The following is a 144,179-nucleotide window of genomic DNA, read 5'->3' on the forward strand; positions in this document are numbered from 1 at the left end:
CCCTAGTGGCACAGTGGTTATGACAATCAGCTGCTGACTGAAGGGTCGGCAGATTGAAACCACCAGTGGCTCTGCAGGAGAAAGATGGGGCAGTCTGCTTCCGTAGAGATTTACAGCCTTGGAAACCCTATGGGTCAAAATCAGCTTGATGGCAATGAGTTTGGTTTTGTTTTATGTGCACACTCGAAAAGATTGTGTGTTCTTTGTCATTGGGTGGAATGTACTGTAAATGCCCATTATGTAAAAGTGGTTGATGGAGTTGTTCAAGTCTTATATATTCTTACTGATTTTGTAAAAAATAATTTTTATTGTGCTTTAAGTGGAAGTTTACAAGTCAAGTCAGTCTCTCACAAATAAAGTTATATACACCTTACTACGCACTCCCATTTACTCTCCCCCTAATGAGTCAGCCCGCTCCCTCCTTCCAGTCTCTCCTTTCGTGATGTGACCCTTTTGCCAGTTTCTAATCCTTTCTACCCTCCCATTTCCCCTCCAGACAGGAGATGCCAACACAGTCTCAAGTGTCCACCTGATACAAGTAGCTCACTCCTCATCAGCATCTCTCTCCAACCCATTGTCCAGTCCCTTCCCTTCCATGTCTGATGAGTTGTCTTCAGGAATGGTTCCTGTCCTGGGCCGATAGAAGGTTTGGGGACCATGACTGCCGGGATTCCTCTAGTCTCAGTCAGACCATTAAGTCTGGTCTTTTGATGAGAATTTGGGGTCTGCATCCCACTGTTCTCCTGCTCCTTCAGGGGTTCTCTGTTCTGCTCCCTGTCAGGGCAGTCATCGATTGTGGCCAGGTACCATATACTTCTTCTGGTCTCAGGATGATATAAGTCTCTAGTTCATGCGGCCCTTGTTGTCTCCTGGGCTCATAATTATCGTGTGACCTTGGTGTTCTTCATTCTTCTTTGATCCAGGTGAGTTGAGACCAACTGATGCATCTTAGATGGCTGCTTGTTAACATTTAAGACCCCAGACGCCACAGTTCAAAGTGGGCTGCAGAATGTTTTCATAATAGACTTAGAAATCCCCTTAAGCCATAGTCTGCAAAACCCTTGCTCCGCTCACCTTTGAAGCATTCAGTTTATCCCGGAAACTTCTTTGCTTTTGGTCCAGTCCAGTTGAGCTGACCTTCCCTGTATTGAGTATAGTCCTTCCCTTCACCTAAGTAGTTCTTATCTACTAACTAATCAGTACGTAAACTTCTCCCCCCCTCCTCCCTCCCCCCTCTCGTAACCACAAAAGAATGTGTTCTTCTCAGTTTATACTATTTCTCAAGATCTTATAATAGTGGTCTTATACAATATTTGTCCTTTTGCCTCTGACTCATTTCACTCAGCATAATGCCTTCCAGGTTCCTCCATGTTATGAAATGTTTCACAGATTCGTCACTGTTCTTTATCGATGCGTAGTATTCCATTGTGTGAACATACCACAATTTATTTAACCATTCATCCGTTGATGGACACCTTGGTTGCTTCCAGCTTTTTGCTATTGTAAACAGAGCTGCAATAAACATGGTTGTGCATATATCTGTTTGTGTAAAGGCTCTTATTTCTCTACGATATATTCCGAACAGTGGGATTTCTGGGTTGTATTTTCTATGTCTAACTTTTTAAGGAAACGCCAGATAGATTTCCAAAGTGGTTGTACCATTTTACATTCCCACCAGCAGTGTTTAAGAGTTCCAATCTCTCCGCAGCCTCTCCAACATTTATTATTTTGTGTTTTTTGGATTAATGCCAGCCTTGTTGGAGTGAGATGGAATCTCATCTTAGTTTTAATTTACATTTCTCTAATGGCTAATGATCGGAGCATTTTCTCATGTATCTGTTAGCTGCCTGAATATCTTCTTTAGTGAAGTGCGTGTTCATATCCTTTGCCCACTTCTCGATTGGGTTTTTTGTCTTTTTGTGGTTGAGTTTTGACAGAATCATATAGATTTTAGAGATCAGGCGCTGGTCGGAGAAGTCATAGCTGAAAATTCTTTCCCAGTCTGTAGGTGGTCTTTTTACTCTTTTGGTGAAGTCTTTAGATGAGCATAGGTGTTTGATTTTTAGGAGCTCCCAGTTATCTGGTTTCTCTTCGTCATTTTTGGTAATGTTTTGTATTCTGTTTATGCGTTGTATTAGGGCTCCTGAGGTTGTCCCTATTTTTTCTTCCATGATCTTTATCGTTTTAGTCTTTATGTTTAGGTCTTTGATCCACTTGGAGTTAGTTTTTGTGCTTGGTGTGAGGTATAGGTCCTGTTTCATTTTTTGCAAATGGATATCCAGTTATGTCAGCACCATTTGTTAAAAAGACTATCTTTTCCCCAATTAACTGACACTGGGCCTTTGTCAAATATCAGCTGCTCATATGTGGATGGATTTCTATCTGGGTTCTCAATTCTGTTCCATTGGTCTATGTGCCTGTTGTTGTACCAATACTAGGCTGTTTTAACTACTGTGGCTATATAATAGGTTCTGAAATCAGGTAGAGTGAGGCCTCCCACTTTCTTCTTCTTTTTCAGTGATGCTTTACTTATCTAGGGCATCTTTCCCTTCCATATGAAGTTGGTGATTTGTTTCTCCATCACATTAAAAAATGACATTGGAATTTGGATCGGAAGTGCATTGTATGTATAGATGGCTTTTGGTAGAATAGACATTTTTACTATGTTAAGTCTTCCTATCCATGAGCAAGGTATGTTTTTCCACTTATGTAGGTCCCTTTTAGTTTCTTGCACTAGTACTTTGTAGTTTTCTTTGTATAGGTCTTTTACATCCTTGGTAAGATTTATTCCTAAGCATTTCATCTTCTTGGGGGCTACTGTGAATGGTATTGATTTGGTGATTTCCTCTTCGATGTTCTTTTTGTTGATGTAGAGGAATCCAAGTGATTTTTGTATGTTTATCTTATAACCTGACACTCTGCCAAACTCTTCTATTAGTTTCAGTCGTCTTCTGGAGGATTCCTTAGGGTTTTCTGTGACTAAGATCATGTCATCTGCAAATAGAGATCATTTTAAATAGAGATCATTTTACTTCCTCCTTGTCAATCCGGATGCCCTTCATTTCTTTGTCTAGCCTAATTGCTCTGGCTAGGACTTCTAGCACAATGTTGAATAAGAGCGGTGATAAAGGGCATCCTTGTCTGGTTCCCAATCTCAAGGGAAATGCTTTCAGGCTCTCTCCATTTAGAGTGATGTTGGCTGTTGGCTTTGTTTAGATGCCCTTTATTATGTTGAGGAATTTTCCTTCAATTCCTATTTTCCTGAGAGTTTTTTTCATGAATGGGTGTTGGACTTTGTCAAATGCCTTTTCTGCATCAGTTGATACGATCATGTGGTTTTTGTCTTTTGTTTTATTTATGTGGTGGATTACATTAATGGTTTTTCTAATATTAAACCAGCCTTGCGTACCTGGTATAAATCCCACTTGGTCATGGTGGATTATTTTTTGATGTGTTGTTGAATTCTATTGGCTAGAATTTTGTTGAGGATTTTTGCATCTATGTTCATGAGGGATATAGGTCTGTACTTTTCTTTTTTTGTGGTGTCTTTACCTGGTTTTGGTATCAGGGAAATGGTGGCTTCATAGAATGAGTTAGGTAGTATTCCATCATTTTCTATGCTTTGAAATACCTTTAGTAGTAGTGGTGTTAACTCTTCTCTGAAAGTTTGGTAGCACTCTGCAGTGAAGTCATCCGGGCCAGGGCTTTTTTTTTTGGGAGTTTTTTGATTACCTTTTCAATCTCTCTTTTTGTTATGGGTCTATTTAGTTGTTCTACTTCTGATTGGGTTAGTTTAGGTAGGTAGTGTTTTTGCAGGAATTCATCCATTTCTTCTAGGTTTGCAAATTTGTTAGAGTACAATTTTTCGTAATAATCTGATATGATTCTTTTAATTTCAGTTGGGTCTGTTGTGATGTGGCCCATCTTGTTTCTTATTCGGGTTATTTGTTTCCTTTCCTGTATTTCTTTAGTCAGTCTGGCCAATGGTTTATCAATTTTGTTAATTTTTTCAAAGAACCAGCTTTTGGCTTTGTTAATTCTTTCAATTGTTTTTCTGTTCTCTAATTCATTTAGTTCAGCTCTAATTTTTGTTTTTTATTAGGTTTTATTGAGCTTCAAGTGAACGTTTACAAATCAAGTCAGACTGCCACATATAAGTTTATATACGTCTTACTCCGTGCCCCCACTTGCTCTCCCTCTAATGAATCAGCCCTTCCAGTCTCTCCTTTCGTGACAGTTTTGCCAGCTTCCATCTCTCTCTATCCTCCCATCCCCCCTCCAGACAGGAGATGCCAACACAGTCTCAAGTGTCCACCTGATATACTTAGCTCACTATTCATCAGCATCTCTCTCCTACCCACTGTCCAGTCCCTTTCATGTCTGATGAGTTGTCTTCAGGGATGGTTCCTGTCCTGTGCCAACAGAAGGTTTGGGGACCATGACTGCCGGGATTCCTCTAGTCTCAGTCAGACCATTAAGTATGGTCTTTATATGAGAATTTGAGGTCTGCATCCCACTGATCTTCTGCTCCCTCAGGGGATCTCTGTTCTGCTCCCTGTCAGGGCAGTCATCGATTGTGGCCGGGCACCAACTAGTTCTTCTGGTCTCAGGATGATGTAGGTCTCTGGTTCATGTGGCCCTTTCTGTCTCTTGGGCTCTTAGTTGTCATGTGACCTTGGTGTTCTTCATTCTCCTTTGCTCCAGGTGGGTTGAGACCAATTGATGCATCTTAGATGGCCGCTTGTTAACATTTAAGACCCCAGACGCCACATTTCAAAGAGGGATGCAGAATGTTTTCCTAATAGAATTATTTTGCCAATTGACTTTGAAGTCCCCTTAAACCATGGTCCCCAAACCTCCGCCCTTGCTCTGTTGACCTTTGAAGCATTCATTTTATCCCGGAAACTTCTTTGCTTTTGGTCCAGTCCAATTGACCTCACCTTCCATGTATTGAGTGTTGTCCTTCCCTTCACCTAAAGCAGTTCTTATCTACTAACTAATCAGTAAAAAACCCTCTCCCTACCTCCCTCCCTCCCCTCCTCGTAACCACAAAAGTATGTGTTCTTCTCAGTTTATACTATTTCTCAAGATCTTATAATAGTGGTCTTATACAATATTTGTCCTTTTGCCTCTGACTCATTTCACTCAGCATAATGCCTTCCAGGTTCCTCCATGTTATGAAATGTTTCACAGATTCGTCACTGTTCTTTATCGATGCGGAGTATTCCATTGTGTGAATATATCACAATTTATTTAACCATTCATCTGTTGATGGACACCTTGGTTGCTTCCAGCTTTTTGCTATTGTAAACAGAACTGCAATAAACATGGGTGTGCATATATCTGTTTGTGTGAAGGCTCTTGTTTCTCTAGGGTGTATTCCAAGGAGTGGGATTTCTGGGTTGTATGGTAGTTGTATTTCTAACTGTTTAAGATAACGCCAGATAGATTTCCAAAGTGGTTGTACCATTTTACATTCCCACCAGCAGTGTATAAGAGTTCCAATCTCTCCGCAGCCTCTCCAACATTTATTATTTTGTGTTTTTTGGATTAATGCCAGCCTCGTTGGAGTGAGATGGAATCTCATCCTGGTTTTAATTTGTATTTCCCTAATGGCTAACGATCGAGAGCATTTTCTCAAGTATCTGTTAGCTGCCTGAATATCTTCTTTAGTGAGGTGTGAGTTCATATCCTTGCCCACTTCTCGATTGAGTTTTTTGTCTTTTTGTGATTGAGTTTTGACAGAATCATATAGATTTTAGAGATCAGGCGCTGGTCGGAGATGTCATAGCTGAAAATTCTTTCCCAGTCTGTAGGTGGTCTTTTTACTCTTTTGGTGAAGTCTTTAGATGAGCATAGGTGTTTGATTTTTAGGAGCTCCCAGTTATCTGGTTTCTCTTCGTCATTTTTGGTAATGTTTTGTATTCTGTTTATGCGTTGTATTAGGGCTCCTGAGGTTGTCCCTATTTTTTCTTCCATGATCTTTATCGTTTTAGTCTTTATGTTTAGGTCTTTGATCCACTTGGAGTTAGTTTTTGTGCTTGGTGTGAGGTATGGGTCCTGTTTCATTTTTTTGCAAATGGATATCCAGTTATGTCAGCACCATTTGTTAAAAAGACTATCTTTTCCCCAATTAACTGACACTGGGCCTTTGTCAAATATCAGCTGCTCATATGTGGGTGGATTTATATCTGGGTTCTCAATTCTGTTCCACTGGTCTATGTGCCTGTTGTTGTACCAATACCAGGCTGTTTTGACTACTGTGGCTGTATAATAGGTTCTGAAATTAGGTAGAGTGAGGCCTCCCACTTTCTTCTTCTTTTTCAGTAATGCTTTACTTATCCAAGGCTTCTTTCCCTTCCATATGAAGTTGGTGATTTGTTTCTCTATCACCTTAAAAAATGACATTGGAATTTGGATCGGAAGTGCATTGTATGTATAGATGGCTTTTGGTAGAATAGACATTTTTACTATGTTAAGTCTTCCTATCCATGAGCAAGGTATGTTTTTCCACTTAAGTATGTTCTTTTTAATTTCTTGTAGTAGAGCTTTGTAGTTTTCTTTGTATAGGTCTTTTACATCCTTGGTAAGATTTATTCCTAAGTATTTCATCTTCTTGGGGGCTACTGTGAATGGTATTGATTTGGTGATTCCCTCTTCGATGTTCTTTTTGTTGATGTAGAGGAATCCAAGTGATTTTTGTATGTTTATCTTATAACCTGACACTCTGCCAAACTCTTCTATTAGTTTCAGTCGTCTTCTGGAGGATTCCTTAGGGTTTTCTGTGACTAAGATCATGTCATCTGCAAATAGAGATCATTTTAAATAGAGATCATTTTACTTCCTCCTTGCCAATCCGAATGCCCTTTATTTCTTTGTCTAGCCTAATTGCTCTGGCTAGGACTTCTAGCACAATGTTGAATAAGAGCGGTGATAAAGGGCATCCTTGTCTGGTTCCCGTTCTCAAGGGAAATGCTTTCAGGTTCTCTCCATTTAGAGTGATGTTGGCTGTTGGCTTTGCATAAAAAAAAAAAAATTTTTTTTTTTTTTTTTTTTTGCATAGATGCCCTTTATTATGTTGAGGAATTTTCCTTCAATTCCTATTTTGCTGATAGTTTTTATCATAAATGGGTGTTGGACTTTTTCAAATGCCTTTTCTGCATCAATTGATAAGATCATGTGGTTTTTGTCTTTTGTTTTATTTATGTGGTGGATTACATTAATGGTTTTTCTAATATTAAACCAACCTTGCATACCTGGTATAAATCCCACTTGGTCATGGTGAATTATTTTTTTGATATGTTGTTGAATTCTATTGGCTAGAATTTTGTTGAGGATTTTTGCGTCTATGTTCATGAGGGATATAGGTGTGTAATTTTCTTTTTTTGTGGTGTCTTTACCTGGTTTTGGTATCAGGGGGATGGTGGCTTCACAGAATGAGTTAGGTAGTATTCTGTCATTTTCTATGCTTTGAAATACCTTTAGTAGTAGTGGTGTTAACTCTTCTCTGAAAGTTTGGTAGCACTCTGCAGTGAAGCCGTCCGGGCCAGGGCTTTTTTTTGTTGGGAGTTTTTTGATTACCGTTTCAATCTCTTTTTTTGTTATGGGTCTATTTAGTTGTTCTACTTCTGAATGTGTTAGTTTAGGTAGGTAGTGTTTTTCCAGGAATTCATCCATTTCTTCTAGGTTTGCAAATTTGTTAGAGTACAATTTTTCGTAATAATCTGATATGATTCTTTTAATTTCAGTTGGGTCTGTTGTGATGTGGCCCTTCTCGTTTCTTATTCGGGTTATTTGTTTCCTTTCCTGTATTTCTTTAGTCAGTCTGGCCAATGGTTTATCAATTTTGTTAATTTTTTCAAAGAACCAGCTTTTGGCTTTGTTAATTCTTTCAATTGTTTTTCTGTTCTCTAATTCATTTAGTTCAGCTCTAATTTTTATTATTTGTTTTCTTCTGGTGCCTGATGGATTCTTTTGTTGCTCACTTTCTATTTGTTCAAGTTGTGCAGACAGTTCTCTGATTTTGGCAGTTTCTTCTTTTTGTATGTGTGCATTTATCGATATAAATTGATCTCTGATCACTGTTTTTCTGTGTCCCAGAGGTTTTGATAGGAAGTATTTTCATTCTTGTTGCATTCTATTAATTTCTTTATTGCCTCCTTAATGTCTTCTATAACCCAGTCTTTTTTGAGCAGGGTATTGTTCAGTTTCCAAGTGTTTGATTTCTTTTCCCTGATTTTTCTGTTATTGATTTGTACTTTTATGGCCTTATGGTCTGAGAAAATGCTATGTAATATTTCGATGTTTTGGATTCTGCTAAGGTTTGTTTGATGACCTAATGTGTGATCTATTCTAGAAAATGTTCCATGTGCACTAGAAAAAAAAGTATACTTTGCAGCTGTTGGGTGGAGTGTTCTGTATAGGTCTATGAGGTCAAGTTGGTTGATTTGTAGCAATTAGGTCTTCCATGTCTCTATAGAGCTTCTTACTGGAAGTCCTATCCTTCTCCGAAAGTGGTGTGTTGAAGTCTCCTACTATAATTGTGGAGGTGTCTATCTCACTTTTCAGTTCTGTTAAAGTTTGTTTTATGTATCTTGCAGCCCTGTCATTGGGTACATAAATATTTAATATGGTTATATCTTCCTGATCAATTGTCCCTTTAATCATTATGTAGTGTCCTTCTTTATCCTTTGTGGTGGATTTAACTTTGAAGTCTATTTTGTCAGAAATTAATATTGCTACTCCTGCTCTTTTTTGATTGCTGTTTGCTTGATGTATTTTTTTCCATCCTTTGAGTTTTAGTTTGTTTGTGTCTCTAAGTCTGAGGTGTGTCTCTCGTAGGCAGCATATAGACAGATCGTGTTTCTTTATCCAGTCTGAGACTCTCTGTCTCTTTAGTGGTGCATTTAGTCCATTTACATTCAGTGTAATTATAGATAAGTATTTTTTTGTGTGTGTGTGTTTAGTGCTGTCATTTTGATGCCTTTTTGTGTGTGTTGTTGACAATTTCATTTTTCCACTTACTTTTTTGTGCTGAGACATTTTTCTTTGTAAATTGTGTGTTCCTCATTTTCATAGAAGTCGAATTTATGTTTGCTGAGTCGTTATGCTTTTCTTGGTTTTTATTTTGAGTTATGGAATTGTTAGACCTCTTTGTGGTTACCTTAATATTTACCCCTATTTTTCTAAGTAAAAACCTAACTTGTATCGTCCTATATCGCCTTGTTTTCCTCTCCATATGGCAATTCTATGCCTCCTGTATTTAGTCCCTCTTTTAGATTATTGTGATCTTTTACATAATGACTTCAATGATGCCCTGTTTTGAGCATTTTTTTCTTTTTAAAATTAATCTTAATTTGTTTTTGTGATTTCCTTATTTGAGTTGCTATCAGAATGTTCTGTTCTGTGACCTTGTGTTGTGCTGGTATCTGATGTTATTGAGTTTCTGACCAAACAATTTCCTTTAGTATTTCTTGTAGCTTTGGTTTGGTTTTTGCAAATTCTCTAAGCTTGTGTTTATCTGTAAATGTTTTAATTTCACCTTCATATTTGAGAGAGAGTTTTGCTGGATAAATGATCCTTGGCTGGCAGTTTTTCTCCTTCAGTGCTCTATATGTGTCATCCCATTGCCTTCTTGACTGCATGGTTTCTGCTGAGTAGTCTGAACTTATTCTTATTGATTCTCCTTTGTAGGAGACCTTTCTTTTATCCCCGACTGCTTTTAAAATTTTCTCTTTATCTTTGGTTTTGGCAAGTTTGATGATAATATGTCTTGGTGATTTTCTTTTTGGATCAATCTTATATGGGGTTCGATGAGCATCTTGGATAGATATCTTTTCGTCTTTCATGATGTCAGGGAAGTTTTCTGCCAACAGATCTTCAACTATTCTCTCTGTATTTTCTGTTATCCCTCCTTGTTCTGGAACTCCAATCACACACAAATTATTCTTCTTGATAGAGTCCCACATGATTCTTAGGGTTTCTTCATTTTTTTTAATTCTTTTATCTGATTTTTCTTCAAGTATATTGGTGTCAATTGCCTTATCCTCCACCTCCCCCACTCTGCATTCCCATTCCTCGATTCTGCTCCTCTGACTTCCTATTGAGTTGTCTAATTCTGTAATTTTACTCTTAATCTTTTGGATTTCTGAATGCTGTCTCTCTATGGATTCTTGTAGCTTATTAATTTTTCCACTATGTTCTTGAATAATCTTTTTGATTTCTTCAACTGCTTTATCAGTGTGTTCCTTGGCTTTTTCTGTAGCTTGCCTTATTTCATTTTTGAGGTCATCCCTGATGTCTTGAAGCATTCTGTAAATTAGTTTTTTATATTCTGCATCTGGCAATTCCTGCATTGTATCTTCACTTGGGAAAGATTTTGATTCTTTAATTTGGGGAATTGTAGAAGCAATCATGGTCTGCTTCTTTATGTGGTTTGATATCAACTTCTGTCTCCGAGCCATCTATAAGATATTGTAATGATTTATTTTACACTTGCTCACTGAATCTTATCTTGTTTTGTTTTCTTTCAATATACGCAGATGGGCTACTAGATTGCACTGTCTTGATTGTTGTAGCCTTTGAATCACTTATGTCCTCTTACCAGCTTGTTTGGGCCATTACCAGAAATATAAGCCTAAGAGTCCATTCACTATTCTTGAGTAGAATCTGATTTTGGGTCACCAAGTGTGTGGTGTAGTCTGTCACCTATTAACTTAGAAGACTAGTGGTGATAGTTGTGTGCACCAGATTCTAGTAGCAGCAGGGGGTCACAGTCCAGTGGGGGTAGGATGATGACAGGCTTCCCCCAAGTGCCAGTGAGGTAGGTGTGTCTCTATTCCTAAAGCACTTTGGTGGGTGGGCTCTGCAGCTGTACCTTAGGCACCCAATGCATGTACCTCTATAGACTGGAAGGTGTCACTATCCTCAGACCCCTTTGGCAGGAGACTAGGTGGTCTGGGGGGAGCTTCAGCCCTCAGTTCCCTGTTGTGGGTCAGTGAGGACTCTGTTTAATAGGTAGAGATATCAGACCTGGGAAACTTGTCTTTGCAGTAATCCCCTAAAACAATTACAGTCAGATCACTATCAGAATTGCCTTTGCATTGTAATAGCCACCTTGTTCCTCGTAGGGATGAAAGCCCAAAACTGTGGATCTCATATGCTTGGCTAGAGCTGGTTCTGTATTTTTAGTCCAATTTCGGGAAGTCAGGGAAGGATTCTTGGTCCCTGGGTTTTTTGTAGCTGCTTCTCTCAGGCCAGGAGAATGGGTTAGGAAAGACAAAACAAACAAACAAACAAACAATAAACCAAAGAGCACTTCACTCTCTGGCCCGGGAAATTCCAATGTTAATGAAGCCACCTGGGAAGGGGAGGGGAGGGATCAGATAGATAGGAGAGAGTAAAAGAAAAAAGAAATTTTTTTTTTTTTTTTAATTTAGCACCCAGGCATATAGACAAGGTTACTTATCTTGCTTGGTGAGGACTGTTTTATCTGAGATTCCCAAGGGGTGGGTAGCCTGTGTGCTGTTGTGCTGTTGGCTGGGTCAAGATTGCCCCCCGGGGTCAGGCCCACGTCCTGTGCATGTGCTGTCCCAGAAGCCGTGGTCAGTTCCTCCGCTCCCGGTCCAAAGCCCAGTGCCATGGTTCCCTGGCTGGGATGCTGCACTCCCTGCTCCGAAACCAGTCGCTGCCTCCCAGTGACTTCTCCTCCTGTCAGCCGCGTCGTTGCGCTGCCTGTGTGCACTGGCTGGGCTTCCCCTGAGGTCACTTCAGGGGGCTATGGCTGTGTCCCGTGTTTGCGCCGTCTCAGGATGCTGTGCTCAGTTCTCCTGTGCCCAGTCCAAAACCCAGTGCCAAGGTTTTCTGACTGGGACGCTGGCTCCAGGCTCCAAAAACAGTTGGTGCTTCCCCGTGGTTGCTCATTCATTCTCTCGTTAGCCCCATCAGTGTGCAGCCTGCTTGCGCTGCCTGAGTCTCTGTCACTCAGGTCAACTCTTTAGATCTGTGTTTGATGGTCAGGGTTTGTAGACTGTCATGTATGTGAACGATTCACTTGTTTTTCCGAGTCTGTTGCAAGAGGGATCCGAGATAGCGTGTACCTAGGCAGCCATCTTGGCCCCACCCAGGTTTGCGACCCTGTTGTTTTTGACTCATGGAATTCCAGGATATTAGTGCTGGAAGGGCTGTAAGAAACCATTTAGTTCAACGCCTTCAATTCATATTGGCAGGGGCTAAAAGAGTTTTGAAATACTTGCCTATGCTGGGCCGTGGCCTAGGGCCAGACAGAGGTGTGCCTGAGAGCATAGCCAAAAACAGGCTGCCCTGATGGAAGAACACTATCCTGAGTGTTCCTGAGTCTACATTGTAACCTGTTATTTCCCTAATAAACCCCATAATCATGAGTATTGTCTGTGAGTTCTGTGTGGTCAGTGCAATGCATTATCAAACCCAGCAGAGAAGTACAGTGTACTGTGGGAGGGATGGTTGGTGTCAGAATTGGTAAAGGTGGTGGAGAGAGGAGGCATGTCTGACCTCTACCTCATAAAATTAGCCTTGGGCTGTTGGCCTTGATTCTTCTTTCCCCTGTGAAGTTAGAGGAGGTCAGATACTGCCCCCACACCATTTTTATAGGACCAATAAGAAATATGATAAACAGAAAAAATATTGAGGTTTTTAAGGTTTTTATTTTACTTGGATCCATAATCCACACCCACGGAAGCAGCAGTCAAGAAATCAAACGATGTATTGCATTGGGCAAATCTGATGGAAAAGACTTCTTTCAAGTCTTAAAAGGCAAAGATGTCACTTTGAGGACTAAGGTGTACCTGACCCAAGCCATGGTATTTTCAATTGCCTCATATGTATGGAAAAACTGGACAATGAATAAGGAAGACTGAAGAAGAATCAATGCCTTTGAATTATGGTGTTTTTGAAGAATATCAAATATACCATGACTACACTGTGTGCCAGAAGAATGAGCAGGTCAGTCTTGGAAAAAGTACAGTGAGAATACTCCTTAAAAGTGAGAATGGTGAGACCTTGTCTCACGTACTTTGAGTATGTTATCAAGAGGGACCAGTCCCTGGAGAAGAACACCATGCTTGGTAAAGAAGAAGGTCAGTGAGAAAGAGGAAGACCCTCAACAAGATGGAGTTACACAGTGGCTGCGACAATGGGCTCAAACACAGCAACAATTGTGACAGCACAGGACCGGGTATTGTTTTTGTTCTGTTGTACATAGGGTCACTATGAGCCAGAACTGACTCAAAGGCATCTAACAACAGCAAAAACATCATTATTAAAGGACCAGATATCTGTTAGTATTTCTGTGAAGTCTACTTTGACAACTCCCACACAGCGATTGGGTGAGACTATGCAAATAAGGTGCTTATGGCCCACCAAGGGGATTAGACAGCTTGCTGATAATGCAAATAAGGTGCATGGAACCCCTGTAGGGGTGGGGCCATGCAAATAAGGTGTATGAAACCCTAACATGGGATTGGTCAGTTTTGCCATCCCAGCTTAAAAGAGAGCCAATCCCAGAGCAGAGAGGGGACCTCACTACTACCAAGGAAGAAGAGCGAGGGGTGGAGTGTGTCCTTTGAACCTATGGTCCCTGTGCTGAGAACCTTCTAGACCTAGGATATAGCGAGCTGTAACACTGGATAACAGTGTGAGACGGCATGAAGCAGTGGCAGAGAAATGATAGCAGAGAACCAGGAGATCAGCACGAAACTGTGTGTTGGGCTTCCTGGCCCATGGAGCAAGGTGGCTACAGTGGATATGCCCAGCCTCAGAGTTAGGGAGCTGAGTGCCCTCAGGCAGGAGGCTTCCTGGCAGAGCAGGGTGCCTCCAGGCACTTGTAAGCAGAGCTAAAAGAGCTTTGTAACACTTGCCCAAGCAGGTCAGAGGCAAGCCAAGGGCCAGCAGGCCTAGGGCCAGAGAGAGGCCTGCCTGTGGGCACAACTGAGAAGAGGCTGTCCTGATAGAAGAACTGTATCCTGAGACATTCTTGATCCTGAATTATAACCTGTTACTTCCCTAGTAAACCCCATGATCATGAGTATTGTGAAGTCTGTGTGGCCATTGCAATGGATTATCAAACCCAGCAGAGAAGTAAGTAGAGTGTACCGTAGGAGGGACGGCTGATGTCAGAATTGGTTCAAAGGTTGGAGGTATGTTTGACCTCCATCTCATAGGAATCAGCCTTCGGCTGATGTTGGTTCTCCTCTCTCCTCCCCCTTGTGAAGTCAGACAAAGAGATCAGATATTGCCTCCACGCCATTTTTACATTTGGCGTCATTTTTACACAAACCCTAAGAAGTCCCTGTATTCTTCCTTGTGAGACTTTATGTCCCCTTCCCCACCCTCCCATGGCATATTGTTTGTACAATTAGATCACTTACTCTCTTCTGTCTTCTGTCTTGTATAGGTAGATCATAACTAATGACAATGCCACTCAGGAACTCTTAGCTGACAAAGTTTCTTACTGGAAACAAGCTTCCCACAACTGGTATTGACAGTGTCCTAATGACTGTCTGTGACTGATGCCAATATTGACACCATGCCAAGCTCACTGAGAAGTGACTCTTGCCTATGTTGGGGGCAAAAGGACCATTTCCCCCTCAACTCTCCACTCTAAAGAGTTAGAGTCCCCCATCTAGCCTAGGCTAGGGGAAGCAGAAGAGGCCTTTGCACTGGATATGGGATTAAAATTTTAAAATAACCAGGAGAGAGGCCTGAGAAAAGAAGTGAGACCGTTTGAATAACTGGAGGTAACAAAGTCATGGAACCAGGCAAAGATGTGGTTATGGCAGCTCAACTACCTAGCTGAAAACAGGATAGCCATGAGTCAGTTACTGGAATAATAAAACTTTTCATATTTATACAGTAAAAAATTGAGATTGCAAAAAAGGAAAAAAAAACTGGTTTTATATTGAGGCAAATGCTGTTGGTGGCCAGCACAATAGCCCTTGCCTTCTTATTTGCCCTTCTGAACCTTCAGTTGGCTTGGGCAGCGACATGTGCAATCCCCAGACTAATCCAATTATGGCCATTCTGTTCCCCATAGCCAGCAATTGGTCTGTTGTTGTTAGGTGCCGTCAAGTTGGTTCCGACTCATAACGACCCTAAGTACAACAGAACAGACCCTATGTACAACAGAAAGTGGTCTGGGGGTGGGCATATGAACCAATCTTGGCCAAGGAGATACAAAGGACGACTGTTGAGTGATTTCTGAGAGATATTTGTCTTACTCATCAGAGGCACAAGCATCAAAAGAAGGCATTGTGGCTCTCACCCCATTTCTTCTTGCTTAGAACAGTGTTGTGTAAGGATGTGATGCTTGGAGCTTGGCTTGGAGCTGAGACAGCCACTATGAAACCATGAGGACAGAACTATGATCTCTTTACCATAGATGTAAAATAAGGATTTGGTGGTGTGAATGTCATGTATTTGCCATAACTGGTCTGCAGAAAAATGATGACCTGACTTAGGAGAGAGCAACTATTTAGTGTTATCCAGTGAAATCAAGTCTTACACCAGGGTCTTCTGTCTCGGAGCTCTTAGGAAGCTCCTGAAAGAGCTGGCTCTGGAGCTGGGCATATAGGAGGCAAGTTGAATCTTCCTCAAGTTGGCCTGCTGCTTTTTGCATTAACTGATTTAAATATTGCGCACTCAGCATAGTCTCATCTCTTTGTTGCAATTTTTGCTCTGCATACGGCATAATTATTTTTTTAGTCACTTTCTCTGGATAATTCACTTTTTCAATTTCCATTGACTGAGCTATAGGACTCTGATGACTGATGCATATGAACACCTCAAGGTGTGTGTCTGGCCTGAGAGTAAGGCACTGCTGAGTGCCCACAGGTTGAATAGGTTTGGGGTCCAATGGCCTGTCAGAGAGACACCCACTTTCCAAAGGACACATCTAGCAGGTGGCTTCTTCTAGGAACAGAATTCTTTCCTGTGGGAAATCCATCCCACCTAGTTTAGGTGGGGCTGAACCTGCCCTAGCTTCTCTCCTGGGCCACAAAGGTGGGACTTGACCCAGGCTGGGCTCATGATTCTCTTGGCATCCATTCTGCAGACTGTGGACTGGAAAGGAAGTCTAGTTCATCTGTATTTCTAGTATCTGGGTTTCATTACTCATGGCCATAGAAGCCTCTGAATCTTTCTCTGGGACCCACTGCTACTAAACAAACAAACAAAAAACAACCCCAAACCCATTGCTGTTGAGTCTATTCCAACTCACAGAGACTCTACAGGATAGAGTAGAACCGCTCCGTTTGGTTTCCAAGGAGCAGTTGGTGAATTCAAACTTCCAACCTATTGGTTAGCAGCCTGAGCTCTTAACCATTGTGCCACCAGGGCTCCTCTCTTCTACTAGTCCCTGGAAAAATTATAGGGGGACAGGTACCCCATTTCTCTCTCTCCTCTATGGCCCCAGTTCTCTCATGTAGGATCTCAATTAAAGGCCTCTCACAACCTAACACTCTTGGCCCTGAGAAGAATGCTATAGAGCTGTCCACATGGGCTCCACCCTGCTCCGATGCTGGAAAGCCATTGGCAATGGTGGTCAGCAAGATTATCTTCCTAAACCGACCTGACCTGGGCTTGTTTTTCCCATAACCGTCTTTGGAGTTCTCACGATTGCGTTCTCAGAGCAGGGCCAAATTATAGACCTTTCTCTCTCTTGATTCAATCCCCTCACCATGACCCAAGCCCCTTTCTCATTTCTCTTAGCTCCTTCCTGGACCATGGAACTTCTACTGCTTTTCTAATAAAAAATCTAGTCAGTCCCAGCTGTTGTCTTATCCTGATGAAAAAGGGCTTCTATAGATTGTAGTATCATTCAAAATACATACTGCTCCCACCCTACCAAGTTCCTCTCCCTTGTCCCTCCACGACACACACACAAACACCGTGGGAAGATTACACATCCCAACCCTGATGAACTCAGGAGTGCCCACGTGACTAGCTCCAGCTAGTACAGTGTAGGCAGAAGTGACAGTTTGATTTCTGAGCAGAGACCTAAGAGTCGGCAGGTGTCTCTATGTCTTTCATCCCTTTGCCAGGACACTGGAAATGTCCCCAATAGGGACCCCTCTGTCCTGCAATGAAGATAGCATAGAGAAGAGTTGCAGTTGACTCACAATGGACATGTGATATGAGCAAGATACAAGCCTTTGTTGTTGTAAACCCCTGAGATTTTGGGGTCTTAGCCTAAGTTGGGAGTCCCTAGGTGGTGCAAATGGTTAATGTGCTTAGCCGCTAACTGAAAGTTTGGAGGTTTGAGTCCACCCATAGAAACTTTGGAAGAAAGGTCTGGCAATCTACTTCTGAAAAATCAGCCACTAAAAACCCTAAGAGCACAGTTCTACTCTGACACACATGGGGTTGCCATGAGTAGGAATCGACTTGACCACAACTGGTTTTGGCCTAAGTTGACTGATACAACCACTCAGGTCCTGATTAATAAGCTCTGTGTCTTCATATTCTAAAGTTCTTTCTGCCCTGGGAGGTACTCAAGGCCATAGGGAGTAGAACTGTCTAGTCTGTTCCTTGGTGGTAGAGGGCCAGAAGCTCTCTCTGTCCTGGAAACCTAGTGCTGGGGTCTTTGAACTTGACTCTCTGCCACTGCTGGCCATCTAGGTCTGGTCTGACTGTCTCTGTTCTACCCACCCCACTCACACAGGGCCCTTGGCTTGGGATACTAACACTCCATGACTTCTTATCCCAAGTCAAAGGACACAGCTCATCCAAGTGATCAACAGTTTCATTTTTAAATGTCTACATTGCTTGGAAGTACACATGCATGATCATATAAAATTATATTTATTAAAATAGAAAAGCTTTCCAGTATATTGCATTGAAAACATTTATACAGAAAAAAATAAATTGCAACAAACATGCTACATCAGCACTGAGATATTTTGGAAGCTTTAAGTGCCCACTTTTCAACAACATTTTGGTATAATAAACATATCCCTATATGTTTCAGAAGGTACATATTATAATACTGAAAAATATACTTCATGTAAAATCTAAGTTTGGGTACATACAAACAAGAAGTATTACATTGAATAGCTTATTTCAAACTGAAACACATTCAAAGCATTCAATTTCTTAGACAACATGCAAACATTTTAATACTTAGATGGACATTTTTAAATATATAAACCACAATTCTTTATAAAAGTTATAATACTTATCTACATTGTGCATATCACAAAAAGCAAATGTGTCTTCCTGAACAGAAAGCACTGGGTTAACACACGTGATTGTCGTTTTACAAATATGGCTATTCACCTTCATAATAAAATAGAAAAGTCATTTATTATTTACATGAACTAATTATTTCACTTTTTGGGGGCTCCTTATATAAGTAGCAGCAATTGGTTTAAAGACTGGTATTTAAAAATTCTAACTCAACTCAGATGAATACCTAAGAATATATATCTGGTTAATATAAAAATTGCATAATGCAAGATGCTTTGAGGTGATGTAACGTCTCCCTTTCACAAAAGTCACAGACACACATCAGTGACAGCTGAGACAGTCACTTACAATATATAATTACGTGTCATTTAATCAGTCTGCTTTTGCTTAACACGATAGGTGAGTTCCTGAATTAAATTTCTGTAAATTACTTTAAATCTGACTGATGATTTACATTAGAATTTCAAAGATGCTTTATCTTTATTATTTTATACTCAGATTGTAGTAACTCTTTGCTGTGACCCCCTCGCTTCTGGATAAAGTAGGCAATTATCTGTAAACAAACACGAACACACTAGGGGAAACTTAACACTTAAAAAAAACTCTGAAATGAAGTTTCTTTGATATGAAACCTACAGTAAAGTGAGTTTTCCTTCTAAAAAGTGAAAAATCATCTCATTTATCAGTGACATTAAATTTGTTTTAGATGTATAAATCTGAGGATCTATATAATGAGTAGTAAAATGGAAACCATAACGCAGTGACCCACTGGAATGATACATTAGTATTTGGAAGAATGTATTTTAACATTTGTAGAAACAAAACAAAACATAACCCTGCCAATATTGGTAGATTTAAAAAACACTGTGTGGTGACGAGAGGTGACATGTGCTTTTACGTGGGCCCTGCTCACTACACACTAGCAGTCCTGAATGTCTCTCACAAGTAGGAAAAATTTCCTTGAGGGACATGTTGCACCTTTTGCGGGTAGTCAGTTCTGTGTCGAGAGCAAGTGCAAGACAAGGCCCAGGCCAAAGAGGAAGAGGCAGGAGTGGCATGGAGGTCTGGCCCTGGTGCTGACTGACGGCACGCTGCTGGATACCTGTACCTGGGAAATGATGAGGGCAGAGAGAGGAACATGGGATGCCAGAGTAGGGCTGTCAGAGTTGATCAGGGATTCGATCTTCTCTGCTTCTTTATTGCAGGCCTCAATCTGGGAGGGGAAAATCAGATTCTCTTAATATAAAACCACAGAGTCTGTGAAAAGGTCACATCAGATCAATCCCACACATATCCCCACAACAGTGTGGCCTCGGAGGGAATATGCTTTCTCAGTCTTTCTTTTCTTAGCTGAAGTAACAGTTTATTATAGTCTTCATTTATTACATAAATAATAACAGCATTAATGGAAAACAAATCAGAAAAGAAACGATCCACAACGCCACTGCCCTAATCAAGCAACTATTTTCATTTTTGCACAATCCTGTTCAATCCTTACCCACGTGTAGAGAATATCTTCACATGGTTAACACAGTTGTATGGAATATACTTTTAACTGCTATTTAAACACGAGGATGAAAACAATTAGACTTAGTGAGGTCTATGATGGCAGTTGACAAACCACTTGCATTTATTTCCTTCATTGGAGCCCTCACTCTCTGATGCTGCAACTTGGGCCTACGTGAATGAGGTTTCACACACCTCTAGATTGTGAGGAAGAATAATGGGGCCTACAAGCCCAGCTCGGTGGGATTTTCCTCCACAGGGGGAGCACAGCCTTTGGGAGACCAGAGTCTATTTCGGCTCTGTCGCTGCATGACTTGTGCCTCCCTCTCTGGGCCTCAGCTGCCTCAGCTGTACAATAAGCAGCTTGGATTCAGTGGCTTCTCAGATCCCTTCCATCTCGGCAGGCTCAGAGCCACAGCCTCCTAACCTCTCCCTTCTCCCCGCTCCTTCGTGTTCTGCTGTCGAATGTGCACTAAGCCTCAGTCACCCAGAAAAGCGCTCATTGTGCAGCTCTGGCCTTCAGAGCCTGCCTAGCTCTTCTCCCTCCTGCCCTGCTAGACTTTTCAAATGCCTCTACTTCCTCATCACCCAAGTCTTCTGTGGGTCCTGCTTTGTGCTGACCCCCCTCCTAAAGCACCAAACTAAAAAATGAAAAGACTGGCTGACAGTGTGTACTGAACCCCACCTGCAGAGCTTTTGGATAATGATCGACCGGAACGATCAGGATCACAATTTCAGATTCAATGCTGAAGTATCCAAACACGTCACACTGTGGGACAGACACGTGCATGCGGATTTTCTGAAGTATTTCCAGAATCGTTATTGGCTTTTTGGTTGTTACCTAGAAAGAGAAAAAAAATATATTACCTGAAAACAAGAAGAATTCCTTATTACTCCCTAAACTAACTTGCTTCAGGCTGCCAGCCAAGGAGACTCTTGACCCAGGAACCTCATCAGGGCTCTGCTCGGCTGAATTCGAAGTCTCCAGAATCCACTACAATGGATTCGGCCTGACTGTGGAGCTTTGCAGCCAAGATAAACACTCTCACCCAAAGCGCTTTTCTTGAAAGTGACTATTCTGAGCTGGAGGCCAGAGGTAGATCATTAAAGCCTTCCTGTAAAAATACAGGTTTTAATCAAAACGAGGATAGTTATCTAGGTAATGGCAGGCGTTGACAGCTACATTTCTGGAGTACTGTCTCCCCAAGAGTGAGCAGCAAAAGTAATAGTAATAAAAAGGGAAAGCTATCCTGGGAGGGTGAAAGGCTCTGGAAGTTTCCCTCAGGAGGAATGGGGACGGGTGTGAGGGGAGCCAACTGGAGGCATCTACTAGTCTCTGGCTACCTAGCTCTACCTCCAGCCCCTAACTGTGCCAGCAGCAGGTCTATTCTAGGAAAGGCTTTGGGGTGACTGGGACATGTGGAGACCAGGTCACCACTCAGCCAGAGTCTAGAGGAGAAGAGCACAGGACTGGGAGTCAGATAGATTGGCATCCATACCCTAGTTCTACTGATTATAAACCATATGGCCTTCGGCTAGTTGCTTCTCTGAAAATTAATTTCTTCATTGTAAATGGGGACAATACATTCTACTCTGTAAAACTCCTGAGAGGTTTAGGAATAGCATTTGAACAACAGCTGGTATATAAAGCCATTTACCTTAGCAATGGTATCCAGTTTTTCCTTGTCGAATAAAACTCTTAACATCCCAGCACATAACGGGCAACAAGCACCTGTTTAACAGAAATCATTTTATGTATGTTCAGAATTAGAAACAAGGGGAATTAAGAATAGTTGGTGAAATGATCAGCCCTTCACTTTGTGGTAAGAGCATTCGCACTGTCCTTCCTGATGACTGCACATTTAGGTCTGTTCCCTAACCAACCTGGGATGTATAATCTATGCATTTATCCAAATCCTTCCTATGTCTCTGCTCTCACCCTTTACCACTTCTCCAAGGAGGCAGCTGTGGGGTAAGACAGCACAAAGAGGGCTGGCCTTTTGAGAGATGTGGGGCTTCGACCCGACTCTGCTTCCAAACCCACTGGGCGAGGCAGGGCAGTGCTTCCCCTGGGCCTTTGTTTTCTTCTGCAAAATGAAGAAGCTGGTGTTTCAGAGGATCCATAGTATTTGATTCAAATTTAATTCTAAAAATTATTTTAAACTGTTAAAAATTATAACAAATGTGGCATAATCAAATGTAATATTATACCACATTTTAACACAAGAGCAATCAGTAACCGATGCATTAGTAATCTCCCTACCCAGGCCCTCCCTATCCTCCTTTGTTTGTTTCACTTTGTCATGCTTGTTGCCACCTGACTTAGCACGGTTTTGCACAGTAGCGTGTGTTTGGTCTGTCTCCGTGTTCAGGACCCAGTCTCCAGGAGGGTAGAGGCTTTGTTGTGCTCACTGCTGTGTCCCCAGTGCCTAGAAGAGTATCTGTCATGCCGTGGAAGCTCAATAAATACTTGATGAATTAACGGGTGAAGGAATGAACTTGGTAGGCTTCAGGCTAACCTGTACCGTGCAGACTCAGAATAAAGCCTCTCTGCCTGCCCCTGTTTAACTGAAGAGTGTGAGGTTATATATAAGGTAAGCTGTTGAAAAAACTGCTGCTGCTTATAAGTCTGTATGAAACCAGGCTTTCTTGATTATATGCAACCAAAACAATTAAATTAGATGCTAAGGCTAATCTAATACAATGACTATCTTCTGTTTCTGTCAATTTTCAATGTTTGTGGTTATCAAAACTACTTTAGTTATTCATCCATTAATTACCAATTTATTATTCATTAACTTTATAATAAGTAAATATATGCATTTGAACTTTTAATTCTTAAATACTGCTTTATCTGTTTATAAATTGGTGCTTGGTTACTGTAAGATTTTATTTGAAAACAGTTTGCCATATTGTTGTAATACCACTGGACCAGATGATGTCTAAGGGGACCCACAGCTTTTTTTTTAATTTTTATTGTGCTTCAAGTGGAAGTTTACAAATCAAGTCAGTCTCTCACACAAAAACTTATATACACCTTGATACACACTCCCAATTGCTCTCCCCTTAATGAGACAGCCCACTCCCTCCCTCCACTCTCTCTTTTTGTGTCCATTTCACCAGCTTCTAACCCCCTCTACCTTCTCATCTCCCCTCCAGGGAGGAGGTGCCAACATAGTCTCAAGTGGGACCCACAGCTTTTCAAGGTCAGCCTAGAGTGATGCTACCCATCCTACCGGGTGGGACGATGGGTTTGCACCCAGTTGCTGAAACCAGAGGACACTTCACAGCAGCACACTCGGCGACAGAACTGTACTCTGAGAGGACCCCGACTGCCTGGCAGGGTCCATAGTAGTCGACGGCCACCCGGTCCGAGTAGGCTGCACACACGCTACTGTAGGTCTCACCATTGTGTCCACACACGGGCTCTATGTCTCTGCAGAAGGGCTGGAGGCAAATAAAGCACAGTGAGCCTGGAAACTTCTAGGGTATACTTTTCCTAACCAAGAGTGTGGAGCAGACCTCTCTATTTTTAGGAAGAAAAATGATACAGACATAAATTCCAGGGATCCTGTTAAGTTCCTGAGATGGGCTGAATGGGGACAACAGGGATATCCCAAGATAAGCTGAAGAAATTGCTTTTTCAGCCTCTCTAAGGCTTGGGTGCTCATTTCACGTGAACTGATAGGAGATAAAAATCCTCTCTCCCTCCGGGCTTGTATTAGTACCCCAGACATGGCTGTCTGAAGAAAACAAGATCAATCTTCATGCAGATGTGGAGGTCTTGTCATTTCACACTGGGTATGGGATGAGAAGACTCCCATACCCAGAGAGAAGAATAGGGCAATCAAGAGCGGGGCAGGTAGAACCTGGATCCATCAGCTGGGTTAGGAATATGTCAGAGAAAAATCACAGCCAGGAAGAGGGGACAAGGTAGAAGAGAAGATTGGGAATTCAATCTTTAGAAGGTACAAATGCAACTGGGACAGAAGCTTTGAGAGAAAACAAGTACAGGAAAGACAAGCTGAAGGGATTTTTTTCTGACCACAAAGACCAGGGAATGAGAAACAATCATGTCAGCTGTTAGCTGGTTGTGGGCAGGGGATTCTGGGCCCAAACATGGGAATCCCCCAGGGAATGCGGCCAGCACATAGGTCAGTGGGTGCATGTGGGAAGTCTCCAGTGGGAGTTGTCCTCATGGTTATTTTTTTAACGTGAATGCAGATTCCACAGCCCCAAGAGATCGATAAATAAGCTATTATAAAAAGACATTAGGTTTTAGAGAAATTTTCAATTTTCAGTGCTGCAGAAGGTGGGACTGTGGTAGGAAGAGTGGAAAAAAAGTCTTTTCTTGGTTGTTTTACCTCACATTCTTCCTGATTTGTTTTCTAGTGAGTACCCACAGAACTAGGAGAAGTGAAAATGGTGCTGCTGCAAGCCATGAATGTGAAACTTCAAATTCTTTTCCTAGGAGTGCTCTGTAAGAAGCCACTCTCTCCTCTTGCTCACACACGATGTACACAAAAGCACACACAGTACCAAGACAGCCCTCCAGAGGCAGGAGAAAAAGCCAGTCTTGGGGATGATTCATTTTTAGTGGAGGATTGAGTTCTCCAGACTTAAGATTCCAGGAATCTCACTGCCGATTCTTATATAAAAGATCATAAACAATCTTATGCTTAGTGTACTTTGGTTCATCAGCCAAACAGCTATACCTGGCACAGGCCTTTGTAAGAGAGAGTTTTTCCTCTTTGGTATAAAGCGCAGAGATTGTTGTGCTCCATGTGGTCTGTGTCACAAACAGGATCGCGGGCCTGGTCACAGGTGAGCTGTCTTGGCACACACTCATATTGGCTACATCCAAATTTCTCAAATGTTGTCAGGCAAACTTGTGGTTTTGGTATGCATCTGAAAAACACAAATGCAACACTGTGAGCCAATGGAAGGAGGGACTGTGGTGAGCCCAGCAAAGCACTAGGCTAGGCACAGGAGGTTGAGGAGAAAGCAAGAGATAAATTGGAAACAGCCCCTGTTCCCAGGAGCTTACAAGACTGGAAGAGTCAAGCATGCATATAAAGTAGGCTACCAGGTAGGAAATTACACACAGAATCCAGCCATTCTGACTGGCAAGCTGGGGCAAGCATCCTGGAGGAGGTGGTGTTCTAGCTGGAAACTGGAGGGTAAGGAGGACCGCACTGGCTTGGCAGGCTGAGGATGCAGTATGGGCAAACGTGTGGTGCGAGTGACACTGCAGGCAGGAGCCAAGGATGCATGGAGTAGAAGTGACATGAGATGAGGCCAGACAGGTGGGCTGGGTTCCAGTGATGGAGGCCTTGAAGTCAATAATGAGTGGAACATTTTCAGGTACTTAATTCTCTGCTAAGAAGCCCTGGTGGTGCAAATGGATAAGTGCTCAGTTGCTAACCATAAGGTTGGTAGTTCGAGCTCACCCAGTGGCTCCACAGGAGAAAGACATGGCGATGTGCTTCCCTAAAATATTACAGCCTAGGAAACCCTATGGGGCAGTTTTACTCTGTCACATGGAGTCACTATGAGTTGAAATCAACTCAACAGCACCCAATAACATTTTTCTGCTGGAGTCCCAGGGTGGTACAGATGGTTAATGCTCTTGGTTGCTAATCAAAAGGTTGGTGGTTCAAGTCCACCCATAGGCACCTTGGAAGAAAGGCCTGGGGATCTACTTACCAAAAAAATTAGCTGTTGAAAACCCTGTGGAGCATAGTTCTACTCTGACACACATGGGGTTTCCATGAATAAGAATTGACTCAACAGCAACTGGATAATTTTCAGCTTGGTTAATATGAGCCTGTTTTGAGAGAAGGCGTCACTCTATGTCCTGAAAAATTCAGAGGGAAGGCTTTCGGTTTCTCTGTAAGTATGATGTTATCTGTGGGTTCTTCATAGATGGCTTTTATAGGTTGAGGAAATTCCCTTTCTATTTCTAGTGTTTTTATCATGAAAGGGTGTTGGATTTTGTCAAATGCTTTTTCTGTGCCTAATAGGATGATTGTGTCATTTAAGAGAACCACCAAAAACCCAAACCAAACCCCTTGCTGTTGAGTTGATTCTGACTCACAGTGACTCTGTAAGTCAGAGAGCTGCTACACAGGGTTTGCAAGGAGCGGCTGATGGATTAGAATTGTCAGCTTTTTGGTTAGCAGTTGAAACTCTTAACCACTGCACCACCAGGGCTTCAGAGAACATCAGACAGGTCAGATAATTAACAGTTCTCTTTTTTAGGAATGAGGCTCTGAAAGAGCTCCAATCCTGTTCTGCCCTCTGCTGGTGACAGCTAGGCTGTATTTTTTTTTTTTTTTTAACACCATGGTTTGCAGGTTTTCAAGCCTATTTATTTTAAGAAGCCTCGGTGGTGCAGTGATTAAAGCGCTTGGCTGTGGGCCCACCAGCTGGTCCACAAGAGAAAGATGTAGCAGTCTGCTTGTAAAGATTCATAGCCTTGGAAACCCAATGGGGCAGCTCTACTCTGTCCTATAGGGTCGACGGATGGCAGTGTTTTTTTGTTAAGCCTATCGTGGAGCTGGATTGGGGATGGCTGTGGGGAGATGGGGGCCCTGGTGGTACAGCGGTTAAGCATTTGGCTGCTAACCAGAAGGTCAGCAGTCTGAATCAGCCATTCCTCGGAAACCCTATGGGAGCAGTTCTACTCTGTCCTACAAGGTTGCTATGAGTTGGAAAAAAGTCATTGGCAATGGTTTTTTTTTGGTGGGAAGATGGGACTAGGGAAAATTAAAACACCATAAAACTCACTGTTCTTGCTGTCATTCAGCTGTTTTTTGGTGGCGGTGTGGGGGAGAGGAGGAATACAGTAGCTAGAGTTACTTACCCCAATAAAAGCATCTTTTCAAGTATTTAAGAACCACTTGTTTTTCTTTTTTCTGTGTTTATGTCCTTGGCCCATTTTTCTAGTAGGTTGATCTTTGCTCACTTTATATTAGGTTGTTGATCTTTTTCTTATCGCTTTGTAGGGGCTCTTTATATTTTTATACTGTAAGGACATAAGCCCTTTCTCTGATATATGATGCTAATCTTCATCCCAGTTTGTCATTTGCCTGTTACCATGCAGAAAACTTTGGTTTTCATGTAGCCAAATTTTTCAATCTTTTCTTCTACATTGGTTTGTGTTGTATCCAAAAAGGCCTTTCTGACTTTCAGATCTCTTTTTATTGCTTTTATTAAAAAAGCAACACAACTTTATTCAGAAAGGTAAGAAAATGAAGAAAACCAAACAAACAAATGAACACACAAAAATCAAAACAACCCTCATTTCTCCCTCCCAACATGACCTATATAATCCTTTCGGCTTATTGCTTTAGCCTTGCTTTCCTTATGCACAGCAACTTGTCTTCTTTCCAAAGAAACTTTCTGGGCTTAGTTTTCATGGTATAAACTTTGCTAGACAGGCAACCAGTTCTCTTTGCCATTTTCTTTTAACACATAAGAAAATGTTTTCCTCCCTCCATAACCCTAGTGGTATAGTGGTTAAGAGCTATGGCTGCTAACGAAAAGGTCAGCAGTTCTAATCCACCAGGTGCTTTTTGGAAACCCTATGGGGCAGTTCTACTCTGTGCTTTGGGGTCACTATGTGTTGGAATTGACTCGATGGCAACGGGTTTGTTTGTTTTTAATACTGTGCCAGAGTTTTTCAAACAGGGAAGCAATTGCTTATTCTCTACAAAATCCTTCATAAGCGAAAGACTGTGGCACTGCAAAGTATTCCTCTCAGTTCTTTGAGGAAGCAGAAAGTCCAGTTCTAACCCAAAACTCCAGTTTCAAAAGACTGAAGCCTAAGAAAGTCAACAGCACACTTGCATGGTGGCCACCACATACAGAATGCCATCATTAAGCCCAGGCCAACTATATCCTGAGCTCAGTGAGGAAGTTGTAGAGAAAGGAGCCTAAGAAAAGTAATTTCAAAAAACTGAAAGCTTTCGCTCTGAATTTTTCAGGACATAAAGTAAAGCCTCCTCTCAAAACAGGCTCATATTAACCAAGCTGAAAATTATCCAGTTGCTGTCGAGTCAATTCTTATTCATGGCAACCTCACGTGTGTCAGAGTAGAACTATGCTCCATAGGGTTTTCAATGGCTAATTTTTTTGGTAAGTAGATCCCCAGGCCTTTCTTCCAAGGTGCCTGTGGGTGGACTTGAACCACCAACCTTCTGATTAGCACCCAAGAGCATTAACCATTTGTACCACCCAGGGACTCAAGCAGAAAATTGTTGTTGGGTGCTATTGAGTCGATTTCAACTCACAGCAACTCCATGTGACAGAGTAAAATTGCCCCATAGGGTTTCCTAGGCTGTAATATTTTAGGGAAGCACATCGCCAGGTCTTTCTCCTGTGGAGCTGCTGCGTGAGTCTGAGCCGTCAGCCTGAGCACTTAACTGTTTGCACCATCAGGGCTTCTTAGCAGAAAATCAAACACCTGAAAATGTTTCATTCGTTATTGACTTCAAAGCCTCCATCACTGGAGCCCAATCCACCTGTCTAGTCTCAGCTCATGTCACTTCTACTCCATGCATCCTTGGCTCCTGCCTGCAGTGTCACTCGCACCACACGTTTGCCCATACTGCATCCTCAGCCTGCCAAGCCAGTGCGGTCCTCCTTACCCTCCAGTTTCCAGCTAGAACACCACCTCCTCCAGGATGCTTACCCCAGCTCACCAATCAGAATGGCTGGATTTTGTGTGTAATTTTCTACCTGGTAGCCTACTTTATATGCATTTCCAGAGATTTCTCATATTCAATCTGTAAAATAAAGGTATATAAGTAGAAGAAAATTTCTTCTTAGTATCAGGCATAATAAAAACCAAACCTGTTGCTGTCGAGTCGATTCCGACTCATAGTGACCCTACAGGGCAGAGCAGGATTGCCCCAGAGGGTTTCCAAGGTTGTACTCTTTACAGAAACAGACTGCCACATGTTTTTCCACTGAATGGCTGGCGGGTTCAAACCACTTACCTTGTAGTTAGCAGGTGAGTGCTTAACCAGTGTACCACCAGGGCATCTTACTATTATGCATAAATAGCTACCAATAAAAATATACCCATTTCTTGTCTCCTTTTCTAGGTCTCCTTGCCTCACACTTTATGTTCTAGTCTTACAGAACTGCTATAGCTCCCAGCATACACTATGCTATCTCATTTCCAACAACCAAGATTTTTGTTCCTGTTACTGTTTCTGCTTTCACCAACACCACCTTTCTGCCACTGCAAATTATCACCTGCAATTGCCTACTCATCCTTCTGGATTCGCATCCTCTGGGGTATTTCCTAGGCCCTTCCCCAGGCTTCATTAACCACTCGACTTCTGTGCTGCCAGTCACAGCCTGCTTATCAAATGCTTTACCTGGCTCTCTTTCCCTCTACGCTCCAATATCTTTAGTGTGGACACCACTTCTTATTCATCTTTGCATTCTACTGCCTGGTACATAGATCATAAGAGCCGTTTGACTTACCTGTGGCTTTTTGGGCAAGAATTTGGATTACATGGATCCTTTGAGATGCAGGATCCAAACTCAAATTGATGGTCCTGGAGACCCACACAGCGAGCAATGCAGGCACTGGGGTATGTGCGCCCGTTCTGCCCACACACGGGGACAAACTGATCAGCACAGTTACAAGGCAGACCTGAAAAGAGGCAACAGTCTCAACTATATGTACTTGTCTATTCCCTCTCCTCTCATACTTCCTTCTTAAGGTGTATCACATGGAGGTCTAATGTTAAAACAGAATTGTCAGTTAAGTCAGAAAAAACTTCTCTGCAATCCCTGACAGGGTTTTTAAAGGCAGCAAGGCTATGAGACGCCATAATGGCTGTATAATGGCTTTTCTTTGTTCTTTCCATTGCCAGATAATTAAGGGCTTCCAGATCTTGATCCCAGATAGAGACCCCTATAAAGAAGGCTATAGGTAGTTAAAGTAAAGAATGTTTTTCCCAATTCGGTATATAAAATTTGTAATTTAGATTTTTGAGCTTTGGCTTGGGGAATTTCTCTAATGTGAAAGGGTGATACCAAAACCAAGACAGACCTTGAAGGCTGTAGGCTCCTCACATAGGTCCCTTCCACTCTAATCTCAAACCAAAATCAAACCAAACCCGTTGCCACTGAGTCGATTCCGACTCATAACAACTCTATAGGTCAGAGTAGAACTGCCCCCTAGAGTTTCCAAGAAGCGCCTGGTGGATTCAACTGCTGACCTTTTGGTTGGCAGCCACAGCTCTTAACCAGTACACCACCAGGGTTTCCTAATCTCCTTAAAAAAAAAAGAAAATAATGAGAAGGTGACTTAGGAAATTATTATAATTTTGAAACTGATGAGCTTTTATGAATGTCTCTTTCTGAGTTACATTTGAGTTCCAAGAAATGTGGTACACTTTGTGGCCAGTAAAATCCCCTCAGATTCTGCTAGCTAAATAGTCATTAATTTCATTTATCCCAGGGCACTAGGGGACACGCACTACACACAAAAAGGTTCTGCTAGTTGTGAAGTTCACCTTCCAAAAACATTTAGATATAAATAAATTAAAAGGTAAAAGTTGACTCTATAAATCTTTAGCATGTTCTTTATTCCCACACCCCTCCATGGCTACTCTAAGGAAGTAGGTGGTGAGAAAAACAGAACAGACACAACCTAGAAAATACACAGGCATTTTGAACCACAATTTACGGGTAAGTAAGGTAGTTTACCAGATAAAAAAAAGTTGCATTTAATTAAAACCATTCTAATCACTTTAATCACTGACCCTGTTTTTTTTATTATTATTTTTAAAATAATTTTTATTGTGCTTTAAGTGAAAGTTTACAAATCAAGTCAGTCTGTCACATATAAGCTTATATACACCTTACTTTACATACTCCCATTTACTCTCCCCCTAATGAGTCAGCCCCATTCCCTTCTTCCAGTCTCTCCTTTCGTGACCGTTTTGCCAGTTTCTAACCCTCTCTACCCTCCCATCTCCCCTCCAGACAGGAGATGCCAATACAGTCTCAAGTGTCCACCTGATACAAGTAGCTCACTCTTCATCAGCATCTCTCTCCAACCTATTGTCCAGTCCCTTCCATGTCTGATGAGTAGTCTTTGGGAATGGTTCCTGTCCTGGGCCAACAGGTTTGGGGACCATGACCGCTGGGATTCTTCTAGTCTCAGTCAGACCATTAAGTCTGGTCTTTTGATGAGAATTTGGGGTCTGCATCCCACTGTTCTCCTGCTCCCTCAGGGGTTCTCTGTTCTGCTCCCTGTCAGGGTAGGCACTGGTTGTGGCTGGGCACCATCTAGTTCTTCTGCTCTCAGGATGATGTAAGTCTCTAGTTCATGTGGCCCTTTCTGTCTCTTGGGCTCATAGTTATCGTGTGACCTTGGTGTTCTTCATTCTCCTTTGATCCAGGTGGGTTGAGACCAATTGATGCATCTCAGATGGCTGCTTGTTAGCATTTAAGACCCCAGACGCCACACTTCAAAGTGGGATGCAGAATATTTTCATAATAGAGTTTATTATGCCAATTGACTTAGAAGTCCCCTTAAGCCATAGTCCCAAACCCCCGCCCTTGCTCCGCTGACCTTTGAAGCAATCAGTTTATCCCGGAAACTTCTTTGCTTTTGGTCCAGTCCAGTTGAGCTGACCTTCCCTGTATTGAGTATTGTCCTTCCCTTCACCTAAAGTAGTTCTTATCTACTAACTAATCAGTAAATAACCCTCTCCCACCCTCCCTCTCTCTTCCCCTCTCGTAACTACAAAAGAATGTGTTCTTCTCAGTTTATACTGTTTCTCAAGAACTTATAATAGTGGTCTTATACAGTATATGTCCTTTTCCAACTGACTAATTTTTTTTTAAATTTCACTCAGCATACTGCCTTCCAGGTTCCTCCATGTTATGAAATGTTTCACAAATTCGTCACTGTTCTTTACCGATGCGTAGTATTCCATTGTGTGAATATACCATCTATTGATGGACACCTCGGTTGCTTTCAGCTTTTTGCTATTGTAAACAGTGCTGCAATAAACATGGGTGTGCATATATCTGTTCATGTAAAGGCTCTTATTTCTCTAGGGTATATTCCGAGGAGTGGGATTTCTGGGTTGTATGGTAGTTTTATTTCTAAATTTTTAAGAAAACGCCACATAGATTTCCAAAGTGGTTGTACCATTTTACATCCCCACCAGCAGTGTGTAAGAGTTCCAATCTCTCCATAGCCCCTCCAACATTTATTATTTTGTGTTTTTTGGATTAATGACAGCCTTGTTGGAGTGAGATGGAATCTCATCTTATTTTTAATTTGCATTTCTCTAATGGCTAATGATCGAGAGCATTTTCTCATGTATCTGTTAGCTGCCTGAATATCTTCTTCAGTAACGTGCATGTTCGTATCCTTTGCCCACTTCTTGATTGGGTTGTTTGTCTTTTTGTGGTTGAGTTTTGACAGAATCATATAGATTTTAGAGATCAGGCGTTGGTCAGGGATGTCTTAGATGAAAATTTTTTCCCAATCTGTAGGTAGTCTTTTTACTCTTTTGGTGAAGTCTTTAGATGAACATAGGTGTTTGATTCTTAGGAGCTCCCAGTTATCTAATTTCTCTTCGTCATAAATAGTAATGTTTTGTATTCTGTTTATGCCTTGTATTAGGGCTCCTAACATTGTCCCCATTTTTTCTTCCATGATTTTATCGTTTTAGTCTTTATGTTTAGGGCTTTGATCCACTTGGAGTTAGTTTTTGTGCATGGTGTGAGGTATGGGTCCTATTTCATTTTTTTGCAAATGGATATCCAGTTATACCAGCACCATTTGTTAAAAAGACTATCTTTTCCCCAATTAACTGACACTGGGCCTTTGTCAAATATCAGCTGCTCATACGTGGATGGATTTATATCTGGGTTCTCAATTCTGTTCCATCGGTCTATGTGCCTGTTGTTGTACCAATACCAGGCTGTTTTGATTACTGTGGCTATATAATATGTTCTAAAATCAGGTGGAGTGAAGCTTCCCACTTTCTTCTTCTTTATTTATCCAGGGCTTCTTTCCCGTCCATATGAAGTTGGTGATTTGTTTCTCCATCACTTTAAAAAATGTCATTGGAATTTGCATCGGAAGTGCATTGTATGTATAGATGGCTTTTGGTAGAATAGACATTTTTACTATGTTAAGTCTTCCTATCCATGAGCAAGGTATGTTTTTCCACTTATGTAGGTCCCTTTTAGTTTCTTGCACTAGTACTTTGTAGTTTTCTTTGTATAGGTCTTTTACATCTTTGGTAAGATTTATTCCTAAGTATTTTATCTTCTTGGGGGCTACTGTGAATGGTATTGATTTGGTGATTTCCTCTTCGATGTTCTTCTTGTTGATGTAGAGGAATCCAAGTGATTTTTGTATGTTTATCTTGTAACCTGAGACTCTGCCAAACTCTTCTATTAGTTTCAGTAGTTTTCTGGAGGATTCCTTGGGGTTTTCTGTGTATAAGATCATGTCATCTGCAGATAGAGATAATTTTACTTCTTCCTTGCCAATCCAGATGCCCTTTATTTCTTTGTCTAGCCTAATTGTTCTGGCTAGGACCTCTAGCACAATGTTGAACAAGAGTGGTGATAAAGGGCATCCTTGTCTGGTTCCCGTTCTCAAGGGAAATGCTTTCAGGCTCTCTCCATTTAGAATGATGTTGGCTGTTGGCTTTGTACAGATGCCCTTTATTATGTTGAGGAATTTTCCTTCAATTCCTATTTTCCTGAGAGTTTTTTATCATGAATGGGTGTTGGACTTTGTCAAATGCCTTTTCTCCATCAATTGATAAGATCATGCGGTTCTTGTCTTTTGTTTTATTTATATGGTGGATTACATTAATGGTTTTTCTAATATTGAACCAGCCTTGCATACCTGGTATAAATCCCACTTGGTCGTGGTGGATTATTTTTTTGATATGTTGTTGAATTCTATTGGCTAGAATTTTGTTGAGGATTTTTGCATCTATGTTCATGAGGGATATAGGTCTGTAATTTTCTTTTTTTGTCATGTCTTTACCTGGTTTTGGTATCAGGGATATGCTGGCTTCATAAAATGAGTTAGGTAGTATTCCATCATTTTCTATGCTTTGAAATACCTTTAGTAGTAGTGGTGTTAACTCTTCTCTGAAAGTTTGGTAGAACTCTGCAGTAAAGCTGTCCGGGCCAGGGCTTTTTTTTCTTGGGAGCTTTTTGATTACCTTTTCAATCTCTTTTTTTGTTATGGGTCTATTTAATTGTTCTATTTCTGATTGTGTTAGTTTAGGTAGGTAGTGTTTTTCCAGGAATTCATCCATTTCTTCTAGGTTTGCAAATTTGTTAGAGTACAATTTTTTGTAATAATCTGATATGACTCTTTTAATTTCAGTTGGGTCTGTTGTGATATGGCCCATCTCGTCTCTTATTCAGGTTATTTGTTTCCTTTCCTGTATTTCTTTAGTCAGTCTGGCCAGTGGTTTATCAATTTTGATAATTTTTTCAAAGAACCAGCTTTTGGCTTTGTTAATTCTTTGAATTATTTTTCTGTTCTCTATTTCATTTAGTTCAGCTCTAATTTTTACTATTTGTTTTCTTCTGGTGCCTGATGGATTCTTTTGTTGCTCACTTTCTATTTGTTCAAGTTGTAGGGACAGTTCTCTGATTTTGGCTCTTTCTTCTTTTTGTATGTGTGCATTTATCGATATAAATTGACCTCTGAGCACTGCTTTTGCTGTGTCCCAGAGGTTTTGATATGAAGTGTTTTCATTCTCATTGCATTCTATTAATTTCTTTATTGCCTCCTTAATGTCTTCTATAACCCAGTCTTTTTTGAGCAGGGTATTGTTCAGTTTCCAAGTGTTTGATTTCTTTTCCCTGATTTTTCTGTTATTGATTTGTACTTTTATGGCCTTATGGTCTGAGAAAATGCTATGTAATATTTCGATGTTTTGGATTCTGCTAAGGTTTGTTTGATGACCTAATGTGTGATCTATTCTAGAAAATGTTCCATGTGCACTAGAAAAAAAAGTATACTTTGCAGCTGTTGGGTGGAGTGTTCTGTATAGGTCTATGAGGTCAAGTTGGTTGATTTGTAGCAATTAGGTCTTCCATGTCTCTATAGAGCTTCTTACTGGAAGTCCTATCCTTCTCCGAAAGTGGTGTGTTGAAGTCTCCTACTATAATTGTGGAGGTGTCTATCTCACTTTTCAGTTCTGTTAAAGTTTGTTTTATGTATCTTGCAGCCCTGTCATTGGGTACATAAATATTTAATATGGTTATATCTTCCTGATCAATTGTCCCTTTAATCATTATGTAGTGTCCTTCTTTATCCTTTGTGGTGGATTTAACTTTGAAGTCTATTTTGTCAGAAATTAATATTGCTACTCCTGCTCTTTTTTGATTGCTGTTTCCTTGATATATTTTTTTCCATCCTTTGAGTTTTAGTTTGTTTGTGTCTCTAAGTCTAAGGTGTGTCTCTCGTAGGCAGCATATAGACAGATCGTGTTTCTTTATCCAGTCTGAGACTCTCTGTCTCTTTAGTGGTGCATTTAGTCCATTTACATTCAGTGTAATTATAGATAAGTATTTTTGTGTGTGTGTGTGTTTAGTGCTGTCATTTTGATGCCTTTTTGTGTGTGTTGTTGACAATTTCATTTTTCCACTTACTTTTTTGTGCTGAGACATTTTTCTTTGTAAATTGTGTGTTCCTCATTTTCATAGAAGTCGAATTTATGTTTGCTGAGTCGTTATGCTTTTCTTGGTTTTTATTTTGAGTTATGGAATTGTTAGACCTCTTTGTGGTTACCTTAATATTTACCCCTATTTTTCTAAGTAAAAACCTAACTTGTATCGTCCTATATCGCCTTGTTTTCCTCTCCATATGGCAATTCTATGCCTCCTGTATTTAGTCCCTCTTTTTGATTATTGTGATCTTTTACATAATGACTTCAATGATGCCCTGTTTTGAGCATTTTTTTCTTTTTAAAATTAATCTTAATTTGTTTTTGTGATTTCCTTATTTGAGTTGCTATCAGAATGTTCTGTTCTGTGACCTTGTGTTGTGTTGTTATCTGATGTTATTGAGTTTCTGACCAAACAATTTCCTTTAGTATTTCTTGTAGCTTTGGTTTGGTTTTTGCAAATTCTCTAAGCTTGTGTTTATCTGTAAATGTTTTAATTTCACCTTCATATTTGAGAGAGAGTTTTGCTGGATAAATGATCCTTGGCTGGCAGTTTTTCTCCTTCAGTGCTCTATATGTGTCATCCCATTGCCTTCTTGACTGCATGGTTTCTGCTGAGTAGTCTGAACTTATTCTTATTGATTCTCCTTTGTAGGAGACCTTTCTTTTATCCCCGACTGCTTTTAAAATTTTCTCTTTATCTTTGGTTTTGGCAAGTTTGATGATAATATGTCTTGGTGATTTTCTTTTTGGATCAATCTTATATGGGGTTCGATGAGCATCTTGGATAGATATCCTTTCGTCTTTCATGATGTCAGGGAAGTTTTCTGCCAACAGATCTTCAACTATTCTCTCTGTATTTTCTGTTATCCCTCCTTGTTCTGGAACTCCAATCACACACAAATTATTCTTCTTGATAGAGTCCCACATGATTCATAGGGTTTCTTCATTTTTTTTTAATTCTTTTATCTGATTTTTCTTCAAGTATATTGGTGTCAATTGCCTTATCCTCCACCTCCCCCACTCTGCATTCCCATTCCTCGATTCTGCTCCTCTGACTTCCTATTGAGTTGTCTAATTCTGTAATTTTACTCTTAATCTTTTGGATTTCTGAATGCTGTCTTTCTATGGATTCTTGTAGCTTATTAATTTTTCCACTATGTTCTTGAATAATCTTTTTGATTTCTTCAACTGCTTTATCAGTGTGTTCCTTGGCTTTTTCTGTAGCTTGCCTTATTTCATTTTTGAGGTCATCCCTGATGTCTTGAAGCATTCTGTAAATTAGTTTTTTATATTCTGCATCTGGCAATTCCTGCATTGTATCTTCACTTGGGAAAGATTTTGATTCTTTAATTTGGGGAGTTGTAGAAGCAATCATGGTCTGCTTCTTTATGTGGTTTGATATCGACTGCTGTCTCCAAGCCATCTATAAGATATTGTAATGATTTATTTTACACTTGCTCACTGAGTCTTATCTTGTTTTGTTTTCTTTCAATATACGCAGATGGGCTACTAGATTGCACTGTCTTGATTGTTGTAGCCTTTGAATCACTTATGTCCTCTTACCAGCTTGTTTGGGCCATTACCAGAAATATAAGCCTAAGAGTCCATTCACTATTCTTGAGTAGAATCTGATTTTGGTAGATGTCACTATCCTCAGACCCCTATGGCAGGAGGTTAGGTGGTTTGGGTGGAGCTTCAGCCCTCAGTTCCCCATTGTGGGTCAGTGAGGGCTCTGTTTAATAGGAAGAGATATCAGACCTGGAAAACTTGTCTTTCCAGTAAACCGCTAAAACAATTACAGTCAGATCACTATCAGAATTGCCTTTGCAGTATAATAGCCACCTTGTTCCCTGTAGGGATGAAAGCCCAAGACTGTGGATCTCATATGCTTGGCTAGAGCTGGTTCTGTATTTTTAGTTCAATTTCGGGAAGTCAGGGAAGGATTCTTGGTCCCTGGGTTTTTTGTAGCTGGTTCTCTCAGGCCAGGAGAATGGGTTAGGAAAAGACAAAACAAACAAACAAACAAACCGAAGAGCACTTCACTCTCTGGCCCGGGAAATTCCAATGTTAATGAAGCTGCCTGGGAAGAGGAGGGTAGGGATCAGATAGACAGGAGAGAGTCGCACCCAGGAATATAGACAAAGTTACTTATCTTGCTTGGTGAGGACTGTTTTATCTGAGATTCCCGAGGGGCAGGTAGCCTGTGTGCTGTTGTGCTGTTGGCTGGGTCAAGATTGCCCCCCGGGGTCAGGCCCACGTCCTGGCATGTGCTGTCCCAGAAGCCGTGGTCAGTTCCTCCGCTCCCGGTCCAAAGCCCAGCGCCATGGTTCCCTGGCTGGGATGCTGCACTCCCGGCTCTGAAACCAGTCGCTGCCTCCCAGTGACTTCTCCTCCTGTCAGCCGCGTCGCTGCACTGCCTGCGTGCACTGGCTGGGCTTCCCCTGAGGTCACTTCAGGAGGCTAGTGCTACGGCCCGTGTTTGCACCGTCTCAGGATGCTGTGCTCAGCTCCCCTGCGCCCAGTCCAAAACCCAGCGCCAAGGTTTTCTGACTGGGACGCTGGCTCCACGCTCCTAAAACAGTCACTGTTTCCCTGTGGTTGCTTGTTCGTTCTCTTGTTGGCCCCATCAGTGTGCAGTCTGCTTGCGCTGGCTGAGTCTCTGTCACTCAGGTCAACTCTTTAGATCTGTGTTTGATGTTCAGGGTTTGTAGACTGTCATGTATGTGATCGATTCACTTGTTTTTCCGAGTCTTTGTTGCAAGAGGGATCTGAGGTAGCGTCTACCTAGGCAGCCATCTTGGCCCCACCCAGGTTTGCGACCCTGTTGTTTTTGACTCACGGAATTCCAGAATATTAGTGCTGGAAGGGCCGTAAGAAACCATTTAGTTCAACGTCTTCAATTCATAGAAGAGCAGAGATTCAGAGTAGGAAACTGTCTTGCTCTCAGATTCTGTATGTATTTTATCGCGTGTACTGTAGTTAAACCCACTCTTGAGAAATCACGCTTCTCATCAGTTAGGCAAGCCTAGAGAAGCTGCCTTTAAGGGAAAAATAGGTCCAGTGGAATGAGGGCCCACTGAGGATAGCCTCTGGGTGACCACGGTTACCTGTGAAGGTGCGATGGTCATCTTCTGAGCTATGCTCACTGAGGCAGAGACGGGTAGAACACACCAAATTGCCAGCAAAACAAGAACAGACATTGCAGTCGATATTAAAGGATGTTCCATGACCTAAGAGAAAGAGAAATAAAATGTTGATCTATATTTAGAAATAAGCATAAATAAAAAATTTAATAGCTTAAAAAGTTTAAAATGGAAATTCCTGAAAGATTACTTCTGAATATGTAACTTAGGGAGTTACATCTGTGATCTTTATGTTTTTGTATTTACCTTTTAGCACATCCCTCCAAATTTCTAATGTGCTGGTCTCACCAGACTGCTCCCAATTCTCTGAGACTGTTTTGACCTGCTCCTCTGCCTGGAATGCTCTTTTCCTCCTTCCAGAATTTCATTCGTGTCTCTAGTCCTGATACACTTTTTGGGTCAAAGACCCTCCTGATGTCCTGGCAAGAATGACTCCACAAGAGTACTTGGTCTCTCCTTTTTATGCCTCACATTCTTTCCCATCTTACCATGTGAAGCCTGACCCCAATCCACAATCTTGGTTTCAGCTCTGCAAGGTATTAGCATGTTCTTTGGTACAAAATGGGCCTCCAGTCAGTGGAAGTTTATGGCAGGAATGAATTGGTTTATCCTCAGGTACCCTACCTCCACAAGCAGAAAACAGACTAAGAAACAAACACTTGACTTGCTCTGTGGTGGAAGTTCGGAAGCTCTTTTTAGCCACAAGTACTCTTCTTTCCAATGAGATCTCACACAGAAGGATAAATAAAGAAGCATACAAAAGCTGAAGTACTCTAGTTGATGGGGGTGGAGTGGGAGTAGAGTCGTTAGGGCTATAAACAAAAGATGGTTAAGGAAGCAGTGGGAAATCAAGACCCCAAGACTTTTAGAGAAGGTGATCAAAGAGTGGCACTTCTTAGTGTGCTCTCTCTCAACCTCCAACCAACCGTGTGGTTCCCACCCTCCAGTTTGCTCTCCATGCTGTTGAATTCTGAGTCTGTGTGTGTGGTGATGGTGGGGCATGGATGGGGAAAGGGTGGAGCGGTGGGTACCTGTGGTCTTGCCTGTGAAGAGCATGAGCATTAGAATCAAATAGGCTGAGAATAAACCCACTTTGGCCATTTACTAGCTGGGCAATCTCTTTAATAAGCATCAGCAGCTTGCTTGTCTGTGAAGAAGGGATGATAACAGTACCTGTACCAAAGGGTAACTGGAGGATTAAATGAGATACTGCAGGCCAAGACATAGCATAGTGCTTGGCACACAGATAGAGTTCAGTAAGTATTAATTAACCATTCCAGTATTAGCTATTAGCCTCTTCTTGAGAAGCTTCTAAGAGCGTTCTTTAGAAGCCCTAGAGCCCTGTATAGTTTGCAAAATAATGCCCTGAAGTATCTAATTTGTAGAGCTTACCCTTGGAGAAGGATCTATCCAATGTTCTTCCTACAAAGTTAAGATAGCGTTTCATATTAAAACCAAAAATAAATAAGGAATACGGTTCAACACTCACTTTTTCTTTTTCCTCCAACAATACAGGACTTCTGGAGGTCTACACAGTGCATCTCCATACAGTTTTCTAAAAGTCCACTTTGTCCACATGAACAAATTTTATAACAACCAACGTCCCCTGCAGATGATGGCACCTGGATTAGTGTCCCTTGACGGACGATGAAATCAGAAGCTTCTCCCAATTTGCAACCTGTACAAACAAAAATTAGCTGAGATAGATGGTACTCCTCTATGACATTGTTCTATGACATTAGACACATTTTACAAAAGTATTCTAGGTACTCTGTGGCTATTAAAGATTATATAATAGAACTTCTACCAGGTTAAGGATTCTGCCTTGATCCATTGGCCAAAAATATATCCTCTCAAATAGAAATTCTGTGTTCTGTGGGATGGTGATGATTAAGGACCTATACTCCAAAATTAGCTCTAGTTAAGCATTAACATGCTATGAGGTGTAACTTTTTTTTTTCTTTGGGCTACTCAAAAGTTTTCAAACATAGAAACCGACAGTATTTTTAGAATCATTTTTGTCAGAAAATTTTTTAGTGATGGAACACAAGCATATCTTAAATTGAAAGAAAAATTGAATATTTGGGTGGGTTTAAGAAAAATCCATTTTATATCTTAAACTTTTCTATCTTATTACGAAGTGGGTTTTCTTAGTTTAACAAAACAAGAAAATTCTGAACTGTATTCCATATTTAAAGAATAAGTATGTCACTACTTTAAGCAAATATGCCTTGTTTTCCTTGCCAAGGAAAATACTGGTAAAATTATAATGCAAAGATAATAGAAAGAAAATACTACCTTGAAATTTAAAACACCCAAACATTTTCAGTTTTAATAAGGTTTATTATGATTCCATAGGTGATTTATTTAGGTATTACACAAATACTATATAAATCCTCTGAGACATCATATTTATTTAACTTTTTGCTCTGTTTTACTTCATAAATATTTACAGATGTTGGTTTCAACATGATAAAGAAACATTTTCAACTGGGAAATTGATAAAAGAAAGCAAAAGATTACCACAACTATATTCTAAAGGGACCCACAGAGAGATAAAGACTATCAAAAGTCTAAGGGATAAAGATTTTTCAATCTTAAAATTATATGCATTTAAACACGATATCAATCTTCATGGAGATATTTATACATCCTGTTGAGTATACCAACTCTCCATATATTAAAGGAAAGAAGAGAGAGAAAAACAAAGAAACAAACCACAACGTACAGTGCATTTTCTCAAACATTACAGCATGGAAAAAAAAGTATAAAATACTAGCCCAGTGTTCTCTGTTCTTTTGTATTCAAGAATCCTAAAACTCATTATGAAAGTCACATTTTGGATTGATATTTTTAGTTTACAATATAAATGACAATTGAAGGTTATAAGTATCTTTTTTTTTTTTTCCTGCTTAGATACGTAATACATGTTTACTGGGAAAGCCTCAAGCATTTCAGGAGAACAATGTATAAAGCCCCTTGTAATCTCACTCCAAAGAGAACCCCTATAAGGAAACACTGGCAGCACCTATCCATACTCATCCTACATGCACACCCACCTACCTCTTACCTTGAACACAAGAGTATGGAAGGCATGGATCTCCAAATGGACATCCTTTTCGGTTTACTTCACAGAGCTCACTAGCAGGGCAAGGATTTGGGTTACAGGGATGAGTGACCTCTTCTACAATATTACCTAAAGTACTTGGTCCTGAAAAAGCCGGTAAAAGATCAGGTTAGCCAACCTAAAACAGTAGCAGAGGTCTGCAAATTCTCTGAGTTAATCATGGGTGGAATAAATAGACAGCTCATGAGCATTAAGGTAAGGCCAGATTCTAGTAGCTATTAAAACAGTCAGATTTTTTGATCAGTTGTGAATTTAGCATAAACACACACATATTTTTTTATTTACTGAGTACCTACAATATGCCAAGCGAGGTTGTAGGCACTGTTACAATGATGAACAAAACAGACAAGTACTTAACATGGAATTTGCATTCTGGTAGAGAAAAAGGCTACACAGAGACACACACACACAATTTATAAAGGTCAGATGGTGATAAGCATAAGAAGAAAAAAGTTGTGGAAAGTGACAGATATATTTTGGATAGGGTAGTTAAATAGGTGGTGTGTCTAACAGGGATCATTTAGCACATTTTACCAAAAATGATAATAATTTATTATGGCCAGATGGACTCCATGATTATATTTGTGAACTTGTGAAATAATGACCAAAGAAAAGTTTCAGCTAATATATGTAATATTTAAACAGAGCACCGAAATTCAAACTATTGAAATAGTTTCCTTCTACACATATAGTAGGCTGCTCTAATAGAGACTACGATTGCTAATACATTAGTTTTGCTTACTTGATTTAGGCCAGACTCAGAATCTAAGACTATCTAGACTATTATTTTACAAATAAGGAAACTGAGGCTCAAAGAGGTCTCTTTTTTACCATACTGACCACAAAGGTTTAGGGACATGATCTGATCTTGAGAAAATGTGGCAGGTATTACTAGCGGCAAGTCTAGCATCCACTCTTCTCTGCCTTCTTACTAACCAACCCAAAACCAAACCCAGTGCTGTCGAGTCGATTCCGACTCATAGCAACCCTATAGACAGAGTAGAACTGCCCCACAGAGTTTCCAAGGAGTGCCTGGTGTATTCAAACTGCCAACTCTTTGGTTAGCAGCCGTAGCACTTAACCACTACACCACCAGGGTTTCCCCTTCTTACTAACGGAACCCCAAACTTATTTAGGCTGCCAGTGGGCCCAACCTTTCCCAGTATCCCTTACAACTAGGGGCAGCCAATGAAATTAAGAAAGTGTCTGTTCTCTCTATTCTTTTTTACTGTCCGGAACTATGATATGGTGGCTGGAACCCCAGCAGCCATACTGTGATGATGAAGTGCTTGAAGTAACGTTTATGACAGAAACCAAATGTTAAGAGTGGTGGAGAAAGATAGAAGGAACCTGGATTCCTGGTGATAATGGAGCCACCAAAGCAGCCCTGAAATATTTACTTATTTACTTCTGAGCTTTCTTTTACTTATATTTTGTTGTTCTCTTATATGCCACCAGGGTCTCCCTCTTATATGCAGCCAGACTTAATTCCATCTGACTTAATTCATCGCCTTTCCAGTCAGCCCATGGCACTAATGCCCCCTGGTGGCAGCTTAATCCTAACTACTTGGTGTGTAGGAGTTGCACTTGCTTGCTATCCTCTGGTTTCTACCACACATTTCCACCTTGCTGCCAAGAGGCTTAGACCTAGGATCCATCAATGAGATACCAACTTACTTATCTACCTCTTGGCAGGAGTATTCCGCAGAGAGAAGCTGAAGTAGTGAGATAGGTTCCATTTTCATGTACCCACCCAGACCATCATGCCTTACTCCCTATTTGGTAAGTAACACAAGCCAATGCCTGGCTCAGGTCCACTGATACTCTGACCACAAAAAGCTTAAGGCTCTCTAGGGGGAAATTCTACACCCTGGTCACTATGAGTAAGAACTGACTGGAAGGCAATGGGTTTGGGTTTTTGTTTGTTTGTTTGGATTTTTTTAGGTCAAATAATGGCAAGGAGACACCAATGACATGGAACTGGTTATAAGAATGCTGGTCCCTGATTCACTGCTTAGAATTCCTGACTGATAACAGTTTACTACCTTCTTCCACTGGTATAAGGAAAAACTAGTAACTATTCTGTTCCTTTTCATAAGATTACTTCTCAATAGCCAAGGCAAGGAACTTAAACTGAAGGAAAAGGAAGAGTTAAAATCACTTCTGCTTATACATTTTATGATGGCATTTATGTCCTAGGCCAAAAAGGCCAAGCGAATAAGGTAAGGGTCTGCCACTGAGATAGTTATCACTAAGCCACATTCTCTCAACAGATAGCTGGCTCATTCAAAACAAGCATCAATGACAAAGAGAGAAGGCGGAAGTGCTTAAAATCTAAGGAAAAAAAAAAAGTATTTACTGAGATATGTATCCAAGGGTATACAATTTTCCAGGTCATCTGTAGGTGATAAAAGCTCACAAATACTTTCAGCTGTGTGGTCGTCAGGGAATTTGTTTTGGTCTCCACACTTCTTGAGAATTTCCACACAATCTGATCTTGAAAAGAAAAAGACACGGAAATTTAGGGTTTAAGGAACCTCCTTTTGTTGTCTAGTCAATATCAGTTCTGTGTCTGAAGCTTTCCAGAAAGTGAGTTTTCATAACTTAACAATGTTTCACAACTGGATGGGTGTAAGTATGGCAAAAGAGACCAGGAGTCATAATGGGCCCCTGGCTGAATAGTAATATATTACGCTATGAAAGCATCCCTAACTTTCTCTTATCTGAGATCAAAGGCCTTGTTAAATTTTATACTGTTATACCATCAATGTGGTTTTCCAATCTCTTTGAAAGAAAATCTACAAAATCACACATCTAACTTTTAGGATCCTATGCTTCTTTTTTTTTCTTTTTAAATATCTTTTTAGTTATCAACATATCAGATGTTTGACACCTTACTAACAAGGATGGCAAAACTACGTCTCACATACTTCGGACATGTTATCAGGAGGGATCAGTCCCTGGAGACAGACATCATGCTTGGTAAAGAAGAGGGTCAACGAAAAAGAGGAAGACCCTCAACAAGATGGACTGACACAGTGGCTGCAACAATGGGCTCAAGCATAACAGTTGTGAGGACAGCACAGGACCAGGTAGTGTCTCGTTCTGTTGTACAGAGGGTCCCTATGAGTCAAAACTGACAACTTAGGGGTTGGATATTAACTCAGTTTTGGAAAAGTTTTCGGGGGAGGGGGAGATCCTTGAAGAGATGCTGACAAGTTACTATGTAGTTAATGGTTGTGGTTTCATCCACCATAGCAGCTCCCATCTTTATTTTCTAGATCTCCTAAGCACACCACTTACAAAATGTTTACTAGGAACAGGTCCTTATGGCTATACTCACTAACTCCTTCATTCATGCAACATTTATGGGATACCAATTGAGTGTCAGGGTTATGTTAATCCCTGAAGAAAAGGAAAAGAGGAAAGTGGATGCGACAACAAAAATGGCACAAAAATGAAAATGTTCTTCAAAGACAGCAAAGTGTAACAGAGAATATAAGACAAGTTTACAAGTTAAACTATAAAAATAAAATTGAGGTGTGCATCCCAGTTTTTCAACAAATGTTTCTTTAACTGAGTAAGCTCTATAAAGAAAAAAAAAAAAGCTCTATTAAGAGAAGTACAAATAAAGTTCTACAGGAATTTGTACGAAGGATAGATTTCTATCTGCTGGAGAAATCTCAGAAGATTCCACAGGAATGGCTGGTATTTGAGAGGGGCCACGAAGGACAGGCAGGACATGGGCAAGTGGTAATGGGGGTAAGGGCATTTCAAGTGGGAGTGGGGGGATGGGGTGGGAAAGCATTTGGCAGGTGGAGATGATGGGCAAAGGGAAGCGGTGGCAGAGAAAACTTTAAAAGATAGGTTGTGGGTAGATCTTGGAGGGTCTGAACCAAAACTGAAGAGTTATTCCGAAGAAAGAAACTTACTTGCAAATAATACTTCCCCGGGATTTACTATGACAAGGTTTAATCTGCAGTGAACAAGCTACTGCTTTCCACATTTCTGGTTGGCACTTTTTAATGTCAAGAACAGGAATGTTTATAAATGGCATCTTTATGCTTCCTTTCTCCCACAGCTTCATGTCATTCATGGCTCCTTGATCCGACTGAGCATTACAACTCCTGAAAAGTTCTGTTGGCCTAAAGAGAAAAAAGGCCAGAAGGAATCAAGAAGTGATTATTTGTTAGAGAGAAGGAATGGGTAAAATCCTGACACATGAACACTTCAGGAAAATTTTATTTTCTTAAAGAAGAAAGCGTATGCCCAAACCAAACCCACTGCTGTGGAGTTGATTCTGACTTGGAGCGACCCTATAGGATAGAGTAGAACTGCCCCAGAGGGTTTCCAAGGGTGTAATCTTTATGGAAGCAGGCTGCCACATCTTTCTCCCGAGGAGTGGCTGGTGGGTTTGAACTGCTGACCTTTTGGTTAGCAACCAAACACTTAACCACTGCGCCACCAGAGCTCCTCAGCAAGCACATACAGCCCATCAAAGGATATCAGCTTTGAATTATATGAATATTCAACATAGATACTAGCACGAAGAATCTGATGGCATGTTTTCTTTTTAACACAAAGTTTTGTGAGGTAGTTTCAAACTTCAAAATGCTCTGGACAGGTCTACTGCCTCCAGACTTCCCCATTTCTTTCATTTCACAAACTAAATATTAAACCAAAAAATCAAACCCGTTGCCATTGAAGTTGATTCCGATTCATAGCAACCCTAAAGGACAGAGTAGAACTGCCCCACAGGGTTTCTGGCTGGTGGATTTGAACTGCCGACCTCTTGGTTAGCAGCCATAGACAGCTCTTAACCACTGTGCCACCAGGGCTCCAAATAAATAATAGGTAGGGATCCAAGTTTTTAAAATTGAGGTGTAATTTACAAAAATAAATGGGACAGATTTTATGGATACAGTTTGAGGAGATTTGACAAATGTATACTTTTTTTTTTTATACATTCATGTAAGCACACTCAAATCAATTAAGAAACACTTCATCATGCCAGAAAGTTCTCTTATGCCCCTCTCCAGCCAATTCCCCCTTTCCTCAGAGGCAATGACTTCCAGATCTTTATCCTCATAGGTTACTTTTGTGCTGGCAGCAAATTCTCTCATCTTTTTTTTTTGTTTTTAATCTAGAAATATCTTTATTTCAACTAAATTTTTGAAGGATATTTCCACTGAACATAAGATTCTGGTTGGAATTTTTTTTTCTTTGAGCAATTTAAGGATACCACTCTGTGGTCTTTGGTCCTCCTTTGTTTCTAAAAGGAAGTCGGCTGTCATTTTTACATTTTTTTTTAGTACTAAAGCAAACATTTTGATTTTAATAGTTGTGTGGTTATTTTAATGTTTTTGTAAAATATGCACATGAAACCTTCAAATGCACAGCTGTTGCTTAGGTTGAAGCTGAAGTAGTCTCTGTGATGATCCATCCCACATAAACTGCATGAATTGATGGCCCAGGTGGTTCTTGGATATAGCGAAAAATCATTAAATTAATACATGGATTACTGATGCAGTGCTTAGTTCTAAAGCTTAATTAAGGTACTCTCTTTGATGACCTCTGATTGCTTTCTACTTGTATCATAATTCTATTTTTTGAGAGCATCAAAGACATTTTAATTCACTGTAATGGAAAGATGATGACGGGAATAAATGTGGTGTGTACTGCCATTTCTCTGGCTCTCAGCTACTCTGTTATTTATTTTTTTTAATTTTTATTGTGCTTTAAGTGAAAGATTACAAATCAAGTCAGTCTCTCACACAATAACCCATATACACCTTACTACACACTCCCAACTGCTCTAACCCCTAATGAGACAGCCCGTTCCCTCCCTCTACTATTTTCGTGCCATTTTGCCAGCCTCTAACCCCCTTTACCCCCTCATCTCCTCTCCAGGGAGGAGATGCCAACATAGTCTCAAGTGTCCACCTGATCCAAGAAACTCACTCCTCACCAGCATCCCTCCCCAACCCATTGTCCAGTCCAAACCATGTCTGAAGAGTTGGCTTTGGGAATCGTTCCTGTCCTGAGCCAACAGAAGGTCTGTGGGCCATGACCACTGGAGTCCTTCTAGTCTCAGTCAGACCATTAAGTCTGGTCTTTTTATGAGAATTTAGGTTCTACATCCCACTGCTCTCCTGCTCCCTCAGGGGTTCTCTGTTCTGTTCCCTGTCAGGGCAGTCATCGGTTTTAGCTGGGCACCATCTAACTCTTCTGGTCTCAGGCTGATGTAGTCTCTGGTTTATATGGCCCTTTCTGGCTCTTGGGCTTGTAATTACCTTGTGTCGTTGATGTTCTTCATGCTCCTTTGGTCCAGGTGGGTTGAGACCAACTGATGCATCTTAGATGGCCGCTTGCTAGCGTTTAAGACCCCAGACCCCTCTCTCCAAGGTGGGATGCAGAATGTTTTCTTAAGAGATTTTATTATGCCAGTTGACTTAGATGTTCCCTGAACCCATGGTCCCCAAACCCCTGCCCCTGCTAAGCTGGCCGTTGAAGCATTCAGTTTATTCAGGAAACTTCTTTGCTTTTGGTTTAGACCTTGCCTGTATTGTGTGTTATCCTTCCTGTCACCTAAAGTAGTTCTTATCTACCGTCTAATTAGTGAATACCCATCTCCCACCCTCCCTCCCTCGCCCCTCTCGTAACTATCAAAGAATTTTTTTTTCTCTGTTTAAACTATTTCTTGAGTTCTGATAATAGTGGTCTTATACAATATTTGTCCTTTTGCAACTGACTAATTTCACTCAGCATAATGCCTTCCAGATTACTCCATGTTATGAAATGTTTCACAGATTCATCACTGTTCTTTATCGATGTCATTTTTACTTTTATTCCATTATATGTAATGTGCCTTTCCCCCCTGCCCCTTTGGCTCCTTTTAAGATTTGTTTTTACCTTTAGTCTTCAAGAGTTTGACTAAGAGGTACTAGGTGTGGGTTTTCTTTGTATTTATCTGACTTGGGGTTTGCTAAGCTACCCTAAGCAGTGGGTTAATGTATTTGATCAACCTTGGAAAATTTTAAGTTTAATCAAATATTTTTCTGCTCCTTTCTCTCCTTTCCTCCTGGATTCTAGATGTGCTTCAGTTTACTTGTTGCTGTCAAGTCAATTCCGACTCATAGCCACCCTATAGGACAGAGTAGAACTGCCCCATAGGGTTTCCAAGGAGCACCTGGTAGATTCAAACTGCCAACCTTTTGGTTAGCAGCCATAGCTCTTAACCACTATGCCACCAGGGTTTCTGTACTTCAGTTTAGATCATTTCTACTGAGCAGTCTTCAAGGTCATTGATCCTTTCTTCTGTGTCCAATCTATTTTCAATTCCTTCCAACAAATTTTTATTTCAGATATTATATTTTTCTATAATTCTAGTTCTAGAATTTTCATTGATCCTTTTTTTAGAGTTTCCATAACTCTCCCCAAACTCTCAATCTTCTCACCTGTATCTATCTTTACCTGGAGCTCCTTTAACATATTTATCGTAATTACTTTAAACTCCTTATCTGCTTTCCAATATCTGGGTCACTGGTGGGTCTGATTGTTTTTCTCTCTACTATTCGTCACACTTTCCATTTTTTCCCTCATTTCTAGTAATTTTTACTGTATAACAGACATTATAAAGATACTGTGTGGAGATTCTGGATTTTGTTATCTTCTTTTGAAGAATGTTAAGTCTTTATTCTAGCAGGCAGTTAAATTATTCGTAAAAGCCTTGTTAGTGTGGAGGCATGGTTTCAGGGTTTCTCAGGGTGGGCATATTTTAGTTTTACTCTTAGTCCTGGGATGTGGTCCTTACTCCCAAGGTGTGGTCCTTATGGGGTTTCAATGAAAAACCTGAAATGTTTACCAGACCCTTCTAACTTAGCATAACTTGGATTCCAAACTCTGTTTGCCCAGCAATAGGCAACTGCTGTATCTGTGCTTACCTTATTTTAGCTTTCCAGCTATTATTTTTCCCTGAGTTCCTGATAGTCACATCCTGCACAAGTATAATTTAGGAATCTGCCAAGGATTTAAGGTGAGTTTCCATATGAATTTTGGGGCATCTCCTTTTGTGGTTCCCTCCTTTCTTGGATTTTCCCCTTCAATATTTAGCCACTCTGGCTACCTCAAATTCTGATGTCTGACACTGCAGCCCACTAAGACAGCCGTTTTCTGCTTGAGCCCTATTTCCCATGCAAGGGGATTAAGTGCCATGAGGGAATAAATGTGGCCCTCACTCAGTGTGGGTCCTACCTTTCAAGAGATGTAACCCTTCCAATTTCTGTCTGTTTTTGGTCAATCTCTAGTGCCTTCAAACAATTGTTTCTTTATATTTCATGCAGTTTGTCATTGGTTTTGGCAGGAGTGTTAGCATGATACAAACTACTCTACCATCACCAGAAGTCAGAAAACTACGTGCCCAAATTAACTTCAAATATTTCGTAGATTTCAAATTTGCTCATTACCTCAATCTCTAAAGCCAGGTCTTTATTAGCTAACCCTCTATCACTAGTATAAATACATCTTAATTTTCTTACTCAAAATAATAATCTGAATACTTTTTAAGATAACAGATGTTAGGTTGAAGTAAACATCCCCTAACAAAAATATCTAGGATTTCCTTCTGGCCCAACTAAATGATTCTTTTCCTTTTTGCCTTCTTGATTTCTTGGCTGCTGCTTACAAAGCCAGACACCTCTTCTTTATCCATTCATCTGTTGATGGGCACCTAGGTTGCTTCCATCTTTTTGCTATTGTAAACAGTGCTGCAATGAACATGTGTGTGCATAAATCTATCCATGTGATGGCTCTTATTTCTCTAGGATATATTCCAAGGAGAGGGATTGCTGGATCATATGGTACTTCTATTTCTAGCTTTTTAAGGAAGCAAGCACCAAATCGTTTTCCAAAGTGGTTGTACCATTTTACATTCCCACCAGCAGTGTTTAAGTGTTCTTGTCTCTCCACAACCTCTCCAAACATTTATTATTTTGTGTTTTTTGGGTTAGTTCCAGCCTTGCTGGGGTAAGATGGTATCTCATTGTAGTTTTGATTCGCATTTCTCTAATGGCTAATGATCATGAGCATTTCCTCATGTATCTGTTAGCCACCTGAACGTCTTCTTTGGTGAAGTGTCTGTTCATATCCTTTGCTCATTTTTTAATTGGGTTATTGGGCTTTTTGTTGTTGAGGTGTTGCAGTATCTTGTAGATTTTATGGATTAGACCCTTATAGGAAATGTTGTAGCCAAATTTTTTTTCCCAGTCTGTAAGCTCTGTTTTTACTCCGGCACCTCTTCTTTAGAAACTTTCTTTCTCTGGAGTTTCTGATAGAGTTCTCTCATGCAATTCTTCTGGATGCCCTTTTTCTGTCGTCTTCACTGTTTCTTCAGCCATTAACTGTAGGTATACTCCAAGGCTGAGCTCTTGGTCCTTTGTTTTTCTCACTATACTTGAATAGGAAAACACCTATTCAAATCGCTTCTGTAAGGACAATATTTTTGTATGAAACAGGACTCATTGAGGGGGAAGTCAACTGGTCTGAAGGTCCTTCAAAGTAAACTGAGCATAGGTGGATATTTGGATGAATGAACGGTTCACAATGATTTATTATGCAATGATTTGTACTCACTGGTGGTGCAGCAGAAGAGAGAGGGGAAGAACGTCAGGTTATTTGAATTCTAGAAGCTCAAGGTATCTCTAGATAGAAGGAACTTTGTTACAGTGCTTCCTCTCCCAGAGGTGATCTACCAGATGGATTATGGAAATTAAAGATGAAATCATAAAGAAATACTGCTTCTTTTTAATCCAGCAGGAACAAAATCAGATTAAATTGGTATTTTTCACTTATCTTAAAATAATTAATGATAAAATATCTCTATTCCAGGTATAATAATTTGCTCCTACCTGTTATTAAAATTAGTACAGTAAGTAAGGTTTCTACAGCCCAACTGGCAAGGTTCTCGAACATCTGCTAAACAGGTCAACATGGATACTTCTGCTGGATTATATTCACAAAAGCGATCAAACTCTTGCCAACTTTGTGTATTACCCCAGCTCATGCTATAAAGTTTAGTGCACAATTCTCTGAAACAAAAGCACAAACACAGAAACATATAGATGAGCCAAATGAATATTTGATTTGCATAAAACATGAGTTCAATGAACTATACTTTGGAGTATAAATGAGATAAGCACAAAAAACGAAACAACAAAAAAGACTAAGATCAGTTTCCTAAAATTTAGAGCTAGAAAAAAATAATCTTTGCCATGAAAAACAGGCTTTATTTTATCATCCATCTCTTCCCTTTTTGCCATGGTTGCTAGAAAGCTCAGTGTTAAATTTAATGTTCAATTATAGTATTTGCACATCCTTAGTTTTTGATAAAATTATTTCCTCCTATATCTTTCTCCCTCTTTTACCTGCACTTAAAGTAAATCACAAGACTTCACCTCCATGAAGCTGTCTTCCCTATATCTATATCCCAATCACATGATACTGTCCTCAGACATATTTAGGAACATATTATAGAGTTAGCGTTCATTAGTTTCTCCCTGAAAAACTATCCCACAGCCACTTATATTTCTTAAGATATACTAAGACAGCCTACATATGAAGGCTTCTAAACTCCAAAGCCTCTATACACTATTGTAATTAATACATGGCATTCTTATTTTTAGTACTCATAGATTACGAAGCAACTTAAGTGGGTGTACATAGCTAAAAGAACATCTTCACTGCTTCCAAAGTGCTTTCACACATTATATCCATTATTTTTTTAACTTATAAAAGTAATGTATGTTCACTATATAAAATTTTAATACAAAGGAAATATACATGTCACAAGTAAAAATCCTCTACTCCCCTCACATTTTATTTGTCTCTCGTAATTAGCTTATGTGGGAACTATCTTTACTTTTACAAATTTGTTTATTCACTCTACCAGTGCTTATTGACTGCTTATTCTGCATCAGACCCTATTTGAGGCACTGGATATGCACTGGTAAATAAAACAGACAAGGTCTCTGTTTTCAATGGAGCTTACATTCTATGGGGATGAGGAAGTTGAGATCAGGTATCTTGATCTGGAAATCAGCCCTTTCTCCAGTCCTTAATTTTCTGTATGATCTTGGACATATTATTTAACATCTCAAAGACAGTTTCCTACTTGTAAAACAGGAATTATGCCACTTGCCTCAACCACCTCATAAGGTTTCACGAGGATCAAACAAGATAGATGTGAAAGCATTCAGCAAACCATAAAATTCACATCGAGGTAAGAGAAGGGAAACAGCGTTTCTTACTGAAGTTCTTCGGGGACTACACGGCCATTCCAGTCTCTACTGGCTTTATGTAGGAATAAATTCTCTTGTGGATATTCAAAGAACTACTCAGCATCCCTCCCATAAATACATTTATTTACTCCTGTAAAAAACAAACCAAAAAAAAACCCCAAACTGGTTGCCGTCAAGTCGACTCCGACTCATAGTGATGCTATAGGACAGAGTAGAACTGCCCCCATACAGTTTCCAAGGAGCGCCTGGTGGATCTGAACTGTCAGCCTTTTGGTTAGCAGCCGCAGCACTTAACCACTACACCACCAGGGTTTCCATTTACTCCTAAGAGCAACCTAAATTTCCGTAATTACAGGGCCAACTTAACTTCCCTTTATGCCTCTTTGTTACTTGTCTTCAGTTTTCCGATTTTTTGTATCTTTGATAAAGTCTGATGACCTATTCTAGGTGCATTTTTTTTTTTTTTTGCTAAAGTTGTATCCAGTTTAGGAAACCACAGGAAAGACAGTTTCAATCTTGATATGTGAAATTCCTGTCAGAATATTCTAGTAACATGTGGGCCTTTTCACCCAAAACATCCCTAATAAAGCAAACTTCTATTTCATCTGTGTTCCACTATGATGTTAGATATCATTAGATACTGTTTTGTCCATCCTATATTTGTACTGCTAATTTTTTTTTATCCTTGTGTATCACCGAAATGAATGCAATACACTGCTATCTAACTTTGGATATAAATGCAAACCCAGGCTAATTATCAATATAACAAAAGCTTGATTAAGTTCAAAGTTTCCTAATCTAATAAAAAGAGTATCTCTTAAATGTCAGATCAAAACATCTTCTAAACTGTAAGTTTACTTTATAATCTCCTCGAGGGCAGAGTCCATAGCGTATCACCTTTAAGTACTTACTGCCCTGCCCAATGACCCACACCTCAACACACAGTGCTTTTAGCATTCATCGCATAAAAACAATGTTTCGTAAAAATATACCACTCAATAGGTATTTGTTGAATGAAAGAATTGAAATAAGATTTTATATCTTCTAAACTCTAAGCCTATGCAATGCAAGGATACAATATATATTTGCTAGGTTTAAAATCACTAAAATGTTATTTTCTACTGGTTTTAACAAAGGAAAATGAGATACTGACCTACATGTTGAAGTGTTTGCTTTAGAACAGCAATGTAATTTAGCCCCATCAAGGCCTGTGGAGGGAGGTGGATGTGCAGTGACTCCAGGGTGACGAGATAGTGAGCCTTGAAGAAAACATAGCCAAAGAGGATCTTGAGGCAAGGGCTGTTTCTTACAACCCTCAATGAGGCCATCAACAATCTCCATTTCTGTTTTCTTAGACATCAAAATTCTCTTGCAGGCGTTCTGGCAAGCATGATCTTCAGCTCTGTCACAGCAATATAAGCCTACATATTCAGAATATAAGTGGCTTAATTAGCTGGTTTTATATTATGCACTGCTCAGAAAAAAAGAACATGTTTGGGGGTATATCAAAAACTATTACTGTTCTGAGTCATGATATCCATATCTGTAGTATATATGAAAAACCAAGCTCGTTGCCATCAAGTTGATTCCGACTCATAGCAACCCTATGGGACAGAGTAGAACTGCCTGATAGGATTTCCAGGGAGTGGCCGGCGAATTAGAAGTGCTGAACTTTTTGGTTAGCAGCCAAGCTCTTAACCACTGTGCCACCAGGGCTCCACCTGCAGTATATAGGGCCTATCAAATTCTCTCTTCATTACTTTGAAGTACAGTAAATAGGTGAGGAGTTAAAGATGGGACAAAGAATCTATTACCAGAATTTACCATTGTCCCCAACCATAGAATAAATGTTAAGGATATCCTATTCCTAAGAAGTCTTTATATGCAAGGTGTTTCATTTACCTGGAAAAGGTATTGTAGATAAAATTGAAATTATTTCCTTGCTAGAAACAACTGTCTAAAAGAAATTATGTTCTTGATATGACAGAGATGACTAATTTCTATAGCAACAACCACAAATACCATTATTTCATCACATTCCAGGACAGCATAAAGCTTTTATAAGTTTGTGTAAGTTAATTAACCAAACACAACTGTAATTACAGTGAAACCTGTGAGAGCCGGAACTCAACAGGACTGCCTTGTTTTTCTAGGTATTGCAAGTTTTCTACCGTTGACAGGGTGCAGTATTACCACTTTTCTATCGCTCTCTACTAGTAGAAAATATTTGAGTTTTCCTTCTCTGACAGGTTTCTGTCTTACACAGGTTTTGGCTTTTGCAGGTTTTATTGTATATAATACAATATCATACTCTGCCAAGATATCAGTTTACTTCTGTGGAATTTCTGCCTTTTTTCTACAAAGAATCCTAAAGTAAAAGGACACTTTTAACCAGACTGTAGCGTTGAGAAGAGTTTCTTTGAAAATTTTCTTGGGTGCCTTTTATTTTTTTAGAGACCTACATAAGCTTGTCTGTTTGTAGCCTTTTTTCCAGAGTCCGATGTATTAGCGTAGATACTAGAGATGCCCTTATAGCATCTTTCTGCTTATTTTGAGCTGCTTGCTAGCTTTTTAGCTGCAGCAGCACTACTGTGTAGTGTGTCAGGGAAGGCAGATCTACCTTTACAATGAATGAAGGTTATTTGGGACAAGTGCTTCATCCTTTGATTTTCACCATAAATCTATACCACAGAATGTCAAAAGCCTTAAGAGTTCTGACTTAGATAACGGCCAAACAAGGCCTACAGGCTGCTTCTAGGTTCATAAAAACTAGTCTTTTAATATGCCAATGTAAATCAATACATTGGCACCTGGCTTATAAGTCATCTTTTGTCAGTTCGGTCAATTAATCAGCTCTTTAAAGTTAGGTCATCTCTAGACGAAGAAATGGGTTCTAGGATCCACGAAGCTGAGACTTTGAAGAACCCAGTAAGATGTAGGTTCAGTACGAGCTGGGATCAAAGAAAGCATCCAAAACCAAAAATCCAAACCCACTGCCCTCGAGTCGATTCTGACTCATAGTGACCCTACAGAACAAAGTAGAACTGCCCCATAGGGTTTCCAGGGAGTGGCTGGTGGATTCAAACTGCTGACCTCTTGGTTAGCAGCCAAACTCTCAACCACTGTGCCAGCAGGGCCCCAAAGAAAGTATCAGGCTTCGCTTTTTTGTTTTTAGGATTCTCATTTTTATGATATTTTTTATTGGAAATGTAGCAAACATCATTCATATGCGTATCTACAATTATTTTTGTAAACTAGTATGAATTTTCTTCCAGGACAATGGAAATACTGGATCAAAAAGTATGATTATTTGAAATTTTAATGGCTATTTTCCAACTTTCCTCCAAAAACTCTGTACCAATTAATCTTCCCAACTTCAATACAGACAGTGCCTGTTCCTGCACACCCTCAACAGCTCCAGTCTTTCTCGGCATCTATTAGCTGTGACGGTGATATCCAATCTTCCAAATTTAAACACCAAAGACTGCTGTTTCCCAAGTGACTCAGGCAACACGCATTTACAAGAGCTTATCATTTTCTTCTTATAAACTATTTAGCAAAGATTGAAATGAGAGGGATATGTCCCTTTTACTTACTATCTGTTGGGTTCTTCATTGGATAAGACTGGGTATAATTGTTCACACAGTGTATTAATTGTGGGCTAATTGAGGCACAATAATTCTCCACTGCTTTGATCTGAGATGGACCAGGAGAAGAATCTGTTCGAAAAATGGCTTGACAGTATTCTCGGCAATTTGTGTGATGACCTGCATAACTGCAACAAACGGAGCCCACTATGGGGGGAAAAAGATGACACTGAAATGGAAACAGCTGATTGTCAACATTAATTCATTGTGATAATGCTGGAATAATATGTGTCTTTTTGAATTTGAGAAATGAGACCATGTCATAGAAAACAAGCACTTAATTAAGATCAGCATTAATATAGGCACAGCAATGGGGACATTCAGGCACATACTGACGTAAGAAAGTCATTATCTGTCAACTTATAGTCTATAGTCCAGTGGTTCTCAACCAGGAGCAGTACCACCCTCCAGGGAGAGTTCACATGCACGTGAAAGTACTTCTGGGTGTCATGATGACTTGAGGACTACTGCTGGCATTTAGTGCATGGGAATCAGGGCTGTTAAATGTCCTGCAACACACAGGACAGTCATACACGACCAAAACTGTCTCCCAAAATGCCAACAGTGTCCACATTGAGAACTACTGAACCAAGCTTCTTTCCACATTGGACTCGATGAGGTTTATTTAAAAAAAAAAAGTCTCACATTTATAAAACAGGACGCATAAAAACTCAGAGATATCAGAATCATTTCATAAATTTGACAATTATATAGCTGTATATCTTAAAACGAAATCCCAGAAGTCTTTATACTGTTCTACACTATTTAAGCATTTCCAAGAATATGCTTAAGTTGAGACAGTCCTTTCCTCACAATTTATATGACTGGTAAATGCCTCCTGAATGAACTGAGAGGCAGCCCTAGGCAACTGCTACATTATCTAATGTGGGTGTGCTTAATGTTTGCAAGTCCTATTTATTCAAGTGGGACATGAGCTTCCCCTAGGCATATCTAGCTCTGGTACCTGCTTTGTAGATCTGTAATTAGGGTATGGGAATTGTTATAATACATGAATACCCTGAACACCCCAGAAAAAAAGAGCCAATTAGAATTCTGCTGTGCACGTTCATTCAGATGGTTCACTAATGGTGTTGTAATGCTGGGATCCTGGCAATATTTATGACAGCTAAATCATGTTCTGTGAATTGTGTTTTGTTCTTTGAATTGCCTGTATAACCATTGACAATATACTTACTTTCATTTCTGTTAATGCAACTGAAAAGAGCATTCTGTAAATTAAAGAAAAACAAAGAGAAATTAACAACCAGGCAGAATTTCTAATTTTAATCCACTTTATGGTTACATAAAAATCAGGATATCAAGCTATTTCATTCTTTTCCAGATCCAAGACTGAAAACAAAGAAGCTGTGAAATGACATCCTGGTGAAAAGGAAAACCATCTTCTATCACTGTATCAGGTGATCAGGATTATCGCCCCAAGCCATAAACTAGCCACGTTATAGCAAACTAAGTAAGTAAAAGCTGTACCAACGTGTGTGCGCACACGTGTGCTGGGGGGCTACAATATATTAATCTGAATTATTTCTTGCATGATATTAAAAACCTTCCAGAAAATAATCTAATAAGCCACATTTAAGGAAATGTACATTTCACATAACCACTACCTTTTACAGCTGAAAGGACTTTAGAGATGACCTAAGATCATCTTAAAGATTCCATGCACTGGAATCATCTGGGGAACTTAAAGAAATACAGCTTCCTAGGCCTTACCCTAATCTACAGAATCAGAATCTGGGGGCGGGACATAGAAATCTGAATTCTAAATAAGGCTTCAAAGATGGTTCTGACATAGCCAGCCTGGGACCAGAGTTTGGGAATCTCCCTACCACTTTATAAATGAAGAAATGGTTTCCTCACCAGAGAAAAGAAACCTGCCCCAGGTCACAGAGCAAGTCAAAGGCAGAGTCTGAGAATAGAATCTGTGTTTTCAGAGTTCTCAGACCACTGTTCAGGAAATACCACACTGTATCAAAGTCATTGTAAGAAAAACATAAGAAAATGAGAAGCAAAACAAGACAGAAGCAAAAAATCCCTCCTACAAAGCTATTCAGATATTCAGGGCTTATTAGATATGATTAATATCACTCACATTTAGAAGATAATGAATTCTTAAAAGAAGTAATATGAGCATAAAAAAAAAAGATGGAAGTCAAGCATTGTTGAATAGAGATGATTTTGGCTTTTAATTGCAGCTAAATCACAAGCAGGCTATGTGATCCAGACTTATTAAAGAACCAGCTTCACCGACATTTAAAGCCTAGATGCAAAGATCCATCTGTGCAGTTGTATGAAGCTGTACTGCATTCATTTCTCCACCAAACAACATGCCATTGTAGGAATAAGCCACACTTGATTTATCCATTTAAAGGAAAAGGAAATAAAGCAAAATGAAAACATCTGAGCTTTACAGATAAGGGCTAATGAATTCAACCTGTATGAATTTTTCTGCTAGCCATTTCACTAAGCAATGTAAACACAGGGAAAAAAGTAAACATTCTTGATTGTCTTTAATAATGATCTTGCTTACTGTTCTTTATATTTTTCATCCATGTGCCCTTTTTTTAGTGTGACTTGTCATCTACCCATTATACATAGCTCTCTATTTGGGTTCACTGGTCTGTGGAACACTTTCTGTAAAATGATCTAAATCAATATTAAAAATTTTTTTGGGTATCTGCTACCAACTTTCCAGCCTCCTTTGACTGGGTGGATATAATTCTCATTGCCCTTCTCTTTCTAACAAACTGGTTGTTCTTTTGGTTTTGCCTTTTTTGACCTGAAGAAATGTGTTTGTTATCTTGGTGGCTGTCGTGGGTTGCATTTTTGTTATTCTTCCAGTTACTATAAAGTACTTACAACAGTGGTTCTTGACCAGGGATGATTTTGCCTCTCAGGAGACATTTGGCAATGTCTGGAGACATTTTTGGTTGTCACAAATGAGGGGGAAGAGAGGGAGGTGACTACTGGTATTAACTGGACAGAAGCCCGGGATGCATCCCACAATGCACAGAACAGGCCCCCGTAACAAATAATTATTTGGCCCCAAATGTCAATAGTGCTGAGGTTGCAAAACCCTGCCCTAGAGACTTAAACATTTGTTCAAGTTGGATTTTTAACATCTGACCTTACATATTAATAGAATTGATACTCTGGCTCAGCCTTGTGGACCTAGCTTCTGAGAGAGGTACTAAAGGACACAAAACCTGAAAAATGTCAGAGAGATCACCTAATCCAACTTCCTTATTTGACAGAAACCAGAGATTAAGGTGTAGGAAGAGGAAATAATTACTGACCCTATTTTTTACTCACAAACAAGGTTCAGCAAACCAGTGCCCATGCCTGCAGCATGTTTTTGTAAATAAAGTTTTATTGAAACACAGCCACATTCATTCATTTATGTATCGTAAATGGCTATTTTCACCCTACAATGGCAAAGTTGAGTAAACATACACTATATGGCCTAAACCAAAAACCAAACCTACCGCCATCAAGTCAATTCCAACTCAAAGTGACCCTACAGGACAGAGTGGAACTGCCCCATAGGGTTTCTAAGCTATAATCTTTATGGAAACAGAATGTCACATCTTTCTCCTAAAATATTTTCTATCTGGCCCTTTACAGGTAATATTTTCCAATCCCTGATGCAGAAGGAGAAGGGCACAGCTCTCTCCCTTGATGTCACTTCCAGAGTTCAGAGATGTTCCCCAGTATCTCCCATTTTTAAATATCCATTGATGAATTTTTCATGCATAATTTGTGCAATTAAAAACTTCTATATTTTCACATGGCAGTACCTCTTTTATGGTTTAAACAATGGTCCTTCATTCTAGCATACTGGTTTGATGAATTCATCAATTCTCTGTTGCTCATTTTATACCCATCATGATTTCATAGACTTTGATAATTCTCTTCTTTGGTGAAAGATTCCTAATCTTACTATAGGCAACCCCACCTTTTCACTGTGTAAACAACTGCAGATTATTTTATTTGACAGGGCTTATTTACTATATACACATACACACGTTTTTCATTTCTTAAGACAGCTAATCTTAGAGTTTTAGCTAAAGTCGATTCTTAAATTTTTCAAATGTCTGATAGCCATCTGGTGGTAAAAGTAGGAGGTAACTATGGGCTTATATGCAAATTACATGGTGCCTCTTTTCACTTTTTTGCTTCCCAATACCATACCAAATGTGCCTTCATATAACACCTCCCTCCAAATCACAGTGCAACTGTAGGATGGAGAGTCTTTGTCTCACTTACTTTGGACATGTTATCAGGAAGGACCAGTCCTTGGAGAAGGACATCATGCTTGGTAAAGTAGAGGGTCAGTAAAAGAGGAAGATCCTCAAAGAGATGGATTGACACAGTGGCTGCAAAAATGGGCTCAAGCATAACAATGATTATGAGGATGGTGCAGGACCAGACAGTGTTTTGTTCTTTTGTACATGGGGTTGCTATGAGTTGGAACTGACTTGAAGGCACCTAACAACTGAGGTAAGGATCTACCACCACCTCAGAGACTCAGAGAACACGTAAGGGTATGGGAGGTGACAGGGCCCCAAGAGATCTTCAAATCCTAAAGCCCTCATTATTCAGCTGAACAGACAGTGTACACATCAAGCGAAGGGCAGAAACAGGGCTAGAATCCAGACGGCTCCACCAATGTTCTTCCCAATATGCTGCATGAATAGTTTGGATTTTTTTCTAGATGCAGTCAACTCAGGATTGAATTTACAAATCTAATTGAACAGGCACTGTCCTATTTTTTAAATTAGTACCTTAAATTGTGGGGAAAAAAAAATTGCTCCTGAAATCTTTCCTCTTGCCTTCATTAACCTAGCCTACTCCCACTGGTTTTAGAGAATTTCAACAAGCTCTTTAAACTAGTGTTGGGAACAAGCAACCTGTGGGTAAACCTGGCAGAACTGAAAGAGGAAGAGTGAAATCAAAGACAAAGAAACCCTACAGATTCCTTCATGCCATGCTGACCTTCCTTTTGGGGGAAAGAGTCATTGGGTGTATCTGCAAGATACACTCTGATGGTTCAACAACCTCCATCCCAGAAGTCAGCTCTGCAGATTTGTTTTCTGCCCTAACCACCCACTTTTCCACTAAGTGACTGCCTTCTAATGTTTTTCACTTGCCCACTTGTCTCAATCCTTTCTCTGTCCAATGCCGTTATACTACCTGCCACTACAGCTCCCTGTCCTATTCTCACCAATGATGAGGACAATGAAAACTAAACAAACACTGATCATATGAATCTTATTTTAAAAATTCACGTTTGAATTTTGTGTTTTAGTCACTTTTTGATGAAGACCAAAAAGCACATTTTATGAACTGTTATTTAGTTCTTTCTATTCCCAAGCCTACTAGTTAAAAAGTAAAGGGGATGCTCTGTTACTAAGACTTCAAAAAATAAAATCTGTTTGCATTTCACAGATGGATTTAAATTTCTCCCAGTTTGAAGCTTTGCATTTCATACAAGGAATCTAGCTCATCAAACACTAAGTTGGAGAGGTTAAATAACTGACCTTTAAAAACAGACGTGTTCTTAAATATCTACAAGGTGTTTTTTCTTCATTGTGGACACTATGGCTGGCAAAAAGTGTAAGTCACTAGAATATGTAAAGAAGTTTGATATCATTACATGGATATCTTCACGTTCTACAGCCAACCAAATGACATCACTTCAAATAGATGGATAAAAATGAAAACTCGAACTGAAATAAGATTAACATGTCTAGAATGCTGAGAGAAGTTCGTTCATTATCATCACAGAGCATCCAACCAGATGGAAGCAAATTCAATGGTAAGTAATGCCTGCAGAGTAACACGGGGTCTAGAACACAGCATGGCACACAGTATGTGCTTGTGGAAGACTGACTGCAGTGATGGGCCCCAATTTTTCACATCTCCCTGTATATATGCCAACTCACACCAACTCTGAACTTAGCCATGTGATTTGCTTTGGCCAATTGAACATTAGCATGCTTGAAGCAGGGGCCCAAACATACATTTGTGCATTTTCACTTCTCTTGGACCCCTGCCACCTTCATGGAGCCATGCCTGAGTTAGTTGCTAGAGGGATGGGAAAGACACAAGGAGGAGAAGTGAGCTGACTCAGCCAAGGGCATCCTAACCAAGTCAGCCCCCAGATGACCTTCCAGCTGATTGGAAACACATAAGTGAGACCAGTGGAATCAGCTAAGCCTGGCTTAGATCAGAGCTGCCCAGCTGGCCTGCAGATTCATGAAAAATAATAAATTATTATTGTTTTAGGCTATGGAGTTTTGAGATGGTCTGCTACACATTATCATGGCAACAGATTACTGATACAGTACTCAATGAATGTTGGTTGAATAAATGAATGGTACAGTCTCTATTCATTCAAAGAATGCCTATTTCATAGAACTTTTCATGCGGTTTCTATATAAAACCGCTATTTACTCTGAAACAAAGGTGTAATTCAGCTGTCCAAAACGAAGAGAAATTTCTATAAAAAAACTCTTATGTAAGTACTGAATATCACCTATTTATAGGCAATAAATTTTTGCTTATCCTTTAAGTCTTACCTGCTCTGTGAAGACTTCCCCATCATCCTGGGCAGGGTTTTTTCCTCCAGGCTCCAACAGTGCCTTATACACACTTATAGCAATGCACTTCTCTGACTGTATTATAATGGACTATTTGAATTTCTCTCTCCCCGTAGACTAGACTATGAGCTTCTTGCAGACAGTTGCTAAATGTTATTTATCTTTGTACCCTGAAAACCGTGCCTCATAAAAAAAATACATACTAATTATATCAGTTCAGTGAAGGAATAAATGACAGATAAAAAGACAATTGAGACATAAACTCTATCCCCAGGCACTCAGAGTTTAGTATTAAAAAGAGACACATAAATAGTTACATTATAAAGTATAAGTGCTGTAATAAAGTAATACACAGTTCAGAGGTAGCAATCAACTTTATGTGTATGGAGGGAAGAGGGATGGGCAAGAAAGATTTCAAAGGGGTGCCATCTAAGTCAGAATTTGAGGTAAAAGTTGTCAGTTGGATACGGTAGTGATAGGCTGGGACCACCTTTCTGGGAGGGGGGAAAAAAAAGCTCTAGATTTACAGCAGTTGCTGGTATCTGTGGGGTAAATACTCCCACCATGACTAATTCCAAGTTACAAACTGGCTTGCAGAATTTCTGAATATTTAACAATCAGTTCCCCCTAGCTGGTAGGAGCCAGCTCCAGCATACTACTGGATGGGGGAGAGAGAATTCCACGTACAGCCAAGTAACTTGTGCAAAAACAACATGGTAAATCTGGGAAATTACAAGCAGCATGCTAGTAGTGTAAAGGAGACAAAAGTCAGGGCCTAGTTGGAGAAAAGCTTGGTGTACCAGGCTTAGGAACACGAACTGTATCCTATAGGAGAGTATCGAAGGGTTTTATTAAGGAAAGGAGTCAAATATGACCAGGTTTGGTCTTTAAAGAGCTCACCCTGGGAGAAGCAGAGGAGTAGACAGGAGGAGAAATCAGATAGGAAAGCTACTTGGGCAGCTATTGCAGTAGTTCAGAAAGGTGTATAAGCTAAGCTAGTAAGCTAGTATAGCTATACTAAGGAAGCAAAATCTTTAGGGCTTAACAGCCAGTTATTTGTGAAGGTGCTGAGGAAGAGTAAAGAGCAGACAATACATATTAAGTTTTAATTTATGTGTCCAGGAGGACTGTAGTGGTACAACCAAGCAAGGAATATAAGAAAATTATTTTGGGATATGTATGTGTGTGTGTGTGTGTGTGTGTGTGTGTGTGGCTGGGTGGGGGTGGGGGGTTGGAGGGAGAGGAATGTAAGGGGATATGATGAAGGGAAAGGAAGGTAGGGAAAGTAACAATTCAGTTTTGTTGATTTGGAATGCCAGTGGAACATCAAAAGCACACGGGTCCAGTAGTGGGTCTGGAGCTCAGAAAAAGAGCTCAGTAAAAATGATTCTGGAGTAGTCATCTTATAGGGGCAATTAAAGCTTTGGAGGTAGATGAGATTGGCTAGGAAGAAGAATTTGGCCACTAAGGGATGTGACCTGATCAGATTTCCCTTTTGGGATGCCCACTCAGGTGACCTCTGAGAAGAATGGACTAGAGAGGAAGTACACTAGTAGCAAGAGACCAAACAGGAGTTACTCTCCTCCCCAAAATACATTACAAAGTATGACAAACCAAAACAATATACAAGTGGGACATAATCAAGGTTTTTATGCTGTCTTAAGCCAGTACTGCAGGACCTATTCGGTTTCGCTCTTTTTGGAGCTCATCAGCTGCAGGTAACGGCTCAAACCTCTTCTAATACCATTTACAAAGCCTCCTATTCACAGTCTCCTATTTACTGTATCTTAACAATTCTCCCGGAGCCCGTGTGGCATATGGTTAAGCGCTCAGCTGCTAACCGGAAGGTCGGTGGTTTGAAGCAACCAGCAGCTCTGCAAGAAAAAAGACTTGGCTATCTGTTCCCGTAATGATTGCAGCCTAGCAAACCCTACAGGGCAGTTCTACTCTGTCCTATGGTTGTTATGGAATCGATTCAACAGCACACAACAACAATTCTTTGAGTTTCCTTAGGTCCTAAAGGCTTCCCTGGAACAAAGTTTCTTTTTGGTCAAACACCCAAAAGCTGACTGGTGAAGGACAACACAGCTGTCCATAGCCAGGACTGTCATCTGCCATACCAGATGGTCTCCTCTGCTCTTAGAACCAATGCAGCACAGATCCAAACTCTAAGGCTTAGGAGACCACTGGCTGCCCAGAGAATTCTGCTGGTCCTGATATCCCTGCCCTTCTTATCTCTGAATTGGGCTATTTTTTCATCCCTTTTCTTTTATGCTTCTGGTAGTAAATCTAAAATCAAGGTTAAGTTGAGAAAAAAGAGAACAAAATAAAATTAATAAATAAAAGCCTTTAAAGTAGAACATTTTATTGTGACGTGTCCTGAGGATACACTGCACAGCCCATGTAGGCATACATAAATATGCTCCAAACACTGGCATCCAGGGGCAGAATAAAGTCTATGGTGAACCACCACTTGTGTAAAAGTCAGGTAAAGGGAGACTATACAGGCATATTTATTTTTATATACAGAAATTATCTTTGATAATTTTAGGAACTGGGTAGCTGGTGTAGAATGGGTGGGAAAGAGACTTTTTAGTATATACCATTTTGAATTTTGAACTCTGTGAATATTAAAAAAAAAAAAATTTAATGCACACCTGCACCTGTCTCCTACACACTTAGCTGTGTTGACAGGGTGGTGTGATAGAAGTGGAACTCACAAAGCTGATCATTTTTGTTTTTGTCTTTCTTAGAGCTTCTTTTTAATATCCTTATTTTTATCTTAGCATTCACACAGAACCAGGGCCCCAAGGCAGAACAATATTTTAGTTAAGTGTTAATAACTGCTTACTTTAAAATTTAACTGCCTTATGATTAAAAAACAAAAAAAAATCAGTCCTCACAAAAATACCTCCTACTGACTTTATTTTATAATTTCTCACCTGCCCTAATGAAATGACATCAAATAGCTGGACTCAAGAAAGTGAGAAAAAGGAGGGAGATGAAATGATACTTCTGAAAATAACATAAAGGAAAGCCTAGAGAAAGATCTGTGAAAGAAGAAACAAGTAAAAACGTGAAAGTCTGATGACAAATTTGTAGCACTGTACTTCAGGAGCTCATGCAGCAAATGGAAAAGTTTTCACAGCCACAATGTTAAGAAAATGGTAAGAGCTGACATTAAAGGTGTGAAATGGATTTATGAACCCCAAGTAAAATTTGTGTTTATAGCCACTGCCAGGCCTCTGGAATTCACAAGCCTCCCATCATCTTAATGATGTTTACTCTGACATTCAAGAAAGAAAATGACTATCAACAACCACATTAAAAAAAAAAAAAATCACCATTCTGATGGCTAGAAGAAAATGTCTGTAACTTGTGGACAAAGTCTGTACAAAAAGAACCAATACATGTCTCACCCCTCATGAAAAACATGAGCTCATTTTTACTTTAGTTCTTAGCCAACGCACGTTAGTATGGCTGAAACAGTGGTTTAATGCCAGTATCTGTTCTAATTGTTGGTGCCTGTGTCAATCCAGCTGCTGAATATTTTGACTACCACACCTAGGTCTACCATCACATATTTGTGATGACTCTGGCCTGGCTAATACATCTGGTGGGCCAAGGGCTGAGCCTGTGAAAAAGCACAGAACACCTAGAACTGAGTCTGCCCACGGCACTTGAACATGCCCTGTATCCACTGGTTGATTTTGGTCACTGCTATAGACCGGGGCTTGGTGACCCCCATTCAAACAGGTATGATTCTGAAAGAAGTGCTTTCTCAAGTATAGGCCAGAGTAAGAGAGTTGCAGAGTTGGAAAAGGGATCATGACTCTTCTGTCAGTTGCAGAAATTCCCTCCACAATATGTGAACCTTTGCTTGAACCAAAAGCTAAGCCTTTAACATTTCCAGTGGCAGGAAGTTCTCTTTCTTCTGGAACATTCTATTCCATTTTGAACACAGGTAGGGTTCTTGTACTGAAATATCAACTCAGTACCTGACTCCTCTTTTAATCCCCTTCAGGAAGCAATTATTTCAAAACTCTCTACTCTGTTTTACCCTTTCATGGAGCTTACACTTTCATTCAGTCAAGGTTCAAGGGTCACTTCAAGGTTGACTTTGGGCATGATATCACTCCTTATCTTTAGTTTTGTATTCCTAGCCACCTCTGAGATATGGGTCCCTACATTTAAAAAGACCTAACTCTCAACATGTTTCAAGTAATTTTTTTTTTAACCTTAGGCTATTTAACACCTCCCTCCCAACATACATGTTATTGTTACTGTGTATTTTAACCCTTTTATAACCTCACAATACATCATTTTTGTTTTACACAACCTGTATGGGTGTTTTAATTTATCCACTTTGTATTTGCATAATTTCTTTTTGCAACTCAAATGACTTTCTGCCTGAAATAGATTTTTTACAACTTCTTTTACAGAAAGATTTCAAGAAAAGGTTCAGTACTGGCAATTCTCTGTGTTTATTACCTAGAAATGTCTTAATTTTGTCCTCTTTCTTGAAAAATATTTTTCCTGGATATAGAATTTTAGGTTGATAATCATTTTCATTCAAAACAGTTTAAGTATCATTCCAATGTCTTCTGGCTTTTCTATTGCTACCGAGAAATCAGCTGTTGATCTAATGGTTATTCCTGTGTCAGTAATGTATTTTTTTCTGACCACTTTTAAGATCTTTGGTTATGATATATATCTATAACATGTGAATATTTTTAAAAATCCTGTTGAGAATTTGTGGGGCTTCTTTAAACATTGCCTCTGTCCCAACTCACTCTTCTTCTAGTACTCCAATTAGAAGACTTCTTCATTCTATCCATGTCTATTGTCTCAGTCTCCTAGGGCTGACATAACAAAATACCACAAAGCGGGTTACCTTTAAAGAATAGAAATTTCTTGTCTCACAGTTCTGGAGGCTAGAAGTCCATATCAGGGCACTGGTTGTGTTGACTTCTAAGGGCTTGAAGAGGGGAACTGTCCCATGCTCCTCTCCTAGTTGCTGGTGGCTGCCAGCAACCCATGACATTCCTTTATTGCTTACAGATGCATCTGTGTCCATCATCACATGGTGTCTGTCTTCCCTGTGTATCTTCTTTTATAAAACACCACACAGAAGGGATAAGAATTATAATATGTCCTACTCCAGTGTGACCTCATTTGACTTAATTTCTAACAAAAGAAAAACTGTATTTACAAACGAGGTCACATTCACAAGTACAGGGGTTAGGACTTCAACTTATCTTTTCAGGAGACAAAATTCAATCCATAACATTTCCCAAACTCTTCATTAGCCTCATGTCCTCTGCGCTGCTTCTCCATCTAATTTTCTATATAATTTCTTCAGGCCTGTCTTCCAGTTAACTAGCTTTCTTCACTGTCATCTAATATACTATACCACCCATCTACTTTATTTTTAAGTATTATACTTTTCTGGAAATTCTCTTTAGTTCAATTACATCTTGATTTATTTTTGTGATTTCCCTATCTACGTTGACATTTCATTGCTCTGTCCAGTGTTCTCGTCTTGGATTGATATATGATATTATTGATTTTCTAACCAAAGAACTCCCTTTAGTATTTCTTGTAGTTTTGCTTTGGTTTTTACAAATTCCCTAAACTTCTGTTTATCTGGAAATGATCTAATTCTACCTTCATATTTTTATATATATATTTTTTTCAATTTTTATTGAGCTTCAAGTGAACGTTTACAAATCAAGTCAGTCACATATATGTTTATATACACCTTACTCCATACTCCCAATTGCTCTCCCCCTAATGAGTCAGCCCTTCCAGTCTCTCCTTTCGTGACAATTTTGCCAGCTTCCAACCCTCTCTATCCTCCTATCCCCCCTCCAGACAGGAGATGCCAACACAGTCTCAAGTGTCCACCTGATACAAGTAGCTCACTCTGCATCAGCATCTGTCTCCTACCCACTGTGCAGTCCCTTTCATGTCTGACGAGTTGTCTTCGGGAATGGTTCCTGTCCTGGGCCAACAGAAGGTTTGGGGACCATGACTGCCGGGATTCCTCTAGGCTCAGTCAGACCATTAAGTATGGTCTTTTTGTGAGAATTTGGGGTCTGCATCCCACTGATCTCCTGCTCCCTCAGGGGTTCTCTGTTGTGCTCCCTGTCAGGACAGTCACCGGTTGTGGCCGGGCACCAACTAGTTCTTCTGGTCTCAGGATGATGTAAGTCTCCGGTTTATGTGGCCCTTTCTGTCTCTTGGGCTCATAGTTATCGTGTGACCTTGGTGTTCTTCATTCTCCTTTGATCCAGGTGGGTTGAGACCAATTGCTGCATCTTAGATGGCCGCTTGTTAGCATTTAAGACCCCAGACGCCACATTTCAAAGTGGGATGCAGAATGATTTCATAATAGAATTATTTTGCCAATTGACTTAGAAGTCCCCGCAAACCATGTTCCCCAGACCCCCGCCCTTGCTCCGCTGAGCTTTGAAGCATTCATTTTATCCCGGAAACTTCTTTGCTTTTGGTCCAGTCCAATTGAGCTGACCTTCCATGTATTGAGTGTTGTCTTTCCCTTCACCTAAAGCAGTTCTTATCTACTGATTAATCAATAAAAAACCCTCTCCCACCCCCCCTCCCTCCCCCCCTCGTAACCACAAAAGTATGTGTTCTTCTCAGGTTTACTATTTCTCAAGATCTTATAATAGTGGTCTTATACAATATTTGTCCTTTTGCCTCTGACTAATTTCGCTCAGCATAATGCCTTCCAGGTTCCTCCATGTTATGAAATGTTTCACAGATTCGTCACTGTTCTTTATCGATGCGTAGTATTCCATTGTGTGAATATACCACAATTTATTTACCCATTCATCCGTTGATGGACACCTTGGTTGCTTTCAACTTTTTGCTATTGTAAACAGAGCTGCAATAAACATGGGTGTGCATATATCTGTTTGTGTGAAGGCTCTTGTATCTCTAGGGTATATTCCTAGGAGTGGGATTTCTGAGTTGTATGGTAGTTCTATTTCTAACTGTTTAAGATAACGCCAGATAGATTTCCGAAGTGTTTGTACCATTTTACATTCCCACCAGCAGTGTATGAGAGTTCCAATCTCTCTGCAGCCTCTCCAACATTTATTATTTTGTGTTTTTTGGATTAATGCCAGCCTTGCTGGTGTGAGATGGAATCTCATCGTAGTTTTAATTTGCATTTCTCTAATGGCTAATGTTCGAGAGCATTTTCTCATGTATCTGTTGGCTGCCTGAATATCTTCTTTAGTGAAATGTGTGTTCATATCCTTTGCCCACTTCTTGATTGGGTTGTTTGTCTTTTTGTGGTTGAGTTTTGACAGAATCATGTAGATTTTAGAGATCAGGCGCTGGTCGGAGATGTCATAGCTGAAAATTCTTTCCCAATCTGTAGGTGGTCTTTTTACTCTATTGGTGAAGTCTTTAGATGAGCATAGGTGTTTGATTTTTAGGAGCTCCCAGTTATCGGGTTTCTCTTCATCATTTTTGGTAATGTTTTGTATTCTGTTTATACCTTGTATTAGGGCTCCTAGGGTTGTCCCAATTTTTTCTTCCATGATCTTCATCGTTTTAGTCTTTATGTTTAGGTCTTTGATCCACTTGGAGTTAGTTTTTGTGCATGGTGTGAGGTATGGGTCCTGTTTCATTTTTTTGCAAATGGATATCCAGTTATGCCAGCACCATTTGTTAAAAAGGCTGTCTTTTCCCCAGTTAATTGACACTGGTCCTTTGTCAAATATCAGCTGCTCATACGTGGATGGATCTATGTCTGGGTTCTCAATTCTGTTCATTGGTCTATGTGTCTGTTGTTGTACCAATACCAGGCTGTTTTGATAACTGTGGCTGTATAACAGGTTCTGAAGTCAGGTAAGGTGAGGCCTCCCACTTTCTTCTTCTTTTTCAGTAGTGCTTTGCTTATCCGGGGCTTCTTTCCCTTCCATATGAAATTGGTGATTTGTTTGTCTATCCCCTTAAAATATGACATTGGAATTTGGATCGGAAGCGCGTTAAATGTATAGATGGCTTTTGGTAGAATAGACATTTTTACTATGTTAAGTCTTCCTATCCATGAGCAAGGTATGTTTTTCCACTTAAGTATGTCCTTTTGAATGTCTTGTAGTAGAGCTTTGTAGTTTTCTTTGTATAGGTCTTTTACATCCTTGGTAAGATTTATTCCTAAGTATCTTATCTTCTTGGGGGCTACTGTGAATGGTATTGATTTGGTTATTTCCTCTTCGGTGTTCTTTTTGTTGATGTAGAGGAATCCAAGTGATTTTTGGATGTTTATTTTATAACCTGAGACTCTGCCAAACTCTTCTATTAGTTTCAGTAGTTTTCTGGAGGATTCCTTAGGGTTTTCTGTGTATATAACCATGTCATCTGCAAATAGTGATAACTTTACTTCTTCCTTGCCAATCCGGATACTTTTTATTTCTTTGTCTAGCCTAATTGCCCTGGCTAAGACTTCCAACACGATGTTGAATAAGAGCGGTGATAAAGGGCATCCTTGTCTGGTTCCCGTTCTCAAGGGGAATGCTTTCAGGTTCTCTCCATTTAGAGTGATATTGGCTGTTGGCTTTGCATAGATGCCCTTTATTATGTTGAGGAATTTTCCTTCAATTCCTATTTTGCTGAGACTTTTTTTTATCATAAATGGGTGTTAGACTTTGTCAAATGCCTTTTCTGCATCAATTGATAAGATCATGTGGTTTCTGTCTTTTGTTTTATTTATATGGTGGATTACATTAATGGTTTTTCTAATATTAAACCAGCCTTGCATACCTGGTATAAATCCCACTTGGTCGTGGTGGATTATTTTTTTGATATGTTGTTGAATTCTATTGGCTAGAATTTTGTTGAGGATTTTTACATCTATGTTTATGAGGGATATAGGTCTGTAATTTTCTTTCTTTGTAATGTCTTTACCTGGTTTTGGTATCAGGGATATGCTGGCTTCATAGAATGAGTTAGGTAGTATTCCATCATTCTCTATGCTTTGAAATACCTTTAGTAGTAGTGGTGTTAACTCTTCTCTGAAAGTTTGGTAGAACTCTGCAGTAAAGCCATTCGGGCCAGGGCTTTATTCTGTTGGGAGTTTTTTGATTACCGTTTCAATCTCTTTTTTTGTTATGGGTCTATTTAGTTGTTCTACTTCTGATTGTGTTAGTTTAGGTAGGTAGTGTTTTTCCAGGAATTCATCCATTTCTTCTAGGTTTGCAAATTTGTTAGAGTACAATTTTTTGTAATAATCTGATATGATTCTTTTAATTTCAGTTGCGTCTGTTGTGATGTGGCCCATCTCGTTTCTTATTTGGGTTATTTGTTTCCTTTCCTGTATTTCTTTAGTCAGTCTGGCCAATGGTTTATCAATTTTGTTAATTCTTTTCAAAGAACCAGCTTTTGGCTTTGTTAATTCTTTCAATTGTTTTCCTGTTCTCTAATTCATTTTTTTTTTTTTTAACTCATTTAGTTCAGCTCTAATTTTTATTATTTGTTTTCTTCTGGTGCCTGATGGATTCTTTTGTTGCTCACTTTCTATTTGTTCAAATTGTAGGGACAGTTCTCTGATTTTGGCTCTTTCTTCTTTTTGTACGCGTGCACTGATTGATATACATTGGCCTCTGAGCACTGCTTTTGCTGTGTCCCAGAGGTTTTGATAGGAAGTATTTTCATTCTCGTTGCTTTCTATGAATTTCTTTATTCCCTCCTTAATGTCTTCTATAACCCAGTCTTTTTTGAGCAGGGTATTGTTCAGTTTCCAAGTATTTGATTTCTTTTCCCTAATTTTTCTCTTATTGATTTCCACTTTTATGGCCTTGTGGTCTGAGAAGATGCTTTGTAATATTTCGATGTTTTGGATTCTGCAAAGGTTTGTTTTATGACCTAATATGTGGTCTATTCTAGAGAATGTTCCATGTGCACTAGAAAAAAAAGTATACTTTGCAGCAGTTGGGTGGAGAGTTCTGTATAAGTCAATGTGGTCAAGTTGGTTGATTGTAGTAATTAGGTCTTCCGCGTCTCTATTGAGCTTCTTATTGGATGTCCTGTCCTTCTCTGAAAGTGGTGTGTTGAAGTCTCCTACTATAATTGTGGAGGTGTCTATCTCACTTTTCAGTTCTGTTAAAATTTGTTTTATGTATCTTGCAGCCCTGTCACTGGGTGAATAAATATTTAATATGGTTATATCTTCCTGGTCAATTGTCCCTTTTATCATTATGTAGTGTCCTTCTTTATCCTTTATGGTGGATTTAACTTTAAAGTCTATTTTGTCAGAAATTAATATTGCTACTCCTGCTTTTTTGCTTATTGTTTGCTTGATATATTTTTTTCCATCCTTTGAGTTTTAGTTTGTTTGTGTCTCTAAGTCTAAGGTGTGTCTCTTGTAGGCAGCATATAGACGGATCATGTTTCTTTATCCAGTCTGAGACTCTCTGTCTCTTTACTGGTGCATTTAGTCCATTTATATTCAGCGTAATTATAGATAAGTATGTGTTTAGTGTTGTCATTTTGATGCTTTTTTATGTGTGTTGTTGACAATTTCATTTTTCCACGTACTTTTTTTGTGCTGAGACGTCTTCCTTTGTAAATTGTGTGTTCCTCATTTTCATAGTATTTGACTTTATGTTTGCTGAGTCGTTATGTTTTTCTTGGTTTTTATTTTGAGTTATGGAGTTTTTATACCTCTTTGTGGTTACCTTAATATTTACCCCTATTTTTCTAAGTAAAAACCTAACTTGTATTGTCCTATATTGCCTTGTATCCCTCTCCATATGGCAGTTTTATGCCACCTGTATTTAGTCCCTCTTTTTGATTGATGTGATCTTTTACATATTGACTTCAATGATTCCCTGTTTTGAGCGTTTTGTTTTTCTTAATTAATCTTAATTTGTTTTTGTGATTTCCCTATTTGAGTTGATATCAGGCTGCTCTGTTCTGTGACCTTGTGTTGTGCTGGTATCTGATATTATTGGTTTTCTGACCAAACAATTTCCTTTAGTATTTCTTGTAGCTTTGGTTTGGTTTTTGCAAATTCTCTAAGCTTGTGTTTATCTATAAAGGTATCTTAATTTCGCCTTCATATTTCAGAGAGAGTTTTGCTGGATAAATGATCCTTGGCTGGCAGTTTTTCTCCTTCAGTGCTCTGTATATGTCATCCCATTGCCTTCTTGCCTGCATGGTTTCTGCTGAGTAGTCAGTCTGAACTTATTCTTATTGATTCTCCCTTGTAGAAGACCTTTGTTTTATCCCTGGCTGCTTTTAAAATTTTCTCTTTATCTTTGGTTTTGGCAAGTTTGATGATAATATGTCTTGGTGTTTTTCTTTTTGGATCAATCTTAAATGGGGTTCGATGAGCATCTTGGATAGATATCCTTTCGTCTTTCATGAAGTCAGGGAAGTTTTCTGCCAACAGATCTTCAACTATTCTCTCTGTGTTTTCTGTTATCCCTCCCTGTTCTGGGACTCCAATCACACGCAAGTTATCCTTCTTGATAGAGTCCCACACGATTCTTAGGGTTTCTTCATTTTTTAAAATTCTTTTGATTGTTTTTTCAGCTATATTGGTGTTAATTCCCTGGTCCTCCAGATTCCCCACTCTGCATTCTAATTGCTCGAGTCTGCTCCTCTGACTTCCTATTGCATTGTCTAATTCTGTAATTTTATTGTTAATCTTTTGGATTTCTGAATGCTGTCTATGGATTCTTGCAACTTATTAATTTTTCCACTATGTTCTTGAATAATCTTTTTGAGTTCTTCAACTGCTTTATCAGTGTGTTCCTTGGTTTTTTCTGTAGCTTGCCTTATTTCATTTCTGAGGTCAACCCTGATGTCTTGAAGCATTCTGTAAACTAGTTTTTTATATTCTGTATCTGGCAATTCCAGGATTATAGCTTCAATTGGGAAAGATTTTGATTCTTTAGTTTGGGGGATTGTAGAAGCAGTCATGGTCTGCTTCTTTATGTGGTTTGATATCGACTGCTGTCTCCGAGCCATCACTAAGATATTGTAGTGATTTATTCTATATTTGCTCACTGAGTCTTATCTTGTTTTGTTTTCTTTCAATATACGTAGATGGGCTACTAGATTGCGCTGTCTTGATTGTTATAGCCCTTGACTCACTTACGACCTATTACCAGCGGGTTTGGCCTGTTACCAGATATATATGCCTGAGTCCATTCACTATTATTGAGTAGAATCTGATTTTGGGTCATCAAGTGTGTGATGCAGACTGTCACCTATCCACCTAGAGAAATAGTGGTGATAGTTGTGTGTACCAGATTCTAGTAGCAGCTGGGGTTCACACTCCAGGGAGGGCAGGATGTTGAGAGGCTTCCCCCTCTGCAGCTGTACCTTAGGCCCCCAATGCAAGTACCTCTACAGTTTGTTAGATGTCACCCTCCTTAGACCCCTAAGGCAGGAGGCTAGGTGGTCTGGGGGGAGCTTCAGCCCTCAGTTCCCTGTTGTGGGTCAGTGAGGGCTCTGTTGAATACGCAGAGATATCAGACCTGGGAAACTTGTCTTTCCAGTAAATCAACTAAAACAATTGCAGTCAGATCCCTATCAGAAATGCCTTTGCATTATAATAGCCACCTTGTTCCCTGTAGGGATCACATATGCTTGGCTGGAGCTGGTTCTGTGTTTTTAGTCCAATTGGGGAAGGATTTTTGGTCCCTGGGTTTTTTGTGGTTGCTTCTCTCAGGCCAGAAGAATGGGTTAGGAAAAGACCAAAAAAAAGGAAAAGAAAAACGACGGAGCAGTTCTGCCTCTGGCTCAGGAAATTCCAATGTTAATGAAGCCGCCTGGGAAGGGGAGGGGAGGGTTCAGAAAAACAGGAGAGAGTAGCACCCTGGAATATAGACAAAGTTACTTATCTTGCTTGGGATGACTGTTTTATCCGAGATTCCCGAGGGGTGCATGGACTGTGTGCGCTGGCTGGGTAGAGATTGCCCCCGAGGGTCAGGCCCACCTCCCGTCCCGTGCTTGCACTGTCTTAGAAGCTGCGGTCAGTTCCTCCACTCCCAGTCCAAAGCCCAGCGTCAAGGTTCCCCGGCTGGGACGCTGCACTCCCAGCTCCAAAAACAGTCGCTGCCTCCCGGTGACTTCTCCTCCTGTCAGCCACGTCACTGCGCTGCCTGCGTGCACTGGCTGGGCTTTCCTCGAGGTCAGTTCAGGGGGCTGGGGCTGCGCCCCGTGTTTGCACCGTCACAGGATGTCGTGCTCAGCTCCCCTGCTTGCCCAGTCCAAAGCCCCGTGCCAAGGTTCCCTGGCTGGGACGCCACACTCCTGGCTCCAAAACCAGTCGCTGCCTCCCGGCAACTTCTCCTCCCGCCAGCCGCGTGGCCGCGCCACCTACGCTGACCGGTTGGGCCCCCCCCCCCGAGGTCAGTTCAGGGGGGAAGGGCTGTGCCCCATGTTTGCGCCATCATAGGATGCCGTGCTCAGCTCCCCTGCACCCAGTCCAAAGCCTGGTGCCAAGGTTTCCTGACCGGGACGCTGGCTCCAGGCTCCGAAAACAGTTGCTGCTTCCCCGTGGTTGTTCGTTCTCAGTCTCTGTCACTCAGGTCAACTCTTTAAAAATCTGTGTTTGTTGGTCAGGGTTCGTAGATTGTCATGTATGTGATCAATTCACTTGTTTTTCTGAGTCTTTGTTGCAAGAGGGATCCAAGGTAGCATCTACCTAGTCAGCCATCTCAGCCCTGCCCTACCACCTTCATATTAGAGAGACAGTTTGCTGGATATATGATTCTTGGCTGGCAATTTTTTTCCTTCAGTGCTTTAGGTAAGTCATCCCACTGCCTTCTTGCCTGCATTTCTGCCAAGCAGTCCGAGCTTATTGTTATCGACTCTCCTTTGTAGGTGACTTTTCATTTATCTCTAGCTGCTCTTAAAATTCTCTCTTTATCTTTGGTTTTGGCAAGTTTGATTATAACATGTGTTGGTGACTTTCTTTTAAAATCTACCTTATGTGGAGTTCGATGAGCATCCTGGATAGATATCTTCTCATCTTTCATGATATCAGGGAAGTTTTCTGCCAACAAATCTTCAACAATTTTCTCTGTATTTTCTGTTACCCCTCCCTGTTCTGGTACTCCAATCACTCATAGGTTATTTCTCTTGATAGAGTCCCACATGATTCTTACGGTTTCTTCATTTTTTTAAATTCTTTTATATGATTTGTCCTCAAGTATATTGGTGGCAAGTGCTTTATCTTCAATCTCACAAATTCTGCCTTCCACTTCCTCAATTCTGCTCCTCTGACTTTCTATCGAGTTGTCTAATTCTGTAATTTTATTGTTAATCTTCTGAATTTCTGATTGCTGTCTCTCTATGGATTCTTACAGCTTATTCAATTTTTCACTATGTACTTGAATAACCTTTTTAATTTCTTCAACTGCTTTATCTGTGTATTCCTTGGCCTGTTCTGCATATTGCCTGACGTCCTTCCTGATGTCTTGAAGAGTTCTGTATATTAATCGTTTGTATTCTGCATCTGGTAATTCCAGGAAGGTACCTTCGTCCAGAAGATCCCTTCACTGCTTGTTTTGAGAGCCTGTTGAAGCGATCATGGTCTGCTTCTTTATGTGATTTGGTACTGACTGTTGTCTCCAAGCAATCTGTAAGTTATTGTATTAGTTTGTTTGCTTCCTGTATCCTAGCTTCCTTTGTTTTGTTTTGATATGCCCAAATAGGTTGCTTGAGTGAGCTACCTTGATTATTTTTACCTTGAAGCTCTAATGTCCTGTCACCAGTTGGCTAGAGCTGTTACCAGGTATATGAGCCTAGAAGTCCATTCACTCTTCTTGTATGGATTCAGCTCAGGTGTCCAGGTAGCTGGTCATCAAGTGTGTGGTACAGGCTCTGTCCTACAGTCTTGGGGGGCAGGGGTGATTGGTGTAGGTACCGGTATCTGGTTGCAGCAGGGGGTCACGCTCTAAACAAGGCAGGGGGCTGACAACTCTCCCAAGCATCTGTGAGGAAGCGCATCCCTGTTCCCTAGAGTGCACAGGTGGGTGGGTTCTGCAGCTGGACCTTGGGCACCCAGTGCTTTTGGCTGTAAGGACTGGGAGGTACCAGTTATCCTTGGACCCCAGTCACTGGTGGCTGGGTGACCTGAGTGGTGGCACCAGTCCCTAGGTCCCTGATGTGGGTAGGTGAGGACCCTGTTTAATAGGCAAAGTGGTGTGAAACATCAAACACCTACCTATCCACCGCACAGCTGAAATAGTTGCAGTCTGCCAACAAGGGCCTATTCTCCTGAAACAGGCCCACACAGGTCCATGCAGGGGAGAAAGGTATTCAAATTTCACAGACCGTTTATGCCTGGACAAGAGCCACTTCTGTCCTGAGCTCCCCAGGTTACTGGAGCTGGCATTTTATCTTTTCCCCAACTGTGAATTTATTCCTTCTCCAAGGCTGGGAGAATAGCTCAGAGCGTGCAACAGGACTTATCTCAGGCTCAGGGAAATTGACAGCCACTGAAGCCAGCTTCGGGGCAGGGGGCACAGTAAAATACATGCAAGCATTTAGCTTTTGCCAAGAGTGCTGTTCTTCTCTGGGTCTGGTGGTGTGAGTAGGCCTTGTGGCTGGATGCTTCTCCCTGAAGAAACTGCTGCTGAACACTACCACCAGCCCGCCACAGCCGCTCCTGGGAATGATGCCTGAGGGTTCCCAGCAATTCAGGTCCAGCAACTCCTCTCCACTTCTGAACTGTCTCTCCCTCCCCTTGCCACTCAGTCCGTTTTCTAACTTTGCCTTTGATTCTAGTTCAGGGCTTCTAGCTTGTCATAAATGTAATCTTTTCACTTGTTTTTTCGGGTCTTTGTTGGAAGAGGGTTCACTGGAAGCATCTGACCACTCTGCCATCTTGGCCCCACCTCTCCTCTTTAGTTCTTTTTCAAATATGCTTGCTCTTTATTCATACTTCCAAGATTATTTTATTTTTTAGGCATATTAAACACGAAATGTATGAAGATTGGTTCCTCTAGAGAGGATTTGTGTTTTCTTTTCTCAGGTACCTGAGGGCCACCGTCATTTCAGAACAACTTCAAATAAATTCTCAGCTTGAGGTTTTACGAACACTTGTTTAGTATGAATTTGGGCTGAAAACTCAAATGAAAGGCAGCTTATAGATATGAATTCTCAATGGAGGCAACATTAAGGTTTGGGAAAACAATTTCCCTGGCAGTCCTCTGGAGCATGTGAAGGTGAGTTTATTTCTTGATTACCCAAATACTGAGGGTGGAGACCCTTTGGGAATCCATATTTATTGGTGGGAAAAGGAGGGAACTCCAATCAGATTTCACCTTTACTCGGGACCTAGGATTTGTCCCCTGACCTCTGAGCCCATGAAGCTACAAAGCTAGGAGAATTGACCAGTAAATTCCCTCAAGGCTAATGCCTCCTTTTGTGCTTTGCTTACATCTCCGGATTCCTGCTTTCACTTAGTTTTCGACTTGAACATTTTTTTTCTTTCCAACAAATTAATCCAACATTCTAATTGTTTCCATAAGGAGAGTTGGTCCAGGTACCAAATCTGCCTTATTGCCAGAAAGTTTCAAACAATACCTTCAAGCTTAGGAGAACAGTAAATGCACCCCAGGAAACTAGGCTTAATAGCTTAGAACTGTTTCTTCTCTCTCTCTGAATATATCATCCTCTTCTGTATGGTCACTATGAGATGGAATCAACTCGACGACAATGGGTTTGATTTTTCTGGTTTGTATTCAGTTCAACATAACAAATTCTGTTGCTGGATTACGCCTTCAAATCTCTAATTTATTCTTTAATACTTGACTCTATTACTATCATTCTAGTTCTGGGCATTATCTCTTTTAAGCTAAGCTGGGGGGGTTGGGGGAGCTAAAATGTAGTCTTCACACAACTAGGAATTTAAGCTTTCTAAAATATTGGGCTTGTTATTTGTTATGTTGGTCTCCCATTACAGAATCTTCATCATCTTCCTCTACTTAATGATGGGTTGAGTCCCAAAATGTTATCTTTCCAGGATCTGATCCCACTTTGCCTATCCAAGCACAGATTCTCAGTTCTAAACAGGACAATCATCTCTTTGCCCTCTGCAAAAACCCATGTGCATTTCTGCTAACATACCTTTGATCCAGAGTCTTCTTACCCACATCTTACCAATCCTTTCATGCCTCTCTCTTTTGCAAAATTTTCCCTGATAACTCTCAACATGCCCCTTCTGCTGTCTGATTTCCCTGAGCCCTTGTATGTACAGCATATATTTTAATTATCCTGACTCAATAAATAAAATTCTTTAGTACTTTAAAGAATTTAAATTTAGTATTTAAATCAGTATTAAAAATTTAGTATTGAATTTTTTTAGTATTTAGTAAAATACTTTAGTTAAGCTATATGTAGCTTAATCAGAATTCTAAGCTAGGTCTGACTCCAAAGTTTGTGTTCTTTCTACTACATAATTCTTGTTGTTGTTAGGTGCTGTCAAGTTGGTACCAACTCACAGTGACCCTATGTACAACAAAACAAAACAATGCCCCCTCCTACACCATCCTCAAAATTGTTGCTATGTTTCGGCCTATTGTTGCAGCCACTGTGTCAATCCATCTCGTTGAGGGTCTTCTTCTTTTTTGTTGACCCTCTACTTTACTAAGCATGATGTCCTTCTCCAGGCACTGGTGCCTCCTGATAACATGTCCAAAGTACATGAGATGAAGTTTCACCATCCTTGCCTCTAAGGAACATTCTGGCTGTGCTTCCTCCAAGACAGATTTGTTTGTTCTTCTGGCAGTCCATGGTATATTCAATATTCTTCTCAGCACCATAGTTCAAAGGCATCTATTCTTCTTTGATTTTCCTTATTCCTCATATAAAACTATCTCAGTATTCAATGAATATTTATTAATTTGCATAACAAAGAACCCAGACCCCATAAATCAAGTAAAACAATGCTTTACATCTAATTGGTTTATCTTAGCTTGGTTGGAAAGAAACAGAATCTTAAATGGCATTAAAAACTTTAAACTTTATTTGTTTAAATAAATTTCTTAGGAAATTCCCTCAAAAGAGACTCAGAAGCAGCTTAACAGTAAAGATAAACATTAGCTCCTCCAAATTTAATTGCTCATTCTCTGAATCTCCAATTAAACTACACAAAACGATCCTTCAGGGTAAATGCTAACCCCTAAAATTGTAAGCCTAAAAGAACTGCTTTACACAAACAGAAGTTTACCCTAGGGACCACTCCAGTGTTAAGAGAAGTTATTAAAAGCTTGGTTTTCCAAATTATTCTGACGTTCATAATTAATCAATCCAGTTATAACAGGCTGCATTACACCAAACTTACCCAGTTAACCTTCTAACAAATAGCCAGTATCTCTAGACTAGGCTTCAACAATCATGATGGTAACTGTCATTTGGGTTTTATAATGCAGAACCTCTTTCTGTACTTGCCTCTCTTTTTTATTTCTAAATAACATATAAGAAATGAAATTAAGTCTTGAATTATCTTGAATAATTTGTGGGATAGTTTTTAACATAAAAATAAAAGAACTCTCTTGACATGTAGATATTTGGAAATGGTTGTTTAATCCTAGACCAAATAAAGGAAGACAAACTGGGAAAAGTAAACTACTCTTAGTATTTCCATCATAGGACAGTTTTTGTCTCTCTTACCTTTCCTGTCCCGTCCTTCATCAACACATACTGGCAGACTTCCTAGGGCAATGGAGAAATCCAGACAAGAGAAGGAAGCACACTAAAATAATGGAGGACAGGCTACATGAGATGGACAGTGTCAGACATCATGTGGGAGAAAAGAAGGGATTATCACAGTTAGCCACTTTGTTCAAGAGAAACTACAACTGGTCATTTCAACGCTAAAGAGATAAGAAAAAAAAGAAAGATTTTTTACTTCTTTATAGCAAGGCTCCTTTCAATAAGAAAAGAAGAGAGTTGTAGTTAATTTGAAAACTTGTCTTCAAAGAAGCAGATATAACTTAGCAAAAAGTACAAAGGGACAAAAGATAAATAAGATTCTCCAGTTCAAAAATGTTAATAAAGAGATATAATTAACAGGCTTTGGGAAAAGAAAAAAATCAGAACTATAATCTAGAAGTAGTTAAGAGAATTGTTCTATATTTCTTCTCCAAGAGAATACAATGAATTCCAATGCTTGTATACAAAAATGATGAATGAGGCATATGCCCTTAAGTATCCTTAATTACTTGGCCTTACACACTATGAAAAACATTAATACTGCCACATTGTACAATGGGGTTCTAGAAACTGAATACTGTAGTCCCAACGATGAGCTTTTTCATATCAGGGACAATCTTCTGCACATATATACATGGTGTGAAACACCTCCTCTACCTTTACCCTAGTATCTCTCCCATCTAGATATCACAGTGTCTGAAATCCCACCACTGGGAGTTAAGACCTTCAGGTTTATCACAGCCTGGCAATTTAGTATTTTTTTTCAAATGTAAGATGCTAGGAAAGTCTAAAGCTATTCACAGTAGATTTTGTTTTTCTGATAACTTTTCTCCATAATAAAGGTAGTTTATAAAAACAGACACCCGGATGGGTCAAGGGATATATAAAAGGGGCAAAAAGAAAAGCTTTATCAATTTCACAACCTTGGGTACAACCAGTCACTTTTATGTAGAAACATTATAGGTTAAGTCTTCTGTACATGAGATTTAAGCATTTCTTTAAAATTAATACTTAATTTCAACAAAGTCATAACATTTCCAAACAAGGTAAATGACATTTTTGTCAAGGCTAAATTTTCTATCAGGAAAAAGGCATTCTGTGTAAGAATGAATTCATTTTTAAAATTTAAGTCATTTTATAAATTCAGATAACATTTGAATTGTCTATCAAAACTTATCAAATAAAATGCATACCTCGTGTTCTTTTCTGCAAACTTTGGAAATATCATTCTTTGAAGATGCCTAAAAACCAACAAATTTCTCCATTAATGTATTGCACATAGCATTCAACACAGGACAAAAAAGAACACAAATGAATAAACCTGGTATAGGATTTATTTCATCAAGGAAAACCTTTTGCTCAAATGTTTAAAAGTTCATAAAATACAACAAGTTTCATGCAATTTCTTTAAGACAAACATTACCCCCAGGACCTACACAATATGTTAGAACTTCATTCTAATTCTTATGGCTTTAATCTCACATAATAAAATGGTCCTTTTGTTATTTCAGAAACCAGCTGACTTTGAAGAAAATGTAGATCAGAGGGTCTTTTTTAGTTGAATCCCACTCTGCAACGAATTTTCTTGTGAAGCTTTGCCAGGGCACTTATATTTTGCTTTTTCTTTAACCCTTCATATTCTAAGCTCTCACACTGAATTTACTGAACTTCTCAGAAAAATGCCACATATAATGGAGGGAGAAACTAAAAAGGTAGAGGTTACTATGCCAAGCAATTAACAAAAGTTATTTTAATGTAATTCTCTTAGTAAGTTTGTGAAGACGTTATTATTCTCCCTGCAGATGAGGAAACAGATACTCAGAGAAATAGCAAGTTATTTACCACATTTAAGTATGTACTTTCTATACCCAAAAAGTGAAAATAAATCCACATAGTGGTGGCTATTCTTCCACATGACATCAGGCCCCATCTAGAAACATAGTTTGAGAGCCATGGGCTCTAGCCTTGTTCCTTTCCCTCCTGTTCTATCACCTAGGTCCGTGCAATTTAGAACAGGCCTACTGATAAGGAAAGGAGGGCATGACACAGAATGGGCAGGCCATTTGTTTCTGTCTCACTAGACTCGTGACAGTTCATATCCTTCACAACTCAGCTTTATTCCAATGCCTGGAGGAAAGGAACAGTTAGTTATGCTATGTGCTGCCCAAAGAATGTTGCTCAGGCTGTAGTACAGTGGTTTGTGTGAAAGTGAAGGTGATACCATGCCTCATACACTCCTGTCCAGAGGCCAGTGCCTAGAAAAAGAAACCAAGAGGAGGCTTTCCAGCTGCAGTTTCAGGCCTATCTAAACAATCATCTCTTTATTTTTTATTACTGTACTTTAGATAAAGGTTTATAGAACAAACTAGCTTCTTATTAAACAATTAGTACACATATCATTTTGTGACCTTGGTTACCAAGCCCATGGCATGTCAATACTCTCCCTTCTCTACCTTGGGTTCCCTATTACCAGCTTTCCTGTCCCCTTCTGCCTTCTAGTCCTTGCCCCTGGGCTGGTGTGCCCCTTTAGTCTCATTCTGTTTTATGGGCCTGTCTAATCTTTGGCTGAAGGGTGAATCTCAGGAGTGACTTTATTACTGAGCTAAGAGGGTGTCTGGGGGCCATACCCTCAGGGTTTCTCCAGTTTCTGTCAGGCCAGTAAGTCTGGTCTTTTTTTTAACAATCATTTCTAATTTTCCACTTAGGTCCACTCCCATCACTTGCGGTCTGAGGCACCAGAAGGCCTGTTTTCCCACAGAACTCTGAGGAGCCACTATCAAAATATACGTGGTGAGTAAGAACTCAGGAGCCTAACCTGAACTGGACTAGAGATATATCAAATCAATAAAGAGAAGTCATCAATCACTGCAGGAGTCATGGTCATCTTAGGAACAGAGAAGGGATATGAGAACATGGTCAGGGTAAATTCATGATAAAAGAGAGAGGGGAGGATGAAAACAAAACACGCCAACTATGTCGCTGCTCTCATCTAGGCATATCCTAAACTTACATGATCACTTGGAGTCACTGTGCATAGACTCAGCATGACCATAGGCAAAGTACGAAACGTCTTGATTCCTATAATATTCTTTCTTTGCATGGCAAAGAGAAGGATAGATAAAGAAATAAAGAGAGAAGGCTGACAGTCTTATGTGCAGTAGCCATAACTGAAAAAGCAGCAAGTCTAAAAGGAAACGATCTGTCCAAGAAATGCTAAATTTGCAGCTTTTGTGGGTCACCTCTCCAAAGCTATGAGGTAGACAAGGCCCAGGACACATGCACAGCTACAATCCCACTGGCACTCCACTCTCCTTAAGAGCCTGACTGCCCAGTGTTACCTGCTTGCATGCCTGTCGACACTCCGAGGCAATAGCCAGTTCACAGCAGCCTAAGCCAACCCAGCTGTCAGACTTCTTAAACACACCTTAAAAACAAAATGTCCAAATATGGTTGGTCATAAGTACTGACAAACACAAACAGCATGCCAAATTGGTTCATGGATTCTACTAGAAGTCAAAGTAGGTGTCCACAGAATAACTAGGTCAGGTAGCAGGGGCTCAAAATTAGTAAGCCCTTCCCCCTACCTTTATATCCAACATGATCAGGCTCCTCAGAGTCCTTCACAATATGATTATCAGGTCCCTTGCTTTTTCTCTCATTCCCATACCTACCCTAGACTCTGTTTAGGTCATTCTCACTTCTGGGTAGATAGTGCCTTCATCAAAGGACACACAAGGTAAGGAAAGCATGAGAGAGGCCTTCCTCAACTTCAGAGTGAATCAGAGGCAAAGATTCCAATTTAACTTAACAAGCAAACCAACAAACAGAAACAAATTATTGTATTCCAAATATTAGATACCTAGAATAGAGTAAAACCCACGATATTGTTTTAAAACTGATACTTAGTAAACAGACAGGAGTATCTTCTGTGAGCCAACCTTGGCTTTGATGGGTATACTTGATCATGGGGCAAGATGACTATTCTGGTTCAATTTATGCACAGCAGCAGTCTCTCCAACCAAATTACTGTGATACTGAGAGATGACAAAATTATAAAAGTGTTCTAATGTATTTTTTAGATCCTTTTTGTAGTCATAAATGTCAGTGAAAGACTCTAGGTTAAAATTAGGAGATATAAGTAATAATTATAAAAAGAGAAAAGACTTAAGCTTGCAGAGATGTTACAAATTTCTCCTTACCTCTTTTTAAAAATGCTTTACACTGTTTCCATAAAATACATGGATCTGCAGATCCACACCTAAACTAAATTAGATTGTTATTTACATATGAAAAATGTCAGGGATTCTCAGTGCAATAGGTAACACAGTTCTCCAAACAAAACTAGGACTTACTATAACAACAGAAGTATTTTGCTAAAAAAAAAAAAAATCAAACGGCACAGAGAAAGCTCTCAAAATATAACTATAAACTACTCCAAAGTTGATACAGATATAAACCACCCCAATTGTAAAAACTGGCTAAAAATACTGCATAGTATAAACTGCTGTATTCCTATGTGTTTTAAGCGTACAAAGGGCAACAAGCTCCCTTCTAACTCCACTCCCCAATATTGTTGTGTGCCTAGTATAGTTTCCTCTAAATCTTTACTGCTTGCTATTCAGAATCCTTCACATTTTCAAAAAAATTTTGAATGGAATCAACATAGGTCATAAACTCAGTGAACGTTTTTACCATAGTTCAGCATACTGCTGGTTCCATATATTCACTGGCCTCTTAGAAAGTATTATCCAACAAGCACTGACATTTACTGAGGCCCTACTATGTGCTAGGCACTCTAGTAGGTACTAGTAGGCTATGAAATGGATTAAATATATGATCTACCCAATTATGGAGATTAGATTTTGCCAAGAACAGTGTGTGTGTGTGATTCCAGGACAACAGGAAGAGAGATAACCAGGAGAACAGACAAGAAGGTGGGTAATTCCAGGAAGGCAAACAGTCCAATTTGTTTGAAATGCAAACTTCAAAACAGTGTGACAAGTCCTTAGAATTCAGAGACACATAACATATACTCCGTTTTTCAAGGTACTGGCTTTAACCAGGGATGGCAGATGACCTTCAGTGTCAGGCTAGGGAGTTTGGGCGTTTAGTCCAACGGAAGTAGATATTCACTGAAAGATTCTTTCTGAAGGGTGTGGGGAGGACAGATATGACCTGTTGAATCGCCAGTTATAAGATTATTATATCATCTATTCCAAGACTGTAATAATAAAGGCTTGAACTAGAAATAGAGAGGACAGATGCAAAGTTTTACAAAAGGAAAGTCAATGGAGCTAGAAAAAAACAGTAATCAAAGATAACTTGAGTGTTTTCAGTCTAGTGTCATTTACAGAAGAAGCAGTTAAAGATGAGTATGATTCTGGATTTGTACTTTGGATGTCACCTGGATGCAGAGTTCCAGGTAGAGATGTCTGGAAGTCAAGAACAATGATTTGGATTTAATAATTACCTTCTCGGGGTGATTAGTTAACTGTTTTAGGGAGGGATGAGATTACCAGGGTAAGTATGGAGAGAGAAGAGAAGAGGACAAGGCACACAGAAATAACCACAGTCCTTATGGGGCTAAGAGGAGAAATGAAAGTGATAACAAGGTGACGAGGCCAAGGTAGAGTCACAAGGAAGTAGTGTTCAATAGTACAAGTATGGCAGGAAAGTAAAAAAGGATAAGTCCTAATAAAAAACCATAGGATCTAGGAAACAAGAGATCCTGGTCATCTCTCAAAGAGCAGTTTCAATAGAATGGTATAGCACAAAGTTAAGGGCTGAGTGAATGAGAATAAATTGCACATCTGAAAATTTGGGTGGTGAAAGGAAGGAGAGAATAGAAACTTAAGGGTATATATCGGGTTACAGGAACTAGGACACTGATTTTGTAGTCACAAAATAAGTTTTTAAAAATAAAGTGCTAAATGTTAAACTTTTATTGCTTACCTGGCAAAGACGAATTCATACAACTCCAAATTTCAACCTAAAATAGCAATCACCAAAAACTTTTATGTAGATAACCAGTTCCTAAATATGACAATTAACTTCTCTAGAAATTATATATATAGCTTATTTGATTATGGCTATTTTAATATAGTCTATGTTCTAGGACTATATACACACTGTCTAGTTTTAGTTTTTCAGGGAAGAAAAAAACTGAGATGTAAAAACATAGCTTGTTCTTTTTCTACTTCCCATCTTTGAGTGCTAAGCAGACTCTAGTTACTCAGAACGGTCCTTGGAAGCACAGTTTCCAAGCACATAGACAAAATCATCAGAACTGTTTGATCATCAGCTTCCTCCTCCTCCCCCGCCCCCGCTCACACAATGCAACTCAACACATCTAAAGAGGCTCTCTTCATGAAAGCTCATGAGGCTATCCCAAACACTGAGGATAGACAGCCCAAGCATTAGAGCCATCTTAAGTTATGTGGTTGAGACCAGCAAGCAATGTGCCTACAGTATACAGAAAAATGAGAATATAAGAGTAATGAGAAGTCACACCTTTCCTTTATCCCAAATTCAACTTTTCAAATTCAAAATAAATATAAGATTTAGTCACTACGGTTTTCATAAAATTGGTCAAAATACAACAATAAATAAAATTTCAAGTTCCAAATAAAATATCACAATGAAATTTAAAGCCTGGAATACATTTAAGACTGTTTTTGAACCAGTATCACAGAATAGACAATAAAGATAAAAAAAAAACAATATTCTATCTAGCAATTTGTGTGAAGATCTTGTTAAATTTATCCAGTTAAATCTAACATTTTACTTTGACCACAAGCCCCCATAACATTTAAAATTTTGCTAAATCTAAAAGTAACTTATTAGGTGGCTTTGTTTAAACAAAAGCTTCCATAGTTAAGCTAAATAAGACCTACCATTGTTTCAGGACAATAATCTGGAGCTCGCTGCAACAGATGTTTTAGACGGGATTCACTTTTTGAGGAGAAAATCTATTTCACACAAAAAGAAAAAAAAAGTTTTTGCAGCTTTTTTTTTTTTTCGTTTCATAAGAAATGAGAAGAGGTAAGACGACTTATCCTCTAGCTATATCAATTCTCTACAGAACATTATCCAACTTCCTTTTATAAATGGAAAACCTTTGGATAGTATTTAAATTTTAGCTGATGTAACATTTTTTTAAGGTTGGTTAGTTTGACAAATAATCAACAAAGTTCAAATACAGCAGGTCTAAGACCCTTTTCTAATGACCAAAAAAGGACTTGTTAGAGGACTGAGAGAGAAGAAAACAGAAAAATAAGAAAAAAAGATAAATTTATTCTAAACTGTTCTATGAATTGCTTTTAGCCATCTGATTACAAGGAAAATTGACTATACCCTTGATACTGGTGAAGAACAAATTTGTGAACAGCATTACGGCACATAACTTCTCCAAAAAACAGAGACAACGCTATTTTTGATAGATGCTTAGGAACTGACAAGGTTCACTTACCAGGCTAAATGGCGCACTTTCAAACAGGACTTTAATTAATGAAGTTACAATTTGGTGCCTCAGTAAATTATAAACCATTACATGTATCAAACAGACCTTCATAGTTACCTGCGAATAGTCAAGACTGTAAAATTCATGAATGCTAAGGGCGATGAAAAAGGATTTATCTCCAGTTTATTTAGTAGACACTCTTCTCCAAAACCACCAACCACAATTAAGAATTGAAAAGAGCTATAACGTCACCATTTTGCAACCAGACAAAATACCATATATGAGAAAGACTTGGCCAAAACAAAAAGTTTTACCTGAATCTAATCAAGCCTCTGGGTCTAATATGGTAGTTACTAGCCATGTGTAGCTATTTAAATTTAAATAATTAAAATGAAATAAAATTAAAAATTCAGCTCCTCAGCCTCTTTAGCTACATTTCAATAGGCACATGTGGCTAGTGGCTACTGGGTAGTACCCCATTGTCCTCAAATCGATTCCTACTCATAGCAACCCGGAGGACAGAGTAGAACTGCCCCATAGGGTTTCCAAGGAGCGGCTAGTGGATTTGAACTGCAAACCTTTTGGTTAGCAGCCAAACTCTTAACTACTATGCCACCAGGGCTGCATCGGACAGTACAGGTATAGAATATTTTCATCATTGGACAAAGTTCTATTGCACAGCTCTGCTCTAGATCTAACTACCAAGTACCAAGTACCAGGAAATACAGAGAAGAGAGGAACATGTGAAATGATACCACAGGATGCAAATAGCAAAAGTCAGACTATGGGAAACTCTGCAGGATAAATGACCAGATTTCTTCGTCAAACAAATTGCAAGGAATAATCTACAGATGAATCTTAAAAGACATATAGAACCAACATGTATACTTTCAGCTAATAAGGTAGACTTGAACATAAACAGTCACTTTTCTCACTAAACAACTGGTAATCACAAAAAGAAAAATGAATCCTTACCCAGAACATATACTATGATTATACAAACTATCTCAGAGCAAAAACTTTAATAACCAAACATATACACCATATAAGGCAAGGATAATCAGAGCACAGAGCTTACACCCTGAATCTTGAGAGGTCTTTACCCAGGTGCATCTACTCCCTCTGTTATAACTCATTTCCCTTTGTCTTCGAACAAGCAAAAGCCTTTTAATTTAATAAAAAAAAAAACAAACTTCATTTCCACATTGACTTACTGACTTCTCCAAATAATATCTTATTTTTTCCTTTCATTGATTGCATCCACTTCTTCATCAACCAACCTGCAAGCATTTACTGACCAGCTACCATGAGCAAGGAACATGAGACATGGGTACAACAAAGATGAACAGGATACAATTCCTACATTCAAAGAATTTATAAAATGGCTGGGAAGATAAGATAGAAAAACTGAATACCTTTTTGTAAGTCTGAAATACTACATAATAAATTAGAATTTTCATTTTATAAAAAAGTAAAAAATTCCCTGCAATATTATTTTTAAGCCCACCACTCCAGTCAATCTAGAAGTATTTATTGAGAGCATTCTAAGCGTCAGGCCCTGTTCTAGGTACTGGGGAATTCAGCATAAACGAACCAGACAAAAGTCCTTGCTCCAGAATATCTACACTGACAGTCTTTTTTTAAACTAAGGGCCTTTTCTCACATCTCAAACTCCTTGACTTTTCTTTGGCATCTGACACTGCTGACAGTCTTATTGTAAACTAATTATCCTTATTTTGTTGACTATTATAAAACACCTGCCCTGACTTCTTAACTAAGCTCCAAATCCAAACATTTTCATTCCAAATCTCCAACTGTCTTTACCCAGTGGTTTTCACTGATAATTCAACAACTATAGAAGGAAGTTCACCTTCCCTTCAAACCAAATCCTTTTCCCAAGGTGCTATTCAAAACCTAAATGCCACAAGGACTCCACCCTTTTTGCATTCTCTATTGGTGGTAAAAGAAATCACTTCTCACTCCTGGTATTCCTTCCATTTGAAGTGAGCTCTATTAGTTTTAATAGCCCTGGCGTCTCTCCATACCCTTCACTCACTCCTCCCATGATTGAGAAGACAGACTTATCTGACTGTTGTCTGGTAGGAGAAACTGAACATATGTAACCCAGGCCTTTTCATGAATTAAGTCTAATTCTGTGGTTTAGTGTGTGCTTGGAGATAAAAGCCACATTCCACAGCTGCGTAACAGTAATAAAAGTACTATTTTCTATCCCATCTGCCTTATTCCTTTGTCTTATTTTTCATTTAGTTAGCAACTTGGTCAGGGAAAATTTTTCTTCAGTGGGGTAACTATTGTTGTGTTTTATGTGGTGTCAAGTCCGTTCTGACTCATAGTGACCCTATAGGACAGAGCAGAACTGCCTCATAGGGTTTCCAAGGAGCGGCTGGCAGATTTGAACTGCCGAACTTTTGTTTAGCAGCCCAGCTCTCAACTACTGCACCATCTATAGTACTCAACTAATTACTGATAACCATAGCTATTATATATTTTGAGGAAACGCTGGTGGTGTAGTGGTTAAGAGCTAAGGCTGCTGACCAAAAGCCTGGCAGTTCAAATCTACTGGGCACTTCTCAGAAACCCTGTGGGGCAGTTCTACTTTGTCCTATGAGTCGCTATGAGCAGGAATCGACTCAGTGGCAATGGGTTTGGTTTTTGGTTATTATACACTGAATTCCTTTAGTGCTTGAGGTACATTTATATACATCACATACATTTTCTCATTTAATCCTCAATATTCTGTATTATTATCCCCCCTTTTCAGAGGAGAAAACTAAGGCTCAGGGAGGTTAAAACAACTTATCCTAGGTCACAGAGTTATTACGCGGTAGGGAAAGAAATTGTCCCAGGCCACGTCTGACTCTGAAGTTCTTGCTCTTTCCATTATGCCACACTATTTCTAGTTCTATAGATTCTTCCCCACAGTATCCCTCATAGCCTCTTCTAAGATCATAACCTTAATCTGAGTGTTCATCACCTCAGAAACGAACCTCTATATAATATCAGCCTCTGATTTCATTTTCCTACCTCAAGCCCTCTGTGTTATACATGGCCACCATACTAATCTTAAGACACCATTATCACTCACTCCCTCACTCAAAAACCTCCCCACGGCTCGAGAGAAAGTCCAAATCACTCTCCATGTCACTTAAGGCTTGGACACAATCCTGTTGCTCCTTTCCCACTCCCTACCCATGTTACTCTGTGCCAGCTACAGAGTTCATATTTTTTCTTAAAGTTTCATGCTTATTCTCAACTCTAAGCCTTCATTCAGTTTGTTCTTCCCAGATGACATATCTCCCTACTCACTTTAAACGTTAAACTTTAAAAGTTAGGTGAAGTACCATTGCCTCATAAGACCTTCTCTGACTGTTCCAGTCCATGTATACTCCTCTGAAACTCCTACAGTTCCTATTATCCACGGCATTCTATTCTCAACTTGGCGTTTAGGATATATTGCCTGAGAGTTACCTAACTGTTTTATCCATGCAGGTCTTCTCTCTCACCAATAAGATTTTAAGCTCCACAAGGCAGCAAGTACTCTATACTTCATTGCTATCTTCAATGCCTTATTAGTACTGCTTATAAAAGAAAACCCACTGACCAAATCCACTGCTGTCAAGTCGATTCCAACTCATAGCAACCCTCTAGGACAGAGCAGAACTGCCCCACAGAGATTCCAAGGCTTCACTATTTACAGATGCAGATTGCCACATTTTTCTTCCACAGAGCAGGTGGTGGGTTTGAGCTGCCGACCTTTCGGTTAGCAGTTGAGTGCTTAACCACCACACCATTAGGGTGTGCAAGAAGAGGTCAGTAAATCCTTGTTTAATACCCAAGTTTGGGGCCTTCTCTAGAGTGATCAGTGGTACAAAACTTGTTTTCATTTAAGCATTGCTAAATAGTTTAACATCTGCTTGACTGATGCAATATTGCTAAGTACAGAATTTCTAACCATGAAGAAACAAAGGGAAAAGGTCAGGAAAGTAGTGGTTCCGAAAGTAGCAGAGCTACTTTCAAAGCTTCCCTACAGTGGCACCATCAAGGGGCCATTTTTGCTTTACTTTATTGTTCCTGCAATAAATTTGCACACAACTTACTGTGCAATAAACCATTGCTGTTGAGTAGACTCCAACTCATAGAGACCCTATAGGACAGAGTAGAAATACCCCATAGAGTTTCCAAGGAAAGGCTGATGGATTCAGACTGCCAACCTTTTGGTTAGCAGCCGAGCTCTCAATCACTGCACCACCAGGGCTCCAAATAGTGACTGCAGATTGCAACATGTCACTGAATTCTCTAGCAGCTATTCAGATAGATAAACTGAGTCACTATCATACCTTATAATCAGAGAGTGTCTTGCAAAATCTTTCTAAGTCCAAAGTATTACTTGAGAGAAGTTACAACTCTAGTTAGGTAGCTCTCTCAGTTTTAGGAAGTGAAAAAATCTAAGTTATCACTTGAAAACTCCTCCAAAAGATGACTGACATCATCACTTCTCAAGCTTTAGGGATAGAACTACAACCTATATGATGAAAGAAAGGTAAGTCTTTGTGAACAAGCATTTTCTCAGTGGAACTTGCCTAGCAAAGCTCAACCAGAATAATTCAAACCTACAGAAAAATTTCAAAAACACTATAACACCCACATACTCTCTGCCTAGATGCAGTCATTATTAACATTTTGTAACGTTGCTTTAACCCTCTTTATACATATATATACAACATTATTATTATGATTATTTTGATGAACCATTTTAGAAATGACACTTATCATGATCATTTATTCCTAATGTATGAGCATGTATCTCCTGAGACCAAGGATACCATAATACCTAATTACAAGATAAAAATCAAATTCAGGATCACAGTATTGATACAGTACTATCAGTAAATATAAGCCCATATTCAAATTTTACCAATTTATTCCAATAATGTCCTTTATTATTGTTGTTGTTAGGTACCGTCAAGTCGGTTCCAACACACGGCATTTTTTTTTTTTTTAATTCCACGATTCAGCCCAGGATCACACATTGCATTTAGCTGTCATATCTTTTGTCTCTTTAATCTGGAACAGTTTCTCGGCATTTCTTCGAAGAGTAGAGGCTGTTGTTTTGAGGATTATCCCTCAATTGGGTTTGTTTCGTCATGATTCCGGTTATGCCTTTTTGGCAGGAATCCTACATAACTGACACTGCACTCCTTCTCAGTGTATCCTGTCAGCAGACACATATCAATTTGTCCCATTATTGGTGATGTGAACTCTGATCACTTGGTTAAGGTCAGGTCCAACAGATTTCTCTGAAAACAACAGAACTTTATAAACAATGACACAAATAACAGCCTCTGTAGCTATTATGCAAGCTTACCTGTTCGCATACATCACGGCACATTTGGTTATCCTTTGAGTGATTACAGCACAACACACCTAGGGAGAAAAAAATAAACACCTGCTGTCCCACTGTTAAGTAAACAAGGTGACTCACTTACTTCAGGTGGTTAGACAAATTGTTCATTTAACAAAAAAAAAAACCAAACCAAATCCAGTACCGTCAAGTCGATTCCAACTCATAGCGACCCTATATGACAGAGTAGAACTGCCCCACAGTTTCCAAGGAGCAGCTGGCGGATTTGAACTGCCAATCCTTCAGTTAGCAGCTGTAGCACTTAACCACTACGCCACCAGGGTTTCCTTGTTCATTTAACAGACCAATTATTAGTCGTTTTAACTCACCAAACCATTACTGTTCTAAGGAACACTGTTTCATGAGATATTAACATCTATGCCTCAACAGAAAATGTTTCATGTTCTAATAAATTGGGAAATGAAGGATTAAAGAAAGTTAAACAGATTTCTTCACTGCAAGACTTCTCAAAACCTTTAATACATTAATGCACACCGAGCTTTCTAAATAGAGACCTAGTAGACAGATTTCTCAGAGCTGAAAACACTTTCTTCATGTCACTTATTAACATTTTAGAATGCCAGTTTGAGAAAGATCAAATTAGAGAAAAGCAAAAAGGGTGCCAAGCAGCATTACCAGCTGAGAGGAACTCACAAATTGCCTACAGAGACAATCTGCAGGGGCATATAACTGTTCTAGTGGTGTGGCAGGCTGGCGAAAAGATCGATCGGGGCTGTGTGGGAGGTGTCTTGGGCTGACAAATCAAAAGAGACAAGGAAGTGAAAGTTACTACATTTCAGGCAGCTAGATATCAATTTCAGTATACAAATGAGATAAAAGCGGAGCATTTTTTAATTGAGGTAGGATTGAAATTGGGGAGAAATGAATGAATAAACAAATGAATAAAAGAAGAAATCCTCTTTATATCTTACCAACAGGGCTTCTAAGTTTGAAGCTGGAAACACCTCTGCATACAACAATGACAGGGTCTATGATATGATCGGCATATTAGTACACTTTGGTTTCTAAAAGACTATTGCAGGGCTGGTTTTCTAACACTATTCCTATGGAAAAGGTGTCTTGAAGTCATAAGCATTTGACTTACAAAATTCTGTAGACCATTTATAAAAATTTCACTAAGTTTCAGAAGGAAAAGTTTCCTGGAGTTACTTTCTAAGAATTTCTAATTTGGGGGGAGGGCTTAATTACTCATGAGGCTTTCTCATAACTCCCATCACCCCTGTAACGTCACACCATGCTACCTCATTAAAATGGGAAGGGCAGGCAGGAAAAGGCTCTCATGTGTGATTCTGATGTGCTCTTTTGAAGTACTCTAGAAGTCGGCACTTTCTGCTATCCACTGACGCGAAGGTCACACGAGGGCAAAGTACCCAGCTGATCATAAGCGAAGATAACTCAGGATAACATATGGTCCCAATAAACACAGGCTTAGAAAAAAGTAAACAATCAGGCAGACAGGAGTCTGATTTGGGCCTAGGGATTTTTGAAAAACAGTTTCTTGGAGCGAAGGTCTGTTTAGAACTTAAACACAAAACATCTTATAATTAAAACTCCAATAATTATGGTTTTATTAAAAATATAAATTTAAAAGCCTTTTTTTCCTATTTAATGTAAGGCATATTTATTGCAAAGTGACCCCCAGAGTTAAAATTTTAAGAGTTTCTTTTTTTCTATTAAAAAGGTACCAAAAGTTTGGAAAAGAAAAATGAAAATGATCTATAATCCCATCACCCTGCCACAAGCTCTATTGACATTATGGTGTATTTCCTTCTAGTACTTCCAAAAACTTTTTCTGATATTTCTGACAAAATGGGATTAAAGAGGACAGCCGGAAGTCTCCTGGTAACAAGCCCTCCTGCCCTCCCCGCAAACAAGCATTCCTCTGTAATAGTACATTTCCCTTCATCCTCCTCCCTTGAGAGGCCTGCCACCTGTGAACAGGTTAGGGGACCTCTGCTCCACCGCATTTTCCACATCCTATTCTTAACCTCAGCCCTTATTATATTAGCACACATTTTTCTTTCTTTGAAACAACAAACACTTACTAGAATCTTTAACACTCTCCATACATCAATTCATATGCCTTCATTAAGGATTAGGAGGGGGAGGGAAAGAGGATTCAAGTGCAATTAATGTGGTAATTAAAGGTCTTTATCTTTTTTAGAGCAATTAAAATGGATTAATTGGGTCATTTAACTATTACAGTGCACAAATGGTCTATTTTCCAAGGCCTAACGTTTTCTACGACAATAAATTCTAGAAATGTCTGGTTTTTATAATTTGATTTGAATGTTCTTCAACAAAAATAATTTAAAACTCTCTATTCTCATGAAATGAAATTGAACAGATAAAAGTAAAACAGTTCAAAATAAAATTTGATATTGAGAAGATAAAAAGCAGAGGCGTTATGCTCATTAAAGACACAAGGAAGAGTGTCATGTCTTACACTGTCATTCTGAGAGTCTGTGATCATAAAATCAATAAAAACCAAAAAACTGATTATTAAAGGCTATGTGTGCCAGGTTTAGGAAGGTATTTGTGTAGCCTTGAAATATGCAAGCAGAATTATCCAATAATTAAAAACATCAAGGTTTGGCTCCTGGTTTTGGCCACGTGTGTACTAAAGATAGCCAAGTAAGCAGGAAGCACATGCTCCAGCCACATGCAGAGAAATGCAACTTCTAAGACCAACTAGCATTTTAAAAAACTAATACACACCCTAATCTAAAAATAAGAAATATTCGCAGAATTATAGGATTTTAAAGATTATAGGGATTTTGCCACAGAAGCTTCCAAAAAGCTATAATTCAATTTGGTTTTAATGAAAAGCCATTCTTGTTTTCTTTTCTAAAGAAAATAAAGATTTGTTTTAGTTAACCTACCTAAAGAATTACTAAAACAAAATACGTACATACAAAAAAAAGTTAAATCTCACCTGACTGATACTGGAAAAATTCCATTCTAAAAAGATATGTTAATAAAAAAAAATCTGGCCTTATCTTGTTTTTATTACCAATGTGAAATCTTATTTTTAAATCAAACTTAATCAAAACATCTTAAAGTGACTGTCATTTTCCATATGTAAAGAATCACTCCCCCTCTCACTCATGCAATTCCTTGTGTTCTCATCTGGTTTGGTTTCTTCATATTTATCACTATCAGAAAACACTGTATTTGTCTATTGTCTATCTCCCTTCCACTAGAACGTAAGCTTATTCAGAGCAGCAATCCTGAAACTAGAACAGTAAGCACTCAATATGCATTTTCTGAATAAACAAATTTTTTTATTTTGCTGTTTTGCTTTTTAAAAAAGCACATTCATAGTACATCATTCATAGTACATAAAAAGGAGTCACTGGGTGATATAAACAGTTAAGTGCATGTCTACTAGCTGAAAGGTTGGCTGTTCGAAGCTATCCATTGAGAGGCTCCTCGGAGGACGGGCCTGGCGATCTGCTTCCAAAAGGTCATAGCCTTGAAAATCTTATGGAGTAGTTCTACTCTGCACACATGGGGACACCACAAGTCAGAACTGACTCGATGGCAATTAACAACAACATTAATACATTAAAAATCCCGTCCTTGATATTTTCCCACTTTCTCCTAGAAGTGGCATACAGAGAAAAATATGATTAATGAAGGACTGCCTAAATCTATGGATGCAGGACAGAATTTGGAGCAGCATAGCAGAATAAACTGTCATATCTGGTCTATCACCAAAACTAGCTCTTCTAATAACATGGGCCAAGACACTTCTTTGGGAAGAGAATCTGCTTCTCATTACTTTTCTCCAGATAGACCTTTGCTTCTTCCAACTTAAAATTCATTACATTTTTAGGATTCTGGGCTATTACATAATTCCTTAAATGTCAACTTCTTGAAACCTAGCCATTAATGTTACATCTTTCCCTCTTTTGTACTGTTAAAAAACATCTTAAATAGAAACAGAGCTACTATCAGGTGCCAGGATACACAGATCCTGAGGATGCAGGATTCGGTTCAAACCTATCCTCCAAAAAGAACACTAGAAGGTGTGTGCGTGCACGTGTGAGAGAGTGGCAGAGAGGCCAGAAAGTATACTGGAATAGGAAGTGTGGCATTACTCCAACGTTTGTGGCCAAACTGCACAAAAGGTAATCACTGAGCAAATCCTATCATTCATTCCCCTACATCCATCCCCAGGTATGAGAATGAAAATTCCTAAATCAAAGCAGATAAGACTTGTAAAGTCTTATGGTATACAGGGGTCAGTGACCTGAAAAGCCTTATACCAGAGGAGACAGGAGTATCCAACACTGGGGGTGAAAAGAGGGGTTAGAAGATTGAGCAGGAATTTAAGCCAGGCCTTCACTGAAATACAATTTAATACTGTGTTCTCAATTTTTGTTTGGGACTGAAAAACATTTTCCGCACTTTTTACAAATTCACAGTGGAACCCTTTGTCTATTATATTGCTCAAATGATATATGCTTCCTAGAATTTAATTTAGTTCAAGGAACAAGACTCACTTTTAGGTCAAACTTGGAATTCTTCTTTTTATCAAACTATATATTGTCACAGACTTTTAGAGTTTGAAGGGCCTTTAGAAATCACCTAGCTCAGCATTTTCCACAGCGTGCTTTCGGTATTATGGGGGAAAAAAAAAAAGTTCTATGGGCAAGCAGGTTTCCTTTTTAAAACAATTTTATTGAGATATAATTTACAGACCATGGAATTCACCCTTTTAAAGTGTGCAATTCAGTGGTTTTTAGCATATTTAAAGAGTTGTGCAACCATCAATCGTATCTAATTTTAGAATATTTTTCATCATTCCCAAAAGAAACCCTATCTACATTAGCATCCATTCCCCCAGCAAAGAAGTTTCTTTACCCTAAGAATTCTTGGGCCCTTTTTGGTGAACCTAATGTGTTCTGTGAGTTTCTAAGAGGGGGATAGGGGATACAATGTGAACTGTTTCCCAAACTTATTTAATAGCGAACATTCAAGTGTTTACTATGTGCTATTCTAAATGTTTTATTCTAAATGTTATACATGTACGACCTCAGTTAATGCTCACATTTAACTCCCTGAGAAGGTACTAGGATTATCCACATCTTATAAATGTGAACATCAAAGCATCAGAGATTATGGCTAAGTAACTTATTCAAGTGTTCTTAATACTCTACTACTCCTCAGAGTCTACCGAGTGTGGGATAACAACGGACAACTAGCATTCTATGGACCAAGACTTTGGAAGTGCTCTAGTCCAATTTCTTTAACAGTGAGAAAAATGGGGCTCAGAAAGGTCAGTTGATCTAACCATTACTCTCACTCCCTTTTTTGGTTTCTGGGCTAACTTTAGAACACAATTACAGTTATCTACCTTATCTCAGGTTCCTTACACAATTCTCTCCCTTCCTTAAATATTTTGCTTTCTTTTAATCTTTAACATGGAAATAAGCCTTGTGGGGGCTGACTTTGCTCTTTTTAAGTGTCTCCTCCCGTAAGCAACGCACTTCCCTTCGGCAAGTACAAATCCCATCCATCTTTTAACACCTACTGCAGCAGGAGGATCAGTCAATTTTCCTCCCACTCTAGGTGGGTGTCATCTCTCTCCCTTTGTGCATCCGGCCCTTCATCTCCCCTGGACACTTCTGTCTTGAATTCGTCCTGTGGTATCTCACTTCCTAGACAGAGAGCTCCTGGTGGGCAGGAGCTGGCACCAACTTCTAAAGCCCAGCATCTGGGAAACAATCAATAAGCACTGACGAGAGTTAATTTCTTATCTACCCTTAGTTTAATTTCTCTAGAGCAAAAACAAAACTCTCTTCAAGCCTGCCAATTTGTCCCCCGCCTGGGCCCACAACTCTCTCTCACACAGTACCCAGAGTGAAAGGCAGCAGAATCGGGTTTAGAACACTTGGGCCCATTCTCTCCTGAGACTCGAACCAGGCGGGTTGTGGGGCCCATCAATGCTCACCGCCACCGAGGCCGGCCCTTCGGAACCGAGAGAGGGTCACGCAACAAATAACAAGAACAGGGCAGAGCGGTCGTAAGGCGGCTGCACATCGGAAACCCGGTCCAATCCTCGCAACGACCCTGGGCGACGGCATTTCGTCCCTCTCTGACAGGCGCCGGGCCCGCCGGAGAGGTAAGAGCTGGGCTGGGGGCCCGGGTCTGGTGTGGCTGCGAAAGGCCTCCAGCTAGGGTCGCCGGGGCCAGTTCGGAGGATCTCGGGGGCGGGGAGAGCGAGGGTGGAGAGGGGGCTTCCTCCGTCGCGTCCTACCCTCTCCTCCCGACTGCGGGGACCTCCGGACCCTGGGTCACCGGATGTGGGCCGGGCCGGGTCTGGTGGTCGTCCGCACCCCCGCCCCCTGCCCCGCGCCATCTTGGAGCGCCTCGCCGGCGGGTACTCACCTACGCTGCCCGGGGCCAGGCCCCCTGCCACCTCCGCGACCCCCGTCACGGCCAGGAGAACGAGCAGCGTGCCTCGCAGCGAGGCCCGGACGGTCGCCATGTCCGGGCCGGGCGGGTCGGGAGCCGCGGGATGCTCGGACCCAGCCGGGCAGCAGCTGCTCGCGCGAGGCTCCGCCCCATTGCCCTGGGCCTTTGATGATTGGCTGAGGTGCGCTCAAGCCCCGCCCCCCAGCCGCACAGAGTTTCTAAAAACTGTAGCGGGCGGGAACTTGCCCTGGACCCCGGCTCTTTGTTAAGGCCCAGCTGTGTGTCGGATTCTGCAGCAAACCCTCGCGGTCAGCGTTCTCCAATAGGGGAATGGGAAGATACCAGAGCTGGAAGGGCCTCAGAACTCCTCCCCCACCGTCCGAGGTTTACGGATAGGCACACTGAGGCCCAGAAAGGAGACTGACTTGCCCGGGACCTGCGAGTTCTCCTGAGAACTAGGGCTTAAACCCGTTGCTGTCGAGTCCATTCCGACTCATAGCGATCCTATAGGACAGAGTAGAACTGCCTCACAGGGTTTCCATGGAGCGCCTGGTGGATTCCAACTGCCTACCTTTTGGTTAGCAGCCAAACGCTTAACCACTGTGCCACCGGGTTTTCCATCTAGGGCTTAGGCCAAGACTAAATCAAAGGGACCTCTCTGTTCACGTGCCCTCAATGATGCTCTTAGTTTTCTTTCTACCGAGATGCTGCCTCACACCTACCGAAAGTAGACGTATCACGACCAGAGAACTCGCATCCCCCAAGCTGAAGATCTCTGCTTTAGACATGACCCTCTGACAAGGGCCTGAAGCACGAATTCACCACCAAAGCTCTTTTGCACCTGTAGCCTCAGTGTGTCTTTGAAATACTATTAAGTACCTATTCCCTTGGGAAAAGATGGGAGGAGGGAGGTTTGTGTATCCAGATGTGGAGAACCTTGAGTGTCAGACTAAGGAGTTTAGACTGTGTTCAAGAGACAGTTTGGAGGTGAGTCCTCACCCCATCCCCTTACCCTCTCAGCTCCCTGCCCCCCACCCCCACAGCTACTGTGGAGAATGTTTGAGAGTTTGAGAGGGTCCATTGGCTATCAAAGCTAATATTCTCTCCCTGTTTCTGAATTAAATCCTTTTCCTTTTCCCCTTTAAAAGAAAAGTAACCACAGCAAACATTCTAATTCTTTAATATCACTAAATACCCAGCCAGTATTCACATTTTTCTGATTGTTTCATAACTTCTTTTTACGGTTTGTTCAGATCAAGTTCCAAACAAAGTCTATATATTGAAATTGATTTATATATCTCTTAAACCAGAAAAAACAAAACAAGCCTGTTGCCCTTGAGTCAATTCCCACTCATAATGACCCTATAGAACAGAGCATAACTGCCCCATACCAAGCTTGTTACCACCGAGTTGATTCGGAACTGCACCATAAAACAAAAACCCAGTGCCATCCTCAAAAAAAAATAAATAAAAAATCCTCATAGACCTCTTTAAATCCATGCTCTTTCTAAGTTTACAACAGGAAAACATGAATAGGTTACAATGGTCTTTCTAAAACACTATTCTGACAACAACTTGCCTGTTTCAAACTCTCTTAAGAGAGGGCATTTCTTACAGAAAAGAGTGATGCACACTTATTTAATTAACATGGTGTTCTTAGCAAATGCACCCAACCACCTTCCTAATTTCATCTCCACACACTCCTTCACCTATTCTTTCAGAACCTCTTACCTTGTTATCCCACACCTTTTAGTTGCTCTCACCTCTCTGTCACCATGTGTGTCTTCTCAGTCCAGAACCCCCCCTCCCCCAACTTCTTATGGTAATCAGGCTCAGCTGAGGAGACTAAGGTGGTTGCTCTGGGCCCAACTGTGCCCTGGAAAGACCTAAGCAGAAAGTGGGCTCTGGATGAGGTGACCAATTCATCCTGGTTTGCCTGAGACTTTCGTGGTTTTAAAACTGAAAGTCCCCTGTCCCAGGAGTTCCTTCAGTCCCAAGCAAAACAGAACAGTTGATCACCCTAGCTCTGTGTACTCCCAAGGTAATTCAGTAGGTTAACTGACTGCTATAAGCTATGGAAATGGGTCCTTATACCACTGGGTCCCTAAAGCAAAGGCCATCCATCCACCCACTTAGAAATCACTGACTCTGAAGAAGAGGCTGAAGAAAGAGGAAAAGGATATAGGACTACTGACCAGGTGCAGTTCAAATAAGAGGGGTGGTTGGGCCCACACCTGTTGAGCCACAGAGGTGACACCTTATACACAAAGAGAATGATTGAATACTTGGAGATTTCTTAGTTATGTAGTCAGAAATGACTTTATTTCCAGGTAACTCTTACGAGATATGGGAGCAAACTTGCACTGTAAAAGTAAGCAACGTAGTCATGCTAATGAGGCTGAGGGGCCCTGTAAGGGAAGAGTGAGTATTTCTACTACTGAGATGTATAATTGGGATAGACATATTAGAAGAGTGGCTGAAATGAGTTGTGGTAATGAGACATGCTAAGAGGGAGCCCCTTCAGATCTTCCTGCCCTGAAAGATTGCTGACCAATCACTGTATCCTGGGAGAAGTCAGGAAATAGGGCCCTTCTTGGCCAAATATTCTCTGGGCCACTAAATGTCTGTGAGGTGAACCCATAAGGCGGGTGGAAACTGGAGACTCTATTGTCTGTTGCCCAATGAGGCAACTGGTCTGACACAGGCCTCAGGCATGGTTAGTAGGCTTCAACAAATACCACATCATCCATTGTGGAATCGACTTGCTGTTCAGTGATGAAACCAAAAGCTTGTTTTCAGTTTCCTTCCATTCAGTCCACCAGAAACAGCTTTCCCATGGGACAGAGAGCAGTAACTTAATGTAGTGGAAAGAGCATGAACTTTAGACACATCTGATTCCAAATTGCACTTTACCACTAAATAGCTGTATAACTTTGTGCAGTCATTTAACTTCTCTACGTTTCAGATTTCTCCTGTCTCAAATGGAACTGATAGTACTTAATCTTGGACTTCTTGAGAAGATTGAAGAAGATACTGTACTTAAAATGTCTAACACAATGCTTGGCAGGTGATAAATGTTTGCCAGAACATGGATTGAATTGTGTCCCCCCAAAATATCTGTCAACTTGGCTAGATCATGATTCCCTTGTCTACCATTTTATCTTCTGATGTGATTTCCCTATATGTTGTAAATCCTACCACTGTGATATAATGGGATGGATTGGTGGCAGTTGTACTGGTGAGGCCTACAGGTTTGAGTGGTGTCTTGGGCCAATCACTTCTGAGATGTGGGAGAGAGAGGAGAGCGGAGAGACATGGGAGCCTCATACCACCAAGAAAGCAGCACCAGGAGCAGAGCACACCCATTGGATTTGAGGTTCCTGCACTGAGATGCTCCCAGACCAAGGGAAGACTGAAGACAAGGACCTTCCTCTAGAGCCAACAGAGAGAGAAAGCCTTCCTCTGGAGCTGGCACCCAGAATTCAGACTTCTAGCCTACTGGACTGTGAGAGAATAAATTTCTCTTTGTTAAAGCCATCCACTTGTAGGTACTTCTGTTATAGCGGCACTAGATGACTAAGACAGATGGGGACTACCTTCAACTTGGGCCACAGAATTGGCTGGCTAGATCTGCTTCCTACTTTCCCCACCCCACAGGAGAGAAGAGTCAAAAAGTCTAGAGTTGCGTTGTCCATTACGGTAGCAACTAGCCACATGTTGCTCTTAAAAGCTTGAAATGTAGTTAGTCTACATTTGAGACATTGAGATATGCTAAAACCAGATTTTAACCCTTTTTAATGTAAAAAATGTGAGATATTAAAGTTAATTTCACCTGTTTCTTTAAAAATTTTAATGTCGCTACTAGAAAACTTAAAATTATGTTTGTGTGTCACGTCTGTGGCTTGCATTATATTTCTATTCTACAGTGTTGGTGTAATCTTTCATTCTAAAGAAAGATTAGTGCTTAGAGTTCCGTATTGCACTTCCAAAATGTTACTGACGAAGGATTTTGTCCTGAGTGAAAAAAAAAACAAAAAACTTTTTGTATTCTTTTTTTTTGCTGATCTCCAACTATATTTTTTTTATTGTGCTTTAAGTGGAAGTTTACAATTCACGTGTTTCTCATACAAAAACTTATACACACATTGTTATGTGATCCTAGTTCTCTCCCTATAATGTGGTAGCACACTCCTCCTCTCTACCCTATATTTCCTGTGTCCATTCAACCAACTCCTGTCCCCCTCTGCCTTCTCATCTAGCCTCCGGACAGGAGCTATCCACATAGTTTCATGTGTCTACTTGAGCTAAGAAGCACACTCCTCACCAGTATCACTTTATGTCTTATAGTCCAGTCTAATCTTTGTCTGAAGAGTTGGTTTCGGAGATGGTTTTAGTTTTGGGCTAACAGTCCGAGGGCCATGCCTCCTGGGGTCCCTCCAATCTCAGTCAGACCATTAAGTCTGGTCTTTTTAATAGAATTTGAGTTCTGCACTCCAATTTTCTCCAGCTCCATCAGGGACTCTCTGTTGTGTTCCCTGTTAGGGAGGTCATTGGTGGTAGCCGGGTACCATCTAGTTCTTCTGGTCTCAGGCTGTTGGAGTCTCTGGTTTATGTGGCCCTTTCTGTCTCTTGGGCTTGTATTTTGCTTGTGTCTTTGGTATTCTTCATTCTCCTTTGCTCCAGGTATGTTGGGACCAATTGATGCATCTTAAATAGCCGCTTGCCAGCTTTTAAGACCCCGGATGCCATTCACCAAAGTGGAATGCAGAACATTTTCTTAATAAACGTTGTTACGCCAATTGATCTAAATGTCCCCTGAAACTATGGTCCCCAGGCCCCTGCTCCTGCTATTCTGTCCCTTGAAGTGTTTGGTTGTATTCAGGAAACTTCTTAGCTTTTGGTTTAGTCCAGTCGTGCTGACTTCCCCTGTATTGTGTGTTGTTCTTCCCTTCACCTAAAATAATTCTTGTCTACTATCTAGTTAGTGAATACCTGTCTCCCTCCCTCCCCACCCTTGTAACCATCAAAGAATGTTTTCTTCTATGTTAAACCTTTTTGTGAGTTCTTATAATAGTGGTCTCATACAATATTTGTCCTTTTGCGACTGACTTCACTCAGCATAATGCCTTCCAGATTCATCCATGCTATGAGATGTTTCACAGATTCATCATTGGTCTTATCACTGCATAGCATTCCATTGTGTGAATATACCATAATTTATTTATCCATTCACCTGTCGATGGGCACCTAGGTTGTTTCCATCTTTTTGCTATTGTAAACAGTGCTGCAGTGAACATGGGTGTGCATATTTCTATTTGTGTGAGGGCTCTTATTTCTCTAGGATATATTCCAAGGAGTGGAATTGCTGGATTGTATGGTAGTTCTATTTTTAGCTTTTTAAGGAAGCGCCAAATTGATTTCCAGATAAATTTCCACCAGCAGTATATAAGTGTTCCAGTCTCTCCACAACCTCTCCAACATTTATTACTTTGTTTTTTCAGATTAACGCTAGCCTTGTTGGGGTGAGGTGGTATCATATTGTAGTTTTGATTTGCATTTCTCTCATGGCTCAGGATCGTGAGCATTTCCTCATGTATCTATTAGCTGCCTGAATGTTTTCTTTGGTGAAGTGCCTGTTCATATCCTTTGCCCGTTTTTTAATTGGATTATTTGTCTTTTTGTTGTTGAGATGTTGCAGTATCTTGTGAATTTTAGAGATTGACACTGATCAGATTTGTCATAGCCAAATTTTTTTTCCCAGTCCCAGTAATCTTTTTAGTCTTTTGGTGAAGTCTTTTGATGAGCATAAGTGTTTGATTTTTAGGAGCTCCCAGTTATCTAGTTTCTCTTCAGGTGTTTGTGCATTGTCAGTAAAGTTTTGTATACTGTTTATGCCATGTATTAGGGCTCCTAGCATTGTCCCTATCTTTTCCTCCATGATCTTTATCGTTTTAGATTTTAAATTTAGGTCTTTGATCCATTTTGAGTTAATTTTTTGTGCATGGTGTGAGGTATGGGCCTTGTTTCATTTTTTTGCAGATGGATATCCAGTTATGCCAGCACTGTTTGTTAAGGAGACTGTCTTTTCCCCAATTAATGGACTTTGGGCCTTTGTCAAATATCAGCTGCTCATAAGTGGATGAATTTACGTCTGGATTCTCAATTCTGTTCCATTGGTCTATGTATCTATCTGTTGCTGTACCAGTACCAGGCTGCCTTGACTACCATGGCAGTATACCCATTGCCGTCGAGTCAGTTCCAACCCATAGCGACCCTATTGGACGGAGTAGAACTGCCCCACAGAGTTTCCAAGAACAGCCTGGTGGATTTGAACTGCTGACCTTTTGATTAGCAGCCATAGCACTTAACCACTACGCCACCAGGGTTTCCACCATGGCAGTATAATAGGTTCTAAAATCAGGTAGTGTGAGGCCTCACACCTTGTTCTTCTTCAGTAATGCTTTACTTATCCCGGCCTCTTCCCTTTCCATATGAAATTAGTGATTCGCTTCTCCACCTCATCAAAAAACGTCATTGAAATTTGGATCGGGATTGCACTGTACCCATAGATCACTTTGGGTAGAATAGACATTTTCACAATGTTGAGTCTTCCTATCCATGTGAAGGTACGTTATCCGATTTATGTAAGCCTCTTTTGGTTTCTTGCAGTAGTGTTTTGTACTTTTCTTTGCATAGGTCTTTTACATCTCTGGTTAGATTTATTCCTAATTATTTTATCTTCTTGTGGGCTATTGTAAATGGTATTGATTTGGTCATTTCCTTTTCAACATTCTCTTTGTTGGTGCAGAAGAAATACAACTGATTTGTGTATGTTTATCTTGAATCCTGATACTTTGCTGAACTCTTCTATTAGTTCCAGTAGTTTTCTTGTGGGTTCTTTAGGGTTTTCTGTGTATAAAATCATGTCATCTGTAAATAGAGATACGTTTAATTCTTCCTCACCAATTTGGATGCCCTTTATTTCTTTTTCTAGCCTTATTGCTCTGGCTAGGACCTCCCGCACAGTGTTGAATAAAAGTGGTGATAAAGGGCATCCTTGTCTGGTTCCCGATCTCAAGGGGAATGCTTTCAGACTCTCTCCATTTAGGATGATGTTGGCTGTAAGCTTTGCGTAAATGCCCTTTATTATGTTGAGGAATGTCCCTTCTATTCCTATTTTGCTGAGAGTTTTTATCATGAATGGGTGTTGGACTTTGTCAATTGCCTTTTCTGTGTCAACTGATAAGATTGGTTCTTATCTTTTGTTTTATTTTTGTTTTTCTAATGTTGAACCATGCTTGCATACCTGGTATGAATCCCACTTGATTATGATGAATTATTTTTTTTGATATGTTGTTGAATTCTATTGGCTAGAATTTTATTGAGGATTTTTGCATCTATGTTCATGAGGGATATAAAGTAAAAGAGAATTTTTTTTTCTTTATATAGGTCTGTAATTTTCTTTTTTTGTGGTGTCTTTACCTGGTTTTGGGATCAGGGTTATGCTGGCTTCAGAGCATGAGTTTGGGAGTATTCCATCCTTTTCTATGCTCTGAAATACCTTTAGTGGTTTTAACTCATCTGAAAGTTTGGTAGTACTCTCCAGTGACACCGTCCAGGCCAGAGCTTCTTTTTTTGGGGGGTGGGGGCAGTTTTTAAATTACTTTTTCAATCTCTTCTTTTGTTATAGGTTTATTTAGTTGTTCTACCTTTGTGTTAGTTTAGGTAGGTAGTGTGTTTCTAGAAATTTGTCCATTTCCTCTAGGTTTTCAAATTTGTTAAAGTACAGTTTTTCATGGTATTCTCTTATGATTCTTTTAATTTCATTTGGGTCTTTTGTGATATCACCCATCCCTTTTCTTATTTGGGTTATTTGCTTCCTCTCCTGTTTTTCTTTTGTCCGTTTGGCCAGTGGTTTATTGATTTTGTTAATCTTTTCACAGAACCAGCTTTTGGTCTTGTTAGCTCTTTCAATTGTTTTTCTACTCTCTACTTAATTTAATTCTGCTCTAATTTTTATTACTTGCTTTCTTCTGGTGCCCGAGGGCTTCTTTTGCTGCTGTCTTTCTATTTGTTCTAGTTGTAGGGCTAATGTTTTGATTTTGGCCCTTTCTTCTTTTTTGGATGTGTGTATTTTTTGCTATAAATTGACCTCTGAGCATTGCTTTTGCTTCATCCTAAAGGTTCTGGTAGGATGTGTTTTCACTCTCATTTGTTTCTATGAATTTTTTTATTCCATTTTTAATTTCTTCTATGACCCAGTAGTTTTTGAGCAAAGTGTTGTTTGGTTTCCATGTGCTTGATTTTTTTTTTCCTTCCTTTTACTCTTATTGATTTCTACTACTATGGCTTTATGGTCAGAAATGATGCTTTGTAATATTTCAATGCTTTGGATTCTGTTAAGGCTTGCATTATGGTCTAATATGTGGTCTGTTCTGGAGAATGTTCCACGGGCACTGGAAAAGAAAGTATACTTGGCTGCTGTTGGGTGGAGTGTTCTGTATATATCTGTGAGGTCAAGTTGGTTGATTGTGGCATTTAGATCTTCTGTGTCTTTACTGAGCTTCTTTCTGGATGTTCTGTCCTATACCGAAAGTGGTGTGTTCAAGTCTCCTACTATTATTGTGGAGCTGTGTATCTCTCTTGTCAATGTGGTTAGAGGTTGTTTTATGTATTTTGGAGCCCTGTTATTGGGTGTGTAAATATTTATTATGGTTATATCCTCCTGGTATATTTACCCTCTGATCATTCATTATACCATGTCCCTCTTTATCCTTTGTGGTAGATTTTACTTTAAAGTCTGTTTTGTCAGAAGTAAATATTGCCACTTCTGCTGTTTTTTGATTGTTGTTTGCTTAATATATTTTTTCCACCCTTTGAGTTTTAATTTGTTTGTGTCTTTAAGTCTAAGGTATGTCTCTTGTAGGCAGCATATAGATGGATCAGGTTTTTTTAATCCATTCTGCCACTCTCTGTCTCTTTGTTAGTGCATTTTGTCCATTTACTTTCATTGTAATTATAAATAGGTATGAGTTTAGTGCTGTCATTTTGATGTCTTTTCTGTGTGTGTATGTGTGTTGTTGACAGTTTCTTTGTTCCACTTAATTTTCTGTGCCGAGTCTTTTTCTTTATGTATTTTCTTTTCATCTTTTTCATTGTTGTTGATTTTCTGTTTGTTGAGTCTTATGTTTTTCTTTTTTTTTTTTTTTGATGTGTAGGATTGTTAGTTTCCTTTGTGGTTACCTTAATATTTACCCCTGCTTTTCTGTTTTTAAACCAATCTTTTATTTCTTTATATCATCTTGACTTCCTCTCCCTGCGAAAGATCTAAGACTGCATTTTTTAGTCCCTCTTTTTTGTTTTAATGTTGTCATCTTTTAGATAATGATGTCTGTTTCCCTATTTTGAGAATTTTAACTTTGATTTATTTTTGTGGTTTCCCTATCTGGATTGATAATCTGGTTGCTCTGTCCTGTGTTCTGGTCTTGGGTTGTGATCTGATGTTATTGATTTTCTAACCAGAGCACTCCCGTTAGTATTGCTTGTAATTTTGGTTTACCCAGTGCCGTTGAGAGTTTTTGCAAACTCCCTAAATTTATGTTTATCTGGAAATGTCCTAATTTCACCATCATATTTGAGAGACATTTTTACTGGATATATAATTCTTGGCTGGCAATTTTTTTTTCCTTCAAGGTTTTATATATGTCATCCCATTGCCTTCTTGGCTGCATGGTTTCTGCAGAGTAGTCCAAGCTTAGTCTTATTGACTCTCTTTTGTAGGTGACTTTTCATTTGTTCCCTAGCCGCTCTTAAAATTCTCTATCTTTTGTTTTGGCTAGTTTGATTATAATATGTCTTGGTGACTTTCTTTTGGGATCTACCTTGTGTGGGGTTCAACGAGCATCTTGGATAGATATCTTCTCATCTTTCATGATATCAGGGAAGTTTTCTGTCAACAAATCTTCAACAATTTTCTCTGTATTTTCTGTTATCCCCCCTGTTCTCGTACTCCAATCACTCGTAGGTTATTTCTCTCAATAGAGTCCCACATGATTCTTAGGGTTTCTTCACTTTTTAAAATTCTTTTATCTGATTTTTCCTCAAATATGTTGGTGTCAATTGCTTTATCTTCAGCCTCACTAATTCTGACTTCCATTGCCTCAGTTCTGCTCCTGCGACTTTCTACTGAGTTGTCTAATTCTGAAGTTTTATTGTTAATCTTCTGGATTTCTGTTTGCTGCCTCTCTACATATTTTTGAAGCCTATTAAACTTCTTATCATACTCTTCTCTAATCTTCTTAATTTCCTCTATTGCTTTGTCTGTGTGCTACTTGGCTTGTTCTTCGTTTTGCCTGATCTCCTTCCTGATCTCTTAAAGAGTTCTATACCCTAATTTTTTATATTCTACCTCTGGTAATTCAGGAAGTTATCTTCATCTGGAAGTTTTCTTGATTCATTTTTTTGGGAGCTTGCTGAAGCCATCATAGTCTGCCTTCTTATGTAATTTGATGTTGACTGTCATTTCTGAGCCATCAATAAGTTATTGTATTTATTTTATTTTTGCTTACTGTGTCCTAGCTTATTGGTTTGTTTTGTTCTGATACGCCCAAATAGTCTGCTTGAGTAAGCTAGTTTGCTTATTGGCACCGTTGAAGCTCTAATGTCCTATCACCAGGTAGTTAGAGATGTTACTAGGTATGTGAGCCCAGGAGTCCACTTACTTTTCTTGTATGGATTCAGGTCAGGTGTCCATGTAATTGGTCACCAAGTGTGTGGTGCAGGCTGTCACCTACAGTGCTAGACAAGCAGGGGGTGACTGGCATAGGCACAGGTTTCTGGCTGTAGTAGAGGGTCATGCCCTGAGCAAGGCAGGGGCCTGACAACCTGCCCCTGAGTGTCTGTGATGAAAGCACGTCCCTATTCCCTAGAGAGCGTAGGTAGGTGGGTTTTGCAGCCAAACTGCAGGCATCCTATGCTGTTGGCTATAAGGACTGTGAGGCATCATTTATTCTTGGACTCCTGTCACAGGTGGCTAGGTGGCATGGGTGGAGCCACTAGTCCTCAGGCTCCTGATGTGGGTAGGTGAGGACCTCCTTAATAGGCAGAGCGGTGTCAAATGTCACAAACATGCCTCTCCACCATGTAGCTGAAACAGTTGATGTTAGACTTCAGGTATATACCCTGTTGTACCATGCTAATGAGGCTCTACACTTTTGAAATGGGCCCACACAGGTCTGCAGGGATGAAAGGCATTCAAAGTTCATGGACCCCTTATGCCTGTGCCTAGGCAAAGGAGCTGTTTTTGCTCTGAGTTCCTGGCTTAGGGGAGCCAGTGGTCTATTTTTCCCTGTTTGTTAATTTGTTCCCTCTCCAAGGCTAGGAGAATGGTTCAGAGTGTGTGACAGGTCCTACTTCTGGCCCAGGCAATTCTGGCTCAGACCAGTGCAGAGTGGGAAGGGGGCAAGTAAGTGGGAGAGAGGTTTTTCCCAAAGGGGTGTTTTTTGATCTGCGATGTAACTTAGACGCACATACTTATCTTTTGTCAATTGAGCACCACTTTTCACTGATTCTGGAGGTGTGAGTAGACTGTCTGCCACTCAGTCTCTCCTGATGTGGAAAACGCATCCTGAATGTCACTGGCTTGTCTTACCACTGGCTCCAGCCGATCCCAGCCTGCAGCATGCCAGTTCCTGCTGGATCAGGTCTGGCAACTCCTTGCTGCTTCTGAACTGTCTCTCCCTCCCCATGCTGCTCAGTCCAATTCCTCAACTTTGCCTTTGATGTTCAGGACTCTTAGATTGTCATATATAATCAATTCACTTGTTTCTTCAGGTCTTTGTTTTAAGTGGGACCACAGGAAGTGTCTGACTACTCCGCCATCTTGGCCCTGCCTCCCTTTTTGTATTCTTAGGTAAGCAAAACTCATCAAATATTTTTATTAGTGTTTGTATGATATATTCCCCTCATTCTTTTACTTTTAGCCTATCCGTATATTTATATTTTGTTATGAATTTTAACAGGATTTGTACCTGAAGAATAAACCTCTGTGCAGGGTGAGCTTGCTTGTGATTTTTAAAAATAGGCATTAGAAATTATAGCAGAGATGGTGGCTTCAAGATAAAAAGATTTAGAGGTATCAGAACCTAGGCTTTTCATGTCAAAACTATGCCCTGAAAGGCTGAGGGAATAAAATATTTGTATAAACAAAAGACTTGGAAGAATACTGTCATCAGTCAGATGCAGCTGCTTTGCCCTCACCAGTCTCCAGATGATTTGACTGACCAAGATGGAGGATAAGAGGAGTCACTGGAGAAGAAGAAGGACTTCCTGGTGAGGGGTGGAGTTAGATGGGATAAAGAACTCCCAGATAGGCTTAAGAATATGAGATAAGAGGGGACCTGAGCCCTTCCAGAGTTCATAAAACCCCTGTCCTCAGCGTGATGAGTGTAGAGTAGAAATGGCTGCAAATAAGTCATGTTCCTTGCTCCCCACCTAGTGCCACAGAAGAGCAGCTAAATGTTTTCTTTTTTTTTTAAGAGGGTTATAGTAGCAGCTGAGAGGGAGCTGAGAGCCTGAAGAGGCCTCAAGATTAGGACAAGGTGACATATATTTACATGGACTGTGCAACTGGATACCAGATGAGAATGCAGGTGCCACCAGGGATTAATGATGACAACGGAGGATCAGACGTCCTGCATTCTTCCCCAGTCCCAACTGGTGGTGTTGGTGGTACATATTCCTCTCAAAACTAGGCACAGGAGTTAGAGAGAGACCCCAACTAAACTAAGATACCACTGAACTGATTGAGATTAAGTTTTAGTCATTCAGCAAGAAGGGGGATATGGCAGAGACAACCAGCTGTCCATTATAGATTTGTATACCTCTTTTAGAAGTTGTTGCTTGGAAGCAACTGCCCAGCCAGAGACAGCATTTTCCAGATTCTAGTGTGTCATGTTCGCTGTTCAATTAATGACTGGGAATATGGCATTGGTGAACAAAGGGTCCCTGTGCCTTGGAGCAGAATCAGCATTTCTGACATCCACATTGGTCCCTGAAGTGAGATCTCTGAGGAGAAAGGAAAGCTCTACTCCAAGGCATTCAACATCAACATATTATGACATTAAGCATTGTGAACCTTGACCTGTAATTCTGGTACAATATTCTGCCAGTCTCCAACCAGCCCTCCAAAGGCAAGAGGCTATGAGAACGAAATTGTCCCCATTCTCTATTCTCTTTGTCTGTTTATTTAAGCAATTTTCAAACTAAAAAAAATATATATATTATTTTTAGCAGTGGAATTATTTTTTCAATAAAATCTTACAGAGTCCTGCTATAAAAAAACAGAAAAAAAAAAACACTGTTTCATTGCTACTAATTTATTTCATAAGTTCAAGTCTATAACAATTACTTGGTTCAAAGACAATGAACGAGAATGGTGAGATTTTGATGAACATACAAATTTGAAATCAGGAGTTATGAGTAACAGTTGCAGTCATACCATTTTCAGCTTTCAATTTAGTTTCTATATTTTGTTTTGGTTACCGACCGTTAAGAAAATCCTGATTCATACAGAGGAGTCATTTGCAAAGTGTCACGTTTTTTGAAAAGATTGTTCTTTTATTAAATTAAGGGGGTACCTTGAAAAAAAGTACAGAATTTTTTGTTTCAACATCAGGTCACTAATAAGATTTAATAGCTGCTCAAATTCCTTATCATAAATATAAGGTAAGAGAAGTAGCATCTAAAATTTATAGTTAATGTGGTACTTCTTATCATGTGATATCATTACCATGTAGCCAGTTACATGTTCATTTGCTGAGGTGCAATTGTCTGTAGCACCATAATGAGGACAAGCACTGAGAAGATGACTTTGAGTCTCGCCTGGCACTTAATTGAGAACAGTGCACATAGATACTCCTTTGTACAGTTTTACAAGAGCAGATATGCGTAGGCTTGGATTAAAGAAAATATCCATGCAGAGCTACACTTTTCCTAATCAAGGACACATTTAAAGAAGATCAATAAATGCACAGAGATGTCAGGAAAAGATTTATTCCAAGGTCTGTACAAAAGTGAGTCAATTCGGCAGCACCACGGTAACGTGGTGGTAGCCACTAAAGTGTGAAAAACTGAAACAAGTTTGTGGATGTCTATTGAATCATTAGAGCCCTGGTGGCACAGTGGTTAAGAGCTGAGGCTACTAAACAAAAAGTGGGCAGTTTGAATCCACCAGCTGCTCCTTGGAAAGCCCTATGGGACATATTGAATTATGGTGTTTGGCAAGGAATATTGAATATGCCATGAACTGCCAGAAAAATGAACAAATGTGTCTTCGAAGAAGTACAATCAGAATGCTCCTTAGAAGTGAGGATGGTGAGATCTCACATGCTTTGGACATGTTATAAGGAGGGACCAGTCCCTGGAGAAGAACATCATGCTTAGTAAAGGGTTAACAAGAAGGGTAAGACCCTCAATGAGATGGATTTACACAGTGGCTGCAACAATGGGCTCAAACAGCAACAGTTGTGAAGATGGCACAGGACCAGGCAGTGTTTTGTTCTGTTGTGCATAGGGTCACTATGAGTCAGAACTAACTGGACAGCACCTAATAACAACAGTAACAACAGTCTTCTACTTCATATTAAAAGTTATTTAGAATGTATTTTTAAAAAGAAACTCAGATCAAATCCTAACAAACATCTATTTGGGAGAAGTTTGATTCTTATTTGATCAGACTGTATAAGGGTTCTGTAAAATGTGCATTTGAACATGTGTATTTTAACTCTGATACCCTCTTTCTCTTTCAAAATAATTAATCACACTCTCTTCCACAGCTGGAATAAATATGTCATTCTGTTTTAGCTTTTTGTAATCACGATGGTGTTTTATGTTTAACTTATCCATCTGAGGTTTTTTGCAGCATATGGTGTGATGTATGGATCAAAGGCAAATCTTCATTTGATTGAATATTGTTGCTGTCTCACCATTTATTAAAAAGTGATTCCTGCTTTATGCAACTAATTTTTATCTGACATATATGTATTAAATTTTTATAGTTTGTGGATTCATTTTCTGACATCTCTTATACCTTTGATTTTACAAACTTTTGAAAACCAATGATATACAGTTCAGTAGTAGTTACTTCATAATAAGTCCAAATCTGGTAAGAAGAATCTAACATTATTACCTGCTGGGGGCAGTGGGTGCAGAGGGGCCGCCCTTGCAGCCTGGCTCCCAGCATCGCTGCAAGGGCGGCCCCTCTGCACCCACTGCCCCCAGCAATTACCCTCAAAAGATCCTTGCATTGTTCAATTATTCTTCACTAGCAATTTATGAAGATTAATAGAGCCTTTGGTTTTTTAGGGGGGGGGGATTTAAAACATCAAATAACTATTGTTAAGGCCAGTTTTGTTATTGGCTCTACCTCAGGCATACTGGAATTGGAATCTTTGGGATTTGATAAAATGATGGATTCGATTTCCGTGAATGGATTATGTTATATGACAAAACAAAAAAACCAAACCCAGTGCCGTTTAGTCAATTCCGACTCATAGCGACCCTATAGGACAGAGAAGAACTGCCCCATAGAGTTTCCAAGGAGTGCCTGGCGGATTCAAACTGCTGCTGACCCTTTGGTTAGCAGCTGTAGCACTTAATCACTATGCCACCAAGGTTTCCATGTTATATGAGACAGCCTTAAAATAGATAATCTGGGTGGGCCTGAACTAATCACATGAATGCTTTAAAAGCAGAGAGTTTTCTCTGACTGGTGGCAGAAGAGGAAGACAGAGATTCAAAGCACTAGAAAGATTGTGCGCACTGATGCTGACTTGAGGGAGCCATGTGGCAAAGAAATGAAAACCTTAGGCAAGGACCTAAATTTTACCAACAATGTGAGTGATCTTGGAAGTGCATTTTCCCCCAGGGTCTCCAGAGAAGCACTCAGTCCAGAAGACACATTGGTTGATACCCTAAGCAAAGAACCCAGCCATGCATGCTGGACGTCTGCCCTGTATAACTGTGAGTTAATAAATGAGTGTTGGTTTAAGCTGCTAAGTTGTTAGCAGCAATAGAAAACCAATACCACAACTTTGGAGGCAATGCTCAACCAATGGGGGAAGGGAGTTGGCGATAAATGCTTCAGCCTTAAAGAAGTGCGGGTAGAAGGGGAAGTATTGAGTAACTTTAGCTTTAGCACTTCAACAATTTGGGTTATTGGAATTTGTAAGGATGGTAGAAATGACTCTCTTTTCTTAAAGAATGGGAATAATAGGCTCGGATAAGCCAACTGTTAACTCCGGGTATGCAATGAAAGCCAGAAAGCCTCTATGGAAGTTTTAAAAGAAATTCTCATCTCCTTCATCCATAGGGCAGATTGGGCTAAAAAGCAAATCTAGAATTTAATTGTAAAAATAGCAGAGCTACAAAGGAGACTGAATGTGTAGGACAGGTTTACAGTGCAAAAATCAAGGTTCTGATAGGTAAAGAGTGGGACCTTGAGTCCTAAGATGAGGATATTTGAGTGGATGCACCTGAGAATTATGAACCCTCAGATTCCCTTGAGTCCTCCAGGCCAACAGAAGAAGCCCCCTCCCTTTACCTGGACATCATGCAAAGACCTCATCTAAGGTAGATACCTTCCTGAAGATTCACCCTGGCCTATTCTCATACCTCCATTCAGTGAAGTTCCTGCTCTGAGATGAAATAGCTTACTCACCAAAAGAATTTGGCTAGTATATACCAGAAGCAACTAGGGAAATATGTATGGGAGTTGATCTTAAAGGTGTTGGACTGAGGAGTATACAACACTGGATGGGGAGAGTTTCTTGATACGGAGCAGTCTCCCTGACTTAAGATGAAAGGCAAGGACACCTCCTAATCACTGCTATAAAGGGATCATGAAGCTGGGACACAACAATAATCTATAGTAAATGGGATGAGGAGGCTGGAATTGTTTTTGCAGAGTATGGAGGAAGAGATTAGAAGGTTCAGGGAGTGTGTGAATGGTAGAATGGACTTACTATGTGAGACTAAAGAACTCACCACCCAATGATTTTTACTGGGAAGGCCCAAAGGCCACCCTCTTCATGATGAAATGTACCAGTGAGGGGGAACCAACATCTTTGAGAAACTTTGTGTGGGAGCGTCAAGCAGCCATTCCCTCCGAGGCCTTAGGGCTCTGCCATGGAGTAGTAGGTGAGTCTGCCAACCTCTGCCCCTTCCCTGCCTCTGGGAATCCCTCCTTTCTTCGTGTACTCAAGGGTGCTCTTCTCTTCCCCTTCCCCTTCAGGGCACCTAAATGTATATCTTTAGTGGGGTTAGATTTTTAAAAAGGTGAAGGAGCTGATGAATTTCAGATTTTTTAGTTGCCTGGATCATCGTCTCTGTAGAACCCATTGCACTACCACCAAAAAAATATATCCAAGGCAAGGACTTGGGTCTGATTTAACAAGGGGATGTGGAAGGAAGAGGGAGGAAAGAAAAAGAGAACATCTTGTCATATACAAATAATGGTTAAAGGACCAAAGTTCAGTAGTAACTGACTTCTATAAATATAAAGTAGATTTAAAATGATCACTATAATACAGTCTGTTGCACTCATATTTCAATAAGATCCTTGAGCAGAGGAGAAAGTCCTGAACTTGTTCAGAGTTCTGGAGCTGCACAGAACCCACAGCTGATCTTACCCGTGCCACCTAGGGGAGAGTAACTGATACTGCTAGCCTGGCATTAGTTGCAGGATTGAAAATTATTTTTGCATTTGCTTCCCACAATCCTTTTGGGATTTCATCACAATGTGGGCATACTCATGGCAGTGTGTGCTGGATATAACTACCATGTGTCGTTTCAGTTGGATGGAAAAAAGTCTGGGAGCCGCTGGCACCTATTTATGCAGCACTGTACTACTACCGCAGTGGGGGTGGCATGTTTGCTTCTGAGCTTCCCTGCAGTGAAAAATAAAGAGAATGTGGTGAATGGCAAATTCATAGTGTTCATTAGATCAAAACAAAGCAGCTGCTAAGTTCCACTATTTCTAGAGCTAAGACACGCCATGATGGTAAGGTACACCCTTGTACGTTGGGGTGATGATGTTTTCTAATTTATCCCTACATCAGATATAACAAATTTCTCTGGGATGAGACCAAAGCAGCGTAGAGTAAGCAGCAGTTCTATACAGGATAAAATAGTGTACTCCAAGATCCCAGCACCGCTGTAACTTTTTGTTTATTTGTCTCCATTGCCCACATCTGTTAACTCACAGATATTCATTAAATTCTGGTATCAGAGGATTTAAGATTTGGGCAGCAAAATGTAGCTAAGGTATGATACGGTATGGTTCTGTGTGAAGCCAACAAACTAACAGAGCAGTCCCAGAAATGGAGAGGTTCTTTCCATTGTCAGCCTATGGACTTCTCTGGGTTACCATTTCTCCACATTGTAGTACAACAAGGAGTTTGTAGGTCATGTGTTCCAGCAATCTGTGACACTCAGTTAAAGTGTTTTTGAGCCACCAGGTTCCTCAGAGCAGCCTTCACATCCTTGTTTCTCAGGCTGTAGATGATGGGGTTGAGCATGGGGGTCACCACCCCATAGAAGAGGGAGATGAGCTTGTCTGAAACGTCCTGCTTGTCTGTCCCCAGTGGGTCCTTAGACTTGGGCTTCCCATACATGAAGAGGATGGTCCCATAGAAAACAACTACAACTGTGAGGTGGGCAGAGCAGGTGGAGAATGACTTTTTCTTCCCCTCTGCTGAGGGGATCCTCAGGATAGTGGCAAGGATAAAGACATACGAGACAAAAATGAAGAGAACTGGGATTGCAAGGAAGATCATGTTGGCCACAACCATGCTGATCACATTGATGGAGATGTCAGCACAGGCCAACCTCAGGACAGCCAGGATCTCACAGGTAAAGTGGTTGATAACATTGTCCCCACAGAAGGGCAGCCGCATTGCCTGAACAGTCTGTACTACAGAGTTGATGATACCAGCTGCCCATGAACCAGAAGCCATAGGCACATAGGCAGCCTTGCTCATGACCACAGGGTATCTAAGGGGTTTGCAGATGGCCACATATCGATCAAATGCCATCATGCTCAGGAGTACACACTCTGTGGCTCCCATGGCAAAGGAGAGAAACATCTGCCCAAAACAGGCTGAAAAAGAGATGGCTTTCCTGGGAGCGAGAAAACTCTCAAGAATGAGGGGGACTGCAGCAGTTGTGTAGCAGATGTCCAGGAAGGAGAGGTTCCCCAGGAAGAAATACATGGGCGTGTGTAGGCGGCAGTCAAGCATGGTCACCAGGATGAGGACACCATTTCCCAGTAGGATCACCAAGTACATCATCAGGATGAGCACAAAGAAGGTTTTCTCTAGTTTTGGGTGGGCAGAGAGTCCCAGGAGAATGAAACCTATCATAGATGAGGTCTGATTGAATCCTACCATGGTGCATCTGCTCTGTCATCTGCAGGAACTCAGAAGGCCAACTTCCAGCATTCTCTGAAAAGTGTCTGGGCAGCCAGGGAAAAATCCTTGCCCTACTGACCAATTCAAGAATAACTCCAGCAATTGGAGCATCTCTATGGTGTGCTAGGAAAAAAGTAACAGACATCAATATTTAACTTTGGCTTACAGTAAGAACAAGTAAGGTAATTTGGACCAACTGTCCTGCAAATGACAATTAGAAAAACTGGACAAAATATATAAAACATATATGTAAAGCATTGGAGAGAGAATAAGACAATAAGGAGTTACAAGATCATGATTCTGGGAAAGCTGGGGACCTAGAGAGGTAAGACCAGTACTTGAGGACACTTTTCAATTGGGGAATTTGCATTTTCTGGAGGCGGCCACCGAGAGCCTGAGTAGCACTACTGACAGCCTTGTAGAGATGGGGAACAGGTTTTGAAGTACAAGCCCCGTCATGATGGGCCCCTAACTAAAGTTTTTTCCTTTGGGATGGAACCCCAAAGGATACCACGATATAAATAAGGGCAAATCAAGATGCAGGCACTTACAGGTACTGTAGCTCAGTTTCAAATCTTCTCAAGCCCTAAAAATGGATGGAAGTGATCCCAGATTTTCAGTGCTCTCAAGTGCCTGACAGAGGATGATAACATCATTCTAGTCCCTAAATCATTTCTACAAATAATTTTTCAAATAGATGTCTGGCACAGAAGGAGACAAGACAACATAAATGAAAACCAAAAGGAAAAAAAAATCAGAAAATAAAAAGAGATCTACAATATCTCCAGACCCAAGCTTGAAAATAACAATGCTTACAATGTTCAAGAAGATAAGAGAAAAGATTGAGAATTTTGGCAAATAAAGAACCAAATGGAAATTCTAGAATTGAAAAAGGCAAGAACTCAATGGATAGATATAAGAGCAAATTGGACACATTCAAGGAGAAAATTCATGAGCTGAATGATAGATGAGAAGAAAATATGCAAAATGAGCAGAATAAGGCATGGAGAAACAAAAAGATGGAAAATATGAAAGAGATATATAAAATTCTGTGGGAAGGTCTAATATGTGTAACTGTTCTGAGAAACAGAGGGGAAAAGTCGCAAAGTAATTTTTGAGGAGATAATGTCTGAGAACAATCTAAAATTTATGAAAGACATCAAACCACAAATTCAAAAAGGTTTAAGAACTCCGAATAGAATAAATAAAAAGAAACCTACACGTAGGCTCACGAGAGTAAAATTGTTAAATGAAAGACAAATAGAAAATCTTAAAAGAAAGTACAAGGAAAAAAGATAACTTACCTTCAAGGGAGTGATAATTAGACTAATTTCTAAATAGAATAAATGAAAACCAGAAGATAATAAAATTATATTTTAAGTGCTAAAAGAAAGAAAGTGCCAAACTAGAATTTTATACCCCTCCCAAAGTCCTTCAGAAATGAAAGTGAAATAGAGATATTATCAGACATACTAAAAAAAAAAAAAAACAAAAAAAAAAAACCAACCAGAATTCATTAGCAGCAGATCTTCAATAAAGGAAAAACTAAAGGCTATTCCTCAGGCAGAAAGAAAATTATTGAAATGGAGGGTCAGAAATGCCAGACTGAATGAAAAGCAATACAAATTATAAATATGTGGGTATATCTAGTAAATATAAACTGTACAAAACTATAGCAGGGTAATGCCTTGTTAGGTTTAAAATACATATTGAATTAAAATACATAACAGCATCATATGAATCAGGAGTGTGAACGGAGTTAAAGTGTTCTAAGGCTTTTGCATTATTCAGAAAGAAGGTAAAAGTCCCAATTAATTTAGAATTTTGAGTAGCCAAAGATTTCCTGGACAAGACATAAAAAGCACTAGCCATAAAGGGAAAAGATTGATAAATTAGAGTACACCAAATAAAGAACTTGTATTCATGCAAAGACATCATAAAGATGATGAAAAGGCAAGAAATAGATTGGGGGAGATATTTTCAATACTTAAACAAGTCAAAGGATTTGCATCCAAACATAATATACTCCTATACAAATTAGTAAGAAAAAAACAGAAAATCCAACAGAAAAAATGAGCAAGAGACTTGAACACAAACGTCACAAAAGAGGATGTAAAAATGACCAGTAAACATTTTTTTTTTTTTGAGCATCAATTATTTGTATTTTCTTTTACAACTTTGGATTTTCCACTTGTTTCAGTAAATAATCTGTATTATATTTTTAATTTCTTCAAAGTAACACATGCACATTGTTAAGGTCTAATAATACCAAAAGATTTACTGTAAAAAAAGAGGCCCTGCTCCCTTCTACCCTAGCCACTTCTTCCCCGCAGGTGATCACTATTATTTCAGCTGTCTCTTCTGGCCGTTACGTTCATGTTTCTAAATAATATGCTTCTAGTATTCTTTCTTGGCTTATCTATTTTAAACTTTGTCCATTGTCTTTGTGGTGCTATAGAGGAGTATTTAGCTTTCGTCTTTTCTGTATGGTTATACTGTGTCATACAGTCCTTCTCTGACTCTGGGTGACTCCACACACAACGGACCAACACGCTGCCTGGTCCTGCACCATTTCCGCGATCAGTTGCAGATTCGTCTGTCCATAGACCCTTCTTCCTAGACTTTCTTCCTAGTCTTAGTCTGGAAGCTCTGCTGAAACCTGTCCAACGTTATAGCAACACGCAAGCCTCCCCTGACAGGTGGTGGCTGCGCGTGAGATGCATTGTTCAGGAACTGAACTCGCTGTTGCTGTTAAGTGTTGTCGAGTCGATTTTGACTCACAGCAACCCCACGTGGCAGAGTAGAACTGCCCCATAGGTTCCCTAGGCTGTAATTTTTATAGGAGCGGATCACCAGGTCCTTCTCCTGCAGAGCTACTGGGTAGGTTTGAACTGCCAACCTTTCAGCAGCTGAGTGCTTAACCATTGCGCCCCCCCGCCAGGGCTCCTTATATACAAATCTATATGTAAAACCCATTGCTGTCAAGTTGATTTTAAGTCACAGTGACCCTGTAGGACCCTGTAGGCTTTCCACGGCTGTAATCTTTAAGGAAGTAGTGGCTGGTGGGTTCAAACTGCTGACCTTTCACTTAGCAGCTGAGTGCTTAACCACTGTGCCACCAGGGCTCCTTATGTGAGTGCGTCTGTCCGTCTACCTATTTATGTATCAAGAATCCCTGGGTGGTGCAAACAGTTAACACGCTTGCTATTAACCTAAAGGTTGGTGGTTTGAGTCCACCCAGAGGTGCCTTGGAAGAAAGGCCTGGCAATTAACTTCCAAAATATCAGCCATTAAAGGCCCCGTGGAGCACAATTCCACTCTGATGCACATGGGGTCATCATGAGTCAGAGCTGAGTAGGTGGCAGCTGGCTTGATTTTGGTGTAGGAATATACACATGGAACCATGTTTAAGAAGTAAAGCATCAGTGTCTTTTTCTTTTTAATGAAAAAATTCTAAAATTGATGTTGAATATTGAATCAAAATGCTTGCAACATTTGCAAAGATGATCATATGACTTTTTTCTCTTTATATAGTTATAATAAAAATGTTAATAGGTATACACTATTGTATCACCTTTGCAGTGCTGATAGGAAGCCTTACCTAGTCATAAATGTATCTTTTTTTAATATGCTACTAGATTATAAACATTTTTTTTTTTAAGATGCTCAACATCACCAGGGAAATTCAAATTAAAACCTCAATGAGATGCCACTATACACTCATCAGAATGGTGAAATGTTTTTTAAGATGACAATATAAGTGTGGGTGAGGATATGGATCAACAGGAGCTCTCATACACTGCTGACGGGAATGTAAATTGATAAAACCACTTTGGAAAACTGTTTTATTTACTTTATTGAAACTATACATACTCTCTGGAGCCCTGGTGGTGCAGTGGTTAAGAGCTACAGCTGCTAACCAAAAGGTCAGCAGATTGAGCCCACTAGCCCCTTCTTGGAAACCCTATGGGGCAGTTCTACTGTGTCCTGTAGGGTCACTATGAGTTGGAATCGACTTGATGGCAACGAGTTTGGTTTGGTTTAGTTTATACATACCCTCTAATTCAAAAATTCTTCTTGATATATATCCAACAGAAATGGGTACGCACACTAACAAAAAAGCACAGCCAATTAAGTTCATAGCATCATTATTCATAATAATCCCAAACATCCATCTACAATAGACAGGACAAATAAATCGTGATAAATTTATACAATGAAATACTATAACAGAAATGAGAACAAATGAACTGAAGATACATGAAATAACATAGATGAATCATAGAACAAAATATACAGTATGAAGAGCCAGACACAAAAAGCCCCCTTACTACATCCCTGATCGTAGTCTTCAAGCCTAGACTTGATTACCTGAGTGATGTGGAGCTCTTTATCTCTTGGGACTACTTTTGACAAAGTTTCTCTTTGAAAATGAGCTGAAATCTGCCTCCTGGTAACTTTTGCCTGGCTGTGCCCTCTGGAGCCCCAAAAGGAAGTTAATCCTTCTTCTACATCCAAAAACAAACAAACAAACCCAAGCCTGTTGCCATTGAGTTGATTCTGACTTATAAACACCCTGTAGGACAGAGGACAGGAAACCCTGGTGGCGTAGTGGTTAAGTGCTACAGCTGCTAACCAACAGGTCGGCAGTTTGAATCCGCCAGGCGCTCCTTGGAAATTCTATCGGGCAGTTCTACTCTGGTGACTTGACGGCACTGGGTTTCTGGGATAGGACAGAGTAGAACTGCCCCATAGGGTTTCCAAGGAGCGGCTGGTAGATTTGAACTGCCCACCTTTTGGTTAGCAACCACAGCTCTTAACCACTGCACCACCAGGGCTCCTTCCATAACACAGCCCTCCAAATATTCAGTAATAGCTTGGCTTTAGCATGAAGATAAGCAAGAATCACTAACTTTTTCTGCTAGGAACACTAAAATTTTATGTATCTCTTAGAGGCAAGTGTCTCAGCCAGGAATGGACCAGAAAGACTGGTCAGTACTGAGAATGAAGGTGGCTACAGTGCCTGGGACACAATGCTACCTGTGATGCTGAGGCAGTAAATTAGTCCCCCTGCTGGCTTTTCACTCTGTGTCAGCCAGCCCTCTGGCCTCTTCCAAGAACCCTGGGTGAAGAAAATATTCACTGTAAGTCATCATCACCAGATCCAGATCATTACTACTACCTGAACTCTGGACTCTAACTACAAAAGGACAAAGAGCCCAACAGTTTTAACCAAGAAGTGTGCGAGAAGGAGACTGTGAGGTTTTAGGCAAGTCACTTCCCCTCTGTGTGGCCTTGGGCAAGCCCCTTCCACTCTGTACAATGATGGGGTAATGCCAGATGATCTTGGAGACTCTTGCAGTTTAAAGGGTCTATTTGACTCTCTGAGAATAATATCATACTAGTGAAACTGAAAAAAAATTTTTTTTTTTTTTTAGTGAAATTGCTTCATATATCCCCTTCTCAAGCCTCCAGTCCATTACAATCAAACTTGATGGTCAAAATGTAGCTGTGCTAATGAAAATTTTGGTATACCTTTTAGCAAACATGCACTTACCTTTATCAGAACCATGGTGAACAAGAAGTGTTAATTTCCTAAGGGTTGGGAAAGAGACCACATGTCAGAAATAGTGACACTGGGTCTGAAGCAACAGGGTGAGGGCTCAGAATGTGTGACAGGTGAAGGGTCAGGCCAGTTCCCTCCCCTCCACCTGCCTCAAGTGCTGGGAGCACAATCTCCAAAGGACTGGCCATCACCTTCAGAAGATAATTTAAATTCCAGTTCGTTCTTTGGGGATTTTGTAGTCCCTGAAGTCACTTAAAGTTTGGGAAGTGAGTTATACTCAGTTTAGAAACTTTCTGCCCTTCTGGGATAACATCCCCAAGATCCAATTATTTTGAAGCCACTCCTAAAAGTTTGCTGTTTGCTGCCTTCCTCTCTCTGTTCCTCGTTTCCTTCCTCCCTTTCTTCCTCATCCCTCTTCCCTCCTTCAATACAGTAATTCCATTAACAGAGAGCCCAAGAGCCTTCTGGTCAGTGTTTACATGACTCATTCAGATCTCGTATCTTTTCCCCTGTGCCAAAACCCATCACCTCCAGTCTGTCTGTACTTTACGCAGTAATCTTGCAGGGTCTGAATGAAAGACTTACACTCCCGCTCTAAATGTTTATCTCGCTGGGTATGGTCCCTTGAAGAAGATTTCTGGATTCTTCCTCGATTATTACTCTCCACCCTGTCCTTTCAGTCAGTGGCTGTCTTTTCAGCTTCCTATCATTTGTGCATGTGCTCCAAGACCTCGTGGGAGTCACTGACAAAATGTGACCGAGGACCAGAATGGGTCCAGAGATTGGATGCGTTCCTTTATTCAGCAAATGATTATTAAGCCTCTACTCCACAGAAAAGGAGCCCTGGTGGCACAGTGGTTAAGTGCTTGTCTGCTAACCAAAAGGTCAGCAGTTCGAATCCAACAGTTGCTCTCTGGAAGAAACATGTTGCATCTCTGCTGGCATTAAGATTTACAGCCTTCGAAATCCTATGGGGCAGTTCTATCCTGTCCTACAGGGTCTCTATGAGTTGGAATCCACTGGACAGCAATGGGTTTTTTTTTTTAACTCCACAGGAGTTAAAAAGACATGGACAGAGTAACCCATCATCTCTGCCTTTCAGGAATGCACCCTCTAATGGCAAGAGAGAGGCACAATGAAAGATAATTTCCAAACAAGGCTAAGAAGTGCAGACAGGGAGAATACCCACGCTGCTGTGAAAACCCAGAGGGAAGCACCTGATCCAGGCTGTGGCATCATTAGGGGGGTACAGGGCTTACAGATTCCTCCAGATGACACCGTCAGAGAGGATGACACAAAATGACTGTATATAAAATTTTTGTGCAGTGTTTTAGCAGAAATTTATTATTTTTTATAAAAATACCTCTGTAGTTAGTTATAACAACAAAAACATTTTTCATAACCCCAGCTTACATATATCAATATACCTACAAGACTAAAACTCTATACTAATTTACTTTTCGAACCTTCTAATGTGCTCTGTTCTGAGCTGTCATTATTACTCAATTACAATGACACTTCAAATCACATGGTTTCGTCTGCACACGCTAAAGGCATGTCCTGTTGGTTGCCTTGCTGCTGGTGTTTTTAGAGTCGCTGATTTTGTCTGGTGTTTTAACTACAATATTTTGATAATTAGTATTGTGAACCTATATTAATAACCTTTTTGGGAATGAAGTAGTAATTAAAGGAAAAGAAAGAGAAAAATAAAAAAGGCTTCCACTAATTTTCTAATAATATTGTAACTAATGTAATTCAGTGCAAAAGATTTTACAAAATGGTTTCGTTGTTAGTGTTCATATAATCTAAGAAATATTACATTTACCCAATTTACAACTACTTATTTATCATATTTTATTCTATGATTAAAATTGATAATAAACATTACTAAGGATTCTGTACATCAGTCCCCAACATGGAGGAGGTCCACAGAGGGAGGGGGGTGTGACCCGTGAGTTTCCACACTGGGTGACACCAACCCTAGTGATGTCACTGGATCATTCAAGCAGGGGCCAGACTTCCTGAAGGAGGTGATCTCCAAGACCAGGGTGTGCTGGAGTTAGCTTGCACTGGCTCTCCAATTGTGGCATCTCCTCCCAACTCCCATTCAGTGACTTCATCGGTAGCTTGAAATTGGCTATGGCAGAAGGGAGTATTTACACCATGGAAATAAGCAAATGTTACAACTTCGGGCTTTTTTTGACTTGGAGAGCTAGTTGTTAAACATTTACTAGCATACTGCTGGGATAGACTTTGCTGGAGGAAGGGAAGTGGGACAGCATCCTGTGCAGAAGGGACTGCATAAACAAAGGCAAGGAAATGAGAGCCCCAGCGGGTGGGGAGGGACCAGCAGAGCAGTGTTGTCTGAACATAAAGGGGCACGTGCTTCTGATGGGGAGGAAGGTAGGGGCCAGACTCTTTGTTGGTCTTTTGGGCATCTCAAGGGATTAGAATTTTCTCCTCTGGGGGTGGGGGAAGGGGTGGTGAGAAGGCACATAGGGGTTTTAAGCAAAGATCTGACACGACCATATTTACATATTAGATTGATCATTCTGGGCATGGTGTGGAGGAAGACTGAGAGGAGGAGGGTAAAAACTGAAGAGATAGGGAAAGCAGATAGGAAGCTCTTATAGTTATTCAAGCAAGTGAAGATAAGGACACTAGCCAAGTCAGTTACAGAGGAATAGTGAAGACAGGAAGGTTCAAGAAATGTCTGGTAGATAAAACACCCAAGATTAGTTTGGTTGGATGTAGCACGCAGGAGAGTGGAGTCAATATCTCTAGTTTAGATGATGGATGATGGTGAGACCATAAAGGTAGAGAATATTTACAAAGGAGCTGATTTTAGGGGAGAAGATGAATTCAGTTTGGGACATATGTGTTTGAGGTGCCTGCGGAATATCCAGTTAGAAAAGGGGGAGATGTCTGAGCTGGAAAGTGGCTGGAACCCTGGAGAAGCTGCCATTGCTCTGACTCTCTGGATACCACTCTGGCTGTAATACCATAGGAAGTTGTTGGAGGCTGCCTGAATGCAAATTAATGGTATGTATCTGCCGGATTCCCCTGACCTTCTGAGCCATTAGGGGTCCATTTGGTCTGTGTAAGAATTCTCTGACAAAGTGAACTGTTTTAGGTTCTCTAGAGAAACAGAACCAATAAGGTATATATATGTATGTGTATATATATATATATATATATATATATATACATACATACACCAAACTGAATCCATTGCCATTGAGTCAATTCTGACTCAGAGCAACCCTAGAGGACAGAGTGTTGTTGCTGTTGTTAGGTGCTATTGAGTCGGTTCCACCTCATAGCGGCCATATGTACGACAGAACAAAACACTGCCCCATCCTGTGCCATCCTCACAGTCGTTGTTATGCTTGAGCCTATTGTTGCAGACACTATGTCAATCCATCTCATTGAGGGTCTTCTTCTTTTTCGATCATCCTCTACTCTACCAAGTATGATGTCCTTCTCCAGGGACTGGTCCCTCCTGATAACATGTCCAAAGTACATGAGACAAAGTCTCAACATCCTTGCTTCTAAGGAACACTCTGGCTGTACTTCTTCCAAGACAGATTTGTTCATTCTTCTGACAGTCTACGGTATATTCAATATTTTTCCCCAACACATTTCAAAGGCATCAATTCTTCTTCGGTCCTCCTTATTCATCGTCCAGCTTTAGCATGCACTGAAAACACCATGGCTTGGATCAGGCACACCTTAGTCTTTAAGGTAACACCTTTGCTTTTTAACACTTTAAAGAGATCTTTTGCAGCAGATTTGCCCAATACAGTGTGTCATTTGATTTCTTGACTGCTGCTTCCACGAGTGTTGATGTTGGACCCAAATAAAATGAAATCCTGAACAACTTCAGTATTGTCTCCATTTATCATGACGATGCTTGCTGGTTCGGTTGCAAGGATTTTTGTTTCTATATGCTGAGGTGTAATCCATACTGAAGGCTGCGGTCTTTGATTTTCATCAGTAAGTACTTCAAGTCCTCTTCACTTTCAGCAAGCAAGGTTGTGTCATCTGCATAACTCAGATTGTTAATGAGTCTTCCACCAATCCTGATGCTATGTTCTTTTTCACATAGTCCAGCTGCTCTGATTGTATGATCAGCATAAGATTGAGTAAGTATGATGAAATGACTCAAAACCCCAATGTGCACCTTTCCTGATTTTAAACCACGCAGTATCCCCTTGTTCTGTTTGTACAACTGCTTCTTTGTCTATGTACAGGTTCCTCACGAGCACAATGAAATGTTCTGGAACTCCCATTCTTCACAATGTGATCCATGATTTGTTGTGATCCACACAATCGAATGCCTTTGTATAGTCAATAAAACAGGTAAACATCTTTCTGGTATTCTCTGCTTTAAGCCAAGATTCATCTAAAATCAGCAATGATATCCCTTGTTCCATGTCCTCTTCTGAATCTGGATTGAATTTCTAGCAGTTCCCTGTTGATGTAATGCTGCAACCACTTTTGAATGATCTTCAGCAAAATTTTAATTGTGTGTGATATTAATGACACAGTTGGATAATTTCCACATTCTATTAGATCACCTATCTCCAGCATTTTCTATCACCAATACCAAAAAGAATTAGTCGATGTTCAACCATTTCAAGAGGTAGCATATGATCAGGAACCGATGGTACTGAAGGAAGAGGTACAAGCGGCACTGAAGACATTGGCAAAAAACAAGACTCCAGGAATTGGCGGAATATCAATTGAGATGTTTCAACAAACAGATGCAGTGCTGGAGGTGCTCACTCATCTATGCCAAGAAATATGGAGGACAGTTTCCTGGCCAACTGACTGGAAAAGATCCATATTTATGCCTATTCCCAAGAAAGGTGATCCAACCAAATGCAGAAATTACAGAACATCATTAATATCATTCTCAAGCAAAATTCTGCTGAAGATCATTCAAAAACGGCTGCGGCAGTGTATCGACAGGGATCTGCCAGAGATCCAGTCCCATTTCAGAAGAGGACATGGAACCAAGGATATCATTGCTGATGTCAGATGGATCCTGGCTGAAAGCAGAGAAGGATGTTTACCTGTGTTTTATTGACTATGCAAAGGTGTTCAACTGTGTGGATCATAACAAATTGTGGATAACATTGCGAAGAATGAGAATTCCAGAACACTTAACTGTGCTCATGAGGAAGCTTTGCATAGATCAAGAGGCAGTTGTTCAGACAGAACAAGGGGATACTGAGTGGTTTAAAGTCAGGAAAGGTGTGCATCAGGGTTGTATCCTTTCACCATACCTATTCAATCTGTATGTTGAGCAAATAATCCGAGAAGCTGGACGATATGAAGAAGAACAGGGCATTAGGATTGGAGAAAGACTCATTAACAACCTGCGTTGTGCAGATAACACAACCTTGATTGCTGAAAGTGAAAAGGACTTGAAGCATTTACTAATGAAGATCAAAGACTACAACCTTCAGTATGGATTGCACCTCAACATAAAAAAACAAAAATCTTTACAACTGGACCAATGAGCAACATCATGATAAATGGAGAAAAGATTGAAGTTGTCAAGGATTTCATTTTACTTGGATCCACAATCAACAGCCATGGAAGCAGCAGTCAAGAAATTAAAAGACACATTGCATTGGGCAAATCTGCTGCAAAGGACCTCTTTAAAGTATTGAAAAGTAAAGATGTCACCTTGAAGACTGAGGTGCGCCTGACTCAAGCCATGGTGTTTTCAATTGCATCATATGCATGTGAAAGCTGGACAGTGAATAAGGAAGATAGAAGAAGAATTGACACCTTTGAATTGTGGTGTTCGCGAAGAATATTGAATATACCATGGACTGCCAAAAGAATGAACAAATCTGTCTTGGAAGAAGTATAACCAGAATGCTTCTTAGAAGCAAGGATGGCGAGACTTCATCTTGCATGCTTTGGACATGTTGTTAGGAGGGATCAGCCCCTGGAGAGGGACATCATGCTTCACAATGTATGGGGTCAGTGGAAAAGAGGAAGACCCTCAACGAGGTGGATTGACACAGTAGCTGCAACAATGAGCTCAAGCATAACAATGATTGTAAGGATGGCACAGGACTGGACGGTGTTTTGTTCTGTTGTGCATAGGGTTGTTATGAGTCAGAACTGACTCAACAGCACCTAACAACAACAACATTAGATCACCTTTCTTTGAAATAGGCATAAACATGGATCTGTTTCAGTCGGTTGGGCAGGTAGCTGTCTTTAAATTTCTTGGCATAGACAAGTGAGCACTTCCAGTGCTGCATCCCTTTGTTGAAACACCTCAACTGGTATTCCATCAATTTCTGGAGCCTTGTTTTTCACCAATGTCTTCAGTGCAGCTTGGACTTCTTCCTTCAGTACCATTGGTTCCTGATCATATGCTATTTCCTGAAATGGTTGAATGTTGACTAATTCTTTTTGGTACAGTAGAACTGGCCTAAAAGGTTTCCAAGACTGTAAATCTTTACAGAAACAGACTGTCACATCTTTCTCCAGCAGAAAGGTTGGTGGGTTCAAACTGCCAACCTTTTGGCTAGTAGTTGAGGGCTTAACCATTGTGCCACCAGGGCTCCTATGTATATATAGTCTAAATAAAAAAAACAAAGCCAAACCTTTTGCTGTTAAGTCAATTCCAACTCATAGCAACCCTATAGGACAAAGTAGAACTGTCCCATACAGTTTCCAAGGAGCACCTGGTGGATTTGAACTGCCAGCCTTTTGGTTAGCAGCCATACCTCTTAACCACTATGCCACCGAGGTGTCCATATATAGTCTAGAGTCTATAGACTATTTTGTTAGGTGCCATCAAGTTGGTTTCAACTTATAGTGACCCTGTGTATAACAAGATGAAACACTGCCCCATCCTGTGCCACCCTCACAATCATTGCTCTGTTTGTGCCCATTGTTGCAGCCATTGTGTCAAGCCATCTCATCGAAAATCTTCCTCTTTTTCACTCTCTCTCTACCAAGCATGATGTCCTTCTTTAGGGACTGGTCCTTCTTGATAACATGTCCAAATTACGTGAGGCGTACCTTAGTCCTCAAAGTGACATCTTTGCTTTTTAACACTTGAAGAGGTCTTTTGCAGCAGATTTGCCCAATGCAATACATCGTTTGATTTCTTGACTGCTGCATCCATGGGCATCGATTGTGGATCCAAGTAAAATGAAATCCTTGACAACTTCAATCTTTTCTCCACTTATCATGATGATGCTTGTTGGTACAGTTGTGAGGATTTGCATTTTCTTTATGTTGAGGTGTAATCCATACTGAAGGCTGTAGTCTTTGATCTTCATCACTAAGTGCTTCAAGTCTGCTTTGCTTTCAGCAAGTAGGGTTGTGTCGTCTGCATATTGCAGGTTGTTAATGAGTGTTCCATCAAACCTGATGCTGTGTTCTTCACACAGACCAGCTTCTCGGATTATATGCTCAGCATACGGATTGAATAAGTATGGTGAAATGATACAACCCTGGTGCATACCTCTCCTGATTTTAAACTACGCAGCATCCCCTTGTTCTGTTTGAATCACTGCCTCTTTGTCTATGTACAGGTTCCTCATGATCACAATTAAGTGTTCTGGAATTCCCATTCTTTGCAATGTTAATCATAATTTGTTATGATCCACACAGTCAAATATCTTTGCATAGAGGGCACTGGGAGTCAATAAAACACAGGTGAATATCTTTCTGGTATTTTCACATAGACTATATATATGTGTGTGTATGTATATATAAACCCATCGCTGTCGAGTTGATTCTGACTCATATCAACCCTATAGGACAGAGTAGAACTGCCCCATAGGGCTTCCAAGGAGCGGCTGGTGGATTTGAACTGTCAACCTTTTGGTTAGCAGCTGTAGTCCTTAATCAGTGTGCCACCGAGGCACTCCCTTTCTGTATATATGTATATGTATATAGTCTGGAGTTGATGGACATAGAGCCCTGCCATAGACAGGCAACAGTAGCCACTCAATCGTGATTGACATTCCACTGTCTTTTCAGCCATGAAAGCTGACTGTGCCATTGTTCCCCCATGAACAGCATGACATCTCCTAACCCTTGAGGAAATCTGAGCATGATAGGTGTGGAGACTCCTGGCATTTAGGGGGCAAAGGCCAAAGATGCTAAACATAGTAAATGCAGGGCACTGTAGCCTAACAAACGAGGGTCCCTCCACCTACTCACATGCAAGCATCAGCATACCTACCTCATAGGACTGATGGAAGCATTAAATAAGACAGAATTTGTAAAGCAGTTGTAAATAAATGATGATTCTTATTACCGTTAATGTTTCACTGTTATCTCAAATACAACAAATCCATTCACTTCTCAATTACAAAAACCATTTTTTAATCATATCTTTATTTCCAGTAACGAACTGGGTACAATGGATGTTCAGAAACTGTGTTTTGAAATGTCAGAAACAACCCTGAAGCCTCACCCTCCGAACACCAGCCCAGCTACTCCTTACTTCCTTCCTGTCTTTCTTCCAGCTCTCAAGATTTGGTATCTTGGCTATTGTTGACTCTTCTCTACCCTTCATTTCCCACCCCAGATTTGTCTCTATATCCTATCATTTCATCCTCCTAAATATCTCCCAGGGCCACTCTTTTCTCCATCCCGTTATGTTGACCCTGGCCTGGTTCTGCACACTTCAGGATCCTCCTGTACCAGCCTCCTGGACAACTTTGTGGCACTTTCAGTCATGCCTCAGTCTATAGATATTTCCACTCTGCTGGGTCTGAAAAGGCAAAGACCCATTTCCAACCATCATGTCTCTATTTCTGCCTCCACTCTTTGGTCCCTGGCAATTTTTAATAGCATAGAAATTGTTCAGAGTGGTAGTAGCACTGAGAGTGAGCAAGCCGGGTCACTGTGTGGAGGGAAGGGAATGTATGAGTGGTCAGCAAATCTGTCTGATCCCAAACTTCCAATGACTACCTCGGTCGCTGAGGCCCTGCTGCCCTTCTTCCCTTCTTAGCTCTTTGAAGGGCAGTAACAGAGACACCTGAGACCAATCGTTGAGGTCAAGCCCAGGAGAACTCTGATTACCTCAAGCCAGAAAACTTTCTGAGTTGAGATTTCCTTGTAGTGAGAGGGAGCTTTGGGTAGATCTCCACAACATTGTCTAATTGGACCTATGGTGTGAAGTCTAAACTCTTTGAGTATCTCACCAAACTTTAAATTGCTTCTGGGATAGAACCTGGCCCCAGGCAACCTGGCCCTTAAATTCCTGAGAAAGTCTTGATGAGATCCTCTGGAGAACAGTGTAGAGCACAGAGAAGAGAGGGCGTGGGACCCACTGCCTGAGAATGGCTTCCTAGTCCACCCTGGAATGCAGCCTCCTCCAGGCTGGGGCTCCTGGCTGAGCCTCAGCCTTGAGTGCCTATCTTTATCTCCTTGTCTCACTGAGCCCCAAGGTCAGTCAAGGGCATGTGAGCAGCTGTAGTTTCTCAAGCTAGGGTCATGCTCTGGAGCCCTCTACGCCGAGTGTCATTTAAAAGAACCAGTAAGTTAGATAACAGTTAAAGAGTACGTGCTGCCAGGGCAGCTCTGAGAAATATGGCCTGTGTGACCTGTTTGTTCATGGCTAGGTGGCCCCCAGATGGACAGATGGCACCACAGGCTATCACTTCTCCTGATCCAGGTGAGCTGTAGCCTCCCCACTCCACAGACCTGCTTTCCTGTAAGCAATAGACTCAGGCTGGGCTGGACTCCACACTAGGTAAGTGCTGGGTGACCTCTCTGGCCAGCTCTTCCCCAGTTAGGAGGGAACATAAGAGGCTGTGTATGAGGGAGCTGTGCAGGGAGGGGTAGAACTGGGTGAGAAAAATGCAACTATTTCCAAAGCTCCGAAGGCTGCTACCATGCCAAGGGAGCAGACATGTTTTGTGTGAACACGTAAAGCAGAGCTAGGATCGGTGAATGCAGGCAGAAGGTAGAAAAAGATTTCAGGTCCCTGAAGAACTCTAATAACCCCAGCTTCTTGCCAATGACATTGGAGGCCCCGATGCCCAGTTGCTAAAAATGTTCAAACAGAGGCTGAGAAATTACTTATTGGAGAGAGGATGACTATAACTGGCAGATTAGCAGTGGCGACTGGATTGATTTAATATCCAAAGATCCTGCCAAGCCTCATATGCTGCAATCAATGATACTAAAGGAGCTCTTCTCTATAAATAATTCTTCATCCTTTAAGTGCTGGTAAACTGAGATCATCTGTTTGGAAATGTCTCATTATAGCTCTCAATTGTCCCCAGTTCCCCTCTTCCCCAGCCTTGAGCAGAATGATAGCTGTAGGAGCTATCTGCAGTTAGTACTCTTGCCCATCTTGCCTTATAGGGCACCTCTACCCACCAAGGCTCGGTGGACCTGCCCAGTCCTCAGCAGAAATGCCCCGCCACCCCACAATTGTAGATTTGATCATGTCAATTTGATCAGAGAATGTGGTCAGATGTGGAGAGATGGGAAGAGGCCCAGCCTGGGAGCCAGGAGGACTTAGTTCAAGGGCTGGCTCTGCCCCAATAGGGCATGTAACCTTAGACAGGTGATCTCCCATCAGCTGCTGCTGGCACTGATCTCACTACTGTGCCATTAGAAAATCAGCCAGCACGTGGGTGGGTGGATTCCAAAAGGTTTCCCTCTAACTGGCAGATCAGTTAGAAAAAAGTACCCCTTCTTCAGGGCAGGGCTTCAAACCAGTTGAATTTGCTGAGAATTTACATTTCCATTCCAGAGATGCTGAATCAGAATCTGTATTTTAACAAGATTCTCCTGTGATTCTTATGTATAACAAATTTTGAGAACCACTGCTCTACTAGCGGTTCTCAGAATTGGTCCCTAACCAGCAGCATTAACATTGCCCGGGAACTTGTTAGAAATGCAAATTTCTCCAGGACCATGTACAATTCACAAATCTCTCTGCTGACCTCAGTTTCTCCACCTTTAAACAGAGATGTGTTGAAATAAGTCAGTGATTCCCAAGCCTGGTGCACATCAGAAGTACATAGGGAGCACTTATTTAAAACAAACAAACAAAAAACAGATTCCCAAGACAATCTGCAAAGGTAGTATCCAGAAATCTGTATTTTTAGCCAGCACTCAGGTAGACACCCTGAGGTAAGGTGGAGGTAAGACAGCCAGTTCCACTCCACTTGGGACACCCTCCAGCAGGGTCTGATGATGTCTGGTGTTCCAAATCTCTTTGGCAGTAAAATCGTGATGATCTGTAGTATGGCTCTGGATATTCTGAGAGGTTGATTAGGTTTATATATGATCATGTCTTCAAAGCTTCCAAATGCCATTGGATGGCATTTCTCATCAAAGGTGATGTCAGTGTGCCTCAAGTCCCTACCTAACCCAGGCTATGGATGTGAATTATGGGCTCCAACAATCAGGGAGGATTTTATTCCTCAGGCTAAATCCTAGGACAACAGAGATGCAGACAAGTCAGGTGTATTTACAGGAGGAAACACATGAGCTTGCTTCTTCAGATCAGATTTCTAGAGACTTTGGTGGGAACTCCATGCAATATGCTCCAGAAATTCAATATGCAGATTATGTGCATGAGAGGTCAAATTATAATACAAACTTGCTGGTGAGCAGGTAGAGATCCAGCGTAATGGGTCATATGTCCTCGAAAGTCAGGAACACTGAGCAGTGATGGCCTTTGGTCCCGAATTATATGATATAGACAGAGTTATTCAGAGGCACCTGCTTTCTCAGAAAGTGCTAGAGACACACCATATATGTAGACATACACCTTTGATTTAAGAATAATGATATTATTGATTAGATAGAAATGTATTTCATTTTATTAAGTTTCATTAGATTTCCAAGGTTTCCTCTTCATGCTTATAAGTGATACACAATCTGGCTTTTAGATAACTTGGTTTTATTAGTTGAATCCCAGAGAATAAATTTATTTACAATTCTAGGGACATCATACATCAATGCATGGTCCTTATGTATTGACCCAAGCACAACATCAAAAACCAAACCTGGATTTTCTGCCTTCGATATTCCTAGGGATGGAAGGGAGAGTTTGAAATGGAATCTCCCAACCAGTCTGCTGTGACAGAGTTTGTCTTGCTGGGACTCTCAGCCCACCCAAAGCTGGAGAAAACCTTCTTTGTGCTCATCCTGCTGATGTACTCCGTGATCCTACCGGGCAATGGGGTCCTCATCCTGGTGACTGTGTCTGACTCCCGCCTGCACACACCCATGTACTTCTTCCTGGGGAACCTCTCCTTCTTGGACATCTGCTACACAAACTCCTCAGTTCCCCTAGTCTTGGATGGTTTCCTGACCCCAAGGGAAACTATTTCTTTCTCAGGCTGTGCTGTGCAGATGTTTCTCTCTTTTGCATGGGAGCCACAGAGTGTGTGCTTTTGGGCATGATGGCGTTTGATCGCTATGTGGCCGTCTGCAACCCCCTTAGGTACCCTGTGATCATGAGGAAGTCTGCCTACGTGCCCATGGCTGTCAGCTCCTGGTTGACTGGTGCAATAGCAGCATTACCTGGGAGTATATTAGACATCCAGAATCTTGGGTCTCATTCCAGACCCACTGAATCAGAATCTCCATTTTAAGATCCCAAGGTGATTCATAAGCATGTTAAACTTTGAGAAGTATTGGTTAAGAATGTGTAGTGGATGCTGTGGTGTGTTGCCCAGATCCCCAGCCCCACCCTACCAGGGCTGAAGCACTCATTACCCCACCTGCTGGAAGTGTTGGTGGCTGATAACATTCAGCTGAGTCTCTCTGCAGGTCTTCAGTCTCTCTTCAACCTCACCCAAGATTACATCCCCTTCTCAGGGGCAGCCAGCATCCAATAACTAGTCAATGTCATATAAGGCCTAGTGCTCCTCACCTCAAATGGGGATATTACGAAAGGGCCATCCCAGCTCCAGAGATCCCCATGGCAATTCAAGTTCTCCGTCTGCCCTGACCTGCTGCCTTCCCATCCCCACAGGTGTTGATCTTAAGAGCATTCCCCAGTAAGTGTCTTGCAAGAAAACTTCCCCATTAGAGGAAACCCAACCTGACAGAGAAGACAACAGTCAATCTCAGCACGGATTTGTGAATGGTGTGTGTATCAAACCTATGTGTCCTTCTTAGATGTTTCATGTACCACTGACTCCCTAGGAAAGTAACTCAGTGAATTCCTTTTGTTCGAAGAAAAAACTGTGGCCTTAAAACTATTGACAAATTAAATTTCTTTACTTTTCATGTCTACAGTGGATTCTAATTTTTATTGTGTGAGTGTTATTTACTCATAAACAGAATAAACAGGGCCATTTTACCCACTGGGCATGAGGGCCCAGTTGTCAGGTCCGTGGAGTTCAAGGACGTTCAAAGATGTTTTAGGCCTAGAAGCTGTTGGCTCTTGACTATAAAAATAAAATAAAAACTAAAAAGTCTTAATAAATGTTTGTTTTTATGCCAGTAAAAGGAAACATTATGTAAGCCATAGTAATTGATAAGCTGTTATACATTGGTAGATTAAGTACTTTCACTTTGCAAAAATTTCTGTTGTCATTTTTACTGTTGAGAAATCATAGAATTGTAAACTAAGTGAGCCACTTGTAAGCCAAATATTTTGAATAACAGAAGTAGAAAAAATAATTTCAAATTTACCACAAAATTACACTTAAAGTGGGAAGTGGGTGCATCTTGACATGATGTGGGGTGGGACCTCCAAAAGGAAGAGTGCCCAGGCCTGGGGCAGTCTTAGAGTACAAGGTAATATTTACCTGCAGATCACAGAAAAGTAATTAGCACACAGGCATTCCATAAACATACAGGTGTCTCTCTCCCAGTACGTTTCAACTTTCTCTTGACCCCACCCTCGTGCCCAGAGAAATGTGGCGTGTATGTCATGTGTGGCTATAGAGGGTCTAAGTGAGGGGTCAGATGGATGAACCTTTTCCCTAACAGAAAACCCAAAATATGCCAGTCTCTAGCCTTAGGCAAGAGGTAGACTGTGGGCTATAAGTCCCCAACCTAGGGGCTTCCAGGCTTCTTTTCCTCAGTCTTTACGAAGATTACATAAGCATCAGTAGAGGATGGAGGTTTGCTCCCAGCCAATGGGATGTTAGTGAGTGTGACACAATCAGAAGGCTGAAAGGCTTTTGCTGGGTTGGACTTGTGTACTCTTGTACTCTGCCAGCACCATGTGAAGGACATGGCCGAGCTAACCCACTGGACCCAGGAGAAGAAAGAGAGACACATGGAGCAGAGCCAACTGGTAGATACATGCATGAGCCAGGTGAACAACTGAGGTATGAGTGAGTCCAGCCAAACCCAACAGAATCAGCCAAGATCTGCTGAACCCTGAGGTGAATGAGCAAATATTTATTATTGCATGCCACTGAATTTTAGATGTTTATTATACAGCACTATTTTGGCAACAGATCATGGTATAACACAAAACATCTTTCCCTTACTGGTTAAAAAACACATCAAATCAAATCTCTTCCTGGTTAACTATTGAGAGACTGACTGTCACAGATTGAATCGTGTCCCCCAAAAATGTGTGTCAAACTGGCTAGTCTATGATTCCCAACATTGGGTGATTGTCTACCATTTTGTCATCTGATGTGATTTTCCTATGTTTTGTAAATCCTACCTCTGCAATGTTGATGAGGTAGGATTAGTGGCAGTTAAGTTAATGAGGCAGGACTCAATCTACAAAGTTAGCTTGTGTCTTAAGCCAATCTTTCTTTTTTTTTTAATAATTTTTATTGTGCTTTAAGTGAAAGTTTACAAATCAAGTCACTCTGTCACATATAAGCTTATATACACCTTACTACATACTCCCATTTACTCTCCCCCTAATGAGTCAGGCCACTCCCTCCTTCCAGTCTCTCTTTTCATGACCATTTTGCCAGTTTCTAACCCTCTCTACCCTCCCATCTGCCCTCCAGACAGGAGATGCCAACACAGTCTCAAGTGTCCACCTGATACAAGTAGCTCACTCTTCATCAGCATCTCTCTCCAACCCATTGTCCAGTCCCTTCCATGTCTGATGAGTAGTCTTTGGGAATGGTTTCTGTTCTGGGCCAACAGAAGGTTTGGGGACCATGACCACCAGGATTCTTCTAGTCTCAGTCAGACCATTAAGTCTGGTCTTTTTGTGAGAATTTGGGGTCTGCATCCACTGTTCTCCTGCTCCCTCAGGGGTTCTCTGTTCTGCTCCCTGTCAGGGCAGTCATCGGTTGTGGCCAGGCACCGTCTAGTTCTTCTGCCCTCAGGATGATGTAAGTCTCTAGTTCATGTGGCCCTTTCTGTCTCAGGCTCATAGCTATTGTGTGACCTTGGTGTTCTTCATTCTCCTTTGATCCAGGTGGGTTGAGACCAATTGATGCATCTTAGATGGCTGCTTGTTAGCATTTAAGACCCCAGACGCCACAGTTCAAAGTGGGATGCAGAATGTTTTCATAATAGAATTTATTATGCCAATTGATTTAGAAGTCCCCTTAAGCCATAGTCCCCAAACCCCCACCCTTGCTCCACTGACCTTTGAAGCATTCAGTTTATCCCGGAAACTTCCTTGTTAAGCCAATCTCTTTTGAGATATAAAAGAGAGAAGCAAGCAGAGAGACAGGGGGACCTAATACCACCAAGAAAGAAGCACTAGGAGCATAGCACATTCTTTGGACCCAGGGTTCCTGTGCAGAGAAGCTCCTAGTCCAGGGGAAGATTGTGAGAGAATAAATTTCTCCTAAATTGTGAGAGAATAAATTTCTCCTAAATTGTGAGAGAATAAATTTCTCTTTGTTAAAGCCATCCACTTGTGGTATTTTTGTTATAGCAGCTGCACTAGATAACTGAGACACTGACTTTTAGCTATGTTAAAATGACAGCCTAAAAAATTATTAAAGAAATTTTTAGCCCTGATTAGAAAACTACCCCTTTCTAGTTTACTGCAGAAAAGTGCCAGTCTATAAAAACTACGAAAACTCTTCTAGAAGTGTCTTGATTTAAATTATAATGGCCACGTGTAAAAGAATGAAATTGGACCTCTACATCACACCATATACAAAAATTAACCCCAAATAGTTCAAAAGTAAGAGCCAAAACAATAAAACTCTTAGAAGAAAATACAGAAGTAACTCTTTATGATACTTGATTGTTGTTGCTAGGTGCCACAGAGTTAATTTGAACTCATAGTGACCCCATGTGACAGAATAGACCTTCTCTATACAATGTTTTCTTGACTATAATCTTTTACGGAAGCAGATCACTAGGTCTTTCTCCCCTGGAGCCGCTGGGTAAGTTCGAACTGCCAACCTTTCACTTAGCAGCCAAGCACTTAACCGTTGTACTATCAGGGCTCCTAATCTTTGATTAGGCAATGGTTTCTTAGACATGACAACAAAGCACATTCAACCAAAGAAAAAAATAGATAAATTGGACTTCATCAAAATTAAAACTTTTGGTCTTCAAAGAACATTATCAAGAACATGAAAAGATAGCCACAGACAAAATATTTGTAAATCACATATCTGATAAGGGTCTAGTATCCAGAATTAAACAAAACAAAAACACTATTAAAACTCAATAATAAAGAGACAAATGCCTGGGTATATACCCAAAGTTGAAAATTGGTACTCAAATATATGTACACATACATTCATAGCAGCACTATTCACAACAGCCAGAAGGTGGAAACAGTCTAAATATCCATCAGTGGATGAATGGATAAACATATTGCGGTATACATAAAATGAAATATTATTGGATGTGACTAGAGGAATCCCGGCGGTCATGGTCCCCAAACCTTCTGTTGGCACAGGATGGGAACCATCCCCGAAGACAATTCATCAGACATGAAAGGGACTGGACAGTGGGTGGGAGAGAGATGCTGATGAAGAGTGAGCTAATAATATCAGGTGGACACTTAAGACTGTGTTGGCATCTCCTGTCTGGAGGGGGGATGGGAGGATAGAGAGAGTTGGAGGCTGCCAAAGTTTTCACCAAAGGAGAGACTGGAAGGGCTGACTCATTAGGGGGAGAGCAAGTGGGAGTAAGGAGTAAGATGTATATTAACTTATATGTGACAGACTGACTTCATTTGTAAATGTTCACTTGAAGCTCAATAAAAGTTAATAAAAAAAATGAAATATTATTCAGCTATAAATATATATATAATATATATAACATATAAAAAATATATATAAATACTAGTATACTTTAAACTAGTGCTAAGGGACTGTAGTAAGGGCCACCTACTCTGGAACACGTGGTGACCAGTGTGTCTGGGTCAAGGTAAGCTTTTGCCCTCTCATTGTGACACTTAATTGTGCAAAGACAGGTAGTAGCACCCCCTCAGACAGATATAACATTGTGGTCAAAGCACAATCAGACCTAGTTAGTGCTTCTACTTCCACAAAGTTCAACAAAGAGAGCACGGGGAGTTTCTGAGGAACATTTCTTTGTAATAAGAGTTAATATTTACAGAGAGAGGTCGCAACTTGTCTAATTGGGTTTGTGGGACACAGGCCCTAACCCCTGTGAGGACTGTCTCTTAAAAAAAATTTTTTTTGTCTCTTAGCAAACTTTAAATTGCTTCTGGGATTAAAACTGGCCCCTAAACAACCAGAGCTTTAAATTGCCCCATGGCTCCTTGATAGAACCTCTGGAGAGCTGGGAGGGGACAGAGTCAAGTGTTCCTGCCTTGGGCAAGCATGCTGGGCAGACTGACAGGACTGGCAGGCAGCAGCATCGTAAACAATCCTTCCTCTTGTTACCCCACTGGGCACAAAGAGCAGGTGTGGAGAAGGCTAGAAAAGTGAGCAGCTAGAGACTCTTCAGCTATGGACAATGCCAAATATTT

General features: G+C 40.3%; 2 protein-coding genes across 2 annotated transcripts; both read right to left on the minus strand.

The window, feature by feature from the left end:
• Nucleotides 1-17,846: 17,846 nt before the first annotated feature.
• On the minus strand, nt 17,847-101,357 carry RECK (reversion inducing cysteine rich protein with kazal motifs). Its single transcript, XM_003407590.3, has 21 exons — nt 101,258-101,357; nt 94,805-94,863; nt 88,853-88,927; nt 87,912-87,948; nt 85,298-85,383; nt 83,153-83,200; nt 57,827-57,860; nt 56,581-56,778; nt 54,138-54,405; nt 51,596-51,775; nt 45,623-45,835; nt 44,050-44,186; nt 41,634-41,774; nt 40,053-40,241; nt 38,528-38,650; nt 29,224-29,395; nt 24,441-24,633; nt 22,962-23,172; nt 21,384-21,457; nt 20,411-20,566; nt 17,847-19,432 (listed from the first exon to the last, which is right to left on the minus strand). The coding sequence occupies exons 1-21, from the start codon at nt 101,355-101,357 to the stop codon at nt 19,211-19,213; spliced, it is 2,916 nt and encodes a 971-aa protein (XP_003407638.2). The 3' UTR covers nt 17,847-19,210.
• Nucleotides 101,358-119,547: 18,190 nt separating this feature from the next.
• Nucleotides 119,548-121,593, minus strand: LOC100656676 (olfactory receptor 13C7-like). The gene has a single exon (XM_003407868.3). The coding sequence runs from the start codon at nt 120,727-120,729 to the stop codon at nt 119,773-119,775; it is 957 nt and encodes a 318-aa protein (XP_003407916.1). The 5' UTR covers nt 120,730-121,593; the 3' UTR covers nt 119,548-119,772.
• Between the last annotated feature and the right edge of the window lie 22,586 nt (nt 121,594-144,179).

This window comes from Loxodonta africana, chromosome 9 (assembly GCF_030014295.1).
Source record: "Loxodonta africana isolate mLoxAfr1 chromosome 9, mLoxAfr1.hap2, whole genome shotgun sequence".
Taxonomy (NCBI): Eukaryota; Metazoa; Chordata; class Mammalia; order Proboscidea; family Elephantidae; genus Loxodonta; species Loxodonta africana.

What these genes read in the sequence shown, in the direction of transcription:
- RECK (XM_003407590.3), bottom strand. Translation starts at nt 101,357, where the DNA reads ATGGCGACCGTCCGGGCCTCGCTGCGAGGCACGCTGCTCGTTCTCCTG. An exon ending in ATTATTGTCCTGAAACAATG is followed by an intron (nt 87,949 to 88,852) that starts GTAGGTCTTATT and finishes TTGCTATTTTAG; the next exon opens with GTTGAAATTTGGAGTTGTAT. An exon ending in TGACCATCGCACCTTCACAG is followed by an intron (nt 29,396 to 38,527) that starts GTAACCGTGGTC and finishes GCCTCTTTTCAG; the next exon opens with GTCTGCCTTGTAACTGTGCT.
- LOC100656676 (XM_003407868.3), bottom strand. Translation starts at nt 120,729, where the DNA reads ATGGTAGGATTCAATCAGACCTCATCTATGATAGGTTTCATTCTCCTG.